The sequence below is a fragment of the Macaca fascicularis genome, chromosome 20, assembly GCF_037993035.2.
Source record: "Macaca fascicularis isolate 582-1 chromosome 20, T2T-MFA8v1.1".
Classification (NCBI taxonomy): Eukaryota; Metazoa; Chordata; class Mammalia; order Primates; family Cercopithecidae; genus Macaca; species Macaca fascicularis.
The window spans coordinates 22,090,168-22,224,710 of record NC_088394.1 but is presented as its reverse complement, the minus strand read 5'-3'; the positions used below and the strand labels follow the sequence as shown (position 1 = coordinate 22,224,710).

At 42.0% G+C, this 134,543-nt stretch overlaps 1 protein-coding gene across 2 annotated transcripts; it reads left to right on the top strand.

Annotated features, from left to right (window-relative positions):
* Positions 1 to 31,974: 31,974 nt before the first annotated feature.
* On the top strand, positions 31,975 to 132,460 carry USP31 (ubiquitin specific peptidase 31). Of its 2 annotated transcripts, none has more exons than XR_012429368.1 (16): positions 31,975 to 32,784; positions 81,047 to 81,184; positions 82,669 to 82,754; positions 82,847 to 82,939; positions 83,571 to 83,706; positions 86,985 to 87,129; positions 102,714 to 102,894; positions 105,681 to 105,792; positions 106,328 to 106,422; positions 108,203 to 108,280; positions 108,873 to 109,002; positions 111,278 to 111,397; positions 113,660 to 113,835; positions 120,309 to 120,467; positions 121,990 to 122,142; positions 124,262 to 125,908. XR_012429368.1 is itself a non-coding variant. In XM_005591456.4 (16 exons), exons 1-16 carry the CDS (start codon positions 32,155 to 32,157, stop codon positions 125,836 to 125,838), a joined length of 4,059 nt encoding a protein of 1,352 aa, XP_005591513.2. In that variant the 5' UTR covers positions 31,975 to 32,154; the 3' UTR covers positions 125,839 to 132,460. The 2 variants fall into 2 exon arrangements, 1 of the variants encoding a protein (XP_005591513.2); XM_005591456.4 differs by having other exon boundaries at positions 113,660 to 113,885; positions 124,262 to 132,460.
* The last annotated feature ends 2,083 nt before the right edge of the window (positions 132,461 to 134,543 follow it).

Sequence of the window (134,543 nt, the reverse complement as noted above, 5' to 3'; positions counted from 1 at the left end):
ATGACGTGATCTCAGCTCACTACAGCCTCCGCCTTCCGGGTTCAAGCAATTCTGGCTCAGCCTCCCAAGTAACTGGGGTTACAGGCACGCGCCGCCAAGCCCGGATTAATTTTTGTGTTTTTAGTAGAGACACGGTTTCACCATGTTGGCTAGGCTGATCTCAAACTACTGACCTCAGGTGATCCATGCGTCTTGGCCTCCCAAAGTGCTGGGATTGCAGGCGTGAGCCACCGCGCCTGGCCTGGCTTTCCTTCTTTCTTTCTCTTTCTTTCTTTCCCTCCCTCCCTCCCTCCCTCCCTCCTTCCTTCCTTCCTTCCTTCCTTCCTTCTTTCTCTTTCTTTCTTCCTTTCTCTTTCTTTCTTGCTTGCCTTCCTTCCTTCCTCCCTCCCTCCTTCCTTCTTTCCTTTCTTCTTTCTCTTTCTCTCTTCCTTTCTCTTTCTTGCTTGCTTGCCTTCCTTCCTCCCTCCCTCCCTCTTTATTTCTTCTTTGTCTTTCTTTCTTCCTTCTTTCCTTCCTTCCTTCCTCCCTCCCTCCCTCCCTCCCTCTTCTTTCTTTCTTTCTCTTCCTTCCTTTCTCTTTCTTTCTTGCTTGCCTTCCTTCCTTCCTCCCTCCTTCCCTCTTTCTTTCTTCTTTCTTTCTTTTCTTTCTTTTCCTTCCTTCTTCCCTCTCTCCCTCTTCTTTCTTTCTTTCTCTCTTTCTTTTTTCCTTCTTTCTTTCTTTTCTCTCTTTCTTTTTTTGACAAGGTCGCCCTCTGTCACCTTGGCTGGAGTGCAGTGGTGCAATCATAGCTCACTGTAGCCTCCAACTGCTGGGCTCAAGCGAGCCTCCCACTTTAGCCTCCCAAATAACTGGAATTACAGAGGTAAGCCACCTTGCCTGGCTTCAGCTGCCTTTTTATAGGGACTCAGATGACTACAAGAAACGAGATTAGAAAACTGCAATTGGGAAGGACCAGTTTATCTTTGTGCAGGGGAGAAACTGAGACTCAGAGAGAGGAAAGGATCTGTTCTCACCTAGAGCTTCTCAGACTTGAATGCACTTAACAATCACCTATGGATGTTGTTAAAATGCAGATTCTGACTCGATCAGGGTGGAGTGGGTCTTAAGAGTCTGAATTTCCAAATTCCTAGGAGACGCCTTGGTTGCTGGTCCAAGGGCTGCCTGCCCGGGTGGGTGGAAACAGGTCCAGCATTATTGGAGAGAAATTTAAAGAAAATCCTCTAAAAAATCTCAGCTCCTTCTTCTAACAATATATGCTCATTGTAAAGAATTAAAACAATAATCTGTGACCCCACCCCTTCCCAAATAAGCATGGCTAACAGTTTGGTGATTATTTGGCGTGTGTATGTGTGTGTGTGCACATACACATATTTTATATATATGTGTGTGTGTGTATATATATACACACACATATATATATACACACACACACATATACCTATACAATGGGATTTTGAAACACACACTGTTCAAATTCTATATTTGTTTTGAATGACAATACACAGTTATATTCTCACTGTAAAATAAAGCCAGCTTTTTCTTCTTTTTGTCTTTTAAATTTATTTATTTATTTATTTAGAGACAGGGTCTTGCTCTGTCAGCTAGGCTGGAATGTAGTGGCATGATCACAGCTCACTGCAGCCTCAACTTCCTGTGGCTCCAAGGATCCTCCCACCTCAGCCTCCCAAGTAGCTGGGACCACAGGTGCATGCCACCACACGCAGCTAATTTTTGGGGTTTTTTTGGGTAGAAAATGGGTTTCACCATGTTTCCAAGGCTAGTCTTGAACTCCTGAGTTCAAGGGATACACCCATCTCAGCCTCCCAAAGTGCTGGAATTATAGGCGTGGAATTAGGCTAGACTGGCTTTTTAAAAAATCAAGTTAAAATTTATATACAGTGAAATGCACAATTCTTTTTATTTGTTTGTTTTTGAGGCAAGGTCTTGCTCTGTCACCCAGGCTGGAATGCAGTAGTGTGATCATAGCTCACTGTGGCCTCCAACTCCCGGGCTTAAGAAATCCTTCTGCCTCAGATTACAAAATAGTAGCCAGGACTAGAGGTTTGTGCCACCACACCTGGCTAATTTCTTGTTTTTGTGGAGATAGGGTTTCACTATGTTGCCCAGGCTGGTCTTGAACTCCTGGCTTCAAGTAATTAGCCTGCCTTGGCCTTTCAAAGTGTTGGGATTGCAGGTGTGAGCCACTGCACCTGGCCCAAAATGTACAAGTCAAGGAGTTTTGGTAAATGTGTACATTCCTATGACCATCACCATCTGATTCTTCAGTACAGAGTGGTATTGCCTCTAAACCACTCCTGTCATCATAAGACCATAGGCAACGTCCTCTCCCTGTTGAAGCATCAGTGTTCAGATTTATAAAACATACCTAGAAAATACATCTCCCCACCTCTGGGGCCACCACCATGCTCCAATTGATCATTGTCTCTCACCGGAATCATTGCCATAGACTCCTCACTAGTCTTGCTAATTCTGCCCTCCACGGCCTATTGTCAATAAGCCAGCCAAAGAGATTCTTATTGAATTAAGGTTAGATATGCCATTTCTCCATTTAAACCCATTCAATGTCTTCTTCCTTCATTTATAATGAAAGCCAAAGTCCTTATGATCATCTGCAAGGCCCTCCGTCGTCTGACCCTGTTGTCCCTCTGCCCTCATCTCTTTCTACTCACATTCTGCAATATTCTGCTTCACCTTCGCTGGCCCCTGTGCCATCCTTGGATGTGACTATGACTGGACCTAGCCTTGGCAAAGTCATTTGGTTTCAGGCAACAGAAACAGACTCAAATTAGCTCAAGCAGAATCAATAAATTATTAAATGGATGCAGGCAGAGCTCTTTTACAGATTCCAAAGAAACACAGAGGGTCTCAGGAGAATGGGAACCAGGAAAGGTCTGGATCTCTCAGGAGGAGGATTTTGTGGTCTTTCTTTATTTTTATTTTTATTTTTACTCGAGACAGCGTCTGGCTTTGTCACCCAGGCTGGAGTGCAGTGGTGCGATCTTGGCTCACTGAAACCTCCACCTCCCAGGCCCAAGTGATCCTCCCACCTCAGCCTCCAGAGTAGCTGGAAACATAGGCATGCACTGCCACACCCAGATACATGTTGTGGTTTTGTAGAGATGAAGGTCTTTCTATATTGCCCAGGCCGGTCTCGAACTCCTGGGCTCAAGCAATCTGCCCGCGTTGGCCTCCCAAAGTGCTGGGATTACAGGTGTAAGTCACTGTGCCTGGCAGAGGATTTTGTGGGCTTTCTTGAGTTTTCAAAGCCTGTCTTATTCTCAGTGGGTCCCGAAGATGAATTTGATTGGCCACTGGCCTGCCAATGAGCTAGATTCTTTGAGTCTGGTGTATTCATTCCTGGTCCAATCACCTAACACCGTGAGGGTAGGACCGGGTAAAACAAATATGACGGAAGAGGTTCACCACTACCGGTAAATGGGAAATTCTCAGATCATGTGGCTGTAAGTGAGGAAGAAACCTTAAAACAAGTGAACCAAAATTTCCCTTTGTTTTCAAAAAAACACTTCTGGTCCACTTAGGAAAAAGCAATATTAGATGAGACTTACATTGTCCCCTAGATACTAAGATTTTAGACTTGCTTGTCAAGAGCAATGGTATAGAAGCCATTTGCTTGTTTTTCTACTGATATCCATTTCTTTTTATTTTAGAGGCATCCCTGAATTTCCTTTGGAGAACCATTCAATCCTACCCACACCCCACCCAACCCCATTCACGTGGTTCAACCTAGGTAGACCCCCATCTCTGGCTCTAGCAAATCAGCTTATCTTGTCCACTCAGGTTACAGTCTTGTTTTTTTTTTTTTTTTTTTTTTTTTAATGGAGTCTCACTCTGTCTTCCAGGCTGGAACGCAGTGGTGCTATCTCAGCTTACTGCAACCTCCGCCTCCTGCGTTCAAGCGATTCTCCTGCCTCAGCCTCCCAAGTAGCTGGGACTACATGTGCACATCACCATGCCTGGATAATTATAATTTTTTTTTTTTTTTTTTTTTTTTTAAGTAGAGACGGGGTTTCACCATGTTGGCCAGGCTGGTCTCAAACTCCTAACTTCAGGCAATCCACCCACTTTGGCCTCCCAAAGTGCTGGAACTATAGGCGTGAGCCACTGTGCCTGGACTTCAGGTTACAGTCTTTTGCTCAGGAGTGGGCACAGACCGAAATTCAATCCAGTGAGAATTACACCCACCCAAGACTTTGTCTGGAATATTGCAGAGGAGGATGTCTCTTTTTACAGGGATTTCTAGCAGAAAGGACTGTGCAATCCAAGGACTTTGGAGAGTATCACATAGGGCCTTAGAGTGAAACCAACACAAAGAAAAGCAGAGTCCAGAGATGGAGAGGATTCCAGCAAGTCTCTGGACCCAGCACTACCTAAAGTTGGGTCTACCTCCTGGAATTCTTAGTCATATGAGCCAATAAACTTGAGATTGTGTTTAGGACATTTTGAGTTCAGTTTATCTCACTCAAAACCAAAAAAGTCCCAACTAACATAGAGAATAAAAATCCTATCTTCCCTCTTGGATGTGGTGATGTCTTCTTCTGTTTCTTAAAGTGAGTGTATTTGGTATCTGGTCCCAGATGAAAATCTACAAATCTGAGGAACATTTTTCTATGCCAAATAACAACAGGGAGGACCCCGAGCTACTTAAAGGGATAGTAGGTAATTAGAACTCTGACAGGGAAATAGATTGCCCTTGATCCTAGATCTCTCTCTCTCTCTCTCTTTTTTTTTAGATGACGTCTCACTCTGTCACCCAGGCTGGAGTGCAGTGGCGTAATTTCAGCTCACTGCAACCTCTGCCTCCTGGGTTCAAGTAATTATCGCGCTTCAGCCTCCTGAGTAGCTGGGATTATAGGTGTGCTCCAACACGCCTGGCTATTTTTTTTTTTTTGTATTTTTAGTAGAGACGGGGTTTCACCATGTTGGCCAGGCTGGTCTCGAACTCCTGACCTCAAATGATCCACCTACCTCAGCCTCCCAAAGTGCTAGGATTACAGGTGTACATCACCACACCCGGCCAGCTATCTCAATAAGACCCAAAGTTTACCAAATTATCTTCATAGGATCTAAGGCTAATATGAGTCAGGTGTGGGGTGAATGGGACTCACATTTCCAGGATCACATTTATATTATGTAGTAAGATGGGAGGATTCTAAGAAGCAATCAACAAAGTCTTCCTTGTTGAAGACAAGGAAAGTCTTTCTTGCTGGGCTGATGAAGGGTAGTGGCATGCTAGAAGACCATTCTTATTTATTAATTGGACCCTAATTCAATGACCTGGATGCTATTTCTGTGTATAGTCTTAGCTTAAGCCAATAGCATCAGTTGTTGAAATAGAGAAATATAAAGTTGGTTACGTTAATTTTCTAGGACCCTTTTTCCCCAAAGGGTACACATATGTTTCTGGCAAAAGTTAGCATCATTTTTCTAGTGTAAGACACTTTTTTTTTTTTTTTTTTGTAGAGATGGGATTTCGTCATGTTGCCCAGACTGGTCTCGAACTCCTGAGTGCAAGTGATCCGCCTGCCTTGGCCTTTCAGAGTGAAGAAACATTCTTTTATTAATTAGACTCTTTTATGGGTCAAGAGAATGCACAGATTACCTATGGTGATGGGGGTTCATTGAATGCACAGCTTTCCAACAGTGTCAGAGGGGCTTTTATTGCCCTATACCCCACCTATTTCACCCTTGTCAGTTCCACATTTTATCATGCATCACTTGAAACATTCTGCATCCAGTACTTATTTCTAATTCAGGTAAAACTGTGTATATTGCAAATATCAGAATCAAACAACCATGAACTAACTTAGGCTAAAGAATGAAACAGGCCGGGCGCGGTGGCTCAAGCCTGTAATCCCAGCACTTTGGGAGGCCGAGGCGGGTGGATCACGAGGTCAGGAGATCGAGACTATCCTGGTTAACATGGTGAAACCCCGTCTCTACTAAAAATACAAAAAACTAGCCGGGCGTGGTGGCGGGCGCCTGTAGTCTCAGCTACTTGGGAGGCTGAGGCAGGAGAATGGCGTGAACCCGGGAGGCGGAGCTTGCAGTGAGCCGAGATCACGCCACTGCACTCCAGCCTGGGAGACACAGCGAGACTCTGTCTCAAAAAAAAAAAAAAAAAAAAGAATGAAACAAATTGGCTTATGTATAAGGGAGTCTGGCTTCAGGCTCAGCTTACACTTGAATTCAAAAGATGTCACCAGGTCCTGGTTTTTCTGCCTTTGAGTCTTAGTTCTAATTCATTAGTGTTCACACCATTCTCTGTCCAGTGTTGTTGCAAGATGGCTACTCTAGCTCTAGCCCCTACATATACATAATGCTGAGTCCAGATGGACTGATAGCTTAAGCACATATTGTAGGACAATCTTGATTGGGCTTTATTGCCTTGTTTGAGGCATGTTTCAACTCCTTTTTTTACTTATTAGAGACAGGGTCTCATTCTGTTGCCCAGGCTGGAGGGCAGTGGTGTAATCATAGTTCACTGCAGCCTTGAATTTCTAAGCTTAAGCCTCCTGAGTAGCTGGGATTAAAGGTGCAAGCCACCATGCCTGGCTATTTCAAGTTCTAGTTGAACACCATGATTAGAAGAATGAGATGCGTTGATTGGCTCAGGCTTGGATTATATGCTCCATCTCTGGGTAGTTTCAGCTTCACGCAAAACACAAAGGCTGAGAATGGGGAAGAAGTGGTTCTTTCCAAGCAAAATCAGAATAAATTCTGGATTGCAAAAACATCTCATATTGCATAGTTTCTCTACTGTTGCCTTCTTTGGCACTTGCAAACGATCATTGTCTCAGTGAAACACACTCTTCTCTTGGCTTCCCCAATGCATCGCTTTCTCTGAAATTCTATTTATACTCCTTTGGAATGTTTGGGTTTTGTTTTTGTTTTTGTTTTGAGACAGAGTCTCACTCTGTCACCCAAGGCGGAGTGCAGTGGTGTGATCTCGGCTCACTGCAACCTCCACCTCCCAGGTTCAAGTGATTCTCCTGCCTCAGCCTCCTGAGTAGCTGGGATTATAAGCATGTGCCGCCACACCTGGCTAATTTTTGTTTGTTTGTTTGTTTGTTTTTAGTAGAGACGGGGTTTTACCATGTTGGTCAGGCTGGTCTCAAACTCCTGACCTCAGGTGATCCACCCACCTCAGCCTCCCAAAGTGCTGCTCCCAAAGAGCTGCGTAAGCCACTGCACCCAGCCTTGGAACGTTTTTGCAATACCTCTGTCGAGTTTCTGGTCCTTAGAGGATCAGTGCTGGGGTCCAGGGTCTCAGGAGGCTAGTCACAAGAGATAGCAGGAGATCTTAAATCTTCCATAGAGTCAGAGGAGATATAAAGATATATAAAGTGGCTTAGAAAACTTGATTAAGCTGCTACTAAGGCTTAGGCATCTGTGGCACAGGGTTGGCTAAACGTGGGACCTAGAGGAGATAAGTAATCTTGCTCCCAAGTTTGACTGTTTCCAGGATTCGTACAAATCTAGAATGATGTCCCTCAGTTCTTGTGGATGTTATCTTGCTCCACCAAGATGGGATCAATGCTGTCTCTTCATGCATTCTTACTGACTTAGTCTTTTGGAGCAACCTACTGTCTTTGACCTTTGGGGAGTAGGAACCAGAGTTCTCAGATTCAGTTGTGTGGATTTCAATGATTTTTTTGATGTTGCTTCTCTTGAGAGAAGCTGGCTTTAGATATCAGCACTGCGGACAGCAGCCATAGTTTCTCCTTTTACGCAGGAGGTCTCCAGTGGAAGGCTCATCTCCCATGACATTCGATTCACAATTTTAGAATGAATAGATGAAGGAGTAAAAGGGACATTCTCCAACCAGCCTCTTCAGTTTGTGTGGATGAGAGATATCATGGTCAGATTACCTTTAGAACTGGACATGTACAATCAATTCTTGCTATTTGGGGTAGCTATGTTCTATAAAGCTGCCACAAACACTGAACTAGTGAATACTGAACCATTGCTTCTAGACGAAATATAGAGTTCGGTTCCTGAGAGCCTCTGGTCACAACGTTTTCATCAACTGATCGACACGTAACTTTGTTTTATGTGTGTTCCTGTTTAAAGTCACCTTATTTAATATATAGTTGATTCAATAACACTGAAATAATGGCCAACAGCACTATATAACTCATGCCTGAATAAAGCTTATCTAACACATAAATTTTTTCAGTAAGGCACATACAGCCTTCCTGTGCTTAGGAATACTAGATAGCACTTCAGCACTAGGGAGCAAACTCACCAACAAAACAAAAATGTGAAAATTGTGGCACTAAATAGACTGCAAAAAAGGACATGTGTTTACAGTGTAAGAGCTGAAACAAGAGGGTAGAGTGTTGCCTTATTTGACCTCAGCTGAGAACAAGCACAGTGGGTGATTAAATTTCCTGCTGCTTGGCACATGTCCCTGAAGGCATTGCAAGTATTGATTTTAGGGTTACAAATAAATTCTAGTAAGTAGGCGAATTTGCAAATATGAAATCCATGAATAATGAGAATTGACTTTTTTTTTTTTTTTTTTAGTTTTCTTTAAACCCGTGGGTTGGTTCTTCATCTTTTGGATTTTTCTCCAGGTCTCAGAATACAAAAGATACTCAGAGGTTATGGAAGCTGATGTTCTTACAGTGCCCCATAAGGCCCTACATGATTTCATTCATTCTCCCTTTTCTTGAGTCTGAGGGTGTAGAGTTAGGTTATTGATTTGAGATCTTTCTTCTTTTTTAATGTAGGTGTCCACAGGTGTAAATTTCCCCCTAATAACTGCTTAAGCTACATTCCATAATTTTTATATGTTGTGTCATTTTTACTCATCTCAAAATATTTTCTAATTTCCCTGTTGGTTTTTTTTATTTTTTGTTTTTTTTATTTTTTTTGAGATGGAGTCTTGCACTGTCACCCAGGCTGGAATGCAATGATGCAATCTCTGTTCACTGCAACTTCCACCTCCCGGGTTCAAGCAATTCTGCCTCAGCCTCCCAAGTAGCTGGTATTACAGGCTCCTGCCACCACGTTCTACTATTTTTTGTATTTTTAGTAGAGACGAGATTTCACTATGTTGGCCAGGCTGGTCTTGAACTCCTAACCTCATGATCCACCCTCTTCAGCCTCCCAAAGTGCTGGGATTACAGGCATGAGCCACCGTGCCCAGACGGTGGTTTCTTTTTTGATCCAATATTTATTCGGGAGTGTCTTAATTGTCACATATATGTGAATTTCCCAAATTTCTTTCTGTCACTGATTTACAATTCCACTCAATTGTGCTCAGAGTACAATGGCTCCCGAGTGTAGTGAGAAGTGCTACCTAGTATTCCTAAGCACAGGAAGGCTGTATGTGCCTTACTGAGAAAGGCGTGTGTTAGATAGACTTTATTAAGGCATGAATTATAGTGCTGTTGGCCATGATGTCAACGTTATTGCATCAACTACATATTAAATAAGGTGACCTTAAATGGAAACTCACATAAAGCAAAGTTACATATTGATCAGTTGATGAAAATGTTGTGACCAGAGGCTCTCGGAAACCTAACTCTGTATTTTGTCTAGAAGCAATGGTTGACCTTCTCCCCATTTTAACCTGAGCTGCCTAATGCACAGTGGGGCTGGGGCGGGGCTGGGGAAGCAGGGCTGAATCTTGGATTCTGGGGAAAGTTAAAGATGCAGAAGTGGTGTCAGCTTTCTGTAGCGCAGTTCCGTTCCTGGTCCTTGCCACATAGCACCTTCTACAGAGACTAGCTCTGTGGGTGGCAGGGACCCCCACATGCCCCACTGCTTCCCCTCCCCGCTGCCCATGCTGCTTCTCCAAGCCTGCTGTTGGAGCTCTGATTGGGGGAGTAGATGGCTGCCTTGTGAGCTTGAGGGGCTGGGGCATCTGCCTGGGTCTCTTCGGAGAGCAGCTTATGGGTGTGGTCTGTCCAGACATGTTGTTTCAAAAGCGGTGGGCGCGAGCTAGCAAGCAAAGCATCCTCACAGTTTGAAGGGGTGGCCTGCCCCTCCACACCTGTGGGCGTTTCTCGTTAGGTGGAACGAGAGACTTGAGAAAAGAAATGAGACACAGAGACAAAGTATAGAGAAAGAAAAAGTGGGCCCAGGGGACCAGCGCTCAGCTTACAGAGGACCCACGCCGGCCACCGGCCACCGGTCTCTGAGTTCCCTTAGTATTTATTGATAATTATCTTTACCATCTTAAAGACAAGGGAGTGGCAGGACAACAGGATCACTTTAGGGAGAAAATTAGCAGTAAGACATATGGATAAAGATATCTGTGACATGGGTAAGTTCAAAGGAAAATGCTGTGCCTTGATATACATATGCAAACATCTCCAGAAACCTCTTAGCCGCATTGCTCCAGCAAGTCCTGTCAGCAAGTCCCACCTTATGCGGTAAGGCGGTTTTCTCCTATCTCAGTAAACAGAGCATACAATCGGGTCTCACACCGAGATGTTCCATTGCCCAGGGACGGGCAGGATTTTTAACCAGCAAGCTGCCTTCAGGCACTTGTTTAACAAAGACACATCCTACACAGCCCAAAATCCATTAAACCTTGAGTCACCACAGCACATGTCTCTAGTAAGGACAAGGTTGGGGGTAGGGTCACAGATTAACAGCATCGCAAATACAGAACAAAATGGAGTCTCTTATGTCTACTTCTTTCTATATAGACACAGTAAGAGGCTGATCTCTCTTTCTTTTCCCCACAACAGTTGATCAATAACTTTTCTTGGTTTTATACCGTTGCGTCTTCATTTCACATTGAAATAAAGCGAGTTTTTGAAACCTGGCCAAAAAATAAAAAAAAAGAAGAAGAACAAGGAATGGTTCAGTACTCACTAAGTCAGTGTTTGTGGCAACTTTATAGAACATAGCTATCCATAACAGCAAGAATTGGCTGGGCGCAGTGGCTCATGCCAGTAATCCCAGCACTTTGAGAAGCTGAGACAGGCAGATCACCCGAGGTCAGGAGTTCAAGACCAGTTTGACCAATATGGTGAAACCCCACCTCTATTAAAACTACAAAAATTAACCTGGCGTGGTGGTGAGTGCCTGTAGTCTCAGCTACTCGCGAGGCTGAGGCAGGAGAATCACTTGAACCCAGGACGCAGAGGTTGCTGTGAGCCAACATGGTGCCACTGAACTCCAGCCTGGGTGACAGAGCTACACTCTATCTCAAAAAAAAAAAAAAAAAGAAAAAAGAAAAACATTTTACATGTCCAGTTCTAAAGGTAATGTGACCATGATATCGCTCATCCATGCAGACTGAATAGGCTGGCTGGAGAATGTCCCTTTCACTCCTTCATCCTTCTTACCGTATTCACTCCAAAATTGTGAATGGCATTTCATGGGAGATGAGCATCCCATTACAGACCTCCAGCATTGCATGGCTTCAGTCTTTTAAATGTACTTGGTTGGGCTTGTTTTGTGGCCTGTCATATGGTCTATCCTGGAGACTTGCATGATTTAGCAACGTTGCCAGAAGGCTCAGGAAGGTCACCTGATGCCGGTGAGGCCTCAGTCCCAGCCACTGGCCAGATTCTTTACACTGTCAGAAGAAAAAATTCAGCGATGAGTCAAAATGAAGCAAGAAGCTTTTATTGCAAAGTGGGAACACACACTTAAGAGAGAAGGGCAGGCGTGCTTGGGAGAATGAATCTCACATGATGGAGTTTGGGTTTCTAATTCTCTGCGTATCTCTTCAATTAGGGGCTGGAATAATCAGTAGGTATTCTGCAAAAGGAGGGAATTTCAGGGACCCCAATTACTGCCTATGTGTTTGCCTGGAAGAGTCATGGGCACGTCATCCTGATCGGGGTTTTGGCCATTTTCTCTCCCTTCTTTTGGGTTTTCGGTTATCCTGTGGCTTCTTTGCCTAGTTCTTGTTTGAGCTGTTGTTTGGGTTTTTCCATCCTCCTGTGACCACCCAGTGCTGTTCCTATCTTGGTACTACTAAACCCGTTGCCACTCAAACCTTGCATCCCACTATTTACCCCGTGTTTATTCCCCTCTAGTCACTCTAGTCTCCTTGGTGTTTTACACACTCATCCAGGTAAGTTCCTTTCTCAAAGCCTTTGGCATTGGCTCTGCTCTGACGGTAATGCTGTCCCTCCTGATTTTTGCCTGGCTCCCTATTTCAGCTCCCTCAGATCTTTGCTCAACAGTCACCCTCCCAGCAAGGGACCATTGCTATTTATTCACGACCACGCTATTTAAAATTTCAACCCCATGTACATTGTCTTTTGTTCCCCTTTTTAGCTTTATTTTCTCCATAATGCCAATTTTCTTTCTTTAAAATTTTTTTTTGCTTTTAAGTATATATATATTTTTCTAATAATTTACATCTATGGGATAGGTTTCTTTATTTTCTAACACTTCTTTTTTATTTTTATGTAATTTTTAATTTTGTTGGTACATAGCAGGTGCATATATTTATGGGGTACATGAGATGTTTAGATACAGGCATGAAATGTGAGATAAACACATAATGGAGAATGGAGTATCCATCCCTTCAAGCATTTATCATTTGAGTTACAAACAATCCAATGACACTCTTTATTTTTAAATGTACAGTTAAATTATTATTGACTTTAGGCCGGGTGCAGTGGCTCAGACCTCTAATCTCAGCACTTTGGGAGGCAGAGGCAGGTGGATCGCTTGAGCTCAGGAGTATAAGACCAGCCTGGGCAACATGGAAAAATCCTGTCTCTATTAAAAATACAAAAATTAGCCAGGTGTGGTGACACACACCTGTCATCCCACCTACTTAGGAGGCTGAAGCAGGAGGACCCCTTGAGCCTGGGAGGCAGAGGTTACAGTGAGTCGAGATTGTGCCATTGCACTCCGGCCTGGGCAAGAGTGAGACCCTGTCCCAACAAAAAAAATTATTCTTGACTTTAGCCACCCTGTGGTGCAATCAAATAATAGGTCTTATTCATTCTTTCTATTTTTTTTTTGTACCCATTAACCATCGCACCCCACCACACTTCCCAGTCTCTGGTAACCATCCTTCTACTCTCTATGTCCATGAGTTCAATTGTTCTAATTTTTGGATTCCACAAATAAGCGAGAACATGTGATGTTTGTCTTTCCGCATAGCATCAATTTCTGTCTGATATACTGTGTCTATTACTTGTTTGTCGTCTGTCTTTTTGCATTAGAATGCAGGCTCCTCCAGAGCAGGCATTTCTGTCTTTTGTTCACTGCTCTATCCTCAATGTGAAGAACAGTGCCTGGCACACAATGGGAGCTCAACATACATTTTGTGAGTGAACAAGTGAGTAAAATAACAGAACCAGTTCTGATTTGGGTTACGGTTGTCTCTTCTGTCTCCAGAAGACTATGCTTGAGAAAGAGGTTGTCTCAGACAATGGAAATGCAGGCTGGAGGGTTGAATGGGCCAGTCAGAGACAGTTATATTACAATTTGTATATTCTACGTGGGCTAGAATTTGGTTATGAATGATAGGCACAGGACCAGCTTCATGGGTATGTGACTTGTGCAGTTGTCCAAGGCCCCATGCTTAGAATGAACTTGGGCTTGGTTTGATGCTTTACTGTCTTGAAATTTTTAGAAATTTTTGAACAATGGGCTCGGCTCCTTCATTTTATTTCATTTTTACTGGGTCCTGGGTATGCAGATTCCTTGCATTTAAGAACACTGACAGGCCAGGCACTGTTGTCCTAGCACTTTGGGAGGCTGAGAGGTGGAGATTGCAATGAGCTGTGATTGCACCCCTGCACTCCAGCCTGGGCAACAGAGTGTGACCCTATCTCAAAAACAGTAAACAAACAAAACAACACAAAAACAAAAACACTGAAAAACATTGATAAAGGTTGCACCCCTGCACTACAGCCTGGGCAACAGAGTGCGACCCCATCTCAAAAATAAAAACAAAACAAAATAAAAACAAAAACACTGAAAAACATTGATAAAGGTGGATAATTGCTAGAGCAAACCTTATAGAATCCAATTGAAGTTGGAGCTTTTCTAGCAGGAAGAGAGCCAGTACTCAGGTTGAAAACATGGGCTAGTGAGTTTAGGCTCTGGAGGAAAAAAAAGTAAGCTGTAAGCTAACATTCACTAAATTTAAGCTCTATGAGAGCAGAGATTTTGTCTGTTTGTATTGGATTAAAAAAAGAAGAACGGATGTTCAACATACGATTCTTTCAGTTTTCTTTCTTTCTTTCTTTCTTTCCTTCTTTCTTTCTTTCTTTCTTTCCTTTCTCTCTCTCTCTTTCTTTCTTTCTCTTTCTTTCTTTCTTTCTTTCTTTCTTTCTTTCTTTCTTTCTTTCTTTCTTTCTTTCTTTCTTTCTTTCTTTCCTTTCTCTCTCTCTCTTTCTTTCTCTTTCTTTCTTTCTTTCTTTCTTTCTTTCTTTCTTTCTTTCTTTCTTTCTTTCTCTCTCTCTCTCTCTCTCTCTCCCTCTTTCTTTCTCTCCCTCTTTCTTTCTTTCTCTTTCTTTCTTTTCTTCCTTCCTTCCTTCCTTTTTGTTTCCTTTTTTTTTGGAGACAGAGTTGTGCTCTGTTGCCCAGTCTGGAGTGCAGTGGCATGATCACAGCTCACTACAACCTCTGCCTCCCAGGTTCAAGTGATCCTCCTGCCTCAGCCTCCTGAGTAGCTGGAACTACAGGTGCATGCCATCACGCCCAGTTAATTTTTGTATATTTTGTAGAGGGAAGTTTTCTCCATGTTGCCCAGGCTGCTCTAGAACTCCTGGGATCAAGCAGTTGCCTGCCTTGGCCTCCCAAAGTGCTGGGATTTCAGACATGAGCCAGCACACCCTGCCAGCTTTTTCGTATACTTAAAAAACTTCATAATAAAAAGTTTAGAAAGAAGTAGAATAACATATATGGTAATATGTATAATATAAATATCTATACTGTATAAAATATGCCATGTGGCAGTATCAATGACATAATATGTACATTTCTAGGTTTTTTATTCATTTACAGATGAAGATAATCTGTTGCTCCATGGTCTGATCAATAGCTTACCCAATGATTGATTGACCTTTTTCAATGTTTTTAAGCATCTTTTGGTAAATAATCAACTTAAACTAGCAGGAGGGAATTCTGCTATTTGAAAAGGTATTAATGGTTTAAGGACTATCTCTTTTTCAAAACTTTGAAATGTACTTAAATTTTGCTTAATAACATAGTAAGCAATATTTAAATATTAAAATTTTGCTCAATAATCACTCACCTCAGACACAAAAATCTCACCTCATTGTTAACAATTTTGTGTATTCTTTTAGGCTTAAAAATTGTTATACAAATATAGAAAACTACATATATGACCTAAGTGGGCTTATATTTTTCTGTAATTTTTTTTCATGTAACTATAAATTATGGTAATCTTTCCCTATAAATCCATAAAGAGGTATCTTATTCTTTTTAACGGTCTCACAATATTTCCAATACTTTTTGGTCTATAGATATTTTTCCTTATCCCATTTAGATGGCAAGTTTTCATGAAAATATGATATAATTATGCAAAAAAAAATGTTTAAAGTTTAAAGTGAAAAGAGCATCTTTGAAGAGATTCCAGGTTTTCTCCAGACCATGCTAATCAGGTTTACCCCTGCAATTTAATTCAAGATATTTAATAGAAGCCTTCAAATTGTATTTTCTAAAGCACTAGATCATGATGTTATTGGTGACCCTCTGGGGTTGGACAGGCTGCAATCAATTAAGATTACAGTCAGCTCTGAGTATTAGGAGCCCAGATTAATCGTGACTTAAACAACTAAGTAGGCTCAGGTGGAAATTTATAACTCTAATGCATATATTTTTTTGTTTGTTTGTTTATTTGTTTGTTTGTGTTTTAGATGGAGTTTCACTCTTGTTGCCCAGGGTGGAGTGCAGTGGCATAATCTTGGCTCTCTGGAACCTCTATCTCCCAGGTTCAAGCGATTCTCCTGCCTCAGCCTCCCAAGTAGCTGGGATTACAGGCATGTGCCACCACACCTGGCTAATTTTGTATTTTTAGTAGAGATGGGGTTTCACCATGTTGGCCAGCCTGGTCTTGAACTACTGACCTCAGGTGATCCTCCCACCCTGTCCTCCCACAGTGGGGGGATTACAAGTGTGAGCCATTGCACTTGGCCTTGATGGATATATTTTAAAAGAATATTTCCTGGCAAGGATGCAGGGAAACTACATCTCTTATATATTGAGAGATTGGTGGGAACGTCATATGGCATGGCCACTCTGGAAAATAGTTTGGGAGTTTCTTGTAAAACTAAACATATACTTACCACAAAACCTAGCAATTGCATTCTTGGGCATTTTCCCCATAAAAATAGAAACTTATGTTCAGACAAATATCTGTCTATTTAACGCATACATAAATGAGTGCATGTTAAATACCTGTACATCAATGTTCATAACAGCTTTATTTTAATAGACACAAACTGGGAATAAAAGGAATGTCCTTCAGTGGGTGAATGATTAAACAAACTCTGGTTCATTCATACAATGGAATACTACTCAGCAATAAAAAAGAATGAAATATTGATACATGCAATGACTTGGACGAACTTTTTCATTGTGCTTGGTGAAAAAATGTCAATGTTAAGAGGTTATGTACCACGTCTCCCTTTACATAACATTCTCAAACTGACAAAACTATAGAGATGGAGAACAGACTGGTGGTGGCTAAGGGACAGGGACTGGGATAAAAGCATATGGACAGAAATATAGAGGGGCAGCAGGAGGGAGTTGCTTTATGATGATAGACCAGTTCTGTATCTTGATTGTGGTATGGCTACATTAATCTATACATGAGTTTGGATTGCACAGACACCCCTCCCCACCCCACACATAAATGAATGCATGTTAAAATTGGTGAAATAAAATCTGTAGTCTAGTCAATAATTGTGTACTAATGTCAATTTCCTAGTTTTGACATTTTGCTTTAGTTATGTAAGATGTCACCATAAGTAGAAGCTGAGTGAAGGGCTCAAGAAACTCTATGAGGGCCAGGCACAGTGGCTCATACCTGTAATTCCAGCACTTTGGGAGGCCAAGGTGGGTGAATCGTTTGAGCCTAGGAGTTCAAGACCAGCCTGGGCAACATAGAGAGATCCATCTCTACAAAACAGTACAAAAGCTAGCCAGGCATGGTGGTGTGCACCTGTAGTTCCATCAACTCAGTGGTCTGAGGCAAGAGGATTGCTTGATCTAGAGAGATTGAGGCTGCAGTGAGCCAAGATTGGGGCCACTGAACTCCAGCCTGGGTGACAGAGTGAGACCCTGTCTCAAACAAACAAAACAAAACAAAACAAAAACACACCAAGAAAAGAAACTCTATGTACTAATTTTATAACTTCTTATAATTATTTCTAAATAAAACGGTACATTTAAAAAAATTGAAAACCAATGATCTAAGCTTCCATCTCAAGCTAGAACAAGAACAGTAAATTAAACCCAAATCAGTTGGAATGAAGAAAATAATAAAGAGTAGAGATCAACAAAGTAATGAAGATAAGTTTTTTAATATAAAGTTTTGATCTCTGGTAGTGTAAGTTCTCATTCTTCAAGATTATTTTGTCTATTCTAGGTATCTTGCATGTCCTCATAAAATTTAGAATTAGCTTGTCAAATTCCATACATAAAAAATGAGCTTGCTGCTATTTTGATAGAGAATGTGCTGCATCTACAGATCAATTTTGTGAGAACCGACATTTTTACAATATTGAGTCATCTAACCATGAACATGGTATATCTTTCCATTTATTTAGGGCTTCTTAATTTCTATCAGCAATGTTTTGTAGTTTTCAGTGCAAGAGTCTTACATGTTTCCTGTCAGATTTATTTCTAGGTATTTGATGAGTTTTGCTATTGTTACAAATGATTGTGTTTTCCATTTCTTTTTCTTTTTCTTTTTCTTTTAGAGATGGGATCTTACCCTGTCACCCATGCTGGAGTGTGGTGGCACAATCATGGCTCATTGCAGCCTTGAATTCCTGGGCTCAGATGATCCTCCCATCTCAGCCTCTCAAGTAGCTGGGATTACAGGCACCAGCCACCACGCCTCACTGATTTTTAATTTTTGTTGTTGTTGTTGTTGAGATAGGAGTCTCGCTATGTTGCCCAGGCTGGTCTCGAACTCCTGGCCTCAAGCAGTCCTCCCTCTCTGGACTCCCAAATTATTGGAATTTCAGGTGTGACTTATCACACCCAGTCTTTAATTTTATTTTCTACTTGTGTGTTACTAATACATTGGAATTAGTGCAGCTGTTCAAGGATGTCATCAAGAATCAGCCTCTTGTTTTCCGTGGCTTCTCCATCTTCAGCATGTGGTTTTCATCGTCAGGGTCACAAAATGACTACTGCATCCCCAAGCCTGGAATACCCTTTCCCAAGAGGAAGAAGCAGCAAGTGACAAGGTGGAAAAGATAGCACTGAGATCAAGAAAGAAAAACTTTCTCAGAAGTCACTACAGATTTCTGTTCTATTTCAGTCATTAGAAGGCAAACTGGGATTTTTAAATTTTTAATTTAATTTAATTTTATTTTTAGACAGGGGCTCACTCCATCATTCAGGCTGGAGTGCAGTGGTGCAATCACTGGGTTTGAGTGACTGGCTCACTGCAGCCTCTAACTCTGGGATTCAAGTGATCCTCTTGCCTCGGCCTCCTAAGTAGCTGGAACTACAGGCATGTGCCACCACACCCAGCTTTTTTTTTTTTTTTTTTTTTTTAAATAGAGACAGGGTCTCACTATGTTGCCTAGGCTGGTCCTGAATTCCTGGCCTCCAGTCATCTTCCTGCTTGGGGTTCCCAGAGTACTGGAATTACAGGTGTGAGCCACTGTGCCTGGCTGAAAATGAGATTTTAAAATTAGGTACATTGCTGCTCCAAACAGAATCAACGTTCTATTGGTAAATCATAAGAGGAGAAAAGATATTAGGTGGGAAACCAGCAATGTCAGCCACAACATAGAAAAGGATTTAGCAGTTTCATGGCACCATGTACTCCTACCATTCTCTCAATATGGTTAAGGCACAGTTTTTATTTAATGTTCTACGTTATTATGACTATGCAAATATTATTCCCTACTGATCCGTGCCAAGTACTATGATTACATTTTCTCTTTTGGTCAGCTTCTGTATTTTCCTTGGAATTATGGCTTCTTGTTTTTGTATGCTCAGTTTTCTCTGTCACTATCTCTAATTCTTTCTTTTCTTTTCTTTTTCTTTTTCTTTTCTTTTTTTTTTTTTGAGATGAAATTTTGCTCTTGTTGCACAGGCTGGAGTGCAATGGCACGATCTTGGCTCACCGCAACCTTCACCTCCCAGGTTCAAGCAATTCTGCCTCCACCTCAAGTAGCTGGGATTACAGGCATGTGCCACCAAGCCTGATTAATTTTGTATTTTTAGTGGAGACGGGATTTCTCCATGTTGGTCAGGCTGGTCTCGAACTCCTGACCTCAGGTGATCTGCCCATCTCAGCCTCCCAGAGTGCTGGGATTACAGGCGTGAGCCACCGTGCCTGGCTGCTGTCTCTAATTTTTTCTAAGCTCTCCAACAGAATTGCAAAATTCTGCTAAAAATATTTTTTTCATGTGGTCAGGCACATCAAATTTCTCTTTTAATTCCCTCCCTGGACATATCTCTCCTAGGGCCTCCTATAAGTTTACTCAGTCTGAACTGGTTGTTCTCCAAGCATTCTGGAATTTTCTGTGGCCTCTCTCTGTGTTATGTTTTCTGTATCCTGGCTCTCCTGCCAATCTTTATGGCTTAATCTTTCATTTTGGTTGACCATATTTTCCAATAGCTTCCTGACAAAGAAGTCATAAGAAGTACATTTTTTGAGACAATGCATGAAAATGCCTTTATTCCACCCTCACACTTGATTGATAGTTTGGGAATAGAATTCTGTATTGGAAATAATATTTCCTTCTTATTTTGAAAGCATTACTTCATTGTGTTTTGCTTCTTGTGTTGCTTTTAAAAGTCTGAGGACATTCTGATTGTCTTTTTTCTGATTGTCACATTTATTTATTTATTTATTTATTTATTTATTTATTTATTTACTTATTTATTTATTTTGAGACAGTCTTACTCTGAGTTAGAGTGCAGTGGAGCCATCTCGGCTCACAGCAACCTCTGCTTTCCGGGTTCAAGTGATTCTCATGCTTCAGTTTCCTAAGCAGCTGGGACTACAGGCGTGCCACCATGCCCGGCTGATTTTTTGTTTATTTTTGTAAAGACAGGGTTTCACCATGTTGGCTAGGCTGGTCTCAAACTCCTGGCCTCAAGTGATCCACCTACCTCAGCCTCCCAATGTTACTTTTTAATGTAACTCTGTGGCCTGTGCTTTTTCATTATAGACATTTCAAAGATATATCTGTTTTTGGTGATCTAAAATTTCCTATTATGTTGGTGCAAAATGAATTGCGGTTTTGTCATTACTATAGCACCAACCTAACAATGACATACTTTGGCATGGGTCTTTCAAAAACACATTGTGCTGGATGCTTTTAATCTGGACACTCATGTTCTTCAGTTCTGGACATTTTTTTCTATTATTTTCTGATGGAGATTACCGCTCTTCTTGCATAACTCCTGTCAGGTGATTATTAACGTTCAATGAATTAATTATCTAATTTTATTATGATTTTCTCTTTTCTTTGCATCTGTTTGCTTTTTTATTCTACTTTTTAGGAGATTTCTATAAGTTTATTTTCCAACTCTTCTTTTCAATTTAAACTTCTTCTATCAAATCTTTAGTCTGGGCACGGTGGCTCATGCCTGTAATCCAAGCACTTGGGGAGGCCAAGACAGGCGGATCACCTGAGCCTGGGCTCAGGAGTTCAAGACCAGTCTGGTCAACATGGCAAACCCCGTCTCTACTAACAATACAAAAAATTAGCCAGGCATGGTGGCACACACCTGTAATCCCAGTTACTTGGGGGGCTGAGACAGAAGAATAGCTTGAACCTGGGAGGTAGAAGTTGCAGTGAGCCGAGATCGTTACGTTGCACTCCAGCCTGGTCGACAGGGTGAGACTCTGTCTTAAAAAAAAAAAAATAAATAAATAAATAAATAAAAGGACCTCATGGGGACTTGGTATAGAGTGCTGAAGATTACCTGGACAAAAACAAAAATTTAGAAGATGCTGTCAGTGATCATGTTTATAATGCAATGGATAATGTGTAATTGAATTCAAAACTTTAGAAACGAAATTTGAGGGTAGAGGAGGGATTTTTAGAAAGCTGGTGTCAGTTAAACATATCAGTTTTCTTCTGCTCCACACCAGAAGTTTACTAAAATCAGAGTAAAAGAGTAAAAAAGATGTAGATCCACAACAGAGAGCTCAGAAGAGGAGAACCCAGTCAATGAGGGATTGTGTAAGTCAAGGTTCCGTTGGAAAAGCAGAAACCAACTTGTATATTTCAAGTAGGAAAGGTTTGAATATGGGGAATTTCAGGCTTACCCCACCATTGGAAGGCTGGGGAAATGAAGGGCAGGCAAGCCACTGCCACCAGTCTTAGACGATAGCACTGAAGTGAGTGAATCTCACCACCTCCCATGGAAACTCTGTGGATCTTTTAAGGGCTGGGCTGGGACTGGAGTAGGACTAGTGAGGCAGTCTTCTCAGGTACAAGTTTGAAGGGGGCATCAAAGAATATTTTAGTGCAATATATATACACATACATATATATATGTAAAATATATATATGTGTATATTTTTTGGAGACAGAGTCTCACTCTGTCCCCCAGGTTGGAGTGCAGTGGCATGATCTTGGCTCACTGCAACCTCCGCCTCTCGAATTCAAGTGATTCTCCTACCTAAGCCTCCCAAGTAGCTGGAATTACAGGCACCCACCACCACACCTAGCTAATTTTTGCATTTTTAGTAGAGTCAGGGTTTCACCATGTTGGCCAGGCTGGTCTCGAACTTCTGACCTCAAGTGATCCACCCATCTCGGCCTCCCAAAGTGCCAGGATTACAGGCATGAACCACTGCATCCAGCCATGGAGTATATTTTTAAGCATTATTTATTTATTTATAGAGGTGAGGGGTCTTGCTATGTTGCCCAAGCTGGTCTCCAACTCCTGGCCTTAAGCAATCCTCCCACTTTAACCTCCCAAGTAGCTGGGACTGTAGGCTCAAGCCACCATGCCCATCAAACAAAAATTTTTTTTCATTGACAAGGAATAATTATGTGTTTACGGAGTACCATGTGGTGTTTTGATCTATGCACGCATTGCAGAAAGAACCAATCCAGCTAATTAACATTTCAATGCAATATTTTTTAAAAACAAACAATGTGAAAAAAAAACCCCATGATCAACAAAATGTCTGAATTTTTTTTTTTTTTTTTTGAGACGGAGTCTTGCTGTGTCGCCCAGGCTGGAGTGCAGTGGCCGGATCTCAGCTCATTGCAAGCTCCGCCTCCCGGGTTTTTACGCCATTCTCCTGCCTCAGCCTCCCGAGTAGCTGGGACTACAGGCGCCCACCACCTCGCCCGGCTAGTTTTTTGTATTTTTTAGTAGAGACGGGGTTTCACCGTGTTAGCCAGGATGGTCTTGAACTCCTGACGTCGTGATCCGCCCGTCTCGGCCTCCCAAAGTGCTGGGATTACAGGCTTGAGCCACCGCGCCCGGCCAAAAAATGTCTGAATTTTTAATAAAAACAACATCCAATCCTGCACTTGCACAACCCTCTCTCACTCACGTCTCCCTCATCTCATCTCTGCTCAAGAGCTCTGTGAGGACTAAGTTACTGTCTTCTTGGCGACCCACAGCCCTGAGATGCGTCATTTGCAACAGCGTACCTGGAAGCCAATAAGACCTCAGGTCTGCAGTTCTATTCATCCAGTCTGCCCACAGCTGCTGCCAAAGAACAGCTTTTTCTTTTGTCTTCCAAATCTTTGCAAGTACCTCTCATTGGCAATCTCTAAGAAAGAGATTCTTGAAAATGTAATTCTGTGATGCAGAGAACACTGTAGAAGAGGGAGGGAATGCTGTCAGGTTAATAACAGACAATCCAGCAGAGAGATGTCAAGAGGTTTCAAAAAGCTGGAAGTCAGGTGAAGATATTAGCAGTATTGAGAACTGTAGCTCTCAAATACTTGCAGAGAGGAAGCCAACAGCATGCACATTGACAGAGCAGGAACATCACCATCTTGGATAAGCATTGCCATTCTATAGTTCCCCTTGATCAAAAACTGCCTTATTCTAAAGGGCATCAACCTAATGGCTAAGGTCAGCATGAACATAAACCACAAATGACATCTCTGACCAGAAACATTCCAAACCCCTCCTCGACCGGAGACATGCCAGCCCCGAGATAACCTCCCCTCTGACCAGAGAGATGTTAGCCCCAAGATAACCTCCCCCCGACCAGAGACATTCCAACCCCACCATAAACTTCTGCCCTGCAAACCTGTAATAAGCTCTCTCACCCTAAAACTGAAAAATACTCTTAGTCTGTAAGAGAGAGCGCTCCTGACAGAAATCAACCAGAAGCCCCTCTTAGATTTATTCTCCAAAATAAACCTGTCTTTGTTGAGCCACTTTTCGTGTTTCTTTCCTCTTTCTTTAACTCTTCACAGAGTCCCTAACATGTCAGTGTTACAGACTGAATTGTGTTCCTCCAAAATTTATTCATTTATTTTTATTTATTTATTTATTTTGGGACGGAATCTCACTCTGCTGCCCAGGCTGGAGTATAGTGACATGATCTTGGCTCACTGTAAGCTTCACCTCCCAGGTTCAGGCAATTTTCATGCCTCAGCCTCCTGAGTACCTAGGATTATAGGCATGCACCACTATACCCAGCTAATTTTTATTTTTTATTTTTAATAGAGGCAGGGTTTGGCCATGTTGCCCAGGCTGGTACACACCTGTAGTCCCAGCTATTTGGGAGGCTGAGATGGCAGGATCACTTGAGCCCAGGAGGAGTTTGAGGTTACTATGAGCTATGATTGTGCCACTGCACTCCAGCTTGGGCAATAGAACAAGACCCTGTTTCAAAACATAAATTTAGTAAATAGATAAAGCAACAATTTAATGTTATCAATATGACATACCACATTAATGAGATGTAGTGGACGTTTGTCTATTTTGACTGTCCTGCATTGAGTAATCTCCCGTTTTGGGGGAATCTCAAGATAGATGAGAGGCAGCTTTGTCTCCCACTATGGGAGCTGGAGGAAGATGGTGGTTCCTTCCCTACCTTCCAGCTGCTGGTGACAGACCTAGGACCTAGCCCAACCAAATGGATGCTTCATTTTGAACTTAGAACGCTGAAGGTATTATATTGGCCCATTTTGCATTGTTATAAAAGAATACCCAAAACTGGGTAATTTACAAAGAAAATAGTTTCTTTTGGCTCATGGTTCTGCAGGCTGTACAAGAAGCACCACGCCAGTCTGGTGCTTCCACTTATGGCTGAAGTTAAAGGGACTCAGCCATGTCACATGGCGAGAGAGGGAGCAAGAAGGAAGGGAGGAGGTGCCAGCCTCTTTTTACAATTGGATCTCCTGTGAACCAACAGAGGGAGAACTCACTTATTACTTCGAGGACTGCACCAAGCCATTCATGAGGGTCTGCTCCCACGACCCAAACACCTCCCACTAGGACCCACCTTCAACATCAGGGACCCTCCCCTCCCCTCCCCTCCCCTCCCCTCCCCTCCCCTCCCCTCCCCTTCTTCCCCTCCCCTCCCCTCCCTTCCCTTCCCCTCCCCTCCCTTCCCCTCCCCTCCCCTTCTTCCCCTCCCCTCCCCTCCCTTCCCCTCCCCTCCTTCCCCTCCCCTCCCCTCCCCTCCCCTTCCTTCCCTTCCCCTCCCCTCCTTCCCCTCCCCTCCTTCCCCTCCCCTCCTTCCCCTCCCCTCCCCTCCCCTCCCTTCCTCTCCTCTCCCTTCCCCTCCTCACTCCTCTCCTTTCCTTTCCTGGATCTCTTCTCTTCTCTTCTCTTCTCTTATCTCCTCTCCTCTCCTCTCCTCTCCTCTCCTCTCCTCTCCTCATCTCTCCTTTCTTTTCCCTTTCTTTCCTTGCCTTTCCTTTCTTTTCTTTTCTTTTTTCTTTTCTTTTCTTTCTTTCCTTTTCTTTCTTTCCTTTTCTCTTCTCTTCTCTTTTCCCTCTCCTCCCCTTCCCTCTGCCCTTCCCTTCCCCTCCCCCTCCCCTCCCCCTCCCCCTCCCCCCCTTTCCTTTTCCTTCCTTTCCCTTCCCATCTTCCCTTCCCTTCTCATCTCTTCGATTCTCTTCTTTTTTGAGACAGGGTCTTGCTCTGTCACCCAGGCTGGAGTACAGCAGCATGATCACTGTTCACTGCAGCCTTGACTACCTGAGCTCAGGTGATTTTCCCACCTCAGCCTCCCAAGTAGCTGGGACTACAGGTGTGCACCACCATGCCTGGCTATTTTTTTTTTTTATTTTTTTGTACAGATGGGGTCCCTCTATGTTGCCCAGGCCGGTCTTAAATTCCTGGGCTCAAGCAATCTTCCCACCTTTGGCCTCCAAAGTGTTGGGATTACAGGCGTCTGCCACCGCACCCGGCCAGGGATCACATTTTGACATAAGATTTGGAGGGGAAAAATATCTAAACTATATCAGGTAGGAAAGCAAAAGTTCAGAGACATTTGGAAGTTCTTCAAGGTTGCATAGTGGCTACAGCAGAACTAAGAGGCAAGTGGTGCAGCTACCACTGTCTGAAGGTGGTGCCAGCTTCACCGATGGCGCCAGTGGTGACATCTTAAGCAGCATTTTCTGGAGCAGAGTTCTGGCTATGTACTGTCTTCCTTGGTTTCCTAAGTCTGATTCTGAAGCTTTTCTAACAGTTATGTGAGCTGTTGATATCCTTCTAATGATCTCCTTTTCTGCTTAAGTTAGCAAAAGTCATTTGTGTTGTTTGCAACTAAGAAATTACGATGGATATAAAAGTCAAAGAAGAAAAATGCAAAGGCTCATCTCTGTTGATGTCCAGAAGGCATCTGATAAAATTCAAGACCAATTCCTGATAATAACCCTTCCTGAAGTAGGAATAAATGGATACCACTTTGATGCAATAAATAATATATATCTCAAGCCAAAAGCAAGCATGCTTGATGGTAAAGCACTGGATGAAATGTGATTAATGGCAGAAACAATGCAGGCTTTCCTACTCTCCTTATTATTACAGACAAAATTCTGGAAGGGCAATTAAACAAGAGAAAAAAAAGATGAGGTACAAGTATTATAAACAAAGTGGCAAGGTTTTTATCTCATATGTTGATATAAATTCCTGAAAAACTCAACAGAATCAACTGAAAATTATGAGAAAGAACTAAAGTACATCAAGGTGACTGGTTACAAAAATAACTTTTTTCCTGTAGACAAACAAACAACAGAAAATGTAATGACATAAAATATCCCATTCATAATAGCAACCAATAGGAATAAACTTATTAGTATTATGCAAGACCTCCGGGAGGAAACTGTAGTACTCAGAGGGGCACTAAAAGCCCTTGTATAATTTTTTGGAGACATACTTTTTTCTCGGATAAGAAGATAAATATTCTGGTGATGCCAGTTTTCCCTAACTTAATCTATACAAATTAACACCCCTAAAAGATTAAATTCATTTGAGAGATTAAGCAAACAGATAGATAATAAAATACTAGGAGATAATGCTCTATCAAACATTTCAGCATATTCTAAACCTATGTTATCCTGGAATACAGAGACTTATCAATGGAATACAACAGAATTTTTAAAAATCTTAAATGTATGGGGCATTTAATAGGTGATAAAAGCAACATTTTAAAGTAGTAGGAAAATTATATTTAAAAATAGTGCTGAGACAATTGGCTAGCCATGTAGGGTGGGGAAGAGGCAAGATCCCTATCTCATTTCTCATGCAAAAATAAATTCCAGATGGAGAGCATATTAATAAGAAAAAAAAAAACAAGAACTGCACTGAACTAAAATACAGATGAATATTCTTATGATCTCAAAGTGGGAGAAGGCTAAGTATGTCAAAAAGATTGTAAATCTTTATGAAAAGGACTCATCTATTTCACTATATAAAATAATTTAGGCTGGGCTTAGTGGCTTACACCTGTAATCCTAGCACTTTGGGAGGCTGAGGCGGGTGGATGGCTTGAGCCTAGGAGTTTGCAACCAGCCTAGGGAATGTGGTGAAACCCCATCTCTGCTAAAAATACAAAAAGTTAGCTGGGCATAGTGGCATGCACCTGTAAGCCCAGCTACTGAGGAGGCTCAGGTGGGAGGATTGCTTGAGCCCAGGAAGTCAAGGCTGCAGTGAGCCATGATCGCACCATTGCACTCCAGTCTGGATGAGGGAGTGAGACCCTGTCTCAAAAATAATAATAAAATAAAAATAATAATTCAGGTTCTCTATATGATATGAAAACACTGTAAACATGGTTGAAAGCAGGGAATGGTATAGACTGATAAATAATTTGTATAGAAAATAATGTTATGGACCTGGTATGGTGGCTTATGCCTGTAATCCCAGCACTTTCGGAGGCCAAGGCAGGCGGATCATATGAGGTCAGGAGCTCGAGACCAGCCTGGTCAAAATGGTGAAACCCTGTCTCTATTAAAAATACAAAAATTTGGCCAGGCGCAGTGGCTCACAACTGTAATCCCAGCACTTTGGGAGGCCGAGGTGGGCGGATCACGAGGTCAAGAGATCGAGACCATCCTGGCCAACATGGTGAAACTCTGTCTCTAGTAAAAATACAAAAATTAGCTGGGCGTGGTGGCACGTGCCTGTAGTTGCAGCTACTCGGGAGGCTGAGGCAGGAGAATCGCTTGAACCCGGGAGGCAGAGGTTGCAGTGAGCTGAGATCGTACCACCGCACTCCAGCCTGGCAACAGAACAAGACTTTGTCTCAAAACAATAATAATGATGATAATAATAATACAAAATTAGCCTGGCGTGGTGGTATATGCCTGTAATCCCAGCTACTTGGGAGGCTGAGGCATGAGAATGGCCTGAACCCGAGAGGCAGAGGTTACAGTAAACTGAGAGCGCACCACTGCACTCTAGCCTGGGCGATGGAGTGAGACGCTGTCTCAAAAACAAAACTAAACAAAACAAAACAAACAAAAAACTTTATGAGATAACATCTATAAAGGAATACACGAAAAAGGATAATGGGCAAATGGTGTGTGCAGGTAAATCACACCAGTAAAAATAAAATCGCTAATTAAAAGGTATTCCTAGTTGTTTTCTTGATTGCAAACAGCAGAAACTGACACTGGTTGTTTCACCAATAAAGGAATTTACAGGAGACCTATCAGGTTAGCTCACAGAAAGAACAGAGCCAGAGAAACAGGCTTGGGCAGAAACCCAGGGAGGCAGACACCAGTAAGAACTTGCCACTAGAGTAGCAGCTGGACACTTGCTGCTACCACTCCCATACTGTACACCACCGTACTGTCACACTGCTAAATATATAGCTGCTAGATTCATTAATTCACTGCATTATCTCCAACGAACCTTGTATCAATACTTCTAAAGCCAAAGTCTAGGTAGGAACATATAGTTGGTCTTGCTCTGTTACCCAGGCTGGAGGGCAGTGGCACGATTATAGCTCATTGCAGCCTCCACCTCCTAGGCTCAAGTAATCCTCCCGCCTCAGCCTCCTCAGTAGCTGGGACTACAGAAGTTCACCCAGAAATGCATACAGAAGTGCACCTCAGCCTCCTGAGTAGCTGGGACTACAGAAGTGCACCACCACAGCAGGCTTATTTATTTATTTTTTTTAGAGACGGGATCTCGCGATGTCGCCCAGCCCGGTCTCAAACTCTTCCTTTCTCTGTCTGCCTGTGATGAGATTACAGACATGAGCCACTGCACCCAGCGGTGGTCTTTTTCAGATCATTTTCCTGGGCTCTAGCTTCCAGGGGTAGGAAGGGGAATACCTGCTCCCCACCACCTTACCCAGTTTTCATAATGGGAATTTGAGTTTTCCTGCCTAATTTGGCATCCCCTGCAGAAAGGAAGTTGGTTTAGATGTTGGATAGCAGAGAGACTGGCACAAGATGTTCAAGCTCACTCATACAAACAAAAAGGGCATTGATATGCCATCTTTTGTTCATCAAACTTGTCAATGTGAAAAAGACTGGAAAACTCAACAGTATCTTTTTTTTTTTTTTTTTTGATACGGAGTCTGGCTCTGTTGCCCAGGCTGGAGTGCAGTGGCCGGATCTCAGCTCACTGCAAGCCCCGCCTCCCGGGTTCACGCCATTCTCCTGCCTCAGCCTCCTGAGTAGCTGGGAGTACGGGCGCCCGCCACCTCGCCCGGCTAATTTTTTTTGTATTTTAGTAGAGACGGGGTTTCACCGTGTTAGCCAGGATGGTCTCGATCTCCTGAACTCGTGATTCGCCCGTCTCGGCCTCCCAAAGTGCTGGGATTACAGGCTTGAGCCACCGCGCCCGGCCTCAACAGTATCTTGGGATTGGGAAATGTGTGTTTCCCATTCATTGCTGGCAGGATAAAACCTTTCTGGGCGTCAGCTTGACAATAGGTGTCAAATATGGAATACGCATACCCTTTGATCCAAGGTTTCAGCCTAAGGAGATAGCTGCAGGATGGACAAGGTATAGGTCATGATGATATTCACTGCACTGTTGTTTCTAATTTATGTTTCCCGAGCTTGGCGGTAAGGGGTGGTACAGAGAGGGGCAATGAAAGATTCACTACAGAATGTTCAAGGTGAGTCTTTAAGAATGATCATCTGAACATTCCAACGAGAAATTTTTTCAAGCCTGCGTCAAGCTTTGAGGCTCGGTGGAGACCTGTAAGCTTAGAATAGTGGGAGGGGCCCAGATTAGAAAGGCAGTTCTTAGGTATCTCACCAGAGAGTTCAGATATTGTTTAGAAGCCAGGTGCGGTGCCTCACGCCTGTAATCCCAGCTACTCAGGAGGCTGAGGCAGGAGAATTGCTTGAACCCAGGAGATGGAGGTTGCAGTGAGCCGAGATCCTGTCACTGCACTCCAGCCTGGGTGATAGAGTGAGACTCCATCACACATACACACACACACAGGCACACGCACACACACAACATTGTTTAGGTATAAAGTTGCCAAATAACCTGTTATATGATGGCTACCTTATTGGGTACCCAATAATGAGTAAGATGGGTCTCTGCTGGGTTGAAGCCCACATATTAGTGAAAGTGATGATTGTAAACTGAATTGCAGTATCGTCAACTCAGTGTCATGAATGAGAGGTGCCAAGAGAGCCTGTGGAAGGAACATCTCCTGAAGGGGGTGATATCTAAGGTGAGACTTTAAGGATGAAGGGAAGTTAGCTAAGTAGAAAGATTCTAAGTTAGCTAAGGAAAGGTTCAAAGGAGAGGGAACAGCTCTGGCAAAGGCCTTTGAGTCTGGATCAAACTTGAGTCTGGATCAAACTTGAGTCTGGATCAAAAAAGTTGAGAGCCATTGCCTTCACATTTTAGTATGAATAATCAGATGGCTTTCTTCCTGGTGTCCAGATAAGAATTTTGACTAAGAGGAGAGTGGAGGCGATTAGGGACAGTGCAGAGCACCCTGGAGATGTCATCGTAGAGCCCTACTTACAATGGGGAGGGAGGTCAGAGGTAAAAACCATTTACTTTGAAACGTGGTGTAAGGTGGCCTTCATGTTTTAAAAAGGAGGAAGGGCTCTCTCTTCCCTGATTTCTCTCTTCTGCCTCAGGACTCAGACTAGCCCTTTTAGCAGAGGGGAGCCTACAGAGAGGAGGTCATATACTAGTTGATTTTGGACTAAAGACATCCCAAAGATGTACTATTTTTTGCTCCCTGCACTATTTTTTTTTTTTAATAGAACCAACGTTTAAAAATAGGATTTCTGCCTTCTCTTAAAACATCAGATGATCTGGTAACGCTGAGCTCCTGTTCTCACATGGGAACAACCGGCTGTAGCTGAGTGGCAGCCACCTCTTTAGAAAGATGTTAATTTGAAATTTACTATAGTCCCCATCATTCCCTGTATTTCCCCCAACACTGAGAGCCAAGTCACTTGAAAGTCAATATGATGATTCAAACACCAGGTTCTTCACTCATTTGTAGGTTTGTGACCTGTGATATTTGTGGATTCGTGACCTTTGGTTTAGAGGTCAAGTATAGGGTTGTGAATAAAACTTGGATTTGAATCAGGTAAGAATTTTACCACGCTCAAAGACGGTGAATTAAAGATTAAAGAAAATATTGCATGCTTGGCATAATGTGTGGAACACAACAGCTATTGTAAACATCCACTAGGAATGTAAGCTGCAAGAGGGCAGGTAGAAACCGTGTTAGTTTGATCCGCTGGGGATATGACATTTAATTCTAATTTAATAGATTTAATTCTTTATAATATCCCCAGTAATTGTTGAATGAATGAGTGAGTGAATGAATGAACGGATGGATGAATGATGGGAGAGCCCGGCGGGGTTTTAAAGGCTGGAATGAAAAGGAAAGTAGTTATGATAACATCGTTTCGCTGGGACTCCAAGGTGCAGCCGGGAAGAAAAGCCCGCTGGGACGTGCCAGGCTCTGTGACTGCGCTCCGGTGGCACACAGACGGTAGGCATCTGCAACGTCCCTTGGGAGCCAGGCGGGGCTGACTTGCCCGGTACCTGTAGGGGCCATGTCCACCAGCTCTTGCACGGTCTGGTAACTGACAGCATCCTGATTCCTGCACGTTCCCGCCTCTGCCATCTGATCAGCAAAGACGGAGACCCACCCATGGGATCCACCTTCTAGCGCGAGCCCAGCCTTTTCCTCCAAGCCTGGACCGCGCCCACACTAGACATGGCCTCCCTCGGGCTTCACGCAGCAGGACCGCGCCCGCAGCCGGCAGGCATCCCGTCCAGCTGGGGAGGCAACTACCTTCCCACAGTGAATATGGCGGCCGAGGCGGCTTCAGCGCGGGGCGGGCGGCGCTGGGAGGCGCGTCACGTGAGTGGCCCAGCTGGGCGGACCGCGCGCGCGCCCGCTCGCCCCGCCGGCCGCGGCTCGCTCGCTGGCTCGGCGGCGCTCTGAGGTGTGTGGGGCGTCGAGCCCCCGGGCCCGGTGAGGCGCGGCGCTGCGGGATGCGGCGGCGGCCGTGGCGGGGCCGCGGGCCGGGCGGGCGGGCGCGGTGATGAGTGTCTGCGGCCGCCGCCATGTCCAAGGTAACGGCGCCCGGGTCCGGGCCGCCGGCGGCGGCGGGCGGGAAGGAGAAGCGCTCCTTCAGCAAGCGGCTATTCCGGAGCGGCCGCGCTGGCGGCGGCGCCGGGGGCCCCGGGGCGTCTGGGCCGGCCGCGCCCTCCTCGCCCTCCTCGCCCTCCTCGGCACGCTCGGTGGGCAGCTTCATGAGCCGCGTTCTCAAGACGCTGTCCACGCTTTCGCACCTTAGCTCTGAGGGCGCCGCCCCGGACCGCGGCGGCCTCCGCAGCTGCTTCCCGCCCGGGCCGGCCGCCGCGCCCACGCCGCCGCCGTGCCCGCCGCCGCCCGCCTCTCCCGCGCCGCCGGCTTGCGCCGCCGAGCCAGTGCCCGGCGTGGCGGGACTCCGCAACCATGGCAACACGTGCTTCATGAACGCCACGCTGCAGTGCCTCAGCAACACCGAGCTCTTCGCCGAGTACCTGGCGCTGGGCCAGTACCGGGCGGGGCGACCCGAGCCCTCGCCTGACCCCGAGCAGCCTGCGGGCCGCGGCGCGCAGGGCCAGGGCGAGGTCACCGAGCAGCTGGCGCACCTGGTGCGGGCCCTCTGGACCCTGGAGTACACCCCGCAGCATAGCCGCGACTTTAAGGTGAGCCTGCGTGCCGCCACGCCCCAACTGCACCCCGAGTCCCTGGGGCACCTGCCCGCTCAGGTCTTCCTTCCCTCTGTTCCTCTTGGCCCGGCAGGCTTCTGCATTGGTTGCTCTGAGTGGTCTGGGCAATCTACCAGCGATTGTAAGGAGATTCATTCATTCATTCATTCATTCATTCATTCATTCATTCATTCATTCATTGATTCATGCACTCACTCACTCACGCACGCACTCACTCAACATGTATTTATTGAGAGCTTGCTACATACGTGCCTGTACTCTGTGATATAAGGCAATGGGAGTGACGTTGCAATGAACAACTGTTTGCCTTCATGGAACTTGCATTTTTGTGGGATGGGAGTGTTGAGCATGGGTTCAAATCCTGGTTCTGCCACTTACTAGCAGTGTGACCTCGGGCAAGTTAAGCAGCCTGTCTGTGCTTACCGTTTCTTCATCTGGGACCTACTTCATAAGGTGGTTGTGAGCTGCAAACAAGTTGATATATTAGGTCGAACACAGTGGAATTACCCATATTTCACCGTTTTTTATTTACAGATTGGCACTTTTATAGGGTTCGACCTGATAAGTAAAATACTGCAATATCATGTGTATTTGTTGTTATTATTTTTGTTATTAAACATTTGAAGAAGTTAACGAGATAATATCAGATAGTGGTTTGAAGAAAGAAAAACCTGCTGATGTGATTGATGTGCTGACAGGCTACTTTTTATTTTTATTTTATTTGTAGAGACAGGATCTTGCTCTGTTGCCCAGGCTGGAGTGCAGTGCTCACATAGCCTCAAACTCCTGGGCTCAAGCGATCCTCCTGCCTCAGCCTCCTGAGTATTTAATAGCTGGGACTACAGACACACACCACCATACCTGGCTATTTTTTATTTTTAAAACACTTTTGTAGAGACCAGGGTTTTGCTGTGTTGCCCACGCTGGTCTTGAACTCTTGTCCTCAAGCCACCCTCCCAGCTTTGGCCTCCCAAAGTGCTGAGATTACAAGGGTGAGCTCTACATCCATGAGGGATATGTATGGCCCTTGACCAAGCCCTCCTTTGCTGTCTGCTGGTGGGGCTGCAAGTGTAATGAGAGGGTGAGATTTGAGAGCCGCGTGGTGGGCTGGGGCTGGATGGTATGGGACCGTTTAGGATGCACTAAGAAATTGGGCTGTTACTCTAAGCAGAGGGGGAACATGATGTGAGATTGTGTAAGGGATACTTTTAGGTGGGACGTGAATATGGTATTAAACAGCGTGAAATCGGGCCGGGCGCAGTGGCTCATGCCTGTAATCCCAGCACTTTGGGAGGCCACGGCGGGCAGATCACGAGGTCAGGAGTTCGAGACCAGCCTGACCAACATGGAGAAACTCCATCTCTACTAAAAATACAAAATTAGACGGGCGTGGTGGTGCATGCCTGTTATCCTGGCTACTCAGGAGGCCGACGCAGGAGAATCGCTTGAATCCTGGAGGCGGAGGTTGCGGTGAGCTGAGATCGCGCCATTGCTCTCCAGCCTGGGCAACAAGAAACTCTGTCTCTAAAAAGAAAACAAAACAAAACAAAAAACAGTGTGAAATCACACAGGGAAAAAAGTTAATTCCTTTTTTTTTCCTATCCTGATCTTGCCCAGGACAAAGTCTCAGCTTGATGTTAGCCTGTTTTTAACACCTCTTGTTCACCCCCCACCCATTTTTTTTTAAACAGAGAGAACAAGCTTCAAGTCTAGAAGCGTTGGCAGGCAACAGTAGCTAGAATTTAATAAGGTTATGCTTTTATTGGGTTTCCATTTGTCTTCAATTCTTGGCAAAAGGTACTGGTTTCCCATTGGTGCTATAAAACTTCTTTATAACATACATTTATTTAAGTAAAAGGAGATGATTTTGTTAAAATATAAAAAGGTGAACTAGCCGAGGATCTGCACTTGGTTAAGATCCTGCTTTCTTGCTGACGAACTACATGGCCAGTGTGCATCTCTCCCCGTTTAATACCTTTTCCTTATAGTTTATGCTGCTCAGTGCTGTTTTTCTTGGAAAAAAATCGTTGCTGTTTGATCTTGACTTGAATGGAAGTACTTGAATGAGATAGGGACTGGAAAAAAATGAGATCTATGTCAGAGATCTCAAAATTATTATTATTATTATTATTGAGATGGAGTCTCGCTCTATCGCCCAGGCTGGAGGGCAGTGGCCTAATCTCAGCCCACTGCAGCCTCTGCCTCCTGTGTTCAATCAAGCAATTCTCCTGTCTCAGCCTCCCGAGTTGCTGGGACTACAGGCGCCCACCTCATGCCCAGTTAATTTTTGATCCACTTTCCTCGGCCTCCCCAAGTGCTGAGATTACAGGTGTGAGCCACCGTGCCCAGCTGAGATTTCAAAATTAGAAAGGGAGAATGATCAGGAGAACTGGCTACTGTAGGTCCACCCCCCACCCCCCATCCTGCCTCTCTTTGCTTACAATTGCCTGTAAGTAGCCACAGCATTTGTAAACTTTTCGAGGTCAGAGCCTAGTATTTAAGTTCGGTTTTCTCCTCTTTTCCAAAATGTGAAAATCAATTTCTACAGCATCTTTGTATGTGAACATTTCCATTGCTTTTTATGAGTTTGTGTTCACTTTTTTATCCATTAAGCTGTGAACAGAAATGGGTCAATAATTCTAGAAGTGCAGAGACTGATTTATAGGCATGTTTTGGCAGACATGAAAGATTCTTAGAGGCCTGACTTTTTAAAAAATGTAATCTCCTGAACCTTTAGTAGGTTTCACTCTACATTCATTCATTCACCTCCCATTTATCGAAGGCTTACTTAATCAGTTAGGAATGCCTTCAGCCCAAGAAAGGAAAAGCCCTAATGATAGTGCCTTAAGCAATAAAAACGTTGCAGTTGGCACACACAGTGATTCCGGAGTTGAATGGTTCTATGGTTCAGTGGCTTGTTGGGCCCAACAAGAATCCAGACCATTTCTGTATTTCCACCCTGTTGTCTTTTTAGCTATCATTGACTTTTTGTTCCTATGTTTGTCACCTCATGGTTGTCCAATGATGGCAGCCACAGCACCTAGCATTCTACCCAGGAGGGCAGGAAGTCATTAGGGAAATAAAAATTCTTCCAGAAGCCCCCTCAGCAGGCTTCTGCTGACATCTCAGTGGCTATAACCATGTCAGTTGGCTGTCATGGCGGCTGGAGGGTGGGTATTTGGGTTTTCTTATCTCCATAGAGGAGATGAGTAAAGGAGGGGTTTACCTCCCAGGCAGCTATGAAGTGCTGAGTCTAGTGGGATCTAGGAAGTTCCCAGAGACAGCGCTTCTCACGCGTCAGTGTGCACATAATTCACCTGGGGATCTTGCTACAAAGCAAATGGAGATTCGGTAGAGCTGGAGTGGTGCCCAAAATTCTGCATTTCTAACAAACTCCCTGGTGATGCTGGTGCTTTTGGCTCAAGGACCATCCTGTGTGTAGCAGGCACCAAGGAACAAGGAAAGCATTACCGAAAAGGTGGCTCCTGAGCAGTGTTCTGGAAGATGAATAGAAATTTGCAGGGCGAGGAAGTAGCAGAGTGGCATGAAAGGGCGTGTGGTTTTGGGGAATAGACACTTAGTGGCTGGCTGCACCACTGAGAGCAGTGGGGGTGCAGGAAGCCTGGGAGAAGTGTGTTGGAAACACACTGTGAAGGGCTTCGTGATCTATGCTGGTTTGGATTTCATCCTCTGCAAGTTGAGAATCCAGAGCTGATTTTTAAGCAAGGAAGTGGTATAATTAGATTCTTTTCCCCTTTTTATTCCCCCAAGTTAGGTAACTCTGGCAAATTGATTACTTTTTTAAAAAATGTTTTATTTTAGCTAAATTTGATGGATATTATTTTGAGTATAAAGAAAGTTGAATGCTAAGGCAGGACACAGTGGCTCATGTCTGTAATCCCAGGTGGGAGGTGTAATCCCTTTGGGAGGCCAGGGTGGGTGGATCACTTGAGACCAAGAGTTCCAGACCAGCCTGGACAACATGGTGAAATCACGTCCCTACTAAAAAAATACAAAAAGTAGCCCAGCATGGTGGCGCACACCTGTAATCCCAGCTACTCGGGAGTTTGAGGCACGAGAATCTCTTGAACGCAGGAGGTGGAGGTTGCAGTGAGCAGAGACCACGCCACTGCGCTCCAGTCTGGGTGACAGAGCAAGGCTCTGTCCCCCCCGCCTCCGCCAAAACAAAACAAAACAAAGTTAAACACCAGAAGATGGACCGGAGGGCTCACTCTTGCTTCGCCTGCTTGGGGTGGACATTGTTATTTCATTCAGATGTCCTTCACTCTCAGATCGTTTATATTCAGCCGTAGAATCCTGCTCAGTTCTAGAAGGGCTCTAGGCAGCCACCATCAGTTGGTTGAAGTTGGCAGAGGAGATAAAACCAATTTGCCATCTTGAGATGGTTTGCCTTGAGGTTAGAAAAGCACTTACTACGTCTTTGTGCTTTTATTATCTTAAAACTTTAAGTTACTAATGTTTTTCTTGTAAGTTTTTCAATTAGAATTCTTTCTTCCTTTCTAACCACATTGATTTGAGTTTTAGGAGCCTGCCAAGTAGATGGTTTTTGGTTTTGGATGGGCTAGATGGTTGTTAAAGTTGGGTTTTCGTTTCCCAGGATGAAATGAATTGACTAGCTGAAACTTGATACGCTTTAAAAAACGTCTCTAGTCATTACCTTTATCCTTTCTCTTTTTACACTTTTTTGTTTGTTTGTTTCCTACTCTTAGACCACTGGTTTTCAACACGGGCACTTTTGCCTGTCCTCACCCCACCCTGCTCCCACCCCCTGGGACATTTGTCAATGTCTGGAACCCTACTTGGTTGTCACAGCTGGGATCAGGATGCTACTGGCATGTGGTGGGTAGATTCCAGGGATGCTGCTAAATGTCACACAATGTGCAGGACAGCCCCCCTTAATAAAGGATTTTCACCCCCAAGTGTCAATATTGCTGAGGCTGAGAAACTTTGGAGGAATGTTTGGAGACTCAGCACAAGTTTCCCCTTACTTCCCTAACCTTTAAAATGGTTACCTTGTTGTCTCTCTCTCTCTTTCTGTCTCTGTGTTCTCGCTCTCTCTCACTGTCTCTTGCTCTGTCTCACTCTCTTCCCCGCAACCTCTCCCTCTCTCTTTCTCCTTCTCTGTCTCCCCTGTCTCTGAGTGTGTATATGTGTTTGCAGCAGCACTAGGGTAAAACTTAGACTTCACTGGCAGGACCCTTGTATCACTTTCTTAGTGAAATAGTGAGAGTAAATAAATCACTTTGAATACATAATATGCTGTTTTAAAGGGAAATCAGCTTATTGCTTTCATAGGAGCATGGGTGCCCCAGATTCTCACAAATGCTTTCTGAGTTTTAGTGCTCAGAGCCGTTTTGCAACAAGTAAAAAGATGGATGGTCATCTTTCAAGCAAGAAAGATAAATTTTATGGCAGCAGTTTTTAAATTGTGCTGGCGAAGAACAGCTAGAACAGAGTGATCTATTGATAAAAGAATTGTGGGGACTCCTTCCAAATTTGCAGTGAAACAAATAGTAATTGATGAATAGAATTCTCTCTCACATATTTTTTTTTCCTTGAACTTTGGTGCCTTGTAGTGCTTATTTATTAGTGAGAATTCTCAAGTCACTAAAGGAATAAACATGCATAAGAGACTAGTGGGGAACAACCTGGCAATTGGAGGCTCACACTTGCTGAGTTTCCCAGCCTGCTTTTCCATGCACCCATGCTGGGGGTTCTGGTGCTATGCTGCACACCCATGGTACACAGTTTTTTTCTGGTTTGTGTCAAGCTCTTTTAGTATACTGTTATTTCAGTGTTTTCCACAAAGCACACTGACTTCAGGGTGTCCCTTGGGGGAAAAAATGAAATTGTGTAGGTCACATTTAGATTTGTGACAGAGTATAAAATAGAAACTACATCCCTTCCTGGTCAGTTCTCTGGTCCATCAAATGCCATCACTTGAGTTTTAGCAAAGCTCCAAATCTCTGAGGGAGAAAGTTGATAGAATCATGAAATTTTAGACTCGGAAGGAGACTCATGTGGTGTGAGTAGTCCGTAGCCTTTCAGGATGAGGGAACTGAGTTCACCTGCTGGCTAGATGTTGAGGGAGCAGAACCAGAGTTCTGACTTCCACTGACTGTCAACTCTGTGTACCCCTGCGCTGCTGGTGCACAAATGGTCCTGGGCCTGGGGTGACCTTATCAGTACAAGCAATGAAACGACAGGTCTCAACATAACACATACACGGGCAGAGGGGACATGCTGAAACGTGTAACATTTTTTCCTCTGAGACTGTGGTGCTGAATTGGAGTGAAAATAAGGTCATCTGCAGCTGGCTTCACGTTTGTGCGATTGCTCCTCAGGCTTAGGTGTTTTTGGAAGTCTTTCTTAAAACACATTCCTTTCAGACTGTTTCAACACATATATCAACACGTGTGGATCTCTCTCCAGTAAGCTTTAAGCTGATGTTTGCCACATCTTACCAAGTTTGGTAAAAGTAAAGTGTTAAGAATTACAGTAAATTTTCCAAGAGGACTAATTGAGGAATAAAAATACATGTGATAATTATGAACTCCATATTTGTGGACCTGAATCACATTTGCTGCGCAGTTATTGTTAGTTTAGGTGTTGGGCTGGGAATAGAGGATTAAGTACAAAGGTTATAGGACTACGTTCATGCCCTCAGAGAACTTAGCTGCTTATAGAGAAGCTGTTTTAAGTTGTACTGGTGAGGAAAGTTCACTGGGAGCTCAGAGAGAGGTGAGATCATTGTGTACGAAAGTGTAAGTAGAAAGATTGATTTATTCATCCTTTTATTTGTTGTCAGCAATTAAGCATCTACAAATTTGAGTTTCTAACTCCATGCCACATATTGTACAGGTCATTTGTTGTATAGTGGAAAACAAGGTGATATGATAATGGTAAAAAAACTGTAAAAGACCGTGTGGTCCCTTCCTTCATGGAACTTTTATTGCTACAGAGGAGGCAGATATTATTCAATAAACACTGGTAAATATGAAATTAAGAATTACAGTAGGCCAGACATGGTGGCATGCGCCTGTAATCCCAGCACTTTGGGAGGCTGAGGCAGGCAGATAGCTTGAGCCCAGGAGTTCGAGACCAGCCTGGGCAACAGGCGAAACCCTGTCTCTCCAAAAAGTACAAAAATTAGCTGGGTGTGGTGGCACACACCTGTGGTTCCAGCTACTTTGGAGGCTGAGGTGGGAAGATCACCTGAGCCTGGGAGGTCAAGGCTGTAGTGAGCTGAGATTGCACCACTGCCCTCTGGCCTGGGCTACAGAGTGAGACCCTGTGTCCAAAAGATAAAAATTAAAAAAAAAAATATTGTATAAGTGCTAAAGAGAAATAGGTGTATGAGAGGGAGTAGTGGGTGTGACCAGGCAGGAGGAATAAAATGCAGAATACGCTATAGTTGGAAAGAGCTGAGAGTACACTTAAAAGTCTGACGGATCTTATTTGCGGCTAGAGAGCCAGGAGGAAAGTGGGGTGGAGGAGGTGGAAAGAGAGGCAGGGGCCAGGTAGGCAGAGGCCGAGTCTGCCTTGTGTAGCTATAGTGTCTTATAGACCAAGGTAAGGGGTTTTAGATTTTATTCCAAGACACATGGGGGCTGTTGTAGGCTTTAAACAGAGTCCTGGTATGATTTTGGGAAAATGTGAAGTGGCCATTCCGGACACTGAATAGTGAATAGAATGGAGGCAGAGACCAGTCAGGAGGCTTTTGTGATGAACTAGGTAAAAGGGATGATGGAGGGAGGTGGAGAAGTGGATGGATTTAAGATGTGTCTGGAGGTAGACTTTTGACAGAACTTGCTAATGGATTGATTTGTGGCCAGACACTGGAGCAGAGGACATCGAGGAGAGCATCCAGAATAACTCCCACCTGTTTTCCTGAGCAACTGGGGCTGTATACCTATTTGAGGAGAAGCAGTTTTGGGGGAGTCAGGAATTCAGGTTCAGATATGTTAAATAGTACACTCATGAGATGTCTAGTAGGCAATAAGGAACTCAGAAGATAAGATAAACATTTTGGAGTCGTCCCCAATAGATGACGTATTTAAAGCCATGGGCTATAGACTTAGAATGGGATTTGAAGATAAATAAAACATTGATAGTTAAGGGGAAGAGAGACGACATTCTAGGTTGCTAAGGAAATATTCTGAGCAGAGATATAGATATAGCATGGTCTGGGGACAGAGAGCCTTGATTTGGAGCAGATTCTCGGCCTTGGCACTGTTGCTATTTTGGGCTGGATAATTCTTTGTTGTTGGGGGCTGTCCTGGCACTGTAGGATGTTTAGCAGAATCCCTGGCCTTCACCCACTAGATGTGATTGTACTCCCTCCCCGCTACTCCAAGGCATGGCAATTAAAAATGTCTACAGATACTGCCAAATGTCCCTGGGCAGCAAAATTGAGAACCACTGATTTGGAATGAAGGGGAGATAAATTTAGATGACTGGGGAGAGGAGAGGGGGCACATTATGGATGACTTTGAGAGTCTGTCACAACAGTTTAGCCTTGAGGCTGCAATCAGTAGTGATTCAACTGAGGCTTCTTGAGTTGTGCAGAGAGATTGATTTGATGAAAACTATTTTAGAAAAATGGGTCTCATGGTGAGCGAAAATGAATCAAATGGAGGAGAAAATAAATACAGGGAGAAAACAATCACAGGAATGAAGTGAGGAAAAGGGGGAGGAAAGGTGAATCCAAGACATTTTGGAGGACATTGGACATTATTAAGGAAACTACAAGACGCGGAGTGGTAAAGGGAATACTGAGATTTCAGGCCAAGGTGATAAAGAAATAATAGGGATATTTGATATAAATTTAATAGCTGATAAAAATTGAGCACTTAGAAAGGGAAGTGGTTTGTGGAGCATGAGGAGCAGAAAGATTGTGCATTTAATTTGAATATGTGGGGTTGGGAGTCATAGGATATGACCTTCCCACTTAAGAGATGAAGTCTTAATAGACAGTTGGAAATCAGGTGCAATTTAGGACTAGCTGTATAGACTTGGATTCAGCTGCATAGAGGTGATAATTGAAGCCAGGAGCATATTTAGAAGGTCTGAGGCCCATGACAAAGCCTTTGAGGGAAACTAAAACTGAGAGGACAGGAGGAGAAAGAGGACCTCCTAAGGGGCAGTCAGAGAGGTAGCAGCAAAACCAGGAAGGCAGAGTCATGACACCTGGTTTGCTTTACAGTTTGACGACCTGCTCTTAGCGCTGAATACAGTGTAGAGCTGCAGAAATATCAATTTATTTTATTTTATTTTTTATTTCGAGATGGAATCTTGCTCTGTTGCCCAGGCTGCAGTGCAGTGGCATGATCAGTGTGATCTCAGCTCACTGCAACTTCTGCCTCCCGGGTTCAAGCAATTCTCCTGCCTCAGCCTCCCGAGTAACTGGGATTACAGGTGCACATCACTGTGGCCAGCTCATTTTTGTATTTTAGTAGAGATGGGGTTTCACCATGTTGGCCAGGCTGGTCTCGAACTCCTGACCTCAGGTGGTCCACCCACTTCAGCCTCCCAAAGTTCTGGGATTAACAGGCGTGAGCCACCGCGCCTAGCCTGAAATATCAATTTATGCCCATTAAGAAACAAATCAGGTTGGTATTTTGCAGACAGGGTATAGATTTATTAAGTTCACAGATTTATTGAGCACATATACTGTGGTGGTCCTGCATTAGAAGGCACTGGAGATATGGCAATGAGTGAAGTGGCCCATGTCCTCAAGGAATTCAGGGTTTAGAAGGGAAGACAAATGGGTATAAAAATAATTGCAATAGGACAGGACGAGTACTGGGACAGAGTTACGTACAAAAGTGCTGTGCAAACCTAGGGGTGAGGTCACCTGAGGGAGGAATGGGGCCTGCGGGGTGACTGAAGAAACAATACCTGCTCCGTGTCTTGAAGGATTTGGTAGGAATTTTCTAGGTAGATAGGGGAAGGGTGGGAAAGTCCTTTGCAGGGTAGCAAAGCCCGTAAGTGCAAAGGTTTGGAACCTCAAACAACATGACTTCTTCAGAAAATGTCAAGGTCTAGGGTGGTTGTAGCAGAAGGGTAGTGGTTGACAAGGTAGAATGGGAGGAGGCCCACTGAGTGATGGTTTGAGCAGGGCTGGCTCTGGAAGTCCTTGGGTGCCATGTTGCAGAATGGCATTCTGCAAAGGCAGAAACCAAATAATTTTAGACAAGCTTGTGGTATGATTGTCTTTTTTCTTTTATTTTTAAAAGAATGTTCACTCATGAGGCTAGGTGCATTGAGGATGGGTTGAGTGATGATGAAAAAGGGGAAAGGACAGAAACTGATTCAGGACAAACAGTATATATATATACTTTAGCCTCTTTGAAACTGGTAACATTTGGGAAACTGAAGCAATTTAGAACTTTTCAAAGATGATAAATTCTATTTTAGACATGTTATATTTGTGGTCCCATGGTAATTCATGAGGGGAAATATTTGGTAGTTTAAGATAGAGTTTTGGCTAGATATTTCTATTTGTTATTAAACTCCAATTCTGAGGTTTTTAAAAAATGTCTTCCCAACCAACGATGTAAACTAGCACTGAATCTGTCATTCTGATTTGACCTAGTTTGGTTCTTTACACGTTTGCAGGGGCAGAGCTTCAACTTGAACTTAGGGCAGTGTGACATACATGCTCTTACTCTGTGGAACGCACTGCCCTAAGGTGCCATTGATTTACATTTTTGTACTTCTTGTCCACTTAAGATATTTTATATAGTTGTTATTCTGGTCAGACCACTTCGGATTATGAGTTTTAAATGCAACTTGTAGGCCGGGCGCGGTGGCTCAAGCCTGTAATCCCAGCACTTTGGGAGGCCGAGACGGGCGGATCACGAGGTCAGGAGATCGAGACCATCCTGGCTAACACGGTGAAACCCCGTCTCTACTAAAAAATACAAAAAACTAGCCGGGCGTGGTGGTGGGCGCCTGTAGTCCCAGCTGCTCAGGAGGCTGAGGCAGGAGAATGGCGTGAACCCGGGAGGCGGAGCTTGCAGTGAGCTGAGATCCGGCCACTGCGCTCCAGCCTGGGCGACAGAGCGAGACTCCATCTCAAAATAAATAAATAAATAAATAAATGCAACTTGTAAAACATTTTTTTTTTTTTTTTTGAGACGGAGTCTCGCTCTGTCGCCCAGGCTGGAGCGCAGTGGCCGGATCTCAGCTCACTGCAAGCTCCGCCTCCCGGGTTCACGCCATTCTCCTGCCTCAGCCTCCTGAGCAGCTGGGACTACAGGCGCCCGCCACCTCGCCCGGCTAGTTTTTTGTATTTTTTAGTAGAGACGGGGTTTCCCCGTGTTAGCCAGGATGGTCTCGATCTCCTGACCTCGTGATCCGCCCGTCTCGGCCTCCCAAAGTGCTGGGATTACAGGCTTGAGCCACCGCGCCCGGCCGTAAAACATTTTTTAATGTTTCTAAAGAACATTTGTAATACTGTTTAGTGTTTAATGATTTATGTGGTATCATCACATTGCTAAGTGATAATTTGCTTATCCTGTCCTCTTCCTTTGTACATTTTCTTCCCTACTCTTTTTTTTTTTTTTTTTTTTTTTTTTAAACTATAATGAACATGAATTGTGTTAATAGCTTTTTGCTTTGTTAGGTTATTTCTTTAGGATACATTTCCAGACATATCCTTAGAACATCAAAAACGTATGGACATCTTTTTGATTTCTCATGTGTTATATTACATTGCAAAGAAAAGAAATTACAAAAATTACAGTGCTGCTAGTTGATAATAAACTTCACCCAGCACAGTAAATGGTACATGTTGGGTACCCAGAAGCCACTTGTAGAATGAGTTTGGTTTTGTAATTTAAATTTGTTATGTCCTTTCTTTGCTCATTTATCTCTTAGCATTTAAAAACTTTTTTTATTGTAGTAAAATATACACAACATAAAATGTACCATTTTATGTATATAATTGGACTGGGTGCAATGGTTCATGCCTGTAATCCCAGCACTTTGGGAGGCCGAGGAGGGTGGATCACCTGAGGTTGGGAGTTTGAGACCAGCCTCCTGACCAACATGGAGAAACCCCGTCTCTACTAAAAATACAAAATTAGCTAGGCGTGGTGGCACATGCCTGTAATCCCAGCTACTAGGGAGGTTAAAGCAGGAGAATCTCTTGAACCCGGGAGGCGGAGGTTGCAGTGAGCTGAGATTGAGCCATTACACTCCAGCCTGGGCAACAAGAGTGAAACTCTGTCTCAAAACAAAAACAAAAACAAAAAATGAAAAAAACCACAATCCAGTGGCGTTACGTACAGACAGTGTGGTACAACCATCTTTCCATTTCAAAAACTTTTTCATCATCCCAAACAGAAACTTTGTATGCATTAAACAGTAACTCTTCTCTAGTCCTCAGTAACCTCTATTTTTCTTCTGTCTCTATGAATTTGCCTATTCTAGGTACCGTATAAAAAGGGAATTCTATAATATGCAAAAATTTTTTGTCTGGCTTGTTTCACTTAACATAATGTTTTCAAGGCTCTCTACATGCATGTTATAGCATGTATCAGAATTTCATTTCTTTTTATGGCTGAATACTGTTCCATCATTTGTATGTAACAGGTTTTTATTCTTTTATCTGTCAGTAGACACTTGGATCGTTTCCCCCTTTAGGTTATTGTGAATAATGATTCTGTGAATATTGATGTACTAGTATCTGTTTGAGTTCTTGTTTTCAGTTTTTTCAGATCATGTAATTCTATGTTTAACTTTTTGAGGGACTGTCAAACTGTCTTCCACTAACTGCACCATTTTACATTCTCACCGATAATGGATGAGGGTTCTGATTTTTCTGCATCTTCACCAACATTCGTTAGTTTCCATTTGCTTTTGATTATAGCCATCCTAGTGGGTGTAAAGTGGTATCTTATTGTGTGTGTGTGTGTGTGTTTTTTTTTTTCTTTTTGAGACAGGGTCTTGCTCTGTCACTCAGGTTGGAGTGCAGTGGTTCAGTCATGGCTCACTGCAGCGTCAACCTCCTGGGATCAAGGGATCCTCCTGCCTGAGTTCCTCTGAGTAGCTCAGACTACAGGTGCATGCCACTATGCCTGGCTAATTTTTGTGTTTTTGTAGAGATGGGGTTTTACCATGTTTCCTAGGCTGGTCTTGAACTCCTGGGCTCAACTGATCCACCCGCCTTGGCCTCCAAAAGTGCTGGGATTATAGGCATGAGCCACCACACCAGGCCTCATTGTGGTTTTGTTTTACATTCTCCTAATGACTAATGATGAGCACCTTTTCAAGTGCATATTGGTCATTTGTATATCTTTGGAGAAATGTCTATTCAGGTCTTTGCTAATTTTTGAATTAGTTTTTTGTTAGTGGTGGTGATGAATTGTGAGAGTTCTTTATATATTCAAGATGTTAATTTCTTATCAGATATATGAATAGCAGCTATTACCTTCCATTCTGTCATTCAATCCCTTGGTAGTGCCTTTTCAGGCACAAAAGTGTTTTTTTGTTTTTTGTTTTTTTTTTTGAGATGGAGTTTTGCTTTGTTGTTGCCCAGGCTGGAGTGCAGTGGCACGGTCTCGGCTCACTGCAGCTTCCGGCTCCCAGGCTCAGGCAATTTTCCTGCTTCAGCCTCCTGGGTAACTAGGATTACAGGCATCCGCCACCACGCCTGACTAGTGTTTTGTATTTTTAGTAGAGACGGGGTTTCACCATGTTGGCCAGACTGGTCTCGAACTCCTGACCTCAAGTGATCTGCCCACCTCGGCCTCCCAGAGTGCTGGGATTACAGGTGTGAGCCGCCGTGCCCAGCCAAGTTTTTAATTTTGATGACATCCACTTTTTCTAGTTTTTCTTTTGTTGCCTGTGCTTTTGGTCATATTCAAGAAATCATTGCCAAATCCAGTGTCATAAAGCCTCTGTTTTCTTCTGAAAGTTTTATAGTTTTAGTTCTTATGTTTAGGTTTTTCATCCATTTTGAATTAAATTTTTAGGTAAGGGTCCAACTTTATTCTTTTGCATGTGGCTGTCCAGTTTTCCCAGGACCATACCATGGTTAACAAAATTATCCTTTCCCTATTGAATGATCTTGGTACCCTTGTTGAAAATCAATTGATCATATATGTGAGGGTTTATTTCTTGACTCTGTGTTCTATTCCATTGATTTATATGTCTGTTTTTATTAGGCTTTATCTTTATGTATCTTTACCTCACTGTTCTCATTACTGTAGCTGTGTACAGTAGTAAGTTTTGAAATCAGAAGTGTGAGTCCTTCAATTTTGTCTTTTTCGAGATTGTTTTGCTTCAGTGTCTTGAGATTATTCCATATTAATTTTGGGACGGACTTTTCTATTTCTTCAAAAAGACACTGTTAGGATTTTGACAGAGATTGCCTTGAATATGTAGATCGATTTGGGTAATATTGCCATCTTAACAATATTAAGTCTTCAAAGCCTTGAAGATGGGATGTCTTTCCATGTATTTATGTCTTTAATTCCTTTCAACTGTGTTTTGTGGTTTTCAGTGTACTGTTTTTTTCCTTCCTTGGTTAAATTTATTCCTAAGTATTTTTTTCTTATTGATACTATTGTAAATGGAATTATTTTATTTTTGTATTGTTCATTACTAGTATATAAAAATGCAATTGATTTTTGCATGTTGATTTTGTATCCTGCAACTTTGCTGAATTTATTTATTAGTGCTAACAGATTTTGGTATGGAATCTTTAGGTGTTTCTACATACAAGATCATGTCATTTGTGAAAAGAGATCATTTTTCTTCTTCCTTTTCATTTTCAATGGCTTTTGTTTCTTTTTCTTGCCTAATTGCTCTGCCTAGAACTTCTCATACTATGTTGAATAGAAGTCGTAAAAGTAGGCATCCTTGTCTTGTTTCTTGAACTTAGAGGAAAAGCTTTTAGTCTTTGACCATTGAGTATGATGTTAGCTGAGGGCTTTTTAATATGGTGCTTCTATCATGTTGAGGAAGTTTCCTTCTATTCCCAATTTGTTGAGTATTTTTTATCATGAAAGAGTGTTGAATTTTGTCAAATGCTTTCTTCTGCGTCAGATGATCATGGTTTGCTTTTTTCTCATTATTTTGTTAATGTTGTTGTTAATCAATTTTCATATGTTGAACCTCCTTTCATTCCAGAAATAAATCCCATTTGGTTATGGTGTCTATTTAGATTCTGAAGACTGTTTTTGATTTTTAAACTTTATAAGAGCTTTCTATAGAATATATGTGTATGTGTGTGTGTATGTTTATATAAGGTAACAACTTTAAACATTTGGTATATTTGATAAAAATATTTTCTTCATTTTCTTGCTCTTTTAGTTTGGTACTTTTGTATATTACAGAAAGTTTTAATTTATATTTTTTAACCTGACCTTTTCCCTTATTGCTTTTGTTATTATATAGCTGAAAATGGTGTTCTTGCATATAGGATAATTTTTCTTTCTTTTTTTTTTTTTTTTTAGCTTTTTTTCTATTGTGTTCTAAAATATTTATCTCTTCAGAATATGGAGTTTACTTTGGTGCATGCATACAGTGAGGATTTATTTTAAGGTTTGGTATTTTCCATCTTGTGTTCTTGTGTAGTATAGTGAGTAGTTAAGAGCTTGACTGGGGGTCCAGACTGCCTGCGTTCAAATCCTGGCTGCACCACTTGCTAGCCTCGGGACATTTGGCACTTAACTCTTTGGGCTTAATTTCCTCATCTGTAAAGTTTAGATAAGAGTATATCTATTTCATAAGGCTGTTTTGAAAACAAATGAGAGAAAAACTTGGCAGGGGGTCTGGCATACCGCCAGGGCTCACTGAGAGCTAACTGATGTTGTTACCATTGGTTACTCCGACCTTATGATCATCCTGCTTATTTACGAAAGGTTTCTCTGTATATTTAGAGTTTTAGTTTATTTCTGAATTTTGTATTCTGTTTCATCAATTCTTTTGCTGGTGCTGTATAGTGTTATTGTTGCTTAGTCTTCTTTCTCATGCTATTTAAAGTTCCTTCAAATTTTAGAATCATTTTGTCAAGTTTCAAAAACAGTCATCTGTTCGATTTTTTTTTTTTTTTTTTTTTGTGAGACAGGGTTTCACTGTGTTGGCCAGGCTGGAGTGCAGTGGCATGATATTGGCTCAGTGCAGCCTTGACCTCCTGGGCTCAAGTGGTCCTCCCACCTCAGCCTCCTGAGTAGCTTGGACTACAGGTGCATACCACCATGCCTGGCTAACTTTTGTATTTTTTTGTAGAGATAGGTTTTGCCATGTTGCCCAGGCTGGCCTTGAACTTCTGGGCTTGAGTGATTTGCCCATCTGTTCCTCCTAAAGTGCTGAGATTATAGGCATGAGCCACTGCGCCTGGCCAATCTGTGTGAATTTTAATGTTAAATATGTGTATTAATTTGGGGCAGGTAACCATGTTTACTGAATGCCTGCCTGTCACTGATACAATCAGTAACTCTTCACAAAATATCAACTAAAAATGTTACAGTAGGAGAGCCTGAATTGACTGATAACTGAGGAAGAAATGGAAGGCTCTTAAAGAACTGCCTGTTCCCTTAAAGGGTAGCAGGATTGGATGGATTTATTCATACATTCTTCCAAGGATCAGATAATCCCCATGTTGTATGAACTGTTTAAAAACATAGAAAAATCACTCTCAGAGGCAAAAGGATTCTGTTTCCTAAATCCATTGCCATCTCCCCTCCACTCCCTCCCGTGCAGTGCTTATGTCTTATTCAACATCAAATCTCTGTGCCTGGTTTGTAGGAGGTGCACAACGTGTTGGTTAATCTGAGAGGAACATGCCACAACCAAAGACAGCTTGCAGAGCAGCCAGCCCCAGCCTCTGATGTTATAAATGTAGATGTGCTGGTGGTGGGCCAGTTCTGTTGTGGGCTTGGGTCAGACCTCACTTGAGGACTGTGATTACTCTTGGGCTTGAAGCTTTGAGAGGGGAGAGGAGAAATTAGAAAAGGGAATGGCGGGCCTTGTATATAGGATTTATGAGCAGATTGTCTGAAAATAGGATGAGCTGCCTCACATAATAGTATTTTTCCTATCACTGCACAAGCTTAAGCAGAGTCTTGGGTGATACTGTAGGAGGGCAGTCACATGCCTCCTAGTGGACTGGGCTGGATTCACCTTACTTACTTTCTTTTTTTTTTTTGATTTTGAAATGTGAAAAGGACATGAGATTTGGGAGGGGCCAGGGTGGAATGATATGGTTTGGCTCTGTAAGATCACTTACTTTCTTCTCTTTGTCTCTTGCTCCTTTCTTCTGACTTTTGAGCTTATGTAAAATGTATGTTAGAAGCAGTGTTGACAGTGTTTGGCAGCTTTATGGGTGTGTGAAGAGTGGATAAGGAGGAGGAGATGAAAATAACATAGAGGTTTTGAAACAGGGTGTTTGGGGATGGCACTCTTGACGACTGGAAAAATAAAATGGAAAGCCATTCTGGATGTGGGTGGATAAGTTTCATTTTGATTGGGTCATATAGTATTTGAACATAAGAATCCCAAGAAAACTTTTTTAAAAGCTATATTTATTGAATATTACCATTTTCAGGTACTGTGCAATGTGAATCATGTAAGTTTTTGGTGACCCATGTAGAAAGGAACTGATCTAGTCTAAACATGGAACTGTCTCTTAAATCAAGATACAATTGTAATCATATAGATGCTTTTCCTAGGTTAGTTGTTTTACATCTTCCTTTGTGTGACTTAAAGTTTTTAGTTTGACTCTGCTACTTTTGTTTTATTTGTGTGCGGCTTGATGGATTTTTCCTGTCCCCATCTATACACTGGTCACAATGAGGGGCTACTAAATAGGGCAGTGTTCTCTGTTTGTGTAGTCCCCACAGCTGTTTCCTATAGTAAAGACTCTGGAAAACAATGACCTCATAGTTTCCGCAAAAAAAACCCTTTTATATTTAGTAGGGGAAAATAAATCATTCAAAATTCAGTAATTTAAAGTTCTGTCCTCTGTTGCTTCTTCCTTCAAAAATATTCTTGTTTGCTCTGCTAATTAATTGTTCATTGGCTGTTCCTCAGATGACCTTTTATGTGTAACAAACATTTTTGCAGTGGAGCACATGGGGATCTCTTGTCTTTGATTTGATTGTGATCTTTCTCTATTTAGAAATCATTGTTTTAAACCATGGACTGTGGCAGTTCCTAGAGCAATTGGCCAGTCACTGAACATCTGTTGCTTCTTCCCTCCAGCTGTTGGGTTCGGATGGTAGCAAACAATGTGTCCACAAACAAACAGTTCACGCTTTAGAAGATTTCGTAGGACTGGTCAGGAAATGCCTTTGTTGGTATCTGCTTCTACTGGAAAGAACCCTTCTTTGTAAACCCATCACCAGCTCAGTACATGTTTTGGCTTTAATTCTTGGTATTCTTCTAATCTTGAAGAGCAAGGCAGAGAGCCATCTGATTGTCAGGAGATTTAAGAAACAATAATAATTACAGTAATGAAAATGCCGCTTATTTGTGTAGGGCCATATCATTTACAAAGTGAATTCATGTGCAATGGATGAATTCATCATCCATTCTTTCTGGCTTTCTCAAGCCCAGAGAGAAAAGCAAGCTGATGATGGCACGTTCTATGTGCCTTTTATGGTTCATTAGAGTTCTTCAAGGCCGGGCGCGGTGGCTCACACCTGTAATCCCAGCACTTTGGAAGGCCGAGGCGGGCGGATCACAAGGTCAGGAGATCGAGACCATGGTGAAACCCCGTCTCTACTAAAAATAGAAAAAAATTAGCCGGGCGCAGTGGCGGGCGCCTGTAGTCCCAGCTACTCGGGAGGCTGAGGCCGGAGAATGGCGTGAACCCGGGAGGCGGAGCTTGCAGTGAGACGAGATTGCGCCACTGCACTCCAGCCTGGGCGACAGAGCGAGACTCCGTCTCAAAAATAAAAATAAAAATAAAAATAAAAATAGAGTTCTTCAGCATCAAATGCCCTCCCATTCATTGCTACACTCATTTTATTGCTTGCACATTTCAGTCCTTTAGTACTCTAGTGACACAACAGGTTTCTGTGTTTGATCCTGTGTCCAACAACATTTTTGCCAGTGAGTTGGATGAGGACTTAACCTAGGTATATTAATTGAATTTGTAAATGTCTTCTAAAAAAATTCGGCTGGGCATAGTGGCTTATGATAGTAATCCCAGCACTTTGGGAGGCTGAGGGTGGAGGATTGCTTGAGCCCAGGAATTCAAGACCAGCCAGGGCACCATAACAAGATCCTGTGTCTACAAAACTAAAATAAAATACAACTTTAAATTGTTATTATTTTTAGAGAGTCTTGCTCTGTTGCCCAGGCTGGAGTGCAGTGGCATGATCATAGCTCACTGCAGCCTTGAATTGCAGGGCTTGAGATCCTCTTGCCTCACCCTCCTGAGTAGCTAGGACTGCAGGTGCACACTACCATGCCTGGCTAATTTTTGTATTTTTTTGTGAGATGGGGTATGTTGCCCAGACTGGTCTCGAATTCCTGGCCTTGAGTGATCCTCCCACCTTGCCCTTCTAAAGTGCTGGGATTACAAGCATGAGCCACAGCACCCAGCTGAATTTGTAAATGTCTTGACGGATATAGCATATACTCCAAGTTAGAAAATGCAGGTCCATTAAGATCTTTAATTAAAATTAACAGCTAACATGGAATAGAATCCTGCATCTTGCATTTGGATCCAAAAATGAAGTAACTACCCCATAGCACCTATGTGAAAGGACCTGGGTGTGTTACTAGCATGTGACTTATGCTCATGTGTCTGCCAAAAATGTTTAAGGTTTTTATGCTGCCTTCGGAGAAGTATCTTGATCTGGGGTGGTGGGTGATAGTGCTGTTCCTGTCAGACCACACCTAGGATTTTATGTTTATGTGTCATTCTGGAAACCTAGGCTATCATGTAATTTCTGGGCTGACAAACTGTAGTGTGTCTAGAGTTGGTGGTGGAAGACTCCCTGGGGAGTCTGTCAGCAGAGAGAGGGGATTACTGTGAGAGAAAGCATTTGTCTTTGCACATAATTTCAACTCTTGTAATTCCGGCCCTCATTATGTCTCAGTCACACAATTGCAGTAGCCTTCTAGCCCCCCTGCTATTGCTAAATTCTGTCCTTTCTGGTTGGTAGTTTTTCTTTGTTAAAATTTTATTTATTACATTAAAAAATATTAGAGATGGGGTGTCACTTTGTTGACCAGGCTGGACTCGAACTCCCGGCCTCAAGTGATACTCCCATCTTGGCCTCCCCAAATGCTGGGATTATGGGATTGAGCCACCATGCCTGGCCTAATTGATAGTTTTGATTGCTACCAGATGAATCTTATTAAAGTTTACTTGAAATTACAGTATTTTTCTTGTCAAAAATTACCATTGCTTTTTTATACACAAAGTGCCATGTAAATTTCTTAGCTTGGTATTTAAGCTTCCCCATGATGAAACCTTATCTTCCCCCTATCCTGGAAAGGCAGAGGAACACAGGGAAAGAGTTGTAGCATCAGAGACTTTGGTTCAGATTCTGAGACCTGAGGCAAGTGATGCATTCTTCATAGGATTGATAACCAGGAATAGGTGAGAAATGTCTGTAAAGTGCCTAATACAGTACCTGGTATAGAGAAATCTGTTAGCATTATTATTTCACAGTCCCCTGACTACCTTGCTGGCTATTGTTTGTGCCCTATACTCTCCCACCTGTCATGTTTTTTCTGTTTTCTCCTTCCTGGGTCCAGAGCATACCCCCATTTTACTCGTTTTAGAAGTTACTCTTACTACATTAAAGTTCCTCTCACCCCTATAGTTGAACGTTATGGCTCCCTCATTTGAAAGCAGATCACATTTTACATGGAACCGTGTTAAAGTACTTATACACTTCCCTCTTAGTTATGTTTAATAGTAGTAATAGCCAAATGTTCAGAAAACCTTTCTTTGTGAACATTTCAACTATATAACTGAGAGGGGAGATCAGTACGATGAACCTGCATTTCCCTGTCACCCAGCTTCAACAACTACCAATTTGTGGACAATCTTATTTCATCTGTATAACCTTTGCCTGTACTTCCCCCAAACTTTTGAAGCAAATTCCAAATGCATTTCATCCATAAATATTTAAGTATATATCTCTAAAAGATAAGGATGCTTTAGAAAAATCATAATGCCATTATCTGCCTAAGGAAAACTAATATTCCTTAATATCATCAGATATCCACCAGTGTTTATATTTGTCTGATAATTGTTTCTCTGTCTCTCACACACGTGTACATACACATATATGTGTACAACTGTGCATATGTATTTCCTACACTTTGTATAAGAATCCAGGTAAGTTTCCAAAATTTCAATGGATTGATGAATCTGTTGTCTCTCACGTTCTGTCTCTTATTTATTTTTCCTCTGGCAGTTTATTTGTTGAATGCATGTTTGTCTGTAGAGCAAAACTTTTCATATTATTTGTGATTTAGGACTAATTTTTAAAATTTCCAATCTATTGTGGACTGTTTGTAAAATACAATACAAATGAATTAATAGAAAAGTGACATAAAAAAGGTGTATGTAAGACCAGCCCCATTAAAAAATTGTTAAAATCAGTAGACATAAAGTTATGGTTTAATTTGTAAATACTTCTAAATGCTTATTCTCAACTTCTATAATGTCATCATGGACTGGCAACAAAAACTTCATAGTCTTGATGTTTTGTATTATATTCCAGTAGCGTCAAATAAGATGTTCCTCTGTCCATGTATTTCCTGTAGAATGGTGGTTAGAGCCAGAGGTTTAGAGACTCACATTTGAGGTTTTTTTTCTCCTCTTTTTGGCAAAACTTTCTGTGCGCAGTGTTACAAACTTCCATCAGAAAGTCTGCGCTGTTTGGTTCTATCTGTTGTGGTGCCAAGAGTCACTGATGATTGTTCCCTGGTACATTAATTTGTTAAGGGTTTAAAATGGTGAAATTATAATTCTGACATTCCTTTTTTACTGTTAGCTGGAACACTTCTGCAGAGACTTTTGTCCAGTTATTTGGTTTCCCTGAAGTAAATTTTGCAGAAGAAAGGCTAGATAAAAGCTTGATTTCTTCCCCCTCCTTTATTTTCCAGTTTTCAAAATACTTGATTTCCAATTGTGTTTAGTGAATTTTTGTAACCTTATGAACTCATGGGTTTAAGCATATTTGATGTGTTCAGTCAGTTATACTTATTGATGCTCAAAGTTGTCCCATTTTTGGCCAGTGGGACAAGTTGACCGTCAAGTCCTTTTGACGCTGTACTAGTAGCCTGGGATGTCAAATGAGAATGCAAGGATGTTAAGATGTTCCAGGCTCATCATTTCTTGTGCCAGATTGGGAATCAGTGGTTTCCAGATACTGGAATCAGGTTTCTTTGGTACAGTGATATTGAGAGACCACAGTTGAGGCATAAGGAATGCACATGGTTTCTAAGAAAGGGGTGATTTCTTTTAAAGCTAAATCACGAATTCACACTAATTGTTCCAATACAGGGTTTTGGGGTTTTATTGACCCTCATTGGTCTTATATCTGTGGCTCCTTCCTCCCATGCTGAAAATCCTATTTGTAACACCAGCGTAAATTCTTGTTTGCCTTATCCCACAGTATGCTCCTAAGACTTAGAATAATAATCCCAGTACTACCACCAGCAGGGTTAGTATTTGAAAATGGCTTAAGACTTATTTGGTAGTTTTTTTGTCCATAGCATATATTCTACTAGGACTGTATAGTACAAATTACTGTGTTTTAAAGTTACTTGGAATAGTTCTCTGTGTGGTTTTGTTGTCAACAGGATATGTAGTTAATATCAGTCATTTTGACCAGGTGCATTGGCTCACGCCTGTAATCCCAGCACTTTGGGAGGCCAAGGCAGCTGGATCACGAGGTCAGGAGTTTGAGACCAACCTGGCTAACATGGTGAAATCCCGTCTCTACTGGGGAAAAAAAAAAAAAAAAAAAGCTACAAAAACTAGCTGGGCGCAGTGATAAGTGCCTGTAATCCCAGCTACTTGGGAGGCTGAGGCAGGAGAATCGCATGAACCCAGGCGGCAGAGGTTGCAGTGAGCTGAGATCATGCCACTACACTCCAGCCTTGGCGACAGAGTGAGACTCCATCTAAAAAAAAAAAAATTCAGTTGTTTCTTTTTTAATCTTTTTTTTAAAAATAAGGTTTTCTTTTTTTTTTTCTTTGAGACAGAATTTTGCTGTGTTGCCCAGGCTGGAGTTCAGTGATGCGATCATAGCTCACTGCAGCCTACCTCCCATGCTCAAGTGATCCTCAGTCCCTGGAGTAGCTGGGACCACAGGTGCTCACCACCATGCCAAGCTAATTTTTTATTTTTTGTAGAGATACTGTTTCACTATGTTGCCCAGGCTGGTCTCGAACTCCTGGGCTCAAGCAGTCCTCCTGCCTTGGCCTCCCAAGGTGCTGAGATTACAGGAGTGAGCCACCACACTGGCCCATTTGTTTCTTTTTTTGCTTTTCATTTTGATAGATTGGTTCTTGAAATTTGGTTTTGTTGCATCATAATTATGTTAAAAAATGCAATATATGGCCTCAAGTCAAATCTGCAAAACAACATCTATTTGGAAATCTAGCTCTGTCTCTGATCCTTCCACTCTGTTGCCTTTCTGCCTAAATTTTATGATTTATTCTTTCAGTATTTAAATACAAGGCAGTATGTGTAGGTATATATTAATATATGTGTGTATTCATATATGGGTGTGTATTCATGTTCTCTCTTAGTTAGATAAGTTGTAGCACACTATGGATAATTTTATCCTCTTGGTTTTTTCATATCGCTGATGTACGAGTGCTTATCACATGCCCTGCACCGTGGATTATTTTATTTGCTCCTTATAATGTAAGATGCATGCGTTACAATTTCTGTTTTATAGTTGGAGACAGAGGTATTTCTGTGTAGACCTTTACTTCTCTGAGTCCCTTATTTATTTATTTATTTATTTATTTATTTATTTATTTATTTATTTAAGATGAAGTCTTGCTCTACTGCCCAGGCTGGAATGCAGTGGCGTGATCTTGGTTCACTGCAAGTACCACTTCCCGGGTTCACACCATTCTCCTGCCTCAGCCACCCAAGTAGCTGGGACTACAGGTGCCCACCACCATGCCCAGCTAATTTTTTTTTTTTTTTAAGTAGAGACGAGGTTTCACTGTGTTAGCCAGGATGGTCTCCATCTCCTGACCTCGTGATCCACCCACCTCAGCTTCCCAAAGTGCTAGGATTATAGGCGTGAGCTACCACGCCCAGCCTTTTTTTTTTTTTTTTTTTTTTTTTTTTTTTTTTAAGGAGACAGTGTCACTCTGCACCCAGGTTACAGTTTAGGGGTGCAGTCATAGCTTACTGCAGCCTCAAACTTGGGCTCAAGCAGTCCTCCCACCTCAGCCTCTGGAGTAGCTGGGACGACAGGTGCCTGCCACCACTCTCAGCTAATTAAAACTTTTTTTTTTCTTGTAGAGACAGATTCGTGGTATATGGCCTAGGCTGGTCTTGAATTCCTGGCCTCAACTTATCCTCTTGTCTCAGCCTCCCCAAGTGCTGAGATTATAGGCATGAGGCACTGTGTGTGGTTGTTATGATTCCCTTTAACCCCGATAGTAACTAGTCGTGTCCGTCGTGTGCATATTCATGAGCAAATGAGTGAGCAGGGAATGAACTTCTCTATTTACTTTACTTTGAGCAATGAATGGGAGCAGAGAAAGGCTGTTTCCAAACTCTAGAGAAGGAAATTCAACGCTTTCTTTATTTGAAGGTTATGGCTCTCTGTAGCTGGAAGAGAATAATAGTAAGAACTTATTCCTTGACCAGAGTTGCTCCCAGTAGTTGCACAGATACATTAAGTTGGAAAGTTCTTTAATCTTCTAAAATAAGAGTTCCTTTTTAACAGTACAGTGACAACTTGGTAAATCTTCCTCATTTTAGAGTCTTTGTGTCATGGAAGTTATAATAAACTAGGGTAGCTAAGGAAAAGGACAGACTCCTTTAAAAGCAACAGCTCATGGAAAATACCTACTAGTTAATGATTTCACAATTTTAATAGTGACAGGAAGAAAGGAGAGTAGCTTCATTTCCCTACAGATGGGAAAGAAAGGAGTATTTGGCTGCTTTTTATTTTATATCCAGCTGGAGGAAGGGGTTAGTTACCCTTCAGGCTCTATTGTGATGTCAGGCAGCTGGTTAAGCTGTTGTAGCTGTCCCCACCCCTTCCTGGATTCTCTCAAGCTTCAGAGGGTAGAGCTGGGGGAGGAGGAGGGCAGCCAGGGTCAGAGGCTACTCCTTTCCTGTTGAAAATCTGTGAGCCTATGAGTTTTGAATGTAGTGAGACTCCTGGTGCAGCTGAGATCTTGGACAGGTCACTGAGCCTCAGTTTCCATATTTTCCTTTTCATTGCCACATAGTAATACCAGCCTCACAGATCATGGTGTTTAACAACCATTGGCTCCTTTACACTTGAGTGGTGAAAACATTTTAGCAAGAACAACCAACCAGCACACCAACCAACCCAGCCTGTGACAGCAGTTCTGGGACATAGGAAAGGGATGCTGGTAGGACGGAGGTGTAGAGAGGAGATTGCAAAATATCACCGTAGTTAAGTGCTGAAGAGAAGTATGCTCCACCTCCACACTTTCTGTGGGTCTAGCTTTGCAAGTCTGATTGTTTTATAGCTTACCTTTGATGCGTAGATGCTGTAGGTTTTTTTTTTTTTTGGTGTGTGTGTGTGAGACAGAGTCTTGCTCTGTCACCCAGGCTGGAGTGCAGTGGCATGATCTTGGCTCATTGCAACCTCCACCTCCTGGGTTCAAGCAATTCTTCTGCCTCAGCCTCCCAAGTAACTTGTATTTTTAGCAGAGACAGAGTTTCACCATGTTGGCTAGGCTGGTCTTGAACTCCTGACCTCAGGTGATCCACCTGCCTCAGCCTCGTGCTGGGATTAAAGGCGTGAGCCACTGTGCCCGGCCATGATGCTCTAGGTTATGACCCCTTGAATTTCAGACTGTTTTTGAAGAGGTGGTATTTATTTATATCTCCAGTGTCGTAGTGCCAGATGACTCACTGAGGAGTCTGTCCCCGAGAGGGCACTCACTTCTCAGTATGATACATTCTGTGCCATTGTATCATCATTGAATAACACAATGATAACCCATGTGCCTGGCATTTTGGGGAATGAGTCTTTTACGTAAGTGACTTCTGAAGTAATTACTTATTTGAACATCAGATCCTTACAATTTTAACCTTTTCTTTTGATTAGATGGCTTCATCATATTATCCTGGACTCATTGCCAGGGTGAGAATCCCAGACATACTCAGTTGTTCCTTGGCAATTTAGGGTTGTTGTGAACATCATTGATTGATCTCCTCTTAGGTAATATGGAGGTTTCTTTTGGGGCTAGTGGGACTACATAGGCCCTATTGAGTGATTCTGGATTGCTATGTTGTTCGAATTCTTATTTCTGTTATGATATTTCCTTTCATTGCTCCCTACTGTCTTCCTTCATGCTAGTTTTCTCTTGCTTTATCCTATTTCTGGGATCCTGTACCTCCTACTTCCTCCTGTACTTTTCTTCTTTTTTTTGAGACAGAATCTCACTCTGTCTCCCAGCCTGTAGTGCACTGGTGTGATCATGGCTCACTGTAGCCTTGATCTCCCAGGCTCAAGTGATCTTCTCACCTCAGCTCCCCAGTAGCTGGGACCACAGGTGTGCACCACCATGCCTGGCTAATTTTTAAAATTTTGGTAGAAACCAGGTCTCTCTTTGTTACCTGGGCTGGTCTCAAACTCTTGGCCACAAGCGATCTTTCTGCCTTGGCCTCCCAAAGTGTTGGGATTATAGGCATGAGATACCATGCCCTACTCTTTTGCAGTTTCTAATCTGCTTTTTAGTTAAGTAACTAGATAAATAGAATCGACTCTAAATAAGACTAACTAAACTGAGTTAGGGCCTGAGAGTCTGACTAAATTAAGAAACTTTAGTGTTTTTCCTTTTTAATATCAACTTTTTTTTTTTTTTTTTTTTTTTTGAGATGGAGTCTTGTTCTGTTGTCCAGGCTGGAGTGCAGTGGCATGATCTCGGCTCACTGCAACCTCTGCCTCCCAGGTTCTTAGGGAGGAGACCACCCCTCATATTGTCTTATGCCCAATTTCTGCCTCCAAAGAAAGAAAAAGTAAAAACTAAAAGGCAGAAATGAAATCCACAAGCAGACAGCCCGGCGTCACACCCTGGGCCTGGTAGTTAAAGATTGACCCCTGACCTAATTGGTTATGTTATCTATAGATTATAGACATTGTATAGAAAAGCACTGTGAAAATCCCTATCCTGTTTCGTTCCCATCTAATTACCAGTGCATATAGCCCCCAGTCACGTACCCCCTGCTTCCTCAGTGGATCACAACCCTCTCATGCTTACTTTCGTAGAGTTGTGAGCCCTTAAAAGGGACAGGAATTGCTCGCTCGGGGAACTCGGCTCTTGAGACAGGAGTCTTGCCGATGCTCCCAGCCGAATAAACCCCTTCCTTCTTTAAGTCAGCGTCTGAGGAGTTTTGTCTGCGGCACATCCTGTTACATTTCTTGGTTCCCTAACCGGAAAGTGAGTTTCCCTAACTGGAAACTCGAGCCAGCCTGGGAAGGACCCTACCTTGTGCTGCTAACCACCAAGACTGCTGTTCGTACAGCAAAAAAGGATGGACTCATCACACCCGAGTCAAGAAAGCGCCACCCGCTCCAGAGCTATGGGCCATAGTCCCAGAGGAAAATCCTACCAAACTAAAGCTAAGAAAAATCTCTTTTCATCTATTCTATTACCCTTTCTTCGTTCCACGCTTTATTGCTGACCACTAGTTATTAATATAACCAAGTCAATTTCGCCTCAAACTATTGCATTTAATGCTTGCCTTTTTATACCCTGTGAGGACTTGCCAAGTCAAAGACAGCTTTCTACTTCAGAAAAGTATTTCTGTTCCTCCTGACTCTCCTCAGCCTGGGCATTAGTAAACTAGGACCATTTAATCTGGGGAGATTTCGATAAAGACTCCAGTGCCAACGAGGAGTCTTGCCCCCCGACGTAGAGCTTTCATGCCATGGTTGGTCCACCGTTCTGTGGACCACTAAAGAGCAAGGATGGACTGCCCCAACCAGTTTTTGTAATTTCCTAAAACCATACATTCATTTTACTACAGGACCATAGAAGTTAAAGACTTAAACTTTAGCAATTAAGACAGGATACCAAGATGCAAATGCCTGGTTAAAATGGATCAAATATTCCATCTGCACGTTAAACAAAAGCAGTTGTTATGCTTGTGTACATGGCAGGCCAGAGGCCCTGATTGTCCCCCTTCCACTAAGGTGGTCCTCCAGTCGACCAGGCGTAGGCTGCATGGTAGCTCTTTCACAGGATTCTGCAGCCTGGAGTAATAAGTCATGCCAAGCTCTCTCTGCTATATCCGGAAGTCCGGCACCCTGCGGTTCAGCCCCCGAGGGCCATCCAGCTTCCGTCTCCCAACACTAAGTTCACTTCGTGTCTCTCACGACAGGGAGGAAACTTAGCATTCCTTGGAGACCTGAAGGGATGCGATGAGCTTAAGAATTTTCAAGAGCGGCCGGGCACGGTGGCTCAAGCCTGTAATCCCAGCACTTTGGGAGGCCGAGACGGGCGGATCACGAGGTCAGGAGATCGAGACCATCCTGGCTAACACCGTGAAACCCCGTCTCTACTAAAAATACAAAAAAAAAAAAACTAGCCGGGCGAGGTGGTGGGCGCCTGTAGTCCCAGCTACTCCGGAGGCTGAGGCAGGAGAATGGCGTAAACCCGGGAGGCGGAGCTTGCAGTGAGCTGAGATCCGGCCACTGCACTCCAGCCCGGGCTACAGAGCAAGACTCCGTCTCAAAAAAAAAAAAAAAAAAAAAAAGAATTTTCAAGAGCTTATCAATCAGTCAGCCCTTGTTCATCTCTGAGCGGATGTGTGGTGGTATTGTGGTGGACCTTTACTGGGCACTCTGCTGAATAACTGGAGTGGCACTTGTACTTTAGTCCAGTTGGCTATGCCTTTCACCTTGGCATTTCATCAACAAGAAGGAAAAAAAATAAGACATCATAAAGCGAGAGAAGCCCCTTATGGGTCCTTTGACTCTCGTGTCTATTGAGACATAATTGGAGTCCCACAAGGAATACTAGATCAATTTAAAGCTTGAAATCAAATAGCTGCAGGCTTTAAGTCAATATTTTGGGGGTGACAGTTAATAAAAATATAGATTAGATAAACTACATCTGTTACAACCAACAGCAATGAGCTTTTCATGAGTTAAAAGAAAAACTCATGTCAGTCCCCAGCGCTGAGGCTACCTGACCTGACAAAACTCCTTCCACTCTATGTGTTAGAAAGAGAAAAATTGGCAGTTGGAGTTTTAACCCAGACTGTGGGGACCTGGGCAAGGCCAGTGGCCTATCTCTCAAAACAACTAGACAGGGTTTCCAAAGGCTAGCCCCCAGGTCTAAGGGCCCTAGCAGCAACAGCACTGGTAGCACAAAAAGCAGATAAACAAACCCTTAGGCAAAACCTGAATATAAAGGCCACCCGTGCATGGTAACTTTAATAAATACCAAAGTCAGCATTGGTTAACAAATGCTAGATTAACCAAGTACCAAAGCTTGCTATGTGAAAATCCCCACATAACTGTTGAAGTTTGCAACACCCTAAAACCCACCACCTTGCTCCTGGTATCAGAGAGCCCAGTTGAACATACTGTGTAGAGCTGTTGGACTCAGTTTATTCTAGCAGGCCCAACCTCCGAGACCTCCTTAAACATCAGTAGACAGCAGTACATGGATGGGAGCAGCTTCACCAACCCCTGCAAAGTGACTCTAAAGAAGACGACAAGCCCTGCTCCAGTCACACCCGGAAGCTGACTGACTGGTCCACGCATGGCAGAAGCATAAGGAAATTCATCGTGGGACTCATTTTCCTTAAAATTTGGACTTGTACAGTAAGGACTTCAACTGACCTTCCTCAACTGAGGGCTGTTCGCAGTGTATACATCAAGTCAGTGAGGTAGGACAAAAGGTTGCTATGATCCTATTATTTTATAGTTATTTTAAGTGTACTGGAACTCTAAAAAGAACTTGTTTGTATAATGTTATTCTATACAAGGTATGTAGCCCAAGAAATGACCAACCTGATGTGTGTTATGACCCATCTGAGCCTCCCATGACCACAGTTTTTAAAATAAGATTAAGAACTGAAGACTGGTAGGGGTTCATAAATGATACGAGTAAAGTGTTAGCCAAAACAGAAAAAAAGGGGTGCCCAAACAAGTCACCTTAAAATTTGATGCCTGTGCATCAAATTAATAGTAATCAAATGAATAGTATTAAGTTAGGAATAAGGTGTAGTTCTCTTAATTAGAAAAGAGGCTATATGGCAGAAAATAAGTACATCTGTCGTAAATTAGGACTGTGTGGAAATAAATGTAAATACCGGTCTTGTGTCATTTAGGCCACTTGGATTAAAAAAAAAAAAAAAAGAAAAGGATCCAGTCCACCTTCAGAAAGGAAAAAATGACCCTTCCTGTACTAAGGTACAGTGTAACCTCTTAGAGCTAGTAATAACCAATCTCCTTGAACCTCGCTGGAAAAAAGGGGAACATGTAACCCTAAAAATTGATGGAGCTGGACTGGATCTTCAAGTAAATATCATGGTTTGAGAAAAAGTCTATAAACGCTGTCCTGAGCCAGTATTTCAAACCTTCTGTGATAAACTAAATGTGCCAGTACCAGAAATTCCAGGTAAAACAAGGTATTTGTTTTTGCAATTAGCTGAGCATGTAGCCCAGTCTCTCAATGTCACTTCATGTTATGTATGTGGAGGAACTGTAATAGGAGATCAATGGCCATAGGAAGCCCGATAATTAGTACCTACAGACCCAGTTCCTGATGAATTCCCGGCCCAAAAGAATCACCCTGATCACTTCTAGGTCCTAAAAGCCTCAATCATTAGACAATACTGCATAGCAAGAGTGGAGAAGGACTTCACCCTTCCTGTAGGAAGACTACATGGTGGAGTTCAAACCACACAGGGAAAAATCCATTCAGTAAATTTCCAAAGTTGCAGACATTTCAGGCCCACCCAGAGTCCCACCAGGTCTGGATGGCCCCCCACTGGGCTATATTGGATATCTGGACATAGAGCCTACGCTAAGCTGCCTGACCAGCAGACAAGTAGTTGTGTTATTGGCACTATTAAACCATCTTTCTTCCTACTGCCCATAAAAATAGGCGAACTCCTGGGCTTCCCTGTCTATGCTTCCCACGAAAAGAGAAGCATAGCTATAGGAAATTAAAAAAATGATAAATGGCCCCCTGAGAGAATCATACAATATTATAGGCCTGCTACTTAGGCACAAGACGACTTGTGGGCATACCAGACCGCCATTTACATGATCAACCGAATCATACGGTTACAAGCTGTCTTAAACATAATCACTAATAAAACTGGCAGAACCTTGACTATTCTGGCCTGGCAAGAAACTCAGATGAGAAATGCTATCTATCAAAATAGATTAGCTCTTGACTACTTGCTATCAGCTGAAGGAGAGGGCTGTAGGAAATTTAACTTTACTAATTGCTGCCTACACATAGAGTATCAAGGGCAAGTAGTTGAAGACAGAGATATGATAAAACTGGCACATGTGCCCGTGCAAGTGTGACATGGATTTGATCCTGGGGCCATGTTTAGAAAACGGTTCCCAGTGCTAGGAGGATTTAAAACTATTAATAAGAGTTATAATAGTAATAGGAACCTACTTACTGCTCCCTTGTTTGCTACCTGTATTTCTTCAAATGATAAAAAACTTCATCTCTACCTTAGTTCACCAGAATGCTTCAGCACAAGTGTACTGTATGAATCACTGTCAGTCTGTCTTGCAAGAAGACATGGGTAGTAAAAATGAAAGTGAGAACTCCCACTTTTGAGTGAGAGTCTCAAAGGTGGGGAATAAGGGAGGAGACCCTCCCTCATATTGTCTTATGCCCAATTTCTGCCTCCAAAGAGAGAAAAAGTATAAACTAAAAGGCAGAAATGAAATCCACAAGCAGACAGCCCGGCTCCACACCCTGGGCCTGGTAGTTAAAGATCAACCCCTGACCTAATCGGTTGTGTTATCTATAGATTACAGACATTGTAGTAGAAAAGCACTGTGAACATCCCTATCCTGTTTTGTTGCGATCTAATTACCGGTGCATGCAGCCCCCAGTCACGTACCCCCTGCTTGCTCAATAGATCACGACCCTCTCACGCTCACCGCCTTAGGGTTGTGAACCCTTAAAAGGGACAGGAATTGCTCACTCGGGGAACTCGGCTCTTGAGACAGGAGTCTTGCTGATGCCCCCGGCCGAGTAAACCCCTTCCTTCTTTAACTCAATGTCTGAGGAGTTTTGTCTGCGGCTTGTCCTGCTACAGTTCAAGTGATTCTCCTGCTTCAGCCTCATAAGTAGCTGGAATTACAGGCATGTGCCACCACACCTGGCTGATTTTTGTATTTTTAGTAGAGACAGGGTTTCACCATGTTGGCCAGGCGGGTCTCAAACTCCTGACCTCAGGTGATCCACCCACCTCGGCCTCCCAGAGTGCTAGGATTACAGGCGTGAGCTGCCGTGCCTAGCCTGATGTCAACTTTTTAAATGAAGTATAGCGTACATACAGAAAAATATATATGTTGTTAGTGTACAACTTGATGTATTATCTTAAAGTGATAATTTGTCACCCAGATCAAGAAATAGGACATCTCTAACACTCCAGACACCATCGATTAGACCGTCTTCTAACACCATTGATTAAACAGACAGTTAGACTGTCTTCTAACACCATTGATTAGTTTTGTCTGTTGCTGGACTTTATTATGAGTGAAATAAGTATATGTTTTTTTTGAAAACAGCTTTATTGAGATACAGTTCACCTACCATTTAATTCACCCATTTAGTGTACAGTTAGGTTATATTCTTGGAGTTGTGCAAACATCATCACAATCCATTTTAGAGTATTTTTAATTATCCCCCAAAGAAACCCCATACTCATTAGCAGTCACTCCCTATTTCCCTGTAACGTTCCAGCCCTGCATGAACACTAAGCTACATTGTATCTCTATCTAGTCTGGACATTTCAGATAAAAGGAATCATATATGTGGCCTTTTGCATCTGGCCTCTTTCACTTAGCATATTTTCAAGATTAATCATGTTGTAGTATATATCATACTACATTCCTTTTTATAGCTGCAAAATGTTATATGAATATTTCACAGTTTGTTTATCCATTCATCTGCTGATGGACATTTGAGTTGTTTCTACTTTGGCTATTATAAATAATGCTGCTGTGAACATTCACATACAGATTTTTATGTGGACATATGTTTTTGTTCCTCTTGGGTATATTTTAGAGATGTAATTGCTGGGTTATATGGTAACTGTGTTTAATTGTTTGAGGAGCTGTCAGGCTCTTTTCCAATGTTGCTACACCATTTTATTCCCACGAGCACTGTGTGAGGGTTCCAGTTTTTCCATATCCTCATCAACACTTGTTAACGTCTGTCTTTTTTGTTATAGCCATTTGAGTAGGCGTGAAGTGGTATCTCATTGTGGTTTTGGTTTGCAGTAAGTATATATTCTTTTGTATCTGGGTTCTTTTGCTAAAATTTGATATGAGATAACATCTATTTCTGTAAGAGTAGTGCCTAAATTATTGTAGAAAACATGGAAAATATATGCAAGTTGAAATAATAAAATTGACTTACTTGCCTTCCCCTCCCCTGTGTGTGTATAACATAATTGATATCAAACCATATATCCAGATTTTCATCATGTGATCTTTATTTCGTATGGTCTTATCAGTAATTTTCATCATAAAAACTTCAGTTTTTGGATCTGCTATAAACCTTTCACTTTTGATTATTTCTTGAGGCTATATAAAATGAGGAAATTCCTTTCAGTAGTTATATATTTCAAAGGCTCTTAAATCATATTATTACCTTATTTACAGAAGGATTTTACCACTAGCATTATTAAGAATGTGTGGTACCCCACTGTTGCAATTAGAAAAGAAATCTTTAAGTTGCTAAGTAGAAAATAGCATTTCATTGTTTTAATTTGCATTTCTTTGGTTAGTAGTGAGGGAGAACAGCTTGATCTATTCTTTGAAGTTACTATATGATAGTAAAATTTTGATACTAGGGAATTGCCCTATTTTTATTTCACACCGTTGTCTTTTTTTTACTGTCCGTATGTTCACACACACACATCCATTTAGCATCCACATAAGACAGGCAGATGACCAAGGCCTGGACTGACTAGAATTGGTCAAGATTGGGCCAGGCCAGGCCTAGGCTGGGAAGGTTCTAAATTTTACTTTGCTAGGAGAAGACTGGAGCCAGGATGAGCTGGAGGTGTCTTTGTTGGTTTTTAGGAGATCTAATTCTTGTGGCCAGGATTGAAAGAATGGGTGGAGGCTGTGATTGATTGGAGGCCTAAGAGTCAGCCTGGTTTGCCTGTCAAGTATCCATAGGGTTGGCTGTGTAGAGTACAACAGCAGGTCTATGACTTGCAAGTATCTCAGGCAGTTAAAATTTACTGGGAGTACTCTGAGTTTATGGTGATGTGAATGCATAATTTATAGTGAAACTTGCTGGATCTGCTTATGAATAATCTCCCTTAGTTACTACTAAGTGATGTTGCAGTTATAAAGATGCAATAGCAGAACAATGAGTCAACGCAAGGTTATTTCCAGAATATTTTTGGATCCCCTTATAAAATCGGCTGTTCAGTCAAAAACATTTTAGGTCTGTTATAATCAAATGTCAATATATTCAAAATCAAGAGGATTTTGCTTCTTGTGTGTGTATCTATAATCTGTCTGTGTTTATAGAAGAAATATATTCATGTTTGGCTTAGGGGTAGTTCAAGGCCTTATCTCATTTTTCCTCTACTCCTTGCCTTTCCCACCTTATTCTGCCTCCTGGGATGTATAGGTCGCTTTACTTCCACTTCGGAGAGGAGCGCCACTCAGCAAAGAACGTTGATTGGCTCTTGTGCTGTGTGCAGGGCCATTGTGCTGAGTTCGTAAGTCTGTATGTTCTTCCTGTACTTTCTTTTACTTGCTCAAAAAGCTGCCACTGCCATTCCTTTTTTCTCTTCATAGGGTTAAGCATTCATCTCCCACCACCTGGCAAGCCAGGATGGCCTGAAAAGGCCCCTGGATATAGCCGTAGGGATACATTCTTTTTCCCTCTTTCTCTCATTTTTCTTTGATGCTGGCTCTTGTCTCTTTCCCCAGTGGTTAAGATCCAGAGGTTGGTCTGGGCTTTGGGTTTAGAGTTACTGTAAGTGGAAAACTTTTGTTTAAAGCTCCATAGGTCTCTCTTGTTTTTAAACAGCCTGAGATATCATTGGCATATAAAAATTGTGTGTATTTAAAGTGTACAACTTGGTGCTTTTTAAACCCTTAACCATTTATAATGTTTCATGATAGGAACATATAATAATTATTAGATATTTAGATGACTTTTCAGTTTTAACTTTTTTTTTTTTTTTGAGATGGAGTCTCGCTCTGTTGCCCAGGCTGGAGTGCACTGGTGCGATCTCAGCTCACTGCAAACTCCACCTCCCGGTTCACGCCATTCTCCTGCTTCAGCCTCCTGAGTAGCTGGGACTACAGGCGCCCGCCACTGTGCCTGGCTAATTTTTTGTATTTTTAGTAGAGATGGGGTTTCCCTGTGGTCTCGATCTCCTGACATCGTGATCCGCCCGCCTTGGCCTCCCAAAGTGCTGAGATTACAGGTGTGAGCCGCCGTGCCCGGCCCAGTTTTAACTTTTAACTCTTTCAGATTACCATTCTTTCTGTATGATGACCAAGTTGCATTGGGACTGCACGTTTGCTTTTTTGTGTTGATTGTAAGTCAAAATTTCCCCCCTTCCTCCTTAAAAAAAGGGTTTGTTTTACTATGGTTGAAAATAATTGTAGATTGTGTTGGAAAATGACAAAAAGAGTCCAGAAAGAAGATGCTTTCAAAAGTATCTTGAGTTACTTGAGTTAGTTAATTGGGTAGTTAAATACATTTTGGTGACCTGAGCTGACTCTAAACTTGGAGTCAGCAATGTTTGGCCACTTAAGTTGTACGGGGAAGGATGGACTGTTGGTGGAATTAATCTCCACCAGAAGAGCAGCTTGAGCATTGTAAGGTGAAGAACACCCCCTTTACGTTACTGATGAGAGACAGATGGAGTTCCCCAAAGCCAGATCTTTGTCGCTGGTGTGTTTGCTTTCTCTAGCATCCTGGGACACTTGGGCAGGACGTAGTTCTTCACATGCTGCAACTTGATCTTTCTACATCATCTGCATTCCTCCTTACTCCTCAAATAATAACATCCCAATTAGATAAACTGCATTTTTGTTTCTGGGCCATATTTCAGTCATAGGAGGAAATACAAATTGCAACAAAACAAAAATTGCTTAACAAGGATTTATTTAAAAGCAAATAAATTCCCCGAAGCCTCAGAGTTGGTGCAGCTGTAGTTCAGTCATGCTTTATGTCTAATTGAAAATTGACATTTAGAATGAAGAACCTGAGCCCTGTGTGATGCTGAATCCTGTATGGGGACAAAGCATTTTAAGGGACTTTGTTGAAAAAGGATTATAGGCAAAAATATTTTATTTTAATCAGATGAGGTTGAAGAATAGTGGTTACTGGCCGGGCACAGTGGCTCATGCCTATAATCACAGCACTTTGGGAGGCCAAGGCAGGTGGATCACTTGAGGTCAGGAGTTTGAGACCAGCCTGGCCAACATGGTGAAACCCCTTCTCTACAAAAAATACAAAAATTAGCTGGGCATGGTGATATGCGCCTGTAATCCCAGCTACTTGGGTGGCTGATGCAGGAGAATCGCTTGAACTCGGGAGGCAGAGGTTGCAGTGAGCCGAGATCCCGCCACTGCGATCCAGCCTGGGGGACAAAGCGAGACTGTCTCAAAATAGAAAAAAAGAAGAGTGATAACTTGGAACAGTTACTTTGTTTCTCTGAGGCTAAGTTTTTTCATCTATAAATAAGAATACAGCATAGGGAATTTCCCAAGAGTGAATTTATTTATTTTATTTTATTATTTTTTTGAGACAGAGCCTCACAGTGTCGCCCAGACTGGAGTGCAGTGGTGCGATCTCAGTTGACTGCAACCTCCGCCTCCTAGGTTCAAGCGATCCTCCTGCCTCAGCCTCTAGAGTAGCTGGGATTACAGGCATGAGCCACTGCACCTAGCCGTTAAGGGTGAATTTTATAGAAAACGTCTATAAGCAATAAGCGTAATGCCTGATACAGTATAAGCGCTCAATAAATATTAACTGTTACTGTTACCCTTTGCACCAAGCATTGTATTTGCCAGGTATTGGGGAAGTAATATTGAGTAAGACATTATTCCTGTTCGCTGTCTAGGGATGCATGTGAGATGGTATGTCCTGGAGATATGAATAAAACATAATGTAAGAGGTCATATAATGCACTTATGACAAAGGAGCCTCCTGTAAGTTTTGGTGCTTTTGGAAGTGAAACTCCAGAGCTTTTCCAGTGTGGCTGTGTTCATTCTCAGACTTGGCTTCACATTAGAAATAGTCATTAAAAATACGTCACACTTGAGAAAAAATTAGCAGTGGGCTGCTGCCAGGATGTGGTTTTTATTTTTAACTTTCCCCAGGTAATTCTAATATGCAGCCAGGATTGAGAACCAGTGCTTTAGATGTTTTCTCCTTCTCTTTGGCATTTTTAAGGATCATGTAGTATTATAGGGTGATTCTATTCTTTTTTTTTTTGTTTTTCAAAACTGCATAATAGCATCGGTACAGAGTTTTAAACTTTATACAATGCTTTTATGATCTCATTAAAGCCTTACAGTAATCCTTTTAGAAAAGCATTACTCTCACCATTCCCATTTTGCAGAAAAGATGACTGAGGCTCAGAGAAAACACATGTTAAGTAAGAAATGGTAGAAAGTTCAGGCACAGTGACTGACACCTATAATCCCAGCACTTTGGGAGGCTGAAATGGGAGGATCACTTGAAGTCAGGAGTTCAAGACCAGCCTGGGCAACATGGTGAAACCCCATCTCTACTAAAAATACAAAAATTAGCAGGATGTGATGGCGTGCACCTGTAGTCCCAGCTACTTGGAGGCTGAGGCAGGAGAAGATCCAGGAGGTGGAGGTTACAGTGAGCTGAGATTGCACTACTGTACCCGAGCCTGGGCAGACAGAGAGAGACTCCATCTCAACGACAACAGTAACAAAAAAAAAAAAAAAAAAGAAAAGAAAAGAAAAAGAAATCAGAAGTAGTAGGAAGAGAACTTGAACCCTGGTATTCATAATCCAGCCTTTTTCTACTGCATTTCTAGCAGAAAGTTTTAGCCATTGTGTAAATACTTACTTGGAGGTCTTCTCTTGTTACTTGTATAATCTGTTGGGACAGCTGTTGCTTCTTGTTCATCTGGCTGAATCCACTTCACTTTTTCTCCCTTTTATCCTGGCTATTGACCATACTTCAACCCTTAGTTTTGTGGTTTCACGAGTCAGTTATAATTTCTTGAAATGCAGTAACCATTTCTCAACCCCTTTATTATAGCCTTTTCTTTTAGGTGAGGAATGTATACTTTACTAGTCGTTACTCAGCAGTGAGTCCTTGCCACCGGGTCTTTCTGGTACATATGAATTTGCTTAAAATCTGATACTAATCTTTTTTTTTTTTTTTTTTTTTTGAGACGGAGTCTCGCTCTGTCGCCCAGGCTGGAGTGCAGTGGCGCGATCTCGGCTCACTGCAAGCTCCGCCTCCTGGGTTCACGCCATTCTCCTGCCTCAGCCTCCTGAGTAGCTGGGACTACAGGTGCCCACCACCGTGCCCGGCTAATTTTTTGTATTTTTAGTAGAGACGGGGTTTCACCGTGGTCTCGATCTCCTGACCTTGTGATCCGCCCGCCTCAGCCTCCCAAAGTGCTGGGATTACAGGCGTGAGCCACCGCACCCGGCCTAAAATCTGACACTAATCTTATAGCAGTGCAGATATTCTTTGCTATCCAAATCTGTTTGGTTCCTGAGTTTGGATCCTGAGAACTTGGATATGAGGGACACCGATTCTTGAGTTATCCTATGCTTGGCCCTTGTGCCTGGAAGGATCAGGAGCTCTGTACAGGTTGAGCATCCTAAATCTGACAATCTGAAATGCTCCAAAATTTGAAACTTTGTGAGCACTCACATGATGTTCAGAAGAAATGCTCATGGGAGCATTTTGGATTTTGACTTTTCGAATTTGGGATGCTCAGCTGGTAAATATAATGCAAATAATCAGAAATCTGAAAAAAAATATGAACTTGAAAATACCTCTGGTTCTGAGCATTTTGGATGAGGGATACTCAGCCTGTACCAGGAATAACATGCTTTGCTCTGTGACCAAATGTGAACAGAGTCCAAAGAATGTGTGTGGCATTTGCTCCTGTCCTCATCAGGTTGTCTTTCCATCCTGCGTGGAAGCCCCCTTTCCCTGTGCCTCATTTATCTCTCTCTCCTCTCCCACCAGAGTCCCCTGCTTATCCTTCTGAGGAGGGAGAGTGGTTTGAGGAGTGTGGTGGAGGGCATTCCAGCCCTAGGGGAAGTACATATGAAAACCTAGAGGCCTTAGGGTCCCTTTCAAGGGCCTTTTGCCCCAGCCAGCAAATAGTAGGAGTCTCTCAGTCTTATTTGTGCCTTCTGTTAAAAGATCTTCCCTCAGAGGAGAAGATAAGGAGGAAGAATGGATGAGGGGCACAGAAGGCCCTATTTATTCTGTGTCCTAGTATGTCATACTATTGCATGGACACTATATTACCATTTTTTCATGGCTCATATCTGTTTTTACAGTGTTCATTTATTTGTACAAATTTTATCCCTCATGTTTTAGCTAATTATTCTTCATCAACTTAGTAGGTGTCCTGAAAGTAAAATTCAAAAGATGAAACTTTTCTTAAGACAACTGCTTATTATTTTATTTCTAGCAGCAGCCCAGAAACCAGATTTCTCTTTTAAATACCATCTATAAACCCAGCTGTTTGCATTTTGTCTATTTCTTTTTCTAAAAATGTAAATACTATTGTTCTCCTGAGTTCTTCTGTGTGTGGGTTTTTTTTTTTTTTTTTTTTGTCCCTGATCACTGGAAACAAATTTTGTGTTTCTTCTGGCATATAATCAAAGAAAGTGGGCAATGACTGGGTTTGATGAGTCTTGCAAGCTACCCTTCTTCCCAAAAGAGGAGCCCAGTTCCCGATCATTCATGTCAGACCAGTATTGCCACATCCATTTCCCATGGGTGGAAATCACCAGTGACCGACCATTGCTTTTTCTTCTTCTTCCTGGTGTTAGGTGAAGGATGTCTTGGACCAGTCAGTACCTTTTCCCTGGAGCCTGGGATGCTTCGGCCTCTTTACTAGGGCTCTACAGAAGGAAAGACCCTCATGTCTAATTTTATGGCTCTTTGCTTTTCTGACCCATGTTTCCAACTCATTTTTTTTTTTTCTTTAAGGGAAAAAAATAAAAACATTCTCTCTTTGAAGGGTAAGGAGAAATTTTGTGAAACTTGAAAACCTGGTAAGTGTTTTGCCTTTTACTTTATTTTTTAGTAACTATATGCTAAGGATCATCCCAATTGAGGGGAAAATTGAAGCAGTGGTCAAACTTGTTTATAGTAGGATGTATAGGATTTAAGCCAGGAGATCAAGAGACTCAGTTTAATATTTTTTCCAAACAGAAGCACTGTACCCAAATTCTGTAAAATAGACACAAATATGTAAGACTAATTTTAAGAAGGACCATGTTCTATTTTTTCTTTTCTTTTCTGTTTTATTTTTATTTATTTTAAGTAGAGATGGGATCTCGATATGTTGCCCAGGTTGGTCTTGAACTGGGCTCAAGCCATCCTCCTGCCTTGGCCTTCCGAAGAGCTGAGATTACAGGCATAAGCCAACACACCCGGCCCACATTCTATTTTCTATAGAAATGACATACTTAAATGATTTCTCAGATTATAGCAATGCTTCTGTTTACAGAGGACATTGATAATCAACTTTTTCAAAACTGCAAACATACAGAAAGATTAATTTGACATCAAATAAACTAAGGTTTAATTATGAAAAAAAAAATTGTAAAGACAAATCAAAGCAGCATCAGATGTGACCAAAAATGTAAACCAGATCACTTTCTAGGACTCCTAGGGAAGAGCTTGGGTGAAGATTTGGGATGCAGGGGTCTCATCTGCTCATTTGATAAACGAGGATTCGAATCACAGGTTCAGTGAGTTGCCTCTGATAACCAGTGGTTTGTGGCAGAGCCAGAGCTTGAACTTAGGATTCCTAACTCCTGCTATTTTTCTTTTTTCTGTGACACATACTAAAGGATTGGCCATTAGATTCTTCTATGTTTTGTTTTGTCTGGGGAAGAGGTAAGATAAATAGTCCCCTGGGTATCTGCAGTGGGAATAAGTTACCATTGTGAGGGGTAAAAAGGCAGAAAGAGGACCTTTTGTGTTTGTGTATTGAGATTTTCTTTTCCTTAAATTTCCTTTAGGGTGTGATGTAGTGATTTAGGGTGGAGTTGACCCAGAATGGTTTTTGCCGTAGTTATGAGGGTTGTGGACGTCCTGTTACCTGTTTGGTCATGCCCAACAAACATGTTGTTGAGCAGCCTTGGCAGTCTGCATTAGAACACAGCAACTGGTGGATAAGTGTGAATGAGTTGAAGTGATAGTGGACAGAAGCATAAATAAATTTAATGCAGTCTTGATAATTGAATGTCATCTCCACCCTGAAATCTGAATGGATGCTGTGTATAAATTATCTGCTTTGAAACATAATGAAGAGTTTGATTTCAGTTAATTTGTTTGGAATGTCTATGTTGAAAACTTTTTTTTTTTCCTTTTATTTCCCCATTGGGAGTCCATAAGAGAGAGGATTCGGAAGAGAAGCTTGCTGTACTTCTGACAGTTTCTGTGGCCCAACCATATGCCATGAGATTGTCATTACCCCTGTTACACCTAAGAGCTCCTCTTAGCAGTTGTCGTCTACTTTTTTTACAAAACAAACTCAACCAGGTTCCCTGCCTTCCTGTCTTTAGCTTATCTGCATCCAGGACTATCTTTACCCCCTTCTCTTCCATCTCTCCTACCTATCTTCTGTTTAAGGCCAGTACCTCTACAGCCTCTGTTAAATCAATCTCTCCTTTTCCCCTTACCAAAGAATCACCTTTTTTTTTTTTTTTTTTTTTTGAGTAAGAGTCTTGCTCTGTTGCCCAGGCTGGAGTGCAGTAATGCGATCTTGACTCACTGCAGTCTCCACCTCCCAGATTCAAGCAACTCTCCTGCCTCAGTTTCCTGAGTAGCTGGGATTACAGATGCCCACCACCACGGCTGGCTAATTTCTGTATTTTTAGTAGAGATGGGGTTTTGCCATGTTGGCCAGGCTGATCTTGAACTCCCGACCTCAGGTCATCTGCCCGCCTCAGCCTCCCAAAGTGCTGGGATTACAGGTGTGAGCCACTGCACCCAGCCCGAAGAATCATCTTTATTCAGATATCTCCTTTCTGTTAGCTCCTTCCCTTAGGATGTGGGTCCCTCTGCTCCTGAAGGTCCCCTCCAGATGGTCACAGCATCTTTCCTCCATCCTTTTATGACTGAGCTCGTTGGTGATGAAGAATGGTCTCTGGCAGTCATTCAAATCCTTACCTTGTTTCTTTTAACCCTCTCTGATAAATATTCTGCTTCATTGAGATTACATGAGCATGCAACCTCTTAATTTGCTATTCCAGAGGATCTGCCTCAGAGCCTGTCTGACTTGCCTTTTCTGCGGTAGTTTTCATTGTGGCTTCTGCCTCCGTGGAGGTTTGTCTGTCCTCACTTGTGATGCCACTCTCTCTCTCCTGGCTGCCACCTCTTTGCTTCTTCACAGGCAGCTTTTCTGTGACCTTTTCCAGTGTTCAAGATTCTGTCCCAGCTGCTTCCTTTTCTCACCAGATGTTCTCTGGGTTCTGTCTTATATGATAGGCGTGTGCTGCTCTGATTCAGATTTCCAGCTTAGATCTCTTTCCTGAGCACCAGATTTAACCTCACTTGGGATCATGTTTATACCTCAAATGCAGCTTGTTCAAAACTGTGGTCCCCTAATCTCTTCCTCTGTTCTTGGTTTCATTATCTACCTAAGTCAGAAGTGGGAGACCTTGTGTCATCTGCTTTCCTCTTTCAATCCGTCAGTATAGTGACATCTACACGTTTGTCTTCCATCCCGAGTCAACCAAGGTTTCATTAGTGCTAATGATGTTTTTAATCAATTCTTTTTTGTGTTTTTTTTTGAGGCGGAGTTTCGCTCTTGTTGCCTAGCCTGGAGTGCAATGGCATGATCTCGGCTCACTGCAACCTCCTCCTCCCAGGTTCAAGTAATTCTCCTGCCTCAGCCTCCTGAGTAGCTGGGACTACAGGTGCCCGCCACCGCGCCTGGCTAATTTTTTGTATTTTTAGTAGAGACGGGGTTTCTCCATGTTGGTCAGACTGGTCTTGAACTCCCGACCTCAGGTGATCCACCCGCCTCAACCTCCCAAAGTGCTGGGATTACAGGTGTGAGCTACTGCGCCTGGCTATTCATTTTTTTTTTTTTTTAATTAGGAAATCTTCTGTAGCTCACATTCTTCCGTTATACATACTAATGCCTTTGGTTTTGATTCTTCTAAATGAGGGGAACATAAGGCCATAAGCCAAACCATTTCAAGATGGAATAAGGGTTTTTTTTAAAAAAAAATTATTATTATTCTTTTTATTGAGACGGAGTTTTGCTCTTCTCGCCCAAGCTGGAGTGCAATGGCGCATTCTCAGCTCACTGCAGCCTCCGCCTCCCAGCTTCAAGCATTTCTCCTGCTTCAGCCTCCCAAGTAGCTGGGATTACAGGCATGTGCCACCACGCCTGACTAATTCTGTGTTAGTAGAGATGGGCTAACTACTGTTGGTCAGGCTGGTTTTGAACTCGACCTCAGGTGATCCACCTGTCTCAGCCTCCTAAAGTGCTGGGATTACAGGCATGAGCCACCACGCACAGGACGTTTATATATATACAAAATGCTAAAGGGAGACAGATGTGAAGACTGAGAAAAAAGCCCTTGGATTTGATGATTTAGTGGGGAGGTTTTGTAGTGTGGTGAAGACTTCCTATCATGCCTGTTCCTCCTTGTGTACCTGTTTCTGAGATGGCATTCAGTGGTCCCTTCCAGGTATTTGAAACTTTGTCGTTATCAGGATCCTTCTCCTGTGCTCATTTTATTCAGTAAGTTGTGTCAGTGACACCTCCATATTCTCTGTAATATCCCTGTTATTTTCCTCCCAAATCTGAATCTCAAGATCTATAAATGAACATTTTCTTGTTGATTCACATCAAACTGATCATCAGATTGTGATGCAAATTGCAAATCTCTTCCTTCTTTTCACCTCTGTTATCGTTGTCTTAATTGCAATATAGCAGACACTTTTTAGTTCTCTGGCCTCCTTTATCATTCTTCAACATTTCACACTGTCAATCAACCTTTTCTTCATGAAGCTCTCTTCATTTGACTCTTGGACACCATTCTCCTGATTTTCTCACTACATCTTTGATGGTTTTTTTCTTGGTCTTCTTTGAGGCCCCCACCTAAATATAGGTTACCTCTGCATTCTGTCCTCTGACTCAATCTCCCATAGATGATGTCTGGGCACTCTCAGCCTTAGTTGAGGTTTCTACCACCACCCATCTGTTGAATTCCAAATCTTTGTCCTTAGCACAGACTCCTGCAGTGAACCCACAGATCTGTAGTTTCCAGTTGTTTACCAGATAACTTCCATTCAGAGGTTCCATAGAACTTTAGCTACAATGGATTCGAAAGTGGGGACCAATTCTGGGAACTCTTTCCCAGACTTCTTCCTTTTTTATTTTCTGTCTTGATGATACCAGTTGCTCATCATCTAGGTAAGACCCCTGAGTGAGTGACATTAATGCCTCCTTCCTCCCTCTCCACATTCATTAGATCACAAATCCTAATGATTCTACCACTCAAATTCCTAAATCTCTCCTAAATCTGCCTTCCCATTCTGTCCTCACTGCTTTAGCTTAAACTGTCATTATTTCTTGCCTCTTTAGTTTGTTTCCTAACTACTCTCCCATTGTGCAGTTACCTCCCCTGCTTTCTTATTTATTTATTTATTTATTTGAGATGGAGTCTCGCTCTGTCATCCAGGCTGGAGTGCACTGGTGTGATCTCGGCTCACTGCAAGCTCCGCCTCCCAGGTTCACGCCATTCTCCTGCCTCAGCCTCCCAAGTTGCTGGGACTACAGGCGCCCACCACCACGCCTGGCTAATTTTTTGTATTTTTAGTAGAGACGGGGTTTCACTGTGTTAGCCAGGATGGTCTCGATCTCCTGACCTCGTGATCCACCCATCTTGGCTTCCCAAGGTGCTGGGATTACAGGCGTGAGCCACTGCACCTGGCCCCCTGCTTTTTCTTTACTCCCATATATAATATGGCTAAAATTTGAGTGCTGATTATATCTCATTTACATGTGAAATGTTTGGCATGCATTCTCAAAATCTAATCATCATACTGAGTCATTATTATCCATTTTGCTTTGGAGGAGAGTAGTCCCAGGCCTCACAAATGGGAAGTCGGGGAATGGGGATCTGATCTCAGGCTGTATGCTCCAGAGCCCATGATCTTAATTTACCAGTTCACTTACAGCTCCCTTTGCCATGTTTGAGTGGTCTTTAATGTCTTTCCTGAACTGGCCTCTGACTTTACTGTTTCATCTCCTCCTACTCTGCCTAATCTGTCTACTGTTTCATCTCCTTCCATTCTGTCTAATAGACCTGGAATTTCAGGCCTATTGACCTTTTTGGTCTTCCTTGAAGGTGTCATACTGTACCTTTGTGTGTTTGTGCATGTTGCTTCCTCAGCCTTGAATCCCTGCCTCTTTATCTTCAAGGTCCAGCTCAAATGACATCTCCTGAAAGGGTTTCTTGTCTATTAGTTAACACCACTATCCTCCTACTTCTTAATTAGCTTCTATTCTTTTCCCATGATATGCCTATATACAACTGCCATATTTATATTTATAGAAAGTTTGTAAATATATATATTCGCCTTTAAATAAACTTTTAATTTTAGGATAGTTTTAGATTTACAGAAAAGTGGCAAAGGTAGCATAGAGTTTCCACGAAGCCCATACTCAGTTTCCCTTTTGTTAATATCCTATGTCACCATAGTGCATTTGTTATAACTAAGAAGCTAACATTGGTACGTTACTATTGACTAAATCTGACACTTTATTCAGATATCCCCAGTTATTCTCTTGTGCCTTTTTTCTGTTCCAAACTCCCATGGAATAACACATTACATTTAGTCGTCACGTCGTCTTAGTCTCTTCTGGTCTGTGATTATTTCTCAGACTTTCCTTATCCTTGATGACCTTGATAGTTTTGGGAAGCACCAGTCACATTTTTTTTTTTTTTTTTTTGCAGAATGTTCCTCAGTTTGGGTTTTGTTTGATGTTTTCCTTATGATTAGACTGAGGCCATGGGTTTTTGGGAGGAAGACCAGAGGTAAAATGTTCTTTTTGTCACATATCAAGTGCACATGCTAGCAACATGACTTACTACTGATGATGTCAACCTTGCCCAGCTCTCTAAAGCAGTGTTAGTTACTGTGTTAGTAACTGTAAGTTACTTTCTACTCCTCTTTCCAATCTCCTGTCTTTGGAAGTAAGTCATTATCACAACCCACACTCAAGGTGTAGGGGTGGTAAGCTCTACCTCCTGGAGGGGGGATTATTGATATAACTTATTTGGAATTCCTCTGTAAGGAAGATTTACCTCTTCTCCCTCATTTATTCATTCAGTCATTATATCAATTTATACTTTTTTATACATTGGGTTATAACCTAATATTATTTATTCTTTTGATCAGATTGTTCTAGCTTTGGCTGTTGGGAGTTCTTTTAGGTTGGTTCCTGTGTCTTTTTGATATGTCTCCTGTCCCAACCCTAGAATCGGCATTTCTCCAAGGAGCCCTAGTTTTATACTGGAAAATGGTATTAGAAACCAAGATATGGGCACTGGATGTGCACATTGTTACTGGGGTGTCACTACTTCTTTGCCTTTCAGTGTACATATATGGATATGAACCCAAGTTTATATAAATATCTGTATTTATTTATCTGTTCACTTTATATTAAGCTAAATAGGAGTTTATACTGACTTCAGCTGATTCATTGCCTTCCCTCCTTGCTTATCTGTAACTTCCCTCTCTATGAGAAACTTGGCATCCATTACCACTATCCCATCATGCTACACTGTAAGATGGACTTTCCCCCTGTCCCCTTCACTAGGCTGTTTGTATCTTAGACACTTATTAAATCTCTATTATGAGTGATGAATCTTGAAGCTGTTATGTATCTTACATAATAAAAGTCCAACATTTTAGCAAAAGCAATGTAAATCAATCTCGTAAAGTTTGAAACAAAACTTTTACCTGCTTTGTTATGTAACATGCTCATTGTAGAAAATATGAAAAGTGAGAAGGAAAAAAAGCACCTGTAATTCTATCACCCAGAGATAATACTTAATATGTAGGTATGTGTTATTTTAGAACTTTTCTTTGTATGTACATGTCTACACCCCCCCCAACAATTTTTACAAGAATACATTCACATTTCACACGAGTTATTTATAACCTTTTTCACTTAATATAGTATTTCTTAAGGATGTCATGTAGTTGTATCCTAATTTAACTGTCTTTACTGTTTCATCTCCTCCTATTCTTAACCAATTCTCTTTTTTAAGATGTCCAAGTTATTACCAATTATTTGCTTTCATAAACCCTGATTAATATTTTCTTAGAAGTCTTGACAGGCTGTTCTGATAATTTCCTTAGATACACTCCTAAAAGTAGAATTGCTGGATTAAGTGTATTTTAAGGGTTCTGGTACATGTTTCTAGGGGTGAGGTTTTTACACCAGCATCTGTTTTTACTTTGCACTCCTTCTGGGAAGTACTCTCTAACATGCTTGAGGTCTTGCATCCCTTTTGGGATTATGACTAAATAGTTTAAAGCCAGGAACTCACAACTGTTCATGCTGATTTATTTACCTGCATAGACTATTGTGTCAAAGAATGCACTGCAGTACCGGGGAAATTCCCAGCATGATGCTCAGGAGTTTCTACTGTGGCTTTTGGACCGAGTTCACGAAGACCTCAACCATTCAGTGAAGCAGAGTGGCCAGCCGCCTCTGAAGGTAAGGACGCACGCTCCCCTAGGGCAGTCAGCTAGTCATGAGAGCGTGTAGATTCTTCTACTGAGGACTTGTTGCATTGCATTAATACAATGAAATTGACCAAGCTCTGAGTGAGTAGAAGATTCAATGGCTACTTAAAGGACATTTCATTTTGTTTGCTACTGTGCTGGCAGTGTGAGATACAAGAACTGTTGTCCCCAAGGAATTTATAGTCTAATGAGAGGGGAAACATTTGCATGTATGATGAACTTCAGATTAAAAAAAGTGATTCCATTTCACTAAACTGTTTTTAAAGCAGAATGTGTTTGCTTTCTATTCTAGTAAGACACATACTCTGTAGTTCACTCTAATGAATACACAATCACAAAGGAAGCATGGATTTTCTCTGCTGTTAGGATTGGATTTGACTATAGAAGCCCCAGAATGTTCTCATTGAGAAACATAATGATTAATTTTTAATTGTATACATGTAGTCTTACAAATATGGATAAAATGACTTATATAATGGAAAAAATTAAGACTAAAGAGTTGCTTCCCTTGGGCAGTTTTTAAAGTTTTTGATGATTCTGCTCTGTACTTCAAATTTTAAATTTCTAGGTTTGGTAAGTTGTTAAATTATTCTAATTCAAGATCCTTTTGTGCCTGAACACTCTCTTCTGTCATATGACTATATGCATGTGGCTGATTCTCCCACCAAATTGAGACATCCTCAAGGTCAGGCACTGGATCTTATTATCTTTGTATCCTAACGTTCTGTACAGTTCTCTCTGCATATGGTGCTTAGTAATTAATTGTTAGGTGGAGGGACATGAAAAGTTAAATACAACATGAAGTAGAGTGTGATTAGGCACTAACATACACAGCACAGCTAATAGGTACTTTTTTTTTGAGATGGACTTTCACTCTTATTGCCCAGGCTGGAGTGCAATGGCGCAATCTCGGCTCACCACAACCTCTGCCTCCTGGGTTCAAGTGATTCTCCTGCCTCAGCCTCCTGAGTAACTGGGATTACAGGCATGCGCCACCACAGCCAGCTAATTTTGTATTTTTAGTAGAGACGAGGTTTCTCCATGTTGATCAGGCTGATCTCGAACTCCCGAGCTCAAGTGATCCACCCGCCTCGGCCTCTCAAAGTGCTGGGATTACAGGCATGACCCACCGTGCCCGGCTACCATTAGTACTTTTAAAGTGGTTGAGGATTACTTCTTAGAGGAGTTTGGAGAATTGGAGGGAAACTGGAGCATCCTGGGGAAGGGGAGCTGCCTGGCTGATCGCTGGCAGAGTCTGTGTGAGGGGATGAGTCCACGTGACCCACATCCTGCCTGCTGTGTTCTGGCTCCTTTAGCAGGTGCCCGTCACTGAAGTATCTGCACTTGATGCATAGCTTGTAAAGGAAGTCAAGGACATTTGTGATTCTCTGACTTCATCTTCAGCCAAGAATTGGTCTTCCTAGTCTGTGAAATTGTACTTTCTTTTTTTTTTAGCCACCGTCAGAGACTGATATGATGCCTGAGGGACCTTTTCCTGTCTGTAGCACTTTTGTACAAGAACTCTTTCAAGCCCAATACCGGTATGAGCAAATCAGATGTTCCCACTTATTTTGTTTACCTGACATAGTTCTGGGTGATTTTAATGTTGAGTGTCTTACCTTTTGTTTTAAAGATCTTCTTTGACGTGTCCTCATTGTCAGAAACAGAGCAACACTTTTGATCCTTTCCTTTGCATTTCTTTGCCAATTCCTCTACCCCACACAAGGTAAGAATGGATTTAGTAAAATGAAGACTGTGTTTTCTTACTGTATTCCTTTTCCTCTGTAGGCTCCTATTAGATCTTCTTACTTATTTAGACAGGTAATGGGATTAATAATGGGATTGAATACAGTCATTGCTACAACCTTACAAGAATAAATGCCCTCCTGAGTTTGCAGGGTAAGCAGGCACATGAGGCAAGCAGGGGCTGTTTAGTCTGACCCGGTTTGTCATCCTCACATAGTATCGGGGGAGGGGGAGGGCTGTTGAGTGGCTTCAGGATTCTCTAGAGACCTTACTTTACATTTCTTGTTTCTTAGTTGCTTTATTTTGAACAATTTCTCAACATTTCCAGGAGTTATGCTGTTCTAAAGAAAATACAAAGCACAGAATCAAGTGTAGATATATTTTTGTTTGCTTCATAAAGTGTTCATTTTGTGACGATTGCCTTTTCCAAAGATCTTGATGATTGTTTGATAGTTCTGCTTAGAGCCAAGTGAAATTTTTCCATTTGGCTTCAGAGTAACACTGTGGGTTAGCTTTAGATTTTTGTTGATTTCAACTCAGGTTTATTTTGCATTTCTATGTTTTAGTTGAAATAAGTGACTAATGAGAAGATCTGACTTTGATCTGTACAGGCCTCTCTATGTCACTGTAGTGTATCAAGGGAAATGTTCTCACTGCATGAGGATTGGTGTGGCCGTGCCTCTCTCTGGGACTGTTGCCAGACTTCGGGAAGCAGTGTCTATGGAAACAAAGATCCCCACTGATCAGGTAATAAGTCTGCTAAGGCAAGTTACACATGAGCCACAAAAGTATTGCTTTCTGTTCTCTTAGAATTTTTTATAGTTCTTTGCCGAGTATGATTAGAGATTTAAAACCAGTTGCATTTAGAGTTGAGGGGAAAAAAAATCAAGACCCCAAAGAGTAAAATATATAGAGAAACTTTTCATGTTTCATGTAATTGTATATATAATTTTAAAAGGAGGCTGGGCACGGTGGCTCACGCCTGTAATCCCACCATTTTGAGAGGCCGAGGCAGGTGGATCATGAGGTCAGGAGATCAAGACCATCCTGGCTAACATGGCGAAACCCTGTCTCTACTAAAAATACAAAAAATTAGCTGGGTGTGGTGGCGGGTGCCTATAGTCCCAGCTATTCAGGAGGCTGAGGCAGGAGAATAGTGTGAACCCGGAGGTGGAGCTTGCTGTGAGCTGAGATCGCGCCACTGCACTCCAGCCTGGGCAACAGAGCGAGACTCCTCTCAAAAAAGAAAAGGAGAAGCTGTGTACCAGGACCTTCTTGTAGCTTCGTTCATAAGGTATAATTACTTAACCCTTCTTAAATCATTCCCATGGATGTGTATGTGGGCAGTGGAGCGTCCTCGCAGCGTTTGATAGTCAAAGAGGCTTTGAAAACTTGAGCAGTGACACTAGAAAACCCCTTGTGGTGATAAGAGTGGATATCTTGCTAGTACAGTGTTCTATACGTAATAGATGCTCAATATGTTTTGTTTTCTCATTATGGCTGGATCAGAGTCTCTTACCTTGTTTAGAGAAGAGAAAGGAAAGTTGTGCCCATGCCGCTTCCCTTTTGGGATGCATGTTTGATAAGCAGTTATGTTGAAATTGACCAAAAATACTTTTGACCTGTTTGGACTTGACATGTTTCTGCATATAGCTTTTACTCAATTTGCTATTATTATTTTATTTGGAAAAACATTCCTTATTTAAGATTTATTAAGGAAAGATGACTCAGTAGCTAAATTGCTTTCCCTAGATAGTAGCTTCTGGAAGCTACTATGTAATCCCTGGAATAATAAAGGTGTTTTGTACTTTGGCCTTATGTGGCCTTATTTGGGAAGTTACCACAGTAAAACAAATACAACCAGCAGTGTTACCCTAATATGGCAAATATCTCATATTTTTGTAGGCCAAGTACTGGCATGTTGATAAAATGTTCATATTCTTTCCTACTCTGAAAAGCCCATTGGCTCTTTCTTCCTCTCAGGATGAGGGAAAGGCAGAAAGAGAGGGAGCGAGGCTTTGGTGGTGTCCAGGGCAAATCTGGTTGCATCTTTACAGCTTCCAGCACCGTCTGGCTCCTTTTGCATGTGGTTTAAATTGGTGAAATAATTACAAGTTTGCTGTTGACCTCAGTTTGCTGAAGAGAGTGAATTTTACTTGCATGTTCACTGGCAGAAAAAAAACATGGTCATTAAATTCATTAAAAGGAAAATGTGCCAGGAACATTTTTGCTGGACTATTTGTGGAATATGCCACCAACCTCTTTTACCTGGTAGATCTGCAGAATGTTAGTGCTGGTAGAGGGGACCTCAGGGGTCCAGTCCAACTCTCTTATTTGAAAGAGGCTCAGAGAAGACGTGTGACTTGTTCAGGTTTGCAGGGCTGGTTGGTGATAGGCTGGACTGGAATCTGCATGCCCAGTCCAGTGCTTTTTCAGTAGACAGCGTGGCTGAGCATGTAATAAAGTCTTTAAATGTCTCCAGTGTTCTCCTCTCCATCTTTTGTTTCTTTTGTTCATTTGTTTGTTTGTATGTATGTATATATGTACGTATGTATGTATTGATTGATTGAGACAGGGTCTCACTCTGTTGCCCAGGCTGGAGTGCATTGGTGCAATCATGGCTCACTGTAGCCTCAACCTTGTAGACTCAAGCGATCCTCCCACCTCAGCCTCCCAAATAGTGGGGAATACAGGCGCATGCCACCACGCCCAGCTGAGTTTTGTATTTTTCATAGAGACGAGGTTTTGGCATGTTGCCCAGGCTGGTCTTGAACTCCTGGCCTCAAGCAGTCCTTCTGTCTTGGCCTCCCAAAGTGCTGGGATTACAGGCTTGAGCTACCATGCCTGTCCTGTTTTTCTGTTTTATTGTAAAATATTCAACCATTTCAGAAATATAACAGAAAGAGAAAGTATCTCATACTAGGTATCTTAATGCTAAGGGTTACTAACTTTAATACTATGTTATATAGTATTCATTTAGATTTTTTCCATGCATATATACATTAATGATTTTATATAAGAATCATTTACACTTATTGTTTTTACCTTGCTTTGTATTTACTTAGATCTTTGCATGTTAGTGCAAATATATATAGTTCATTCTTTTTAGTAGCTTTATAATTCCAGTAAGGCTATACTATATTTAACTAGTTAGTATTTTTGACATTTGAGTTGATTTTTTTTTCAATACAAATATCCATGGTTTAGGCTTGAAAAATAGAAAATAAAATGATATAGGAGAAAGCCTCAGAGTCAGATGTGGACTCCGTCCTCGACATGAGGCTGAATCATTGTAGAACTTGAGGCAAGTCTCTTGGCTTCTCTCCTTTCAGTGAAAATGGGGGTTAGACGTTATGATCTCCTGGTTCTCTTCTATACCAAAACTTAGAGGAACCCTGGAGTTAGAGTCATAGAGTTCTGACATCAGAGTACAGGTATCCCTCAGTGTCCATGGGATTGGTTGTAGGAACCCTTGCACTAGGATACCAAAATCCACGGCGCTTTAATCCCTTTTTTAACATGGCACAGTATTTGCATAGAGCCTAAGCATATCATCCTGTATACTTTATTTTTACTTTTTATTTTATGGATACATAATAGTTGTACCTCCAATATACTTTAAATCATCTCCAGATAACTTATAATATTTAATGCAGTGTAAATGTTATGTAAATAGTTGTTCTGCTATATTGTTTAGGGAATAATGACAAGTAAAAGACTGTTCAGTATACATTCAATCATCCTTTTTTTTTCTTCTGAATATTTTTGATCTGCAATTAGTTGAATCCACATATGTAGCACCTACAGATATGGAGGGGTGACTGTATATTGTTAATATAGTTACAGAGGATATTGTGCTTCCAAGATTCTCTCATTAAAGGCAAATAAAGTGGGCTCTGCGAGATGTTTCAGAGCTCTCTCAGACCACTGCCAGTCCTGATGGTCTGGAGAAGTTCCTAGAATTGGGAGATCAATTAGTATTGAATTTCCAGTTACCCAACTGTTTACATTTTTCCTATTTTTAGATTGTGTTAACAGAAATGTACTATGATGGGTTCCATCGTTCCTTTTGTGATACAGACGACCTGGAAACAGTCCATGAAAGCGACTGCATTTTTGCCTTTGAGACTCCCGAAATATTTAGGCCTGAAGGAATTCTCAGTCAAAGAGGTAAGTGAGCTCCTGTTTTCATAATGCCACCTGGGTTTGCAGGTTTAACTATAGTCTACCTTTTTAGATGTCTATTATATAATACACATTTTTTAAAAATTGTGGTAAAATGCACATATGTATTTTTTTGATGGTATAATGGTAAAACTCTTATAGTAATATTTTCCTAGAGGAAGGCAACTCTTACTGTTTTAGGCAAAGATATGTCCATAGTTTAGTTGGGAAAACCTTATATTGAGATTCAGGACTGACTGTGACCTCCTTTAAGTAGCCTTTTTGGCATCTTATGGCATTCAGGAAGATATACTATGCCGTAGTTGTATGTTTTTTGTTTTTCATTTTTCAGACAGAGTCTTGCTCTGTCGCTCAGGCTGGAGTGCAGTGGTGCGATCTCAGCTCACTGCAGCCTTAGCCTCCCAAGTAGCTGGGATCACAGGCACATGCCACAAAGCCTGGCTAATTTTTATATTTTTAGTAGAGATGGGGTTTCACCATGTTGGCCAGGCTGGTCTTGAACTCCTGACCTCAAGTGATCCGCCTGCCTCAGCCTCCCAAAGTGCTGGGATTACAGGCATGAGCCACCAAATCCGGCCCACTATTCTGCTTTCTGTTTCTACAGATTCCCTGAGTCTAGACTTCTATATAAATGGAATCATAAAATAATATGATATTTTGTGACTGGCTTTACTTAGTGTGATGTTTTCAAGATTCATTCATGTTGTAGCATATATCACACTTAATTCCTTTTTATGGCCAAATAATATTTTATTGTTTGAATAGATCACATTTTGTTTATTCGTTGTTCATGAACATTTGGGTTGTTTCCACCTTCTGGCTAGTATGAATAATGCTCCTGTGAACCATTCCACACAAGTTTTTGTGTGGACTTATGTTTTCATTTCTCTTCATACCTGGGAATAGAACTGCTGTGTCGTGTGGTAACTCTATGTTTAATCATTTGGGGGAACTTACAGACTGTTTTCCAAAGTGCTGCGCCGTGTTACATTTTTATCAGTAGTGTTTGAGGGTCCAGTTTCTCTACATCCTCGCCAATACTTGATTATTATCTGACTCTTTAGTTTTAACCATCGTAGTGGATATGAAGTGGTATCTCATTATGGTTTTGATTTGTGTTTGTGACTGACATGATGTTGAGCATCTTTTCTTGTGCTTGTTGGCCGTTTGTATATCATATTTGGGAAAATGTCTATTCAAATATTTTGCCCATTTTAAAATTGCCTTGTTTGCTTTTTGTTGTTGAGTTTTAGGAATTTTCACATGTGCTGAATACTAGACCCTTATCAGATATATGATTTGCAAATATTTTCTCCCATTCTGTGAGTGATCTTTTAACTACCTGATGTCCTTTGAAACACAAAAGTTCTTAGTTTTGTTGAAGTCCAGTTTATCTTTTTTTGTTGTTGTTGCTTGTGCTTTTGTTGTCATATCTAACACTTTATCAAATCCAAAGTCATAAAGATTTACCCCATAATTTCTTTTAAGAGTTTTTTAGTTTTAGCTCTTATATTATAGTTTTTTGAACTATTTTGAGTTAATTTTTTGTGTTGTGTAAGGTAAGGGGCCAACATTATTCTTTCATGGTGGCTGTCAAGTTGTTCCAGTTAACAGACTTTTCGAGCAGATGGGTAAACTTCCATGAATAGAGTAATAGAAATGGTAGAAGCCTCATTGGATTTTTCTGTAAGGGTCCAAACCAGAACCGTGGTCACCTTAGTAGTTGTGTTAGCGTAAGGGAGACTAGCACCTGGGCTTTGTGTCAGACCTGGGGAGACTGCTGCTTCCTAGCTTACCCAGTTTTTTAAAATTTTAGTTTCTTTACATGAAGTGCAGAGGAATAATCACTATAGTGTTGATGTCAAGACTGTATGAGATCAGGCACGTCAGACATTCCACAGGGACTGACTATACTAAGTCTTCAATAAATGAAAGCTACTTTCATATTTCTGGTTATTGCTTCCAGTGTTCGTTACTGGTAAGCCAACGTTGAGGTGACCGTCTTTGCTCTAGCAATAAATGAATCAGTCAATTACAAATATTTTTGTGCACCTGTAGATAACTTCTGCTGTAATTAGCATGAGTGGTAAATATAAAATAAGTGTATTTTAGGTTTTTGGTACTATCCAAACAGAGATTTATTGAAGTTATTTAGTGAAGATAATGTGGGAGGTACTGATGACCACAAAGAAGACTAAGACCAAACTCTGGCCTTCAAAAATTTCACCATTTAGTGACCTCTTAGTAATAGTTTAGCCTTGGTCAGTTTATGTAGGAGTATTATCCATGTTCCAAGTAAAGTATAAATGGAAGTATTGGAAAATGTTAGAGGGAGCCACTAGACTGCTTGGGCTGGATCAGGGTGGTGCCACAGGGGAGGGGACAGATTTGAATGTAAAGGATGGGTGGGCTATCCAAGGCAAAGAAGTGTGGAAGAAAGGGCTTGCAGTTTCAGTAGGAGGGAGGGGCAGAGGCGAGAGTGAGATGGGCTAAGGAATAAGCAGAAGGCCAGACAGGGAGTCAGGGTGTGTTTTCCTCTTTTGACCTTAGTGTAAAACGCAGGTCGTAGATTGTGCTCAACCTTTAAAAGGTGAAGGGGCATTTTTTTCTGAGACAGGAAGAAGGGGGACTGTGGGTGAAGATGGAGACATTCAAGGTGGAGCAGAGGGGAGGCAAAGTGATTTGGATCAGGAAGACTTCATCCCAGCAAAGGAGGAGGCAAGGTCGACAGAGTGGGTGATGAGTTTGGGCACTTGAACAGAACGGAGGCGTGTGGATCAGGGAGGAGTGCAGCTGCTGCACTGAGCCTGGGCTTGACCTTGAACACAACACCACCTGTGTTCAAGGACCCACCTGACCCTCCCTCCTTGGTGTTTTTGCTGGGGCCTTTCTTCTGGCCACCCTTAAAGTTTGGAGTTCGCAAGGGTCCTGCTGTCATCCTTTGTCTTGGTCTTGACCCTCTCTTTGGCCTGTCTGTTGAGCACTCACGGTTTGAACTGCCATTCTTGTATACCATCTATCTTTACTTATTACTTTCATATCCAGATGTGATGCGAAATCTCACTTCACGTCCAGATGCTTACTACTTTCACCTCGATTGTCCACAGACTCCTCAAATTTTAAAACATAGGGTTCTGTTTTTTCTTTTCAGACTGGCTCCTTTCTCACATCCTTATTGTAGTGAATGACACCGTGATCCATCTAGTCTCCCAAGACAGATGCTTGAGAATCAAACTTCTCTTTCAACCTCACCCTGTTCACACCTCAACCCTTATTGTTCATTTTGCCTCCTAAATATTTTATACTCATTTCTTCTGCTCCACTTGCCCTGTTGTTCTTATTTTAGACCATCATTCTTTCTTAGAGCAGAGTCTCCTGTCTGCCCTTATTTCGGTCCCTCTGCCAGTCCATCATGTGTCTGCTATCAAACCCTCATGATTAAGGGCACAGGTACAGTTTGGGGAGGAGTTGTGCCTGTTCCATAGGTGTTAGGAGGATTTAAAGCAATAATGCATGTGTTTTCACACCTGTGGGGCTTTTGGGGTACATACTGGTTACTCTTTCTGAAATGTACTCCTCATCCCTTTTGGCCTGAGGAACTCCTTTCAATCTTATCTGGAGCCCCGGAATCTTCTGTGACCTCTACTAACAGACTTGGCTTCATCAGCTGACACAGACCTTCTGTGCATACGAATATTATGACATCACATAGTTCCTAATATTTATTTGTATGTGTGTGTCCCCTACTAGACTGAGAAGGCTATGGGTTATCTTTCATCTGCCTTTCATTAGCCTCCTTAATACCTGTCATATGGTAGGGACTTAATGAATGTTGATTGGATAAGTGAATGATGGTTTGGGCCAAAGAGATCAGTGAATGACAGAATTCAAGCACAGTTCTTCCTATTAAAGAAGCAAAGAAGAAAAACAGTGCTTCTTGAAAAAACTGCATGCCTATTGTTAACTTTTCATTTTGAAATAATTTCAGACTTAGAGAAAAGTTGCAAAAATAGTACCAAGAATTTCCATATATCCTTCACCCAGATGCCTCAATGTGTTAACGTTTTACTGTTTTATCACATTTGTTCTCTCTCTGTAATAGGTGTGTGTTTATAATCTTTTTCTGAACCATTTGAGAGTGAATTGCAGATATATTAACTCTTTGTGCCCAAATACCTTATGTATTTCCTAAAAACAAGGATATTATCTTACATAATCTAAGTATAGTTATGAAAATCAGGAAATTAAGACTGGTACAATACTACAATTTTTTTAGCCTGACAATTTTTTACTAGTTGTCAAGTTGTTACTGCATGATCCACTTCCAGATGGAGTGAGCATCAGAAACATACCAGGCATATTGATTATATTATCTTGGACTTCTCTCCTGAATTCCAGATTTGAAATACTATCATTTTACCTACAGACTTTATTGAAATTTTGCCATTTGTCTCACTATTGTACTTCATAGCAAAATGAAAAAAAAATTCTTATGCAGGATCGAATATCATGGTTTGCTTGGTTGTCATTTCTCTTTGATTTCATGTGTCAGGAACAGTTCTTTAGTCTTTCATGACTTTGGCATTTTTGAAGAGTATGGGCCCTTTGTTTTGTAGAACATCCTTATTTTGGGTTTGACTGACATTTCGTCATCGGTAGATTCCGGTTATGTATTTCTGGCAGGAATACCATGAAGTGTTGTTTTGTCCTTCTCATGGCATCATAGCAGGAGGTACGTGACACCTATGTGTCCTATTGCTGTCAGTAACTTTGATAACTAAGGTGATGTCTGCCCGGTTTCCCCTAGTACTAAGCTACTGTTTTCCCCTTGTAATTAATAAGCATCTTGTGGTGAGATACTTTGACAATATGTAAATATCCTGTCTTTTCTCAAACTTCTTTTTTTTTTAAATGGAGTCTCGCCTTGCGCAGGCTGGAGTGTAGTGGTGCAATCTCAGCTCACTGCAACCTTCACCTCTCGGGTTCAAGTGATTCTCCTGCCTCATCCTCCTGAGTAGCTGGGATTACAGGCACCTGCCACCACGTCTGGCTAATTTTTTGTGTTTTTAGTAGAGATGGGGTTTCACCATGTTTGCCAGGCTTGTCTTAAACTCCTGACCTCGGGTGATCCTCCCACCTTGGCCTCCCAAAGTGCTGGGATTACAGGTGTGAGCCACTGTGCCCGGCCTTCCTGGTGATTTTAATGTGCTACCAGGACTGTTAACCACTGGTTTAGGGGAGGGCAGAAAAACATTACTGTCAGTGCAGTCCTCTTCTTCATTATTCAGTTTTTGATGTTTTATGGCTCCCCTTGTTTACTTATACTTTTAAGATACATTTGATAATAGTTTTGTCAAGTTCCTATAATCATAATTTTAAGGTTGGGGTAAATGTATAGAATTAACTGGGAGAGGGTGGCATTTTTACAGGATTGCACTTGCTTACTCAGGAACGTGATATCTGCATTTACTCGCCTTTTTTATTCCTGGGAAAGTTGTGATTTTCTGCACCTATTTCAAAGTTATTCCTAGGTGTTTTATTGCTGTTGTGAGTAGTGACCCTCTTCCCACTCCCATTATGTATTTTGTTTTTGATTTTTAGAGACGGTCTCACTCTGTCACCCAGGCTGGAGTGCAATGGCACAATCATAACTTACTTCAGTCTCCATCTCCTGGGCTCAGGTGATTCTCCTGCCTCAATTTCTCGAGTAGCTGGGACTACAGGTGTGTGCCATCTGCCTGGCTAATTTTTTTGTGGAGACAGGGTCTAGCTATGTTGTCTAGGCTGGTCTTGAACTCCTGGCCTCATATATTCTTCTGGGGCAGGTTAAATTCCTGAAGGAGACCTTTCTACACTCTTTGTTGGAAGGTGGGACCTGGTTGCCAGCACCCTAGGTGCTGAGTGACGGGAAAGAGCTGAGATGTTCGCTTACCCCTTTGTTTTAATACAGTGCCCTCACCTTCTCCTGGATTGCCTCCCTGTCCAGACATCCCTGTCTTTGCTGGAGTGGGAGGGGTATTTTGGCGTATCATGTTGGTAGTCATTTTCTCGTTTTTAAAAAATTTCAGTGAAATTTACTTAACATAATAACCACTTTTAAGTGGTCACTTCCATGGTATTAGTACATTAACAGTGTCAGGCAAATACTACCTCTATGTAGTTCTAAAACAGTTCCATCACACCAAAAGAAAACCCCATGACCATTAAGCAATTGCTTCTCATTCTCCCCTCCCGCCAGGCCCTGACAGCCACTAATCTGCATTCTTTTCTCTGGGTTGACCTATTCTAGCTATTTCATATAAATAAAATCAATAAATAAAATCATATAAATAAAATACAATATGGGACCTTTTATGTCTGGCTTCTTTCACTTAGCATAATGTTTCAATGTTCATCCATGTTGTAGCATGAGACAGTACTTCATTCCTTTTCTTTATTTATTATTATACTCTAAGTTCTAGGGTAAATGTGCGCGCAGTGTGCAGGTTTGATACATAGGTATACATATGCCATGTTGGTTTGCTGCACCCATCAACTTGTCATTTAGATTAGGTATTTCTCCTAATGCTATCCCTCCCCCATCCCCCCATCCCCCGATAGGCCCCAGTGTGTGATGTTCCCCACCCTGTGTCCAAGTGTTCTTATTGTTTGATTCCCAGCTATGAATGAGAACATGCAGTGTTTGGTTTTCTGCCTTTGTAATAGTTTGCTGAGAATGATGGTTTCCAGCTTCATCCCTGTCTCTGCAAAGGTTATGAACTCATCCTTTTTTATGGCTGCATAGTATTCCATGGTATATATGTGCCACATTTTCTTAATCCAGTCCATCATTGATGGACATTTAGGTTGGTTCCAAGTCTTTGCTATTGTGAATAGTGCCACAATAAACATACATGTGCATGTGTCTTTATAGCAGCATGATTTATAATCCTTTGGGTGTATACTCAGCAATGGGATTGCTGGGTCAAATGGTAATTCTAGTTCTAGATCCTTGAGGAATTGCTACACTGTCTTCCACAATGGTTAAACTAATGTACATTCCCACCAGCAGTGTAAAAGTGTTCCTGTTTCTCCACAGCCTCTCCAGCATCTGTTGTTTCCTGACTTTTTAATGATTGCCATTCTAATTGGTGTGAGATGGTATCTCATTGTGGTTTTGATTTGCATTTCTCTGATGACCAGTGATGATGAGCATTTTTTCATGTGTCTGTTGGCTGCATAAATGTCTTCTTTTGAGAAATGTCTGTTCATATCCTTTGCCCACTTTGTGATGGGGTTGTTTGTTTTTTTCTTGTAAATGTGTTTGAGTTCTTTGTAGATTCTGGATATTAGCCCTTTGTCAGATGGATAGATTGCAAAAATTTTCTCCCATTCTGTAGGTTGCTGTTCACTCTGATGGTATTTCTTTTGCCATGCAGAAACTCTTTAGTTTAATTAGATCCCATTTGTCAATTTTGGCTTTTGTTGCCTTTGCTTTTGGTGTTTTAGTCGTGAAGTCCTTGCTCATGCCTATGTCCCTAAGGGTATTGCTTAGGTTTTCTTCTAGGGTTTTTATGGTTCTAGGTCTAAGATATAAGTCTTTAATCCACCTTGAATTAATTTTTGAATAAGGCATAAGGAAGGTATCCAGTTTCAGCTTTCTACATATGGCTAGCCAGTTTTCCCAGTACCGTTTATTAAATAGGGAATCCTTTTCCCATTTCTTGTTTTTGTCAGGTTTGTCAAAGATCAGATGGTTGTAGATGTGTGGTGTTATTTCTGAGGCCTCTGTTCTGTTCCATTGGTCTATATATCTGTTTTGGTACCAGTACCATGCTGTTTTGGTTACTGTAGCCTTGTAGTATAGTTTGAAGTTAGGTAGCGTGATGCCTCCAACTTTGTTCTTTTTGCTTAGGATTGTCTTGGCAGTGCGGGCTCTTTTTTGGTTCCATCTGAACTTTAAAGTCGTTTTTTCCAATTCTGTGAAGAAAGTCATTGGTAGCTTCATGGGGATGACATTGAATCTGTAAATTTCCCTGGGCAGTATGGCCATTTTTATGATATTGATTCTTCCTATCCATGAGCATGGAATGTTCCATTTGTTTGTGTCCTCTTTTATTTCATTGAACAATGGTTTGTAGTTCTCCTTGAAGAGGTCCTTCACATCCCTTGTAAGTTGAATTCCTAGGTATTTTATTCTGTTTGAAGCAGTTGTGAATGGGAGTTCACTCATGATTTAGCTGTTTGTCTGTTATTGGTGTATAGGAATGCTTGTGATTTTTTTGCACATTGTATCCTGAGACTTTGCTGAAGTCGCTTATCAGCTTAAGGAGATTTTGGGCTGAGACGATGGAGTTTTCTAAATATACAATCATGTCATCTGCAAACAGAGACAATTTGATTTCTTCTTTTCCTAATTGAATACCCTTTATTTCTTTCTCTTGCCTGATTGCCCTGGCCAGAGCTTCCAACAGTATGTTTAATAGGAGTGGTGAGAGAGGGCATCCTTGTCTTGTGCCGGTTTTCAAAGGGAATGCTTCCATGTTTTGCCCATTCAGTATGATATTGCTGTAGGTTTGTCATAAATAGCTCTTACTATTTAGAGTTACGTCCCTTCAATGCCTAGTTTATTGAGAGTTTTTAGCATGAAGGGCTAAAAACTTGAATTTTTAGCTTGAATTTTGTCAACGGCCTTTTCTGCATCTATTGAGATAATCATATGGTTTTTGTCATTGGTTCTGTTTTTGTGATGGATTATGTTTATTGATTTGCGTATGTTGAACCAGCCTTGCATCCTAGGGATGAAGCCAACTTGATCGTGGTGGATAAGCTTTTTGATGTGCTGCTGGATTCGGTTCGCCAGTATTTTATTGAGGATTTTCACATCGATGTTCACCAGGGATATTGGTCTAAAATTCTTTTATTTGTTGTGTCTCTGCCAGGCTTTGGTATCAGGGTGATGCTGGCCTCATAAAATGACTTAGGGAGGATTCCCTCTTTTTCTATTGATTGGGATGGTTTCAGAGGAATGGTACCAGCTCCTAGAATTCGGCTGTGAATCCATCTGGTCCTGGACTCTTTTTGGTTAGTAGGCTATTAATTATTGCCTCAATTTCAGAGCCTGTTATTGGTCTATTCAGAGATTCAACTTCTTCCTGGTTTAGTCTTGGAAAGGTGTATGTGTCCAGGAATTTATCCATTTCTTCTGGATTTTCTAGTTTATTTGTGTAGAGGCGTTTATAGTATTCTCTGATGGTAGTTTGTATTTCTGTGGCATCAGTGGTGATATCTCCTTTATCATTTTTTATTGCGTCTCTTTGATTCTTCTCTCTTTTCTTCATTAGTCTTGCTAGCAGTCTATCAATTTTGTTGATCTTTTCAAAAAACCAGCTCCTGGATTCTTTTATTTTTTTGAAGGTTTTTTTGTGTCTCTATCTCTTTCAGTTCTGCTCTGATTTTAGTTATTTCTTGCCTTCTGCTAGCTTTTGAATTTGTTTGCTCTTGCTTCTCTAGTTCTTTTAATTGTGATGTTAGGGTGTCGATTTTAGATTTTTCCTGCTTTCTCTTGTGGGCATTTAGTGCTATAAATTTCCCTCTACACACTGCTTTAAATGTGTCCCAGAGATTCTGGTACGTTGTGTTTTTGTTCTCATTGGTTTCAAAGAACATCTTTATTTCTGCCTTCATTTCGTTATTTACCCAGTAGTCATTCAGGAGCAGGTTCTTCAGTTTCCATGTAGTTGTGCAATTTTGAGTGAGTTTCTTAATCCTGAGTTCTAATTTGATTGCACTGTGGTCTGAGAGATAGTTTGTTGTGATCTCTGTTCTTTTACATTTGCTGAGGAGTGCTTCTAACTATGTGGTCAGTTTTAGAATAAGTGCGATGTGGTGCTGAGAAGAATATACATTCTGTTGATTGTGGGTGGAGAGTTCTGTAGATGTCTATTACGTCTGCTTGGTGCAGAGCTGAGTTCAAGTCCTGGATATCCTTGTTAACCTTCTGTCTCGTTGATCTGTCTAATATTGACAGTGGGGTGTTAATGTCTCCCATTATTATTGTGTGGGAGTCTAAGTGTCTTTGTAGGTCTCTAAGGACTTGCTTTATGAATCTGGGTCCTCCTGTATTGGGTGCATATATATTTAGGATAGTTAGCTCTTCTTGTTGAATTGATCCCTATACCATTAAGTAATGGCCTTCTTTGTCTCTTTTGATCTTTGTTGGTTTAAAGTCTGTTTTATCAGAGACTAGGATTGCAGCCCCTGCTTTTTTTTGCTTTCCATTTGCTTGGTAGATCTTCCTCCATGCCTTTATTTTGAGCCTATGTGTGTCTCTGCACGTGAGATGGGTCTCCTGAATACAGCACACTGATGGGTCTTGACTCTTTATCCAATTTGCCAGTCTGTGTCTTTTAATTGGGGCATTTAACCCATTTACATTTAAGGTTAATATTGTTATGTGTGAATTTGATCCTGTCATTATGATGTTAGTTGGTTATTCTGCCCGTTAATTGATGCAGTTTCTTCCTAGCATTGATGGTCTTTGTAATTTGGCATGTTTTTGCAGTGGCTGGTACCAGTTGTTTCTTTCCATGTTTAGTGCTTCCTTCAGGACCTCTTATAAGGCAGCCTGGTAGTGACAAGCATTTGCTTGTTTGTAAAGGATTTTATTTCTCCTTCACTTATGAAGCTTAGTTTGGCTGGCTATAAATTCTGGGCTGAAAATTCTTTTCTTTAAGAATGCTGAATATTGGCCCCCACTCTCTTCTGGCTTGTAAGGTTTCTGCCGAGAGATCCGCTGTTAGTCTGATGGACTTCCCTTTGTGGGTAACCTGACCTTTCTCTCTGGCTGACTTTACCATTTTTTCCTTCATTTCAACCTTGCTGAATCTGACAATTATGTGTCTTGGGGTTGCTCTTCTCGAGGAATATCTTTGTGGTATTCTCTGTATTTCCTGAATTTGAATGTTGGCCTGCCTTGCTAGGTTGGGGAAGTTCTCCTGGATAATCCTGAAGAGTGTTTTCCAGCTTGGTTTCATTCTTCCCATCGCTTTCAGGTACACCAATCAAATGTAGATTTGGTCTTTTCACATAGCCCCATATTTCTTGGAGGCTTTGTTCATTTCTTTTTACTCTTTTTTCTCTAACCTTGTCTTCTTGCTTTACTTCAATCACCGATACCCTTTCTTCTACTTGATCAAATCGGCTGTTGAAGTTTGTGCATGCATCACAAAGTTTTCATGCCATGGTTTTCAGCTCCATCAGGTCATTTAAGCTCTTCTTTACACTGTTTGTTCTAGTTAGCCATTTGTCTAACCTTTTTCTCAAGGGTTTTAGCTTCCTTGCGATGTGTTCAAACATGCTTCTTTAGCTCAGAGAAGTTTGTTATTACCAACCTTCTGAAGCCTACTTCTGTCATCTCATCAAAGTCATTCTCCATCCAGCTTTGTTCCATTGCTGGTGAGGATCTGTGATCCTTTGGAGGAGAAGAGGTGCTCTGGTTTTTAGAATTTTCAGTCTTTCTGCTCTGATTTCTCCCCCTCTTTGTGGTTTTGTCTACCTTTGGTGTTTGATGTTGGTAACCTACAGATGGGGTTTTGGTGTAGATGTCCTTTTTGTTGATGTTCGTGCTATTCCTTTCTGTTTGTTAGTTTTCCTTGTAACAGTCAGGTCCCTCAGCTGCAGGTTTGTTGGAGTTTGCTGGAGGTCCACTCCAGACCCTGTTTGCCTGGTATCACCAGCAGAGGCTACAGAACAGCAGATATTGCAGCCTGATCCTTCCTCTGGAACCTTCGTCCCAGACGGGCACCCGCCTGCATGAGGTGTCTGTTGCCTCCTCCTGGGAGGTATCTCCCAGTTAGGCTACATGGGAGTCAGGGACCCACTTGAGGAGGCAATCTGTCCGTTCTCAGAGCTCAAACGCTGTGGATGGAGAACCACTGCTGTCTTCAGAGCTGTCAGACAAGGACCTTTAAGTCTGCAGAAACTGTCTGCTGCCTTTTGTTCAGCTATGCCCTACCCACAGAGGTGGAGTCTATAGAGGCAGCAGGCCTTGCTGAGCTGTGGGGAGCTCTGCCCAGTTCAAGCTTCCTGGCTGCTTTGTTTACCTACTCAAGCCTCAGCAATAGTGGATGCCCCTCCCCCAGCCAGGCTGCTGCCACACAGTTCGTTGTCAGACTGCTGCACTAGCAGTGAGCAAGGCTCCATGGGCGTGGGACCCAAATCTCCTTGTCTGCTGGTTGCTGAGACCTTGGGAAAAGTGCAGTATTTGGGTGGAAGTGTCCTGTTTTTCCAGGTAGAGTCTGTCACAGCTTCCCTTGGCTAGGAAAGGGAAATCCCCCAACCCCTTGAACTTCCTGGGTGAGGTGACACCCTGCCCTGCTTCAGCTTGCCCTCCGTGGGCTGTACCCACTGTCCAACTGTCCCAATGAGATGAACCAGGTACCTCAGTTGGAAATGCAGAAATCACCCATCTTCTGCATCCATCATGCTGGGAGCTGCAGACCAGAGCTGTTCCTATTTGACCATCTTGGAACGGATCCACTTCATTCCTTTTTAATGGCTGAACATTATTCCATACATACATATGCATGTACCACGTTTTCTTTATCCATTAATCCATTGATGGGCTTTTGTTTTTTCCCTACCTTTTGTCTATTATGAATAGTCCTACTATGAACATTTGTGTACAAGTATTTGTTTGAATACCTGTTTTCAGTTCTTTTGGGTATATGGAATTGATGGATCATATCATAATTCTATGGTTATCTTTTTTGGGAATTGCCAAACTGTTTTCCATAGGAGCTAGATTGTTTTACATTTCCACCAGCAATAGATGAGAGTTCTAATTTCTCCACATCTTTGCCAACATTTATTTTTCATCTTTTTGATTTTAGCCATCCTGGTGGATGTGAAGTGTTACTTCATTAAGATTTTGGCTTGCATTTCTCTAGTAGTAAATGATGATGAACATCTTGTCATGTGCTTGTTGGCCATTTATATATTCTGGAGAAATGTCTATTCAAGTCTTTTTCCCATTTTAAATTGCACTTTTTGTTGAGTTGTAAGAATTCTTTGTAAGGTTGTATAATACTAGACCCTTATGGGATATATGACTTGCAAGTATTTTATTCCATTCTCTGGGTTTTTTCTCTTTCTTGATAGTGTTTTTTGATGTTCAAAAGTTTTTCATTTTGATGAAATCTATTTTTTCTTCTGTTGCTCATAATTTTGTTGTCATATCTAAGAATCCGTCACCACATCCAAGGTCATAAAGATTTACCCTTGTGTTTTCTTCTGAGTTGTGTAGTTTTAGCTCTTACATTTAGGTTGTTGATACATTTTAAGTTAATTTTTATAAATTGTATGAGGTAGGGACCAAACTCCATTCTGGGGGCAAGTAAATATTTACTTGTCCCAGCACCATTTGATGAAGAGATTGTACTGTCCTCATTGAATGATCTTGGTGCTCTTGTTGAAAGTCCTTATTTTAATTCCTCTTTTACTTCACCCTTTACTTCAGAGGCCTCTGGCACCTCCAGTTTCTGATTCTTTTGGTGATCCTGTATATTGGGTTGGCCAGCTTTCTACAATGCCAGCTTACAATTCAGTTTTCTCTGGTTTACTCATATTTACAATATTTTCTAGATAGTCTATTATTTCACTTATTCTTCTTTGACTCAGGTGCTTGTTTTTCTTTCTTTTCCAGTTGTTGCGTTTCCCTGTATGTGTTTTTGTTTGGATTGTTTCCTAATTTTATTGCATTATAGTAAAAAATACCTATTATCTTGTCCAGAGAGCCTTTCCTCACTCCCTTTAGCTGCAGGCTGGCTGGCAAACTCCTGCTCTTCTGGGCTTCAATTATAGTAACTTCTGTTAATCTCTCATACCAGCATGTAATGTGGAAATGATCTATTTTCCTTTCTGTCCTTCCCACCACACTGTGAAGTTCTCTGGAGCTGGGACCACATTTTGCTTTATCTTACTATACCAAGCAGTGCAGTATAGTTCTTAATATGCAGCAAGAGCCCAGGTAATGTTTGTTCAACTGAAAGTTTCTCAAAATCCTGTTCCCACTCTAGTTGCTTAGAGTTAACACTGAGCTTCTATTTATAAGTGAATTCGGTGAATTCAAAGGTTATTTGTATTCTAGCCAGAGACTGCCTTATTGAGTGTGCGTTAGCCTCTATCCTAAGGCCTCCTCAGATGTTTTGTTCAATACGTAATGAGGCTACTGCTTTCCCCACATTACCAGCGAGGAAGCTGAGACTTAGAGATGAAGTAACCACTTCCAGCTCACACAGCTGGCAGTAAACGGGTCCACAATTTGAACACAGAGCTTGATTTCTGTGCAGTTGACAACGTGGCATCCCCTCATCTTGTCAGGAGTCCTCATCAATTCTAGGAGAACAGGTCTTCCCACCCTTACCTCTGCCAAGAACCTGGGAAACGAGTTTATTATCTCAACTTCAGATATCTATTATTTTTATTTTCTCATACCAGAGTTTAAAATGGTTATGAAGTGAGATCTACTCCTGTTCCTTTTGATTTCTTTATGGTGTTTAAGCTTAAAAAGTCTTCTTCCCTCTAATGGCTTGACAAAGAGTCAGCTTTTTTCTCATTTCTAGTTTGTGTGTGTTGTTTTTTTAAACTCTATCTGGAATTTATATTGGTATTAACTGTGTACTTGTCATTTTAAATTGTTATAATGTTGAGGTATCTTAATAGGTTCAGTGAGTCTTAGATTGCTGAGTATTGAGGTTATTGCCAGCATTCTGCTATAAATACTTTTGTGTAGGCCATTTGTATTTTATTCTCTTTCTGGTGGTGTTATTATTTATGGTGGTGGTAGGAGGGGTTTCTTTTATTCTCCAGCTGGGGCGTCATTTCCCTAGGCTGTACTTCCAAAGGATTAGAGGAAGGAACAGGTATTTAGTCAGGCATTTATTGAGGTTGTGCTGGGTGCTGAATTGCTGGGTACTTGGATTGACAGGGAGCTCTGCTTTGGGGCATTTGGGAGGATCAGTACTGTGCCTGTCAAACATATATTTTTGTTAACTTTAATGTGGATTGATCCAGTCTAGTAGATTGTATTCCAAGTTGGAAGATTCTCCTGATGGCTCTGAGTCTAGTAGGTGTAGTGTGTAATTTACCTTTTATTTCTTGTAAGTCTGACTCTTTAATCAGGGAGAAGAAACTGCTATTGAATATTGAAGAGCATTCCACATATTCTCATCTTTATTTTTTAAAAATTTGTTTGATTACTGGTTGCATGACCTCACTAAATTTTCTTGGTGAATCATCTCAGCACACATGCACTTCTAAAACTGTATCTAACATTCACTGAAGTGCAGTTTTAGTTTTCAGTTTTTAAGGTAGGTAAGACTAGTTTAAAGGAAATAATAATGGATGCTAAAGAAATTCTCTCACGGCTAGATGAGTAATCTAAGTAGGATGTTTCTTTTTTTGATTGCGGTTTAATTTACATAATGACAATTTTTAAAAAAATTTTCTCTGTTGGGTAAATTTCTTCGTAATGAGTGAATAAAAATAATTTTGAAGAGATAAAATGAGTTGTTTTTATTCTATTTCAGGAATTCATTTAAACAACAACCTAAACCACTTGAAATTTGGCTTGGATTATCATAGACTGTCTTCTCCTACACAAACAGCAGCAAAGCAAGGGAAAATGGATTCGTCCACCTCAAGAGCAGGCAGCGACAAGATTGTCCTGTTGGTGTGTAACCGAGCCTGCACTGGGCAACAAGGGAAAAGGTGAGAACCAGATTATTTCCCAGTAAGTAGCTAGACTGGAAAAGTTCAGTATTTTCAAACATTTTTAAAAGCATGGGCAAAAAGTTCTTACTTTTAGTACTTAATTTTTTATTCTGATATTTAGAAAGAATACATGTACAAGTTGACCTGATTTGGGGCATTGGTTGGGGGAGAGTAAAGTTAGGAATCTGGATTTCTTTTTGTTGTTGTTTGTGTGTGTGTGTGTGTGTGTGTGTGTGTGTGTGTGTGTGTGTGTGTGTTTTGATACAGAGTTTCGTTCTGTCACCCAGGCTGGAGCGCAGTTGTGTGGTCTCGGTTCACTGCAACCTCCGCCTCCCAGGTTTAAGCGATTCTCTTGCCTCAGCCTCCTGAGTAGCTGGGATTGTAGGCGCCAGCCACCACACCCAGCAGATTTTTAATATTTTTAGTAGAAACGAGGTTTCACTATGTTGGTCAGGCTGGTCTCAAACTCCTGACCTCAGACAATCCACCCGCCTTGGCCTCCCAAAGTGCTAGGATTATAGGCGTGAGCCACCGCATCTGGCCAGGAATCTAGTTTTTAAAGGCCCATTTCATATGTGTATTTTCAGTTCAGGCTCCTCTTGGGACTCTAGACCCGTTTCCAGCTGCTTTCCTGACAGCTTTTTTATTTTTATTTTTTTAATTCTTAACATGTCTACTTGGATGGTGCATGTCCCTCAGTCTTATGTCCCAAATTGAACTCATTTTCTTTCCTTTTAAAACTGGCTCTCCAGTATTTCCCATCTTGAGAAATGGCACCACACGTTCATTCAGCTTTGTAAGTCAGAAATTTGGGAGTCAGAAATCTCTCTCAAATTTGTCTAATGCCCTCTGTAAGAGTGTATGGGTGTTTTATACTATCTTTTAAAGTAACTGTGTCACAGTAGGAATGTAACCTGAGTATTAACAAAAGACAGATATGTTTCAAGGAGAAATGACTTGGTGTTTCTTAACATTTGTTAGGGGAACCTTTATGTTAGCCTTTGAAATTTTTGCTTTGAAATAAGTTCCTTGCATAGTAAATAACATAAATGTAAAATGTGTTGATATGCATATTTATGCTATTCATTGACAGGTATTTTAGTGTTTACAGTGTGTTGGGCATGGTTCTAAACACTGGGGATTCAGCAGGGAACAAGACAGGCAGGGTCTGTGTCCTCATGAAGCTTCCATCCTAGCTAGGACAGACCGGCTATGAACAAGCAGACATCATTAACTTCAGACAGTCTGTACCATGTTGAAGGCATTAAAACAGACTAGAATGATAGAGTTTGATGGTGGGAGGCTGGCAAGACTACATTAGGAAGGGAGGTCAGGGAAGGCGTCCCTGTAGAGACTGCAGCCAAGCTGAGCCCCAGTGAGCTGTGTGAACATGAGGAGAAAGGATCCCATGCAGAGGGAACACCCAGTACATGCACACAAGACTAGGAGGAGGTTGGTGTGTGTCAGGCACAGAAGGAATGAAGTAAAGAACCTGTGGAATTCCCTTCATGATGCTAGTCTCTCAAAGAGGGAAGTCATTATTTTTAAAAAATATGGTTGGGTGATTTACATGTGCTTGTAACTCATTTCGCATCACAGTAGTTTTTAGGCAGATTGGTTCACTGTTAAGCACCACTACAAGCAAATAGTTTGATAGTTCTTGGAAACTGGTTTCTTGGTGATCTTAGCACCTCTACTTCCCTCCGGGCCTGAGTCAGAGTCAGAGTTAATCTGTTAGATCATTTGTTCATTCATTCATTCATCTTCTATTTTCTAGACATTGTCTGTCTGTGCTACTAAGATAAATACATCACAGTGCTTGCTATCAAATAACTCACAGCCTATTGGTGGAGGCAGAACAATAAGCAGGCATTGTTTATAGCACAGTATACACAGGAAACAAGCCAACAGGGTGCCTCCTGGAAAAGAATACCTCCACTGGGTCTTCACATGAGTGAGCAGGTGACAGCCTAGACTCAGAAGGATGGGGACGGTATTCCAAGCAGAGCGAGTTCCCTGACAAAAAGACATGCATGTGTGAGATAGGACACATTCAGGGAATTCGGGTTTGAATGACTGGGCATGGATGAGAGTTGAGGGTAGGCTAGTGGTCCTCAACATTGGCTGCATATTAGAACCACCCAGGGAGCCCCTAAAAACATCTCAGTGTTCAGATCACATTCCGAACTGATTTCATCAGAATCTCTGGGGGCTGGACTTGGGCATCATTATTTTCTAAAGCTCCTCTGGTGATTTTGGTCTTCGGTCTTTGCAGCTGAGGCCAAGAACCACAGTACTGCTTGGACTCTGTGGGACATAGACAGCTCTGGAACTGACTTTCACTGTCACTTGCTTGCCAGTGCCTCCCTTGTTGTCAGAGACTCAAGAATGTGGCTGCCTGTCTGTGAGACCTTCCAGCCCTATCTAGTCCTCTGGCACCCAACCCCTTATGGGTTTGACGTGTGCTGTTTGCCAGGCTCATGTCCACTCCCACCCCCTCTGCTCCCCATCTTCACTGATCCTGCCCCATTGCCACCTGCTGTCCTAGTACCATATGCCCCTAGAAGCCATTTTGGTGTATTGGCTATTAAATTTAATTTAGAAATCTAAGCTGTTCATCTCATTATGAAGAGTTACCATTACATTTCCTGTTTGTTTTATTTTGAGAACTGTCCTAAAGCCAATTATATCGTGATTCCATTTTAAGAGATCAAGAACAAAAGATAACAGTGTTAAAGGAATTACCGTACTTTTAAGGTCATTACATTGTTGATGTATGTTAGATTTGGACTGCCTTTTGTGCTGCACTTAGAGAAGACAATAGCTTGGGACCTTCTGCAGAAGGAAATCTTGGAGAAGATGAAGTATTTCTTGAGGCCCACGGCTTGCATTCAGGTTTGTAAGCATTTTGATATTCCAGCATAGCATGGGTGTATACTCAGTGAAGAAACAAGCATTACAATGAAATTTGAGTTTCTTGTGTTTGGATTTCCAGGACTGAGAATTTATCCCTCATTTTATGAAAGAGCTAGTCACTGCAAGGTTTTCCTTGAACTGCCGTGTATTCCTTTATAATATTTATCTAAAAACGTTAATACATGATCAGCTTGGAAGGGTTTAGTAGAATGTCTATCTGTATATTTTAAAAATTATTACTATGTTAAGGTATCCGTGGAAGACCATTAAGCTGATGTTTAGTAAAAGCAATGTGTTACTTGTCTTGCATGACTTATTTGATATGTAAATCGCATTTGGGTAAATCATATTTAAAGTGTATTAGAGTGGCTCAACAACCTTATAGAATCTTATAGAGAAGCATTTTGCAGAATAAACAGTTTACTGAAACTCTAATCTGTTTTGGAAATGCCACTGTGAAACAGATGCCCTTGAAGAAAAATTTGGCTTAATTCTCATCTAACATCTGATGCAGGTGTGTCCATTCAGCTTGCGTGTGGTCAGTGTTGTTGGAATAACATACTTGCTGCCCCAGGAGGAGCAGCCCTTGTGCCACCCGACAGTAGAAAGGTAAAAAAAAAAAATTTTTTTTAATTACCTTTTAGAATCTCACACATGTTCATTTGTGATTTCAAGTGATGTCTGATATAATTTCCACGTAAGTGTGCAAGGTTCTTTAGGCTCATTTTGAAATTAAGTACTTATTTTACTTTTGATTCATGCTTGGGTATATGTTTAGTGATGTTTCTTGAAGTAAGAAAAGCCGGGCCGGGCGCGGTGGCTCAAGCCTGTAATCCCAGCACTTTGGGAGGCCGAGACGGGCGGATCACGAGGTCAGGAGATCGAGACTATCCTGGCTAACACGGTGAAACCCCGTCTCTACTAAAAAATACAAAAAACTAGCCAGGCGAGGTGGCGGGCGCCTGTAGTCCCAGCTACTCGGGAGGCTGAGGCAGGAGAATGGCATAAACCCGGGAGGCGGAGCTTGCAGTGAGCCGAGATCGCGCCACTGCACTCCAGCCTGGGCGACACAGCGAGACTCCGTCTCAAAAAAAAAAAAAAAAAAAAAAAAAAAAGAAAGAAATAAGAAAAGCCCTGGAGGACTTGCGTTAGGAAAGCAAATTAACGTATGTCCTAGGACTGCAGATAAATGACACTTTCATATTCACCAGGAATGAAGTTTTGTAAAGTAACGTTCTAATCAGGCTACATTCTTCCTTAAAACCCTTATATGGCAACTTGTGGCATAAAAGATAAACCCCGTGTTCCACAATGTAAGAAGTTCTTCACAGTTTGAATTCCGCTTACTTCACTTTTGTCAGGCCTTGCTCTTCCTCTCCCCACTATCCCAAACTTTCAGCAGCATTAAAGTACTGACGATTGTTTGAACAGGCGATACTATTTTATACGCGTGCTTTGCATGTGTGGTTTCTTCTTTCTGTAATCCCTTTCCTTTAAGCCCTTTTTTATACTCTTCCTCCTCTCACCCCCCGCAACCTGCCCCGCAGAATTAGACACTCTACTCTGCTACCTCTGTGCTGGCTAAATCTGTTATATTTATAATACTCTATTGTATTAATAAAATAATATACATCTATACACACTGTGTGTCTATGAATATATAATATACATATGAAAACACATTTTTTATAATAAAAATTATTATAATAAAATGATTTTTTCAACAAATATTGTAGTGCCTGTATTTCAGCATTCTAAAAAAGCATACAACATGGTCCTGCTTGAAAGCTCACTGTTTGGGTTTAGAGATGAGAGTTAATAGATTAGACAACAATCCAAAATATTGCACAACATAAACAATATAAGATGGGTAATAACTGAGTTCTGGATTTCCCAGGAGATGGCAAGGAGCCAGTGAACTTGCGAGGGGGGTAGATTTGGAGGAAGGAGGAAGAAGGGTGCAGTCTAGAGCAGGCGTGGCATGTTGGTGGAGAGGTGGAAAGGTGCAAGGGGCAACTTTGTTCCCGGGGGACTACCGTCCAGTGTCTATTTGGGTGGGTAAAAAATTGGGCAAGAAGTTGGGAAGGTCACAATGACTATCTGAGGGTGATCAGCAGCAGCCTCATAAATGACACTAAATTTCTCCCACCTCTTTATTATTAATACTATATTGGGCTTTTTAATTTAAGGGTTTTTCAGTTTAGTTGTCATGTAGTTACTAAATCAGTGGTTATAGTGGTCTTGCCAAAAACTTTTTTCTGATGGGGAACTATGATGAAGATTTTCATTAATCACATTATGATTTCAGGTAGGACATAATCACATTAAGTAAAATCATTTGTTTAGAAAATAATATGTGGCTTCCCTCTTCACTTCCCCGGTTCTACAGGGCATTAAAATCTTGTGGACCAGGTGGCACCGCTCATGTGAAATTAGTAGTCGAGTGGGACAAGGAAACAAGAGATTTGTGAGTATTTTTAAAGTTAGTATTTATAGAAACATTGTTTTAATTATCATTTTTATAGCACACCTTTGATATGTTAAATGAGCCGAAACCTAAATCTCTCTTCTCTTTAGCTAAGTATCCAGGTGTGTTGTTAACCCTTTATTTAAGCAGTTTATTATTCCTTTCCTGTACATTCTCTCTTCTCAATCCCAGAACCTTAGAACATTTGTTCACTGCTGAAAGAGAAACTGTATACTCATTACTATATAGGTTCAATTTACTTTGATTTTTTATTACAGGCCCATTAATTCTAGGAAGCGATGTTAGATGCATGTTCTTAGATGTAAAGGACAGGAATATGTGATTTAACCAGTACAGTTCATGGCCAAACCCAGAAAAATCAAGTTAGTTCTGGAAATAACTTTGTATACAGAGAACTTTTCAAGAACATTTTGGAATATAGAAAAATTTGGTCACTACTTTTGTTTTCTTACACATTGATTTTTTTTTCCCTTTAGTTATAAGTTTGTAGTCACTTCAGGAAGCCATAATTGTATTTTTCCTTCTGTTTTGCAATACATTCTCTGATAGATGCTTCTCCCCCTAATTGCAGCTTGTTTGCAAATACTGAAGATGAGTACATCCCTGATGCAGAAAGTGTTCGTCTGCAAAGGGAGCGTCATCATCAGCCTCAAACCTGTACTTTATCCCAGTGTTTCCAACTCTACACCAAAGAGGAGCGGGTAAGAGGCTGGGCAGCATTTCTTGGTTGCTCAGGGCAGTGGGGAGTGGGGCATGGCAAGATGACAGTGGAGAAACAAATCATGCCCCAGAAGTCGCCGCAGGATTTTGCATATATGTAAGTCTGCACATGTAATGAGCATCTTAGTGCTATTGCTTTTAGGACTTCAACAACAAGTCGTAAGTTTCTAGAAAACCTTGATTAATTGAAATACTCTGGAAATGAACCTTCATAGTTAGTTCTTTTTCATGGTTAATGATCAAGTTTTGATGATTTTCTTTCTCAATTTAGAAGTTTCAAGATCTTTTCCTTAGTAACTTAAACAGTGATTCTTGACTTTTTGATACTAAGAACATAGGTGCCAGGACCTATTTAAATTTAAATTAATTAAAATTAAGTGAAGTAAATAATTAAATAATTCAGTTCCTTCACTGCATTAGTCATGTTTCAAGTGCTCGGCAGACACATGGTGGTTAGTGGCTCCCATATTGAACAGCGTAGATATAGACCAGAAAGTAGACAGCAAGGCTTTGCAGGTAGTAGGGACCCAGTAAGTGTTTAATGAATGGATGGACAGAGAGATGGATAAATAAGCCTCTATGGATGGGGCCCAGGCCTGTGTGATTTTTATGCACCTTATAAACATTGACCAGAGTACTTGGAGTTCATCTAACCTTGCATTGATATCTAGGATCATAATTGTGACTACTAGTTGTAACTCTTCACTCTTAAATAGAGGGAGTCATGCAATTTCAGGATTGAAGGGGACTTTAAAACTCCTTTATTCTAGTGATTGGGTTCTTCTTCTACTTAATTTCAAATAGGTGATTGCTTAGCCTGAGTTTGAATATCTTTTGTTATGAGATGTGTTTGCCTCCTTAAGACCAATAAACTGTGTTTTCTCTGGATAGCTCTGATGGTAACTGAAGTTAACCTGAAATATGTCTGCTGGTTACTACAGCTAATAATTGTTCTGTCTCTTAAATTCGTTATGACTCAGAAGTCCTAATTTTATTTTTGTCTGTTATTCGAATATTTGAAAATAGCTTTTGTATTTCCACTGAGTCTTCTCTCCCCCACACTGTTTTTAGCTAGTTCCTTTAATAATAGTTTTTCATAAGACATGTTTGGTTTTTTTCCTTTTTTATTTCCCCCAGTTTTGCACTCAATTATGAAATAGTTGGCTTTGGAATTGGTTGACTATAGGTTCTCTATGGCACCTTGCCCTGTTTAGCTTTTTTTTTTTTTTAAATGACTTTGGAGATGTTTGATAATGGCACAAAGATAATGGATGAGCAGATCGACTAGATGGCATCACTGGTATTCCACAAAACATCTCACTGATCTAGAATGCTAGCAAGATACCTTTTAACAGGGGCTCATTCATTCAGTAGGTGTTTGTTGAGTACATACCATGTTAGGTATCATACTGGTACTGGAGAAGTAGCAGGGGGCAACATAAACAACGTTTTTGCCTTCATGCTGTTTATAGTCTACTGGAACAAGTAAATAAAGGAAGCAAAGGTCCTGGAATAGGAAGCAAAGGCCCTTTGGCAAGACTGTCAAACAGAAATGAAGCCAGTATGGCTGGAGGACAGGAGGTGAGGGACAGAATTGACACAGTATATGCTCCATGAGAGCAAATACTCCATCTGTCTTGATCACTAAATAATTCCAGTATCCAGAGCAGTACATGGCACATAGAAAGTGACATCTGGCCAGGCGCAGTGGCTCATGCTTGTAATCCCAGCACTTTGGGAGGCTGAGGTGGACGGATCGCCTGAGCCCAGGAGTTCAAGAGCACCTGGGCAACATGGCAAAACCCGATCTCTACCAAAAATACAAAAATTAGCTGGGCGTGGTGGTGTGTTCCTGTGGTCTCAGCTACTCAAGAGGCTGAGGTGGAAGAATCACTTGAGCCTGAGGGATGGAGGTTGCAGTGAGCCAAGATCACGCCAGTGTACTCCAACCTGGGTGATAGAGTGAGACTCTGTTTCAAAAAAAGAAAGAAAGAAAGTAACATATTTAACGTTTATACAGTATTTACTGATTTAGTCGTTCCTCTTTGAGGGATAATCTATTCAACAAACCAGAATCTGTTTAGAGTTTGGGTGCCAGCTCTGGCCACTTTTGATTGTGTTATTCCATTGATGCCCAGCATCTGTAGTTTCCAGAGAGATTTTGAGTTGCCCCATGCCCTGGCTAAGGCATTAGTCCAGCCGTAACACAGTCTTGCATTAAGTGGTGCCTAACGGGAGTCATGCTTCTGTTTTCAGCTTGCCCCCGATGATGCCTGGCGTTGCCCACACTGTAAGCAGCTGCAGCAGGGAAGCATTACATTAAGCCTCTGGACTCTGCCTGATGTGCTTATTATACATCTAAAGAGATTTCGGCAGGTACGGAAATTGTCTATCCTCAGGAACAAACAAGCTGTGACAAGTTTCTTATGACACTTGCTGATGGGCTCTGTGGGGGCTCTTTGGTATACCTGTTTGATCCAGTGAGTCCTGTCTGTGTATGTTATAGACACACTTTTTTTGCCCCTGTGTTTAGGGTAATGTTTTGTTCTTTCCCAAGGCAAAATTTGATTTTAGTTCATATTGCAGATATTTTACTTTGTTCTTGACTTGTAAATGTTGTGCTTAAATTTTGTAAAGTGTACTCTGGGATTTAAAAAGAACTAAGTAGAGATCCTTTCTGGGGGAGGTAGAATTCTATTTCTACCTAATGTAATAATGGGTGTTCTGCTCCTGAGGAGCTGTTGTATGGTTGGGGAGATGAGTCATAAATAAATACAAAGAAAATCTGCTTTGAATTGTATTGCTTTGTGAGTCAGTTTTTCCAAAAAGGCTGTATATTCCCTGAGGTTAGGATTGTCTAGACAGTCTCAGTGTAAGAGGTAAATGGGAAGTGAACATTAATGGACTCCACGAGGCCTGGCTCTAAGTTTGTATCTGAAAGATTAGCAAGCTTTTACTAGGTGAGGTGGAAGCAGGGATCTCCCACACGGGGGCAGAGGGAGCAGTGTGTGCAAAGCCCGGCAGTGGGGAAAGCACAGCCTGCAGCAGGCCAGGTGGGCAGGCACTCTAGAGGGGTGGGCAGTGGTGGGAGTTGATGGAAGACGTGGGTGGATGCTGGTTGTCCAAGGAACCCTTTGTGGGCAGAGTAGGATTCTGATGAAGGGTTATAAGCAGAGAAGCAACCTTACCAAATCTGTATTTTGAAAATACTATTCTGGCTATTTTGTAGATAACAGATTAGAGGCTACAAGAATGAAGATGGGGAGACCTGAAGGAGGCCCTTGCCATCATCCAGGGTGGGCTGCTAGTGGATGGGATGGGTTGTGGCAGTAGAGATGGAGAGATGTTCAGGACTGTCTGAGGAGGTGGAGGTATCGGGCGACACACACATGGTCCCCAGGTCTGGGGCTTTCACACAGAGGTTCGAGGTTCAGCTCCTATGGGAGTGAAGAGTGGGCATTTGGCACCCAGTGTGTATTCTGTTGGGATTTGCAGGTGTAAAACTGACTGAGGGTTTGGATCCCAGCCTGCTGTGTCTCCTTCCCCAGACATAGAGTAATTTCCTGGGCTTTCTGTTTTCTTTTGAAGGCATGTCACCACCCTTCCAGCAACCCAGGCGTAAACCTGCAGTGTCCTCTTTGACTTCTTTCTTGTCCCTCTCATTTAGGCATGGCCATGCCTCTTCATCGACTCTTGTGTGTCCCCTCCCCATTCTTGCTGTCACCGTGCTGATTTAGACATTTTGTGGCTTTTCAGCTGGTCACTGTTGCAATAACTTTTAAGTGATTTCTTCACCTCCATTACTCCTATTTCTAACATGTTCTGTGCACTGCTTACACAGTTCTTCACCCACAACTCTGGTGACATCACCTTTTCCATAAAAGCCTCAGAGGATACGATCCAGATTCTTCAGGCTGGCCTTCCTGACCACCCAGGACCCGTCGTCCCTTCCTCTCATGAACGTTTTTCTTCCCTTCACAGACCCTTATGTAGCTCCTTACGGTGGGCATATCTATGCCTGGTTAATTTTTTAAAGTTCCCATAGACACAGGAAACACGCAGTGAATATCTATTCAACTCATGAATGGATTTCAAAGCATTTCCTTATAGGTTTAATGGAAAATACAGATTACCAAAGATTGCCACTGAGTGAATATGTTAAGCTGAGTCAGTGTTGCCTTGTGATGTGCCTGTTGGAGGGGGTGGAGGGGAATAGGCGCTGCTTATCGAGAGGCTCTTCTGAGCCAGACACTGTGGTTTGCCCTTCACGGAGCCATCACATCATTAGTTTTTATACCTCTTTGACAGAGGTATCAGGAAGAGCCACCTGATATTGTCATTTTTTTGTAAGTCAAATGCTTTAAAGCCCTTTAACAGATAAGGAAAGGAAGACTCATAGAGGAAGACTCATTTACCCCCCCATATGGATCCTCACTGGTTCCACCTTAGCTGATACTAAAACCTGTTCCTCTAGATAGCTAAAACTATGATCTGTTTCCCTGTTTTATATGTCTTGGGAAACGTCAGATAGGTAACTCACACTGCTTTATCTGATAGGATCCACATTGTCCCCCTAAAGTGATCTGCCATCTGCTTGCATTAAAATATCACCAGAACTTGTTTTTCTTCTTGCAACAGGAAGGAGACAGGCGCATGAAACTTCAGAACATGGTCAAGTTCCCCTTGACTGGCCTGGACATGACACCTCATGTGGTTAAGAGGAGCCAGAGCAGCTGGAGTTTGCCATCCCATTGGTCCCCGTGGAGACGGCCCTATGGACTCGGGAGGGACCCTGAGGACTACATCTATGACCTGTATGCTGTGTGCAATCACCATGGCACCATGCAAGGGGGGCACTACACAGGTCTGCAGTGTGAGAGGCCGCGTGTCTGTGCTGGCGAGTCCTTCAGACGGGTTTGCTTGTGACAGGATGACTTGACTTGAGAGCCTCATTTCCCCTCCGGTAGGCAGTGTGCCAACTGTGAGGGCAGTTTCCATCCTCTGGCTCTCTGCCCAAGAGCAAATAAATGAACATTCTTCCTCCTCTTCCTGAGTGGGGTCATCCAGTAGGTAGCTGACTGATTGGGGAGTGGTATGTGCAGGTAGCAGTCTGGTGAACTGAGGATTTGCTCTTTGTTTACCTAACCTGCACTCCCCATTTAAGGTTTTGCTAGATAGAGTTCCTTGAGGTTCTAGCTTCTCTCTTATTTTAAATGATTGTGAACTCCTTTTTTTTTTTTTTTTTTAATTAAAGATGAGCTGTTGCTGTGTTGCCCAGGCTGGAGTACAGTAGCTATTCGCAGATATGATTATCATACACCACAGCCTTGAACTTCGGGGCTCAAGCAATTCTCCTGCCTCATTCTCCAGAGTAGCTGGGATACAAGTGCATGACACTTTTATAGTGTCTTTAAAGTGACTTAGAAGGGTTTTTCTTTTTGTTTTAAGGTTAAATTGACCTTGTCATTTATAAAAGCAACTATGTTCATCATGAAATTTAGAGGCTAGAGGTGGAAAGAATACCATCATCCATGGGCTTATCACTGAGATAACCATTGGTATTTTTTTAATTGAGATAAAATATACATAACAAAATGTACCATTTTAAACATTTTTAAGTGTACAGTTCAGTGACATTAAGTACACTCACATTGTTGTGTAACCATTATCACTATCCATCTCTACAAGTTTTTTAATCTTCCCAAACTTAAACTCTGTACCTAATGAACACTAATTCCCGTTTTCTCTCCCCTCAGCCGTGACAAGCACTATACTTTCTGTGTCTATGAATTTGACTACTCTTGGTACCTCCTTTTAAATGGAATCATTCAATATTCGTTCTTTTGTGACTGGCTTATTTCATGTAGCTTAATGTCTGTAAGGTTCATCCACGTTGTAGCAGGTATCAGAATTTCCTGCCTTTTTAGGGCTGAATAATGTTCCACTGTATGTCGGTAATATTTTGTTATGTAGTATATACTTGGCATGTTTTTCTCTACGTTTTTGCCATTATTTTCCACCGTTGGGATTATACCGGCATTTTGTTATTGTTGTTCAAGTGAACATTTATTGAGCCCCTCACATCCTGCTTGCCCTGGGTTCTATCACAGCAGAAATCAATAGGTCCCCAGCCTCTGTCTTCCGAGAGTGTAATCAAGTAGGGGGAAACGTGGGTACAGATATGATTTAAAAAGAGGAGTCCCACATCATGGGTTCTGTGGTGGAGGTGTGAGCAGTGGGCAGAGGTCGGAGCCAGAGGATAGACTGGTCATAGTGTGCTGGAGGGGCAGGGTCAGCTGTTGGGGAAAGGAACCTGCTGCCTAACCTCATGGGCCAGCGGGGTGGATAGACAGGTCACAAATTCAGAAGCACAGCAGCACAGTGAGGGGTGAGTGGCACATGCGCTTCTGCATCCTCATCTTCACGCCTAGTATTGTAACAGAAGTAGCTTGATGTGGACACTTAATTTTTTATAAATACTTTTTTGTGTGTGTGTGTGTGTGACAGAGTCTCGCTCTTTCACCAGACTGGAGTGCGGTGGCACAATCTCGGCTCACTGCAAGCTCCGCCTCCCAGGTTCAAGCAATTCTCCTGCCTCAGCCTCCCGAGTAGCTGGGACTACAGGCACCCACCACCACACCCAGTTAATTTTTGTATTTTTAGTAGAGACAGGGTTTCACCATGTTGGCCAGGATGGTCTTGATCTCCTGACCTGGTGATCTGCCCGCCTTGGCCTCCTAACATGCTGGGATTACAGGCATGAGCCACTGTGCCCGGCCTATGAATACTTTTTTTTTTTTTTTTTTTTTTTTTTTTGGAGACGCAGTCTTGCTCTGTTGCCCATGCTGGAGTGCAGTGGCGCCATTTCGGCTCACTGCAAGCTCTGCCTCCCAGGTTCACGCAGTTCTCCTGCCTCCGCCTCCCGAATAGCTGGGACTACAGGCACCTGCCACCACGCCCGGCTAATTTTTTGTATTTTTAGTAGAGACAGGGTTTCACCGTGTTAGCCAGTATGGTCTCGATCTCCTGACCTCGTGATCTGCCCACCTCGGCCTCCCAAAGTGCTGGGATTACAGGCGTGAGCCACCGTGCCTGGCCTTAAATACTTTTTAATGACCACAGAATATTCTGTTGATAGACCTCTAATGTTATGTAACCCTTACCCATTGTTGAACATCTATATTGTTTCTGGTTTTTAACTTTTCATGTAACACTGATGAATATCTTTATGCTCTTTCACTTTTTCTGAATTTTAATTCTGTATTTCCTTGAGATTGAGTCTCAGAAATGGAATCATTGGGCTACGGGCCTGTATGAGCCTTTTGGGAGCCAGGCAGATTTCAGGGCTTTATTTGTTGATGTGAGGGTTGATGTGATTAATTTGATTTTCCATGTGAGTGGTTAGGATTTGGATTTCTGCATCCTTCACACTCAGTGTGTTATACATGCATACTTCTCAGGGACTTTCTTTATTAATTCAGTGGTTTCTGCAACAAGACCCCGAGTGCTAGTGCTGACCATTGATTTATAAAGATAGGGAGAGGTGGAGGAGGGGTGGGGTCTGCCCAGTCCTGGGTACTATTAAATCTCTGGGACTCTTTTCTCTAGTATTTAGCCATGAACCTCCCTCCCCATCAGCCAAGGCAGAGGAGTCCGTGGCCTTGCTACCTTTCACACTCACTCTTTCAGTCTGCTCTGTTCTCTTCCAAGAGGGCAGGGGTTGGGAAGATTACTGGACACAATAATCTTTTACTTTTGAAACCCTTTTAGTTCAAGTTCTTTAAATAGGTATTTTTCTTTTTTTCAAACTCATTTTACTGCCAGAAGTTCTTTAAATATTTAAATGTTGCAGGCAGCAATTGTTGGTGAGAGGAATGATCCTAACTTTGAGTGCATCTCCTAATGGAATGGCTTGGATTGCCTCTGCCTGCTCTAGGAAGCACTTTCAAGGGGAGAAAGAAGCTAGAGAAGTTTAAAAGATGCTCTCACTTCATAGAAGACACAAGTTAATATGAATTAAGTGTTTAGATATATTTTGCCTTGTACTTTGGTTTAAGCCATATTTCAATGATGATAATAGTATATTTGGTATCTTACATATTTTAGATTTCTATTTTATGGGGGCCATGTGTACAAATACTGTGTCTCGTTGGATTTTTGCTTTTGTGGCATTACCAGTCATGTCTGTGTTCTTTGGTACTGAGTGATGGAATTCTATACTTGTGGACTCGTAGAATGGAAAGGGACGTGGAGGTCATTTAACTTCACAACTCACCGGGTGTTTTAACACCTTTGCCAGCATCCTGGATTGACATTCACCCAGCTCAGCTTTGGTAAAGAATGCATTTTCCATTTATAACACTGTTTCTCAAGAAAATACGGACTGACTTGTTACATAGTTTCTAGGAAGAAATTGTTGGGAAGAATAAGACAGCCTAGACTTTAGCATCATGTTGCTCTTTATATAATAGAACAGACCTTGGGAAGATGCCTGGAAACCCCCAACTACCTCAGGGGCAGTACAGTTTGGTGGAAGGAACTTGGGTTAAAAGTCAGACGCATCTTTCTAGCTCTGTGTCCTGAGGCAGGTAACTGTCCACTAACTTGGCTACCACGTTAGTGAGCCAGAAAGTGGTCGTGCTGACCTCAGGGGACCCATTACCCAGGATGTGCTCAGATGTTTTCTGTATTCTTTCCCCTTTCTCATGCTGAGGCCATACCACCACTTTTCTAATATATGAGATGTTTAGAGTCTTAGTTTAGAGAACGTTTTAAATATTCTTAGTGTTGTTGAATTAAAGATACTCTGTTTTTCAGTTTTTTCTTTTTTTTTTTTAACATCAACTTTTAAGTTCAGGTGTACGTGTGCAGGATGTGCAGGTTGGTTACTTAGGTAAATGTGTGCCATGGTGGTTTGCTTCACAGATCATCCCATCACCTAGGTATTAAGCCCAGCATCCATTAAGCTATTCTTCCTGATGCTCTCCCACCCCCACCCCCATTTTTAAGTTTCCATTTGAAATATTTATTTTATTTTTTGAGACAGGGTCTCACTTTGTCACCCAGGCTGGTGTGCAGTGGTGTGATCATGGCTCACTGCAGCCCCGACCTCCTGGGCTCAAGATCCTCCCACCTCAGCTTCCCAAGTAGCTGGGACTACAGGTGTGTGCCACCATGCTGGCCTAATTTTTAAATTTTTTTTTGTAGAGTCATGGCCTACTGTGTTGTCCAGGCTGGTCTTGAACTCCAGATCTCAAGCAGTCCTCTGCCTCAGCCTCCCAAAGTGTTGGGATTATAGGCATGAGCCACCATGCCCAGCCTGGAATGTTTATTTTGATGTAATCTTTATTTTGCACTGGTTCTAGCTATAATTGATGGTATAATGATATAAACGATTGTATAAGGATTCTAGAACAGTGCCTCTCACACCATCTGTGATGAAGAACTTGGTCTTTTTCTACTTTAAAATTTCCAATCTTTTATGAACCTAGTGCATTTGTAAAAATACAATAAAATCATCACAGCAGTATCAGATTGCTACAAAAGTTTTTAAATGCTTTTCTCCTTTTTGGTGCTTCTCTCATGTGGGCTTGTGTCAGTCCCTGAGCCATAATTCTAGTAGCACTGGCCTAGAAAATACTTAAGAAAATAGTTCTAGGAAGAAAAGCAAGTAGAATTATTTTGTAATTAATGAGTTTGCTGTGCTGCCTCAGTTTCCACACTGTTACTGAGAAGAGACCATCCTGAAGAGGAGCAGACTGAAAGGAGTGCAAGCCTGTTCTGTGTCCTCTTCCTGGTCATGTCCCTCACAGCTCTGCTCCCACTCACCACTCCAGAAGAGCAGCTGCTCCCCTGTTGGGTCATGTGTGCATCAAGCCTGACCAGACACCATTGGCCAAACAATTGCTGTTTTGTTAGAGCTCCATTTGCTGCTTACATTTTAATTTCTCTCCCTTCTGGTTCCGGCAAGTTCTCAGCTGCAAATAACTTCCCTCCCTCCATTCATAGATTCTTACTCATGCTCTCCTTTTGGGGGACTTGTTTGGTGTAGCCCTTTCTCACCTGAGTCCCTTTTATCTCTTAAGGCTCCATATTTGTGGAAATGGTTATGGCCCATTGAGGGAGTCACTCTTGGTACCTCTCAGGACCTTATCTGGCACATCCCTGGGGCCATCCTGAGTCTGTTCCAGCATTCAGCTAAATATTGTAGCACTCATTTCTTCTCACCCCAAATAAATGCATATTTTTAGAAAATGTGATCATAATTTACTTTTCTGGATCAAGCTTATATTGATATATTGATATATCAATATAAGCTTGATCCAACCCTTTGATATATCCTTGCAGGATGAGTGGCTTTGTGAACTCAATTTTAAGTTTTTGTCTGTTCTTGCTGCTACTTGAATGTTCTTTATTTCCAGCTCAGGCTTAGAATTTGGACTGGAAAGAAGTCCTCCTGCATTCATGAGCACGTGTGTTCTTAGTCTGCCAAGGAACTTCGATGGAGCATGGTTTGTGCTCCTCCCTGAGGGAAGCAGGGCAGGGTAGGGCTTTAAGTGCAAGCCAAGGACTTGATAAACCTGAAATGAGCTGGGCTCCTGCCTTTCACCAGCTGCACGACCTTGGGCAAGCAGGTTAATCTTTTTCAACCTCTGGAAATTGGGAGTAATAAGAGAACAAATCTTAGGATTAAATAAGATGCTTGGCACATAATAAGTGTTAAATATTATCTGCTGTCATATCATTATATTGTTATTTCTATTCATATTATTTTCTATTTGTAACAGACCTAAAATGTTGCAACACACTGAACTCAGGGTTTCTTCACCCTAGCATCGTTAACATTTTGACCAGACAATTTTGTGTTGCGGGGGGCTGTCCTGTGCATTATGGAATGTTTAGCAGCATTCATGGCCTCTACCCACTAGATGCCAGTAGCACCTCTCCCTTGAGTTGTGACAATCAAAAATGTCTCCATTCATTGCCAAATCCCACTCCCCCCACCACACACACAGGTCCCTGGTTCAGACTCATTGGTTTAGATAAGTGTGTGTTTTCTAAGATGAACTACAACTGCATCTACTTGGAATAGTTTGGAATTTCTCAAGACAGTTTGCTCGAGTGTGATATAGAATTTAGAATTTTTTTTAGCCTCTTTCTGTGTTGCTACATGCAGCCTTAAAACGTTATTGAGTTAATTAGATGAGCCAAAGAGATGGTGTCTGTGGGTCGAATGAAGTGGCTGGTGCAGCCTCCCCTGGTGCTGATGGCGGGCTCTCTTTGGCAGCATACTGTAAGAACTCTGTGGACGGCCTCTGGTACTGCTTCGACGACAGTGATGTGCAGCAGCTATCAGAAGATGAGGTCTGCACGCAGACAGCATACATCCTCTTCTACCAGAGGCGGACAGCCATCCCGTCATGGTCAGCCAACAGCTCAGTGGCAGGTGAGGTCCACTCTTGTTCTTGGGCAGTTTTTTTCAGAGCAAAAGATTGTAATGAATGGTCTAGAGGACCTCTCTGGAGGGTCTCATGACTCTGTTAGTTTGATCAGATGAATCCTTACATTTCCATTTAATCTGGAAACTAAAATGATTGCAGTCAAGGAAGTTGGGGAGGAATGTAACAGCAGCTGTGGCCCAGCGGAGTTCACAAGGGGCAGTGGGTTGGACCTGGTGCAAAGAAAGTTCATGATGTGTACTTTTGGATAAATGCATGGATGAGCTGAAAAGCAGCGTGGCATACTACCCTCTCTGTCCTGGGGTTATCTGGAGCCTGTCCCATCGGGGCCACATAGCAGTCATCTGTAATACAGGTGTAATAATAATGCCTACCTCATGGTAGCATCCAGTTAGGCAAATGTGTGTTAAAACATTTTGTAAAGGGTAAAGGACCATTACAAATAGTCCACTTTTCCAGTGAGAAGATTGGCCTATTCTGTTAGGAGAAGGATTGATGGCTGTGATAATATTAGATAGTTTGGGGTTAGCTGGATGACATCCAGCCTGTTGTGTTTAATAAACACAGGGACCAGTACCCACACACAATATGAATGTAGCCACACATAATCCAAGCAAGTGGGACACACGTTCCTGAATGCAGAGTTTGACTTCAAGAGAGCATGACAGAGGATTGGAATGTGGTAATGTGCAGTCAGGTTAGGGGCTATGAATCCTTGCTTCTCTTGAAGGTTGCAGGGGGTGAGTTCAAAGCATCGAAAACAAGGCATCTCCCAAGCAGAGTGACCCACTGCTGGGGGCCAAGCCCACCCAGTGTACAGCCACTCACTCACTTAACAGAGCGGTAACTCCAGTGCTCTTTCACCAGTCTCAGATGTGCTCAGAAATGACACCTTCTTGAGGTCTACTTGAGACAGTCATGCTGCTTCATGTACTCCATTTCAAGAGCAATTTCTCTTGCCCTAATAAATATTTAAGGGCATCCCTGGAACAGACAGCGCAGATTGACATATAGCTATGTGTGTGGATATTATTAATATTATGAAATGGTTACAAATTTCCATAAAACAATGAGGCTGAGAGAAAAAGAGTACACTGCCGCTTACTCTCTTTTCTTTGTGTAAAAAATATTACTGCAATTGCTTAGAACAGTGCCTGGCATGTGGATGCTTAATAAATATTTGTAGAGTGAATGTATGAATGCTTGTCTCTTCCATTTTCTTGCCAATTCTTAAGACTCAGACTTACATTATAAAGTATTCATCCCTATCCTTGCGTTTTATTACTACAAATTTCATGTGTCCGGAAGTCTGCCTTCCATCTTTTCTTCTTAACTGGGGATATTCAGGCAGGCACGACATGACACAGGATCTGGGAATTGATGCTGACCTCGGGGTGAGGACATCAGCACCCACCCAGCTCAGCTTGTAGCACCTTCATGAGGGTGTGTGTGGCTCAGGCTGGCCGAGGGACCCCAACCTGACCTCCATGCCTGTTTTCTTCTCTGCAGGCTCCACGAGTTCTTCCCTGTGCGAACACTGGGTGAGCCGGCTCCCGGGCAGCAAGCCAGCCAGCGTGACCTCTGCAGCTTCCTCCAGACGCACCTCCTTGGCCTCGCTCTCTGAGTCCGTGGAGATGACTGGAGAAAGGAGTGAAGATGATGGTGGGTGTGGGTTTTGGTGACAGATTTCCAGAATGGTAACTCATAGACACAGCAGAGTCCCTCGTGTTTTTCCTAGGAGCTAAGTCCCAAGGAGGTGGTAGGAGAACGCAAAGGAAGCTACAGGGAGTAGAGCTGTGTAGCTGTGGGTTATGATCCTAAGAAGCATTTTGTATTAACACAGTCATTTGCTTTTCCTGTGTCCCAGTACTTTCTCCTTCCACTTCATTATTTTCCACTTTCAAGATCTCTTGTGGAGGCTGGAGCTTTATATACCAATGTATACTCTTTTTTTTTTCAAAGTGTTTTAAAAAGCAGAATAGCGGGAAGAGGCTCAGAGACGTTTTGCTTTGCCCAGGCCACCTGGTGGGGAGTCGGCTCCAGGCTTGGCACAGAGGCCCCTTGCTGTCTTGGCCCCAGGAGTGCCTCACCTTTCCACCATGCTGCTCCCCGGGGAGGAAGCTGTGGAATGTTCTTTTTAGTACAGAAGCATCTAAAACAAAAGCTGTTGTTGCCTTTGCATAGAGATAGTAAAAAGTCTGATAAAAATTGAACTTTTTTTTTTTTCTTTTTAAACTTTCACTTTCTGCTTGAGTAATGGCAGGGTAGACCTTAATTCCGACAGGGACGCAGGTGGTGTGGGAAGGACTGGGCAGCCACAGTACCGGGAACTGGAAGGAGGAGTGAGTGCAGCTTCTATAATGAGCACGGTGACTCAATCTGCCAACAAGTCTCAGTCTGCAGCCAGCATTTCGATCACTGTAATCTGCTTCTAGTGGTGATGGATAATTCTGAGAAAATGAAATTGAGTTAAAATTGCAGGAGTCTGGAGGAAGAATGCCAGGCGAAGAGAGCTGCACCATAGCTCTAGCTCTGGCTTGTTGCCTCTTCCTCTTTATTTGTAAAATAAAAATACTGGACGGCAATTCCTAAACTCCTTCCGGCTCCTCACATACCATGGAAAACGGACTAGTGAACCTTTGCTTGTTTAGGCAGAGGTTATTTTCATTACTGCCTTTAAACTTAGAATTCACTGTCATTTTAACAATAAGCCTCAATAAGGTTTGCCTCGATCTATTTTTAAGCAGTGCAGTTGGTGAAATCAATATCCTTTTAAGCATCATCATTGTGTAATGGTGCTGGGTGGTGCCCACAGAATAGAGCCTATTTCTTAGGCTCTATAAAGACAGAATTTTGTAAATATCACAACTGTAGTATCATTGTATATAAAATTTAATTTAGAATATTTTCTTAGGAAGTTTTGAGCCACACCAAATAGGAATATGTGGTTCTGATTATGAATATTTTTTTGGAAGTTTTAAGTCACTGGAAATAGGAGTATATGATATCCAAGTCTTTTTAGTTCTTTCCGTTGATACACATCTGTAGTCAACAGTTACAGGCCAGCTTACATGTGGAATTGAGTGGTGCCGGCGGTGGATTGGGGGGTCAAGGGGTTCTGGGTTCTGGTATTAGCACTTCCTTTAATGAGTTGTGTAATCTTGGTCAAGGACTTCATTTCTGTGAGCCCCAGGTCACCTTCAGGAAGGTCATGAAGTTGGGTCAGTAGCTCACAGCATGTATGGAGTGCCAGGTGCTCTGTTGGGCACAGGACTTCTAAGATTGTATTTAATTCTCACAGTTGCCCTGTGAGTTAGACCAGAGGTCAGTAAACTCTAGCCCCACAGGCGAAATACAGCCTACTGCCTTTCTTTGTAAAGATTTTTGGAACACAGTCTGACACATTTGCTTTTGTGTCACCTGTCGCTACTTTCATGTGGCAGTGGCGGAGTTAAATGTTTGGCCTGTAAAGCCTAACATCTGCTGTCTAGGCCTTCACAGGAAAAGGTATGGCAAGCCCTGATGTAGGGCAAGGAGGCGAATAGAAGTTTGCTGTGTTAGAATGATCCTGAGTTAGAATGTCCCTATTTTATACATAAGGAAACTGGGCTCAGAGAAGTCAAAGCCACACTGGGACTCCCTGATCCCAGATGGGCTGGCTCTGAAGGTCATGCTCCTTTCATCCCATGAGGCTTACCTTCATTTCACCTTCAGTGTCTTACAGTGTTGCTAGAACATCTTCATTGGCTTAGCTTAATAGTATTCTCTTTGCTGTGTTCAGGAGGCTTTTCAACTCGACCATTTGTGAGAAGTGTCCAGCGTCAGAGTTTGTCATCTAGATCTTCTGTCACCAGCCCCTTGGCCGTCAATGAAAATTGCATGAGACCTTCATGGTCCCTGTCTGCTAAGCTGCAGATGCGCTCCAATTCTCCATCCCGATTTTCAGGGGACTCGCCAATTCACAGCTCTGCCTCCACCTTGGAGAAGATTGGGGAGGCAGCAGATGACAAGGTCTCCATCTCTTGCTTTGGTAGCTTGCGGAACCTTTCTAACAGTTACCAGGAACCAAGCGACAGTCATAGTCGCCGTGAGCACAAGGCTGTGGGCCGGGCCCCTCTGGCTGTCATGGAAGGTGTGTTCAAAGACGAATCGGACACCCGCAGATTGAACTCCAGTGTCATAGATACACAGAGCAAACATTCAGCACAAGGGGACCGCCTGCCCCCGGTCTCTGATCCATTTGATAATAATAATCAGATTGCCTATGTGGATCAGAGCGACTCTGTAGACAACTCTCCAGTCAAAGAGGTGAAACCCCCCAGCCACCCAGGCTCACTCACGAAGAAACCAGAGAGCACAACCAAGAAATCCCCCAGTTCCAAAGGCACTTCTGAGCCAGAGAAAAGCTTGCGGAAGGGGAGACCGGCCTTGGCAAGCCAGGAGTCATCCCTTTCAAGTACATCCCCTTCTTCTCCTCTTCCTGTAAAAGTCTCTCTAAAACCCTCCCGCTCCCGCAGCAAAGCAGATTCTTCTTCCAGGGGCAGTGGACGGCATTCATCCCCTGCCCCTGCCCCTGCCCAACCCAGAAAGGAGTCATCCCCGAAATCTCAGGACTCCGTGTCGTCTCCTTCGCCACAGAAGCAGAAGTCAGCCTCGGCCCTCACCTACACTGCTTCCTCCACGTCTGCCAAAAAGGCCTCGGGCCCTGCCACAAGGAGCCCCTTCCCACCTGGGAAGAGCAGGACTTCAGACCGGAGCTTGAGTAGAGAGGGCTCCAGACAAAGCTTGGGTTCCGACAGAGCCAGCGCCACCTCTGCCTCCAAACCCAACTCCCCTCGGGTGAGCCAGGCCCGAGCAGGGGAGGGCAGGGGGGCCGGGAAGCACGTGCGGAGCTCCTCCATGGCCAGCCTGCGCTCCCCCAGTGCAAGCATCAAGTCTGGTTTGAAGAGGGACAGCAAGTCTGAGGACAAGGGGCTGTCCTTCTTCAAGTCAGCCTTGAGACAGAAGGAAACACGGCGCTCGACAGATCTTGGCAAGACAGCCTTGCTCTCTAAAAAGGCTGGTGGGAGCTCTGTTAAGTCCGTCTGTAAGAACACCGGGGACGACAAGGGGGAGAAAGGCCACCAGCCTCCAGCTTCCCAGCAGCCAAACGCAAATGCAACGGGAAAAGAGCAGCTTGTCTCCAAGGACCCTGCTTCTGCCAAACATTCCCTGCTGTCCGCTCGCAAATCCAAGTCTTCCCAACTGGACTCTGGAGTTCCCTCGTCTCCTGGTAGCAGGCAGTCTGCAGAGAAATCCTCAAAAAAGTTATCTTCTAGCATGCAAACCTCTGCACGGCCTTCTCAAAAACCTCAGTGATATTTCTGCAATCAAAGTGTTTTATCTGTAAAGATGTTTATTTATTTAGAACCTCTCCCCTCCCACCAAAGTCCCGTGTGCTTTTGTTTTGTATTTTTTTGAGTCACATGCCCGACTCTATGTGTGTGTGTGAGTGTATGTGTGTGTGTGTGTGTGTGTGTGTGTGTGTAATTCAATTGCGAATTGTTCAAAGCGTCGCCTTATTCTGCCATTGAACCAAATAACAGCCATAGGCAAAACATTGACACCAAGCTAACTGGAATAATTGTAGATGATACCCAGGACGGTCCCTTTAGCAATTGTACATATTTCTTTCTAGAGAACTCTAATGACTTTCTTTGGATATGAGGGCTTTGAAACCTGGGAACCAGTAAAGCTACCATTAGTGCGTGGAAGGAGGAAGGAGCTGACTTGTGTTTCTTCTGAGCAGGACTTGTCCTTGCTGTGGATTGTGGGTGGCACCAGGAGCTCTAAAAACTGTGACTCTAACAACGAAACAAATCGAGGGAAAAACTGTTGCTTTCTGCACTTTCGCCCCATCTACCAGTCTTTGTAAAGGGCAATATTTTAACACTAATGTTTCTCAGGTATATACTCAGCTAGTCTAGGATGGATGCACACCAGTAAATGGATTAAAGAGGAAGGTGCCATGTGGGTGACTGTGTCATTTCTCCTACTGCCACAGATAGACGTTTTTGAGGTAGAAATGAAGCCTTTCACCACCTTCATATCTGCAGTGACGTGTGCACCAAAACCTGCCTTGGGATAGGTCCTAAGAGGTGGCAGATCACATAGCCAGAAAGCTAGTCACTTGTTTCATTTTTTTTCCTTCTAAAATTACTAGTTAAGGCCGTTGGAATTTTGCACTGTAGTAGAGCAGTTAACACCTTTGACAGATTCCTGGAAAAAACTTCTGGATTCTAAACTGGGTGAAAGACTGGACATCATGTTCCTTGTCAGGTGTTGCTTTTTTCCGTTAGAGGTGGGAAGCTCCACGATGCCCTGTGTCTGCGGGCTCATGTTCCCCCATCTTGTAGCTTGGAGAGGAAAGAAGTTGCCTTCTGCCAAAAGCCAATGGTGGTTTGTTGAAGCGATGTGTGATCAAGTATTACATATGCACTTCGGATCCTGTCTGTCAGTCTCTGTTAGGGCTGCTTTTCAGTAACTCATTTATTATTTCTTCTTTGTTCTTGAGATTTCATCTCATGCCCAGAACTCACAAGCAGGCTTTGGAGTGTGTTCCATCTGGCCGTGTCAGTGCAAATTGCATTTCTTACTAAGAAAAAGGAGAACCTCACAAAAAGCTCACAGAAAAGCAAAATATGTAGTTTTGCGAGCTTTTTCGAGGTCTTCTGGCGATACTTTCCTGCTTAATTTTTAGCTTTTCTTTTTTTTTTTTAAATGTCAAGAGTGTGAGGGTCTTGATTCTCTCTGCATAGCATTTGTCACTTTGCCGCTAAATACAGCATGCTAACTTTATGTGCTTTTAAGTATTAGCGTTTTTCGTCAGACTCTTCAAGTTATTCTTGAACCCTTGGTGCACAGATCCATGTATAACCTCCCTTTTCAGTATTGCTGTGTGTGAAGTAACTACAAGACATATGCATGCATAGCTATGAATTCTGCACTGCCTTCCCCCCCGCCCCCACCCCGCCCCAGGAATATCTCTTGGGTTTGAAAAGTTTTTAGTAGGTTACTTAACTTTATTTTGCTGCTAATTTGAGCATTAGCTGGTAACTTGCAAGTCTGGAGGCCACTTATGTTGAGGGTAGCTGGAATTTTAGACCCTTGGCAGTATTTAAGATTTAGATATTCAGCCTCGTGAAAGTTACCACAGTGCTCCACATGATTCATTGACCGTGAGCCTGTTGTCCATTGCACACAGCCCTGTACTCGCCTCTTCACTCGCTGTCCTCGTTTTACTGTTCAGATTTTGGTGGGTTCTCAAAGCAGCACCACTCTCTTCTGCTCAGTACAACTGCGGCAACTGGCTGCCTTCGATGCTATCATTGCTTTCAGCCCAGCACATCACAGCCCCATCAGTGTTTAGCCACCACTCTCGTTTTTCTGTATCGCTTTTATCACCTGAAAAAGATGCACCAAATATGAGATCATCCATATCAGGAATTGAATGTCTAACTCAAATCTCTTATATTTGTTTAATAGGTAGATTTCATTTGAAGTCTCCTATCTGAATCTCTGAAACAATTATAGTTTGATTAGACAAAGGTTTTTAATAACACTTCTTTTTTGCTGTAGTCAATTAAACATTAATAGAAACTAGTTTAATGTTCACAGTGGTAAATATTTTTATTTATTCTTGAGTTACCTAGGAATGGATTTTCCACAATGTCTAGTGACTTAAAAAAAGGAAAAAAGTTTCTACAAATCCCTTTGGTTTTCCATGGGATCTAGAATAAAATTTCAGTGTCTATAAACTATATGTCTGTGGAGTTTAGTCCTTGTTTCAGGTTTAATAGAAAAAATCAGGAAGTATCATGGCAATGTCTAGACATCTTGAAGCTATTTTATTTCCGTGGTTGATAAACAGTGAAAATTTCATTATCTCCAACTGCTAGGTACAACTTTAGGCCACAGAAAAGGTTATTTGACCCAAAAGTTTGGAGGTGCTCCTTGAGGTGAGAAGTATCTTGTGGGAAAATAGTTACTTGATTCAATTTAGATCATTGGTAGGGTTGGAGACTTGGTGGTTTTTTTGTTTTTGTTTTTGTTTTTAAAATTTTCCCAGTGGTATTTAGCACAATGAACATGTATTTGCTTTGGGGTTAAGAATTATCTGCTAAGGATGATAGGCCTGGGTTTCTGGTTGACAACTAGATGGGCCTGATTAGAGCGGTCATTTCCTAGTAGGCACAAAATAATCACCAGCAGTAACGTTGTATCTGTAATGTTTGTTTGCTTTTTAAAAAAAGTTTTATTCTTGATTTCTTGTAAACATCCATTGCACTGAGGCCATATCATTCCTTAAGACAGCCCTACACCTTGTCTTGGTAATCCCTTAGATAATGTGGAAACTCAAACCATTAGGCTCCAGTTGTCTTAGACCATTTCCCATCCATTTTGTATTTTCTCATCCTGAAAGCAGCTGAACTGAAAGTAAGTAATAATATGCTGGACCAGTGGAAACGGATGTGGGAGTATTTGTGGTGTGCTAAAATATTGTAATTATCTTTGAGGCTGCCTGACACCCTTTTGCAATCTTGTTTTCATCATTCATTCTGCAAACATTTATGGAGGGCCTGCTTTGAGCACAGAGGCAAAACTGAAAGCTTCAGGGATTTGCTGTAGCTGAGGAGCCCTGGGAGCACAGCCCATCAAGCAGGGGATGTGATGGTGTCCTAAATGGAGTGACAGTTCTCCTGGAAAAAGAGATCACGTGGATTCCGGTCAAATCGGCTAAGGCTTGTGGTTCTCTTGAGCAAGTCTGTTCCGTCTGGAAACCAAAAGTGCCCTTCATCTTTGGAGACATTTTACTCTTCCATCCACTTTTTCAGACTGAGCTGTCTCTACTATTTAGGGGTTGAAAATCCATTACACAGTCACTTTACGTTAACATTGGGTCATCTGTGTTTGTATGAGATGGATATGGGATTTGAGGGTAACATTGTCATTCCTCTAAAATAACTATCATGAGAAAAATAGCAACAGTATGTAAAGGGACCAAGAGTGGCAGCCTTTAGGGAAAATGGAGTAGAGAAGAGCTGCGAACAAAGTTCATTTATTTGAAATAAACTTGCTTTATTTCACATAGAGGAGCATCAGACGTTACATTTCATTCGGACAAATTGCTGAACAGCTGAAGTGATTTGTTTCCTATGTAGGTTATTATAATTATTGGATACAAAGTAACTAGTGTTTCTGGGTTGGATTTTTGAAATAGTATGCAAATCATAAGCACAGTTTCAATAAAACACGTATTCTGGAGGTGCGTGGAACTTTGTATTATTTGTAGTTGAGAAAGGCAAACTTTGCTGACAAACCAGTGCCTATCATAAACACAAAAAGTAGTTACTGTGCAGGCTGTCTTTAACTTTCATTTCATAAAAGGTACATTATTGTTAAACTCTACTACATGTTTTGGGGAGAAATCCAGTGCTTTTATTTAAATGAACACTGTCTCACACTGCCTTTTGATCAACTTTCAAAGTATTTTGCAGGCGCATTTTGAGTGTGACCATTTTTTTCCACAAGTAATAAAAACAATTGTGCATGGCCTCCATATAACTCAGAAAGCATGCTGTTACTACCTATGCAAGCAACCAATAAAACATAGACACGAAATGTTAAGTCTTAAAAAAAAAAAGGCAACACTTAGATTATGGAGCTCTATTTTTAAATTTGTGATTTTCAAAATATGGGTTACTCGTCATTGTGTGGAAGAGCATGAATGTGACTTCTTGTTTTGCTCTGCATATATTTCCCTTTACTGTTTTTCTGATCATTGGTGAGATTGTAAAGTGTTTTTTAAGCAGAAGTGGAATTGGATATGTTGAACACACATCGTTGGTGTACATACTGTATTTAGCCTGAAGACTTTCTTAAAGTATTTTGTTCTAAAAATAACCTGCCATTTTCTATAGATTTTAATTTTTTATATCTTCAAGGATTCTATTGTGGTCACAAGGAAAGAATGTGGCTTCTAATAGTGTTAAGAATTTAAAGATGCTTTTGTAGAGACTTAGAGCTATTTTGAAAAGCTTTGGGGCTTCCCAGCCACTGATCACAATTAGACTAAGCCCATGGAATTTCTGGTAGTGTTGTGCAGTGGATTCAGTTCTAGATCCATCTTACATTTATTTAAATCTAGTGTTTCTCAATTTTGGGGAGAAGGGGTGCACAGCAGACTTAAGAGGTATTTTGAATCTCACACATGTATTCTCAAGATTGTTTTAAGCCTCTTCTGAATGACTTGTCTGAGATAGTGAAGACCCACATTGACTAGAATCAACTGGGGAACTATTAAAAATACAGTGCCTGGGTCCCAGTCCCTAGCTTTTGATCTAATTCATGTAGGGGTGGGCTCCAGGAATTAGCATGTATTTTAAAAGCTTCTGGGTTTTTCTAATTTGCAGTCAGATTGAGAACCACTATGATATGTTATCCCTTTCCTGAGAATTATGGCGAGAATCACTGCCATTTGAATTACTCAGGAGTGATTCCGATTCCTCAGTTGCATAGGAGAGGCAAAAAAATAAGAATAAAAAGAATTGAGAGATACTGATACCAAACTCCCATTTGAAATAGGGCCTTTCTGATTCAAGGCCCAGTTTGGGAGCTTGGAGCATGTTGTGAATGGCCTAGCACTCGCCAGTCTGCTGGGAATTGGTGGTCTTAGTTGCCGGAGCAGGCTGTCTCCCAGGGCCTTTTCCCCATGGAGGAATAGGGAAGTCACTCCGAGCTAGAAATTGTCAAAGAAGAAAATAAGAAACAACTTTCCTAGCCTTGGAAAACCTGTCCCTGCTTTTGATAGAATGATTGCCTTTTTGTAGGAATTACAGTAGCAAACCCCAGGCTGCCGCCGAATTTCCTACTTTTGCTCGTTCTCTAGGATAGTTCTTATCCAGAATGTAGTTTCAGGAATTCTTTTTTCAGTTTGAAAATGAATGTGAAACATTTTATTTAGAGTCTTATTTTTTTTTAAACCCTTGTTGCTATTTCTTCATTTATTTTTATTTTTATTTTTATTTTTTTACCATCAATAATACACATCCCAGAATTCGGCACTCTGTGTTAACTGTGGAGGCAAATAAAATTTAGTTTTAATCTGTGGTGAGCTGAATGCACTACAACACCTTCAAAGTAATCTCAGATGGTTTTATTCTGTCGACCCTCATGCTGCCTACAAAACACCACCACAGTTTACCTGGTGGTTTCAACATTTTAAGGAATAAAGATACAAGTAAACATGCAAGTTGGAAACGTTTCTTTAGAAAGGCCACCCAGAATAGCGATATCTGTTGCAATCGTTCAAATGCAATATGAAATTTCCTAGGTGCTATTATAAACGGTGTGGTGTCATACCAAATGCAAAAGCAGTTACAGTATTTCCAAAGCTGAAGTTCTCTTTGTAGGCCTTTCAGATACGTGTTTGTGTTTCATAGAGGTTTGCTCACCAACTGTGCCTCTCACCACTGGTTAAAATTGAATTCAAGCCCCATTGACACAAATCGTTTCTTGATTGAACTCTTCAGTTTTTACACTGGAATTTCTATAGTTGTCTTAAAAGCTGCATGTCATATCACTGTACACAAAGTGCTTTGGTATTATTCATGCACCGTGGATAGTGATTTCTGTGTTGTTTTTTGTTGTACAGTAACACGGAAGGCAGGATGTCTTTCCTAGAGGCTGGAAGAAAAGTGTATCGTACATTTTAAATTTATTTTAGAACAAGTGCATGAGATGTGTCACTGATTTCTGTTATTTATTTGTATGTTTTATTATTCAAAGTGTGTGCACTTTTAAGAAGCAGAATTTATATTTTTATGTTTGAAACATTTTATTTCTGAAACAGCGGTTGATTATATAGTATACAGTTGGAATTAAGAGAAAAGTGGAAAATGTAACAAAATATAATAAATTTATTACATGATGTCCTCTTCAAGCCACATTCCTCCTTTCTCCCCCATGCCAACTGGTATCTTTTTGATGTTGACTAAAAATAATAATTGTACTGCATCAGTCTTTACAAATGCCTTAAAATTTGCAGTGTTTAAGACACAAGTTACAGAAAGATGTATACGTATGTTTTCTATGTAAAAGTTTAAAACAAAAAATCACATCCATGCTTGTATAATTTTCACAATCAAGGATGGTTATTCCCATTTCCTCCATGACGGATCAGAGACAGTTTGTCCTGGGCCATGGAACTGGACAAAAACTCTCCAGTTCAATCCAACAGATTTTCAGCATTTCGCATTATTTTTCCCTCTTTTACCAAACTTATATGATGGGAAGAAATAGCAATATAAAAGGGACCATTCTTCCTGGGCTGTCTCATACCTTGGATGTTTAGTATCTTTGATACAACATTTTTCCAGCTGTCTTTCCCACCCTTCAGGACGAACTCCCTACTGAGGATGTCACATCACCGATGGCCACGTGGGGGCACTAAAGATTACTATTATGCATTTTAAAAGTCCAGCCTGCAGGTTATTAGCCTCTGAGTGTGGAAATGTTTATTCAGTATGAGTTGGGGAGTACGGTGTCAGTGAGCAGAGGTTTCTGTTAAGGGGAGTGCCACCAGCCATCATTTGTTCCCAGAAAGTGTCGAATACAGATCAGGGCAGATCTTGTTTTCCTAAAGCACAACATTATGGTTTAGGGTTGGGGTTGGGGGGGTTGATGTTCCTGACAAGTGTGAACCACATGCCGTGCTAGGTACAGCACTTCTAAAGCTCTCTAATTTGAAATGGTAAGATTTCGCTTAGGTTCTGTTAGAGAGTTTAACCATGTAGTACACTGATTATTCAAGAGGCTTCATTATGCCACAAAGTGTTCACATGTCATAAAATATGTAGATTTAATAGTTATGCAGATATTTAAGGATCATTTTGCCTGTCTCCTTAGGATTTGGAAGATTATCTTCCAATACTTGAATGGTCAATGTCTCTCTGAATACTTTTTGGGTCCCTGTAAATCTTCCTGAAGAAAGTAGAGGTGTGATTATACCGCTTGCCTGGGGCTGCATGTTCCTGTGTGTTAAACTGCCCCGTAGGTGATTCTAGAGATGTAGCTTGAGGTCCTCCCCCACCCCAGTATCCCCTTTCTCTTTCCCAGCTGTCATATATTCTAATTTTGTATACATCATCTAACATGTTGAACGGTTAATATTCACTTCGATTTACTAATACATTTACTTTCCATTGCTCTTCACTCCTTCCTGGGTTCTCCTAGGTGGATGCTTCAGGTTTCCTCTCTGCGACCCTGCTCCCTTCTCAGGCCTCTCCACGAGGGTCTTCTGGTAGATTTCACCTTTCTGGGTGGGTTGGGTATTCGTGGGTCTACAAGGTAGCTTTGGTCTGGTCTTAGCTACGTTTTTCACCCCCTGCCAACACCTGCTATACACAGAGGACAGGGCTCTCCTCTCCCTTGGTGGTACCTTTTTGCATTGTGTCATGTAACCCAGTGGCCTTGCACCCATTTCTTAGAGCTTTCAGGGATTTGACATCAGTTTGACTTGCTCTTTGGATGTCGAACAGCTCCATTTTTCTTGTGAAATGTGAGAAGATGGTGCAAGTGAGACTGCAGTGCCTTGTTGGAATCAGGCCTCCCTGCCCCTGGTAGGGTCTCAGGGATCTTTCATCCAGCACACCACCCCCGTGCCTTCCCTTTGTTTAGGAGGACTCCAGAGAGGCCCACAGTGCGCAGATCCAGTTCCAGAGACACAGAAGGGTGTAATATGTCTTTCCTTTCTGAGAGTGTGGAGTGGACAGTGTGTGGGGATTGTGCAGTGGGGACTGAGGATGAATGGTGCCAGTCTCAGGGTTCCAAGTCCACAAAAGTTTCAGTGAGAAAGGTGACCCTTTACTGTCTCACTCAGATTCGGAGTCCAGGTTCCTTCATTTAGCAATGTCTTCTGTGTGCCCAGCTGCCGGGGATGTGACCATACTTGGAGGGGCTTACTGGCCAGTCAGGAGGTCAGGTTGGCCAATAGATAATGTTTCAGCAAGTTTGCCACTTATTCC

Bases quoted from the DNA above. Each gene is read 5' to 3' on its own strand.
- USP31 (XM_005591456.4), top strand. From the start codon at position 32,155: ATGTCCAAGGTAACGGCGCCCGGGTCCGGGCCGCCGGCGGCGGCGGGC. The intron at 111,398-113,659 runs GTACGGAAATTG...TTCTTGCAACAG, and splicing joins ATCTAAAGAGATTTCGGCAG to GAAGGAGACAGGCGCATGAA. The intron at 122,143-124,261 runs GTGGGTGTGGGT...TGCTGTGTTCAG, and splicing joins AGAAAGGAGTGAAGATGATG to GAGGCTTTTCAACTCGACCA.